A 136592-nucleotide genomic window follows, 5' to 3' on the forward strand; every position below is an offset into this window, starting at 1 on the left:
TGCCGAAATTAGATGAATGGCAGGATAGGTCGTCACGCGCTCCGTATATTCCTCTCAGCGAGCGACAGAATTAAAAACCAGGAAGAACAAAACGACAAGACCCCTCACAAAATTGTGTGGGTGCCGGGGCACACGGGGGTGGCAGGGAACCAAGAGGCCGGCAGGATAGCTCGAGGATACATTACTTTCCGAGCATCCGACGAGACCACGGAACTCGCGCCAGCACCCAGGGAATACTCGGCCATACTACAAAACTATAGAGGCAGAAGAATGCGATATCCCCCACCGTACAAATCTCTCGGCAGAGAGGAAGCTGTCACTTGGAGACAATTACAAACAGGCTCTTTCCCAAACCTACATATACTAAACAAAATGCACCCTACGTTATACGCGGACAAATGTCCCTGGTGCGACGAAAAACCTACTCTATACCACATCACATGGGCCTGCCGAAACATAGACGTGGTCCCCAAAATATAGAACCCGTGTGCGGAGCAGTGGGAGACTCTGCTGTCCAGCGACCGCTGTGAAGAACAACAAGGTCTGGTACAGCGAGCTCAACGGGCGGAATTGGCCAGCGGAGCCCTGGACTGAGGGCAAGCGACCACTGATTAGAGGCGGACGACTTCGACAGAGAAGGCTCCTGGGGGTAGAACCAAGACGTCTCTGAAGATGCCCCCAAACCGGAGGAAAAACCGTGAAAATAAAGTTTTTCCTTCCTTCCTTCCTAGTAAAAATAAAGTTTTCGCTCCTTTTTCCCTTCCTTGTAACGTGAACCACATTTCCCACAGTGTCGCCATTTCGCCTACTCTCTTGCAATACCATAGTGCGCATGCGCGAGGAGCACGTGACGTCACTAAGCACGGCTGGCGTGCCTCGCCGCGCGCTCGCCTTCCTTTCCTGAAAATAATCGGAGTGAGAAATGTTAACGCCAATGCCAATGAACACAATGAACGCCGGCGACCCGCCGCGGTGGCTCAGTGGTAAGGCGCCCGTCTACCGAGCTGGAGCACCCGGGTTCGAACCCGACCGCGGCGGCAACGTTTCGATGGAGGCGAAACGCAACAGGCGCCCGTGTGCTGTGCGATGTCAGTGCAACTTAAAGATCCCCAGGTGGTCGAAATTATTGCGGAGACCTCCACTACGGCACATCTTTCTCTCTTTTAAGGCGGAAGACTTTAATGCCTCATCGTTGTAAGCAGGAGCTGTCGACAGAAATGTCACGCTTTTCAGTTGGTCGAAACGGTCGTGACGTCACAGTGCGCGAATTTCAAACGGGGCCAATTATACTTTGGCTACTAATTATGCAACCAATTAAAGGGATCGTATAGTGATGCTCCAAGTAAGTTTGAGTGAGTTTAGTTCATTGCTTACTTAACCAATTAGTCTAATTAAACTTTCTAGTAAGACCAGATAAATAAGAAAATCGAGTAGGAAATTGGCCGAGCTTGGGAATCGAACCCAGGTCTCCGGAGTGCGAGTCGAGCACGCTACCACTCCGCCATGCCAGCTCGATGGTTTGGAATGAACAAAGTGCGTCTAGTGAATATGGTGTCTTAGTTCCCTCCCATCTTCCTCCCTTCCCGTTACGGCGAGGTTTAGGTGTCCACCGAGATATGACAGATACATTTCCTTTCCTCAAAAACCAATTTACCGACGAGCAAGGCGTATTTGTCCGCGTTTCAGATTGGTCCAAATTGTCGTCACGTCACAGCGCGCGAATTTTGACGGGTGTCCACCGAAATATGTGAGGCAGTTACTGCTCAACTTCCTTTCCTCAAATACAATTTTCGACTAGTGTCTACTGAGATATGTGAGACAGTTACTGCGTAATTTCCTTTCCTCAAATACAATTTTCATTTTCTTCATTACGGCCCCTCTTTCTTCTTTCACTCACACTTCCTCCATTCCTGTACGGTGCGGCTCAGGTGTCCACCGAGATGACAGGTTTTTACAGCCCCATTTCCTTTCCTCAAAAAGCGTTGCGTTCAAAGGGCAACGCATCGCGCCGAACGGGTGGTGGCGTTCCTTGGACTCTGCGGCAGCACTACAACACGCTGTCGCGTTCCACTCCTAAAGGCGAAGCTTAAGCGTCATTAATTGGCAGTTAATTAATGCACCAACAAAATGTACACTGAACAATCGCGTAGCAGAATGCAGCACTCAGGCTTTCGCCTTTCACCACTTTAGCCGCTAAAGTTCCTCGTACTTTTCTTCTTTCACTCCTACCTTCCTCCCTCCTCTTACGGCGCGGTTGAGGTGTCCGCCGAGATATGTGAGCCAGATACTGCGCCATTTTCTTTCCTCAAAAACCAATTTACCAATTTAACGCCGACGGCCTACGGCTTCAGCGCTGCATTTCTGGCACAACCTTGTCAATGCCTGCAGCCCACATCTCTCTCTCTCTCTCTCTCATCACTCTACGTACCTATAAGCACGATTCAGGCGTCCACTGACCCAGGGAGCCTTTATGCGCACTTCCTCTAAAATTGGTAAATTGGTTTTTTTGAGCAAAGGAAATGGCGCAGTATCTGTCTCAAATATCTCGGCGGACACCTGAACCGCGCCGTAAGGGAAGGGAGGAAGGTGGGAGTGAAAGAAGAGAGAGAGAAAGAGGTACCGTAGTGGAGGTTTCCGGAATAATTTCGACCAGCTGGGGATCTTTAACGTGCACTGACATCGCACAGTACACGGGCGCCTCTTGCGTTTCGCCTCCATTGAAACGCGGCCGCCGCGGTCGGGTTCGAACCCGGGTACTCCGGCTCGGTAGACGAGCGCCTTACCACTGAGCCACCGCGGCGACTTCGTCTCCTTAACATGATCGGAGTGTAAAATATTGTCAACGTCAACTCCAACAACACAACGAACGGCGACGGCCTTTGGCTTCAGCGCCGTGTTTCTGGCACAATGTTGTCAATGCCAACGCATGCAGCGCACACCTATCACTACCGCCACTTAGCACGGTTGAGGTGTCCTCTGTTCCAAGAGAGCAGTTATGCGCCTTCCCTCTGGTTCAGGTGTCCACCGAGAGAGAGAGAGAGAGAGAGAGAGAGAGAGAGAAACTTTAATAGGAATTCGGGGCACGCCCCAGGGTCCCCGCACGACCCCACTGCACTCAAGTGTTTATGTTCCTAAGGTTCATAACACTGGCAGCACGGCCGGTGGCGACGGTCTGCACGGCCGGGTCCTCCGAGCGCAGCAGGGTCTCCCAGTCCTCCCAGGTCTTGAGGTTCTCTAGGTCCCGCGGGGGAGGGTCCGCCGGGCAGAGGGAAAGGATGTGGAGGGAAGAAGCGAGATGTGGACCCCTTGCCGTCACCTCACGCTACGTATATCCTGGCACAGCAGAGCTAAGCCACTGCCAATTTTTTTCTTTCCATAGCTCGCTGCGTTGTCCTTAGCTTAAGCTGAACCCTTTTCTTTAGCCTCAACGTTTCTGCCCCGTACGTGAGTACGGGTAAGATACAGCTGTTGTATATTTTCTCTTGAGGGATACTGGCAAACTGACATTCATGATCTGAAAGAACCTGCCATATGCGCTGCACCCCATTTCTATTCTTCTACTTATTTTATTCTCATGACCGAATCAGCGGTCACTACCCGCATTAAGTATATTCTCTGACTACTTCGAGCACCTCGCTACTGATTGCGAACTGCTGTTCTCTAGCAAGACTGTAACATTACTTTGGATTTCTGCACGTTAACATTAGCCCCACTGTTCTGCTCTGCCTATATCATTGATCATGCCTTGCAGTTCATGTCCTGAGTGACTTAGCAAGGAAATTTCATCAGTGAATCGCAACGTACTCAGGTATTCTCCACTAACTCTTATCCCTGACTGTTTCCATTTCAGGCCCCGGAATACCTCCTGTAAACAGGCGGTGAATAGCATTGGCGAGATCATGTCTCCCTGCCTGACACCTTTCCTTACTGGAATTTTATTGTCGACTTTACGGAGGACTAGGGTAGCTCTACAATCGTTATAAAATATTTTCTGATATTTTCACATAACGCTCTTCTACACCAATTCCGCAGTGCCTTCATGCCAGCTGAGGCTTCCACTGAACGAAGTGTTTTCTCTTAATCAATGAAGGCTATTGATAGGGGTTGGTTATACTCAGCGCATTTCTCTATCATCTGATTGATAGTGTGAATGTGGGCTATTGGCGAGTATCCTTTACGAAAGCCTGCCTGATCATTTGGCTGATTGAAGTCTAAGGTTGTATTGGCTCTATTGGCGGTTACTTTAGTAAATACCTTGTAGATAACAGCAGATTTGTTGAAGGAGGGAGGAGAGATTGTGCTCGAAAAACTAGCCACCCTGTATACGCAATGCCTTGTGACCTCGAGGGTACGTAGAGCTTGGAAAAATGCTAACATTATCTTAATTCATAAGAAGGGGGACGTCAAGGACTTGAAGAATCACAGACCCATCAGCTTACTGTCTGTTGCCTACGAGTTATTTACTAACGTAATCGCTAATAGGGTCACTACAACCTTAGACTTTAATCAACCGAATGATCAGGCAGGCTTTCGTAAAGGATACTCGACAATAGACCATATTCACGCTATCAATCAGGTGATACAGAAATGGGCAGAATATAACCAGCCCCTATATACAGCGTTCATTTATTACGAGAAAGCATTCGGCTCAATAGAAACCTCAGCAGTCATGCACGCATTGCGGCATCAGGGTGTAGAAGAGTGTTATGTCAAAATATTGGACAATATATATAACGATTGGATGGCTACCACAGTTCTCCGTAAAGTAAGCATTAAATTCCAATAACGAAAGGTGTCAGACAGGGAGACACCATCTCGCCTATGCTATACACCGCCTGTTTACAGGAGGCATTCCGGGGCCTGCAATGGGAACAGTTCGGGTTAAGACTGAATGGAGAATACCTAAGTTCGAGGAAAGAAAGAATATTTAAAGTTATTGGTGCGGGCAAACAAAGGAGATAATTTATGCGGATGGAAATGCCTTTTTACTCTAGTTGTTGAAGGTTTCATATACAATGAAGGGTCAAGACGGAACTGAGAACGGTAGAGTTTCTGAAATATAGTGCCATTTTTTCTGAAGTGTGATAAACATCTCACCCTCATGGCGTTACACAGCGAGAGTAGAGGCTTGGGCGAGTTGGTGATGGTTCACTTGCCACATAGCGCTAAAAAGACACAGACACAAGGGAGACTTGCGACCAGAACTGGCCGCAATGGTTCACCATGCCTCACGTTTTGCTGCCGACTCGGAAAAAGACAGATGCATTTCCGAGGGAATGGACGCTGTGCAGCGATATGAGCAGACCAACTGAAATATTCCTATTAGCCGTACTGTCTCCTATTTAAGAGATAACTCGCTTTGTTTGTTGGTTAGCGCCCGTCCTGTGTGTCTCCCTTGTGTCCGTGTCTTTTTAGCGCTATGTGGCAAGTTACACAGCGCTTTGTGCGCAGGCATTTCCAACCTGCAAGTTTTGGAAGCTTCGCCAGGTCATCTACTGCAGTCTCATACTTGCAACTATCTCAAAGCGTGTTCTGTCATGTCAGCAAAGAGCCACACTGCCTGTGAAATGACTAGCGATTTTTTTTTCTCTTTGAGGCAGAAATTTGATTTCTTTTCCTTCACATCTCTGTTCTTCTACTCACGCATTAAATTGGAAATAACCCGAAATGTGCTCATGTGGCTCCTTAATATTTTAGTCCGCAGCTTAAACAAGAAACCACTGGCACTCTTTTCAGGTAAAACAATTAAAAACCGACATTAAAGGCGCACTAAAGAGCAATGTGAACTAAACATTTTAACACGGTAACTCGATCAGCACGTTCCAAGCGTTCGTAAAAACTTCAAATTATTCTCCTGTGCGACCGATTTCTCTAACTTAAATGGGATTAAATGTCCCGGCTCCGCCCCCTCCCCTCCCCCTTTTTTTTATTGAAGTCACCGATGAAGGTACGAGGAGTCAACTAACGCGTGGAGTGCCTTTCAGGTAGTCGCGTGACGGCTTCGCTTTCGCTTTTATTTCTTTGAGGCTTCCGTGAATAAATAGATCCAGTCAGAGAGTACATAGCTGCAAATTAGGCCCACATAAATAAATATACACGCGGACTGTTTGCTTTCGCCGATCGCTACGTAGGACTCCGCCGATGGCAGAGCAGCAGCCGCCACGGGACTAGCTGAAAGTTTGGTCGACTCGTCCTGCTGTCAGCGGTGAACTAAAAAAAAAATGAGGCCGGGACGTTTAGTTCCATTTAAATTAGGGATATCGGCCGCACAGGACAATAACTCGAAGTTTCTAAGGATGCTCGGAATGTGTAGATCGACTTCCCGCAGTGAAAAGACGAGTTCAGTTTCCTCTTTAGTGCACCTTTATTAAAAGGCAATAGGCACTGCGCACTTTTTTAAAAATATCCAATGCTAGCAAAGGAGCTTGCAATCATGGAAGCCATAAGAAGAGAATGCATCGTTTGCTACGCCGCATTTGCAGCCTATGAATTGCAACTTGTCTGCGAGCTGCTAGTCATGCGACGTCCCTTACTTAATGTTGCGCCTCGATTTGGTCACTGCACAAGCTGGTGCCAAGGAAAACATAGGCCATAACAGCGGACAGCCACAAGTCCAACATTCTAGGACAAAAACTTCGAATATTGAAAAATTGTAAGCTACTGTTACGGAAATATTGAAGGTAATGGTCCATTCTTCTATTCTGTAAAAAATATTTCATTTAACGTGCTTCCATCGCTAGCCTGGAGCAGTTAAGACTGCAATAGAAAACCAACGGCAAACGCTTTTGACGACCGCAAAAACGCTAACAATAAAAAAAAAATAGCCTGCCACCGTGTGGTAGGCGGATACATTGATTGTCATACTGAAATCTTACATTATATGAAAAAATTGCGTTCATAAATTGTTTTCCGCCCAAACATGCTCTTGCCCACAATTGTTGGGTATGCTTTAAACTGATAGCGCTGTGCCTGACAAGCTGTCATTAAGCCGCACGCTGTGGCAGTAAAGGCTGAGGGAGTTCCGACGTATTAGATTTTGATACGGTATGTCTAGCACCGAGAGACGTTGTAAATGAAGTATACCAACCCACCAGGCCAGGAGATGATGGTTTAACGTCCCAAAGCGACTCAGGCTATGGGGACGCCGTAGTGAAGGGCTTCGAAAATTTCGACCACCTGGTGCCAAGAGATCGCGGGGCAGAGGGCGGGGCAGAGATTGTCACGTGCTACATACGCCACGCAGTGACGCGTTCTGACGGCCGCCGCTTTGCCTTCTCCGAAGGCGCACGGCATTACAGTGACGCTAGGAATGGCTGAAATTTTTTGAGCCGCAGTGGCGACCGTAATAGCGTTTTAGAAATGACAAACTTTAAAATGGTTCATAATAACGGCAAGCTACAGTTACCTAACTGCAATCAGGCACCTATCTGGAATAGTCAAAAAGTTATTCATTAGAATTCGGCCAATCAATTTTCTCATTATTATGATTCCCCTTTTTCTGACGTTTCCAACACTGATAGAACTGGTGCTAAAAAGTGTCTCTTGACCTCAAAATACCTATTTTAACAAATTACTGGCGGGCTTCCCTGAATCAACTGCATGGTATAAACCGAAACCTGCGCGCAAGTACATTGAAAAAAAAAAAAACATTGCCACCAGCGTTATCGATTTGGTAGACTCCTGCATGGCAATGTGTTTATGCTTTTAAGTGGCGCTGATCACCTACACCTTTCATCCGACGCCTTCGAAAGGCGCTTTTATGTATTCGAATCTCCCTTCTGTACACATGCCTATCACGTGTGTCTTCCCCATCTCGCTTCCTTAGGCAGCACAAAGTAGCAGATCAAACAATCATCCATCGGGCATACCTTAACGACAAATGAAAGGCCCGAAAAGGATCGCTAAAGAGCTGCAGTGCATGTCGCCGTTGATAACATCAGACTTCCGTAGCCCACCAGTACACTCGTTACAGTCACCTGCGACGAGCCACATCGGGGACGCCATGTTGTCCAAGCTAATCTATGTTGCTCCCCATGGAGGTGTAAGTAGCAAGAACTCTTGCCTTCCTCTGTGACTTCCGAGCGCAGCTACACGTCACCAGATCTTAGAACGAGCATCGTGATTTGTTTCGCAGTGCAACCATATCTTATGTCGACCATGTCAAGGAAAGCAGCGAGTGCTTTACTTGCGAAGATAACGCTGCTGGTCTAGAGAAACCGAACGCAGTCAACGATGTCGACGTAAATTCAGGCGTTACGCTTGAACAGCAACTGCATAAACTTTTCCTTCAGCTAATGTTTACGTAATCTGGAACGCCGAATGTTCATTATAAAGCACCGTATCATCACGCATGAATGCGTCCTACCAGTCGGCCAACAGCCATGTCTCTCCTAGTGCAAGGAAGGTGGACCGTGCGCAAGTCAGAGAGATGCTCGACGACTACGCCACCCTACCGTCTAACAGTCCGTGGTCGCCTGTAATTACTCTAGTACGAAGAAAAAGGACGGAACACTACGCTTCTGCTTCGGCTACAGGAAACTTGACGATGTGACCAAGAAAGACGTGTACCCACTGCCGCCGTACAGACGACTCCCTCGACAGACTTCAGCGAGCAAAGTGATTTTCTGCTTTAGACCTCAGGAGTAGTCACTTGCAAGCAGAAGTCGACAGAGTGCTCGTGAAAAAATAGCCCTCGTCGCGTCTTAAAGGCTGTAAACAATTCCTGTCCTCCCCTTCGGACGTGCTGAGCTCCAGCAACAGTACAGAGAGCTGTATACACTGCACTCACCGGTATGAAATGGCAAACTTGTTTATTTCGACAGCATACTAATTCCTTCTAAAACGTTTGCAGACCACCTGCAGGGACCAAAAACAGTACTAGAACTAGTTCCACAAACCCTTCGGTAAGCCAACCCCGCCCTCAAATGGGAAAACTATCATTTTATTTCAAAGAGCTCAAGTTTTTCGGGCACATTGTCAGCGCAGATTGAATATGAGCTGACTCTGAGAAACTAGGTGCCTTTGAGGCATTTCCAGCAGCAAAAAACACCACGAAGGTTTACAAACCTCTGCCGGTATAACCACGTCTTCATCAAAAACGTCGCTCAGCTCACCAGCCCTCTGACGCGAGTCACTTCAAATGACGCATCATTTTTGTTACGTAATGAAGAACTTCGAACTTCGAAGAAGCCTGTGACGAACTTCGACGCCTGCTAGAGTCACCACCAATAGTTGCACATTTCGACGGCGACTCCGAAAGAGAAATACTCACGGATGCAAGCAGCGTCGGCCATGACGCCGTTCTTATTCAGCGGCGGGACTGCATCGACAAAGTGATCGCGTATGCCAGCTGCGAGCTATCGCGCGCTGAATGAAACTACTCTAGAACTTCAAAAAGAGTGCTTGGTGGTAGTGTGGGCCGCCGCTATGTTGCGTCCTGTATGACAGACTGTTTTCACTCATCACTGATTATCCATCATTGTCTAGGTCGAGTAATTCAAAGAGCCTTTGCAGACATCTATCACGTGGGGAGAAGGCTTAGAAAAACACCCTTTTCTTGCTGTTTGTAAGTCTACACGCAAACACGCTGATAGTGATAGCCTGTCGCGCGAGCCTGTCGAACCCTCTCAAGACACCACGGGTCACGATTACTTCTTTGGAGCAGTCAGCACGTCCTACACTGAAAACGACGTGCTGACGCATAGTTGCTCGTGCTTATCGACCGTCTAGAAGACCGGCATCCAGCAATACCCCGGTTTCTGGCTCGTGAGATATCGTTATTTTTTTCTCCGAAGTGGCGTGCTTTGCAAAAGGAACTTTAGCTCGAGTGACAAAAGTTACCATCTGGCTGTACCATATGGCTTATGGTATGATGAAGTCTTTCTTGCCCGCCACAGCGAACTGGCTTCCGTCTATCTTGGATATGCACGTTATTACTGGCTCAAACTTGTCTCCAGCGTCAGGGTTATGTCACTACCTGCCGGGAATGTCAGCGGCGATTGGCACCGGCGCTATAGCCTCTGAGCATTTTGCAGTGAATAGAGCCACCTCAAATACCGTTCGAGAAAACAGGCACGAACCATGAGGGTGCCATTTTCCTTATCGTCGACCTAAAAAAAGTTGGTAGTAGCTACCACATACTACTTTGACACGATACGCTAAATGAAGGCCTACCCGCGAGGAACAGCCACCGAAGTTGCGAACGCTTTTATGCGCGACATCGTGCGCTGACACGGCGCTCCATCGGTCATCGTTACCGACGAGCGTACGGCGTTTACAGCACAAAGTCCTACGAGACAGGTCGTATACTCGCCACACTGCTCATCGAATGACGGCAGAGTTCAATATCAGAGACAAATGGGTTCACAGAAAGGCTAAACAAGACGTTAGAGGACAAGACCTCAGTGCATGTCGACGTAGAGCACAAAACGTTATGAATGTTAGTACCATACGTAACCTGCTCATACAATACCGGTACGCATGAAATGACCCTCTTTACTAAGTTCCGTCTTGTTTATGGCAGAGGTACGCATGATGTTGGACATGATGCTCCCGTAAAAAGATACAACCTCCCGCTGTACGCGGGCAAATTCGTCAAACAAGCGCTGCAAACGCGTCCAGTCCACAGATGCTATTAACTGCAACCTTCGCTGCAGGATAGTGCATTACGAACCAAGTGACTAGGTGTAGAGCCCCATCCACCACGAAGGTTTGTGCGAAAAACTACCACGCAGTTGTTATTTAGGACCCTATACATTACTCAGCCGCCTCGACAGCGTCAACTATGGAGTCAGTCCTGATGAAACTGTGGCAGTCGGCAGCCAGGAGCCTTACATTTCGCATGACTGCAACACTCGTGTTCTGTTGTGACCTGCTATCGGCTCCCCGCCCATGCTATCTTTACGTATTTTTTTCTTCGCTTCCTAACCTGCAGGTACTTTCTTCAGCTGTGACAGCTGTCTTTTTCTTTTCTGTTCCGTTGTACAGGTAGAAGCAATATGAAAGGGAATACGCGAGCGCGTGGCCTCCGCGCTTCGTACCACTGCCTCCGAGAGCCGGTAAGAATTTTCGTCAAAGCTACATGCGGAGAGGGCGTAGCCGGCTGCTCTTCCCGCACATGCAGCTGGTGCTGTCCATCGCCGTCGGCTTTCGACGACAGTGCTTTGCGAAGGCAGGAGGCCACGCGCTGTCGTGTCTCTTGTCATATTGACTTTACCTGTACATAAGTTATCTAGCATCAGAACTACGTTTTTCTTTTTTTCTTTCACGGGGGGTTGAAGGGGCTATAATGACCCATGCGAAACCCAGCGCGACCTAAGCGATACCCTCCGCTTCAAGGAGGTCGCAGCGGGCACAAGCACATGAGGAGCGCTCCGACTAAACTCGGGTCAGAAATCAAAGAAAACTTAGGGGGATAATTATTTCATTATGTGTGGCCGTGTGATAGCACATGACCTCGTCATACCACATATCCAAGCGCAGCTGCCGGTTGCACCGCGACCACCGCCGCGGAGCCGCCCAGCGACTGAACCGGGCTATGTGGCCCGTGACGTCACACTCCGCGCTGACACATCAGCGATGCCCAGGCGCAGCTGCCAGGAGCCGCCGCGGTCGTGTGCCCTTCGGCAACACGTGACTTGACCTGGTTACGTCACACTCCGATCCATGACGCACTAAAGCAGAAGTATTCCGGATTACCACGCTCCGGTTGCCCACGAACAGAGGTCCCACCTGGCCACGCTCCTGCCAAACCGTCATGTTCAAGAGGCGTGCGTTATTCTGGAATCTGCCTCCGCTAGAACATCTCCGGTATGCTAAAACAGTCTATTACTACAATGAGAAAACAACCGCAGTGGTAAAAAAAACTTGGCACTAAACTTGCACGCCATCACAAAAATGCTGCTTCTAGGACGCGCCTAGCATTTCGTACTGGAAAGAAGTGGTCCCTGAAAAGGAATTGTGTGCAGTTAAACGACGTGAAAAGGATACTTCTCCCGGGAATCTTCTTCTCATTTTATATTCCTTTAGGTCTGGCATCTTTTCAGGAAAACTTCTGGAAGTAGCTACGAAGGCACTCCGTTTATAGGGTGGCCACTAAACTTTCTAACCGGCCGAGAAATGACATTCTGGGTGTGAACTAACGAGCTTCGGGAAATATGCCGTTCAGTATTAACTCAGCATGCGTATCCACAAAAAATCAAGTGAGTCCACGCTAGCGCAGCCTATTTGCGGTAATGGGCGGGTAAGAAAAATAAAAATAAAGATCCCTCCACATAAGAAGCAGTGCTCGAGGAAGCTGGTTTATATACACCGAATGGTGGCTTCTTCGATCGGCCCCTCTTGCCCCATAGCCCTTCTCTCAGACGCAGTCGAGCGAGCAATAAAAGACGGCATGGCACTCGTCCGGCAGCTCCACATGACACGCAACTCACGACGAATGCCGGCCCTCGCGACGGCGCTCGCCGTCTGTGCCAGCCTCGTTCTTTGCGCGTACGGCGACAGAGCGGAACCCATTGCCCTGACCGCCTCCGGACGCGTCGCGGGAAAGCGAATTAATCAAGGTGGGACAGATGTGGACGCCTTTCTGGGAATACCCTATGCCACGGCCCCGATCGGGGACCTGCGCTTCCAGAGACCGCGCCCCGTCAAACCCTGGAACCAAACATACAGGGCCACAGAAATGCCGTCTCCCTGCTGGCAGACCCCGATTCGAGTGATCCCAGCAGCGCCCCTCGACTACTACTCCAGCGCTTCCGAAGACTGCCTCTATATCAATGTCTGGAGACGTTCTTCTGCTTGCTCTCACTCCGGTGCGTGCGACGGGAAGCGACCTGTAATTTTCTACATTCTCGGGGGTGCCTTCAACTGGGGTGATTCGGCGCTGTTCGTCTACAACGCGGCGAACTTCGTCGCCTTGTCCGATGTGGTGTTCGTGACTTTCAACTACAGAGTGAGCGTGCTGGGCTTCCTTTCGCTAGATAGACCCGAGCTGCCGGGAAACATGGGCCTCTGGGATCAGAACTTGGCTCTAAAGTGGGTTCGCGCGAACATCGCCAACTTCGGTGGCGACCCGGATGAAGTGACGCTGATGGGCCAGAGCGCCGGGGGTATTTCCGTAGGACTGCACTTAGCGTCTCCGCAGAGCCGGGGCCTCTTTAAAAGGGCCATCATGCTGAGTGGTGCACCGCTCTCAATGATTCTGGGATTGTCGCACAGAGGTGAAGGCAAATTCGTAAAAATCGTCAGTGACTTGGGCTGTTACGACTTCAACAGAACGCTGGACGACCAGATAAATGACGCTCTATCCTGCCTGAGAAGTCTGGATGCGGATTTCATTTTCAGGACCATCGAACGAGATCCCGCACAACGGGCGGTTATTCCGACATACGGCGATGAGTTTTTTCCTGAAGACCCGTTCTTGGAAGATACCTGGAAGAAGCTTCATGTCAAGGAAATCGTGCTCGGAAACGTTTTGAACGAGGGCACGCTGATTTTCGACAATATACATCACGCTGCTCCGGCACTGAAGGAAATATTGTCGACAGATTACCGACTTGGTATAACGGTGGCCCTGGGACCGATGTTCGGCTTGTCCGTGTCGCAGGCGAAAGAAGTGGTAGAAGCCTACTTTGGAGGCCCCGACGCTGAGCACACGAATGAACAGGTGACCGAACTGTTCAGTGAGCTCCTCGGCGACGCTATGTTTCAGTGCCCAGTGCAGCTTTTGAGCGAACTGACACCACGACAAGGAATAAGTACTTATCGCTACCTGTTCGCCTACCGTCCGTCGCACAGCTTCTGGCCGGAGTGGATGGGAGTCACTCATTCCGAGGAGACGGTGTACGCTCTCGGATCTCTGCCGTTCCTGAACGACACCAGCCAGAAGATTGAAGCGATGAAAGGCCAAGCTTTCGATATTATGAAATCTTTGAACTATACTAGAGAAGAAGTGAAGCTGATGGAAGAAATCGTCAGTGCTTTTTATTCCTTCGCTAAAGATGGGTGAGTACTTTTTGTTTTCACGAACACTGCATGGTAGTGCAGTCGGGGAAAAAGTCTCTGAACTACGTGCTCCTTAAATGAAGCCGATAGCTCTGTATTTATTCACTGTATTTAGCCGGGAGGTGAAGGAATGGGATTTGGAATTTCAGTTGTACAAAATATTTTCTCCACCTACCGGGTAGTAATAGAGCAATCGGCTTCGTTTACGGAGAACGCGGTCCAGAGACTTTTGTCCCAGGATAGAGTTACCTTTTTTATTTATTTGAAATTCGCTTATGGCGCATGGAAAGTGCATTAGAGAGGGGAGTGAGCGGTTAAAAAATTGCACACAAGAACAATTAAGAACAGACGTTTTTAGGATCATTATACATGATCACTGGGTGAAGGAAACACGGATTACATAATATTAAAACAGATATGCAGTACGCAATAAAGAACTTAGGGTCAGCAAAAGAACTACAGCAGGTGGTATTGAAAGGTTTCGGTTATTTAGAAACAGCCACAACAGCACCTATAATACAAACTCATCACAATACAATGAGAAGAACAATGTATAAACGATGGTAAGAACAAGAAGAAGAACGCATATACGTGGAAAATCGCGCCATCGCCATGCAGGACTACAATGTGAAGAAAAATAAAAAGAGTATATTCTAATCTACTGCAAAATATTTGCGTAACCGGTTTTTGAATTCTTTGTTGTCATCAGTAGTAAGCGTAGGTGTCGGTGGTTTCACTCCGATCACGTCTTGCGGATGAAAGATGCCATTGAAGCAGTAGTGCAGCAAAGTGGGATGGCGACCTTGCGCGCATGATCAACGCATGATTATAAGTAGGGAGGTGGGATGAACAGCGCATTTTTGAGATCTTCGTTAGTATGAGAAATGTTCAAGAAAAACCTCAATGGTGACACCTTTTCGCGCACCTCAAAGGGCAGTAATGATAACGCATGATTCATGACGGATATGCTTATTGAACGATTATAGTTCGAAAAATAGAACAGGCTGCGCTATTTTGCACTGCTTGAATAGCTGTTTTGAGCAACAACTAAGGCCCCACATTGAATAAGTATATAGTCTAGCTTAGAACGCACCAGGTTTATGAAGTATTAGTTTGGCAGAAGTTATGGAAAAAATACTTTTAAATATTCCAACATGCGATTTGATTTGGCAGTAATGTGGTTGATGATGATCATTTCAAATGAGGCTCGGAGTTAAAAAACAACAAGATCTAAGAGGTCGTAAAGATGCATTGGTAATAAGATAGACTGGAGGATTTATTGTTGTATTAATTAAGGGTCATATGCCATTTAGAACACCAGCTAGAGTCTGCGTTCAGGTCAATTGGTTGCAAGGGAACGTAGTTCGTGTTCTTAGTCGCTCGATAAACAGCAAAATCGTCATCAAGAAAGTTTAATTGAACGCAAATGGTTCGTAGGAAGGCTGTTAATATAAACGAGAAAAGTAAGAGATCAAGAAGCGATCCCGTCGGCACAACAGATGTTACTGCTATCAATGAAGAGTTATAGCGATAGCTTGCACAAATTGTGAACGCTTTGTTTGGAAGGATTCAATCTACGCCGATACGTTAGGGCCAATATACAGTTTTCTAAGTTTTTAAAGACGAAAGTCATGAGCGGCTTGTCAAACGCTTTAGAAAAATGAAAGAAGACGCAATCGACTTCGAAACCATGATCGAGAAAATAATGCATGCCGTTAGTCAAAGTGAGAAGCTGTGTTTCGCAAGAAAAGTTGTTGAGAGTTATGTTACATAGGGGTGAAAAAAGGATCGCACACATTGTGATAAATATGACAATAGGTGCAGAATCGGTCGAAAGTGTAATGTTTCCGAAAATTTACTCCCCAGTTTTGTGTGCGACTGGAATAAAGTACAACTGCTGTCCCGCACCTGACGCTCTGGATATCTTGAAAAAATAAGGCGCGCCATTGATATAGCTGTTAAAGCGCCTAGAACCGTTAAATTCTGTGAGTGATCCGCAACATGATTTTATTTATTTATTTATATAGTGCTGCAAATAAGAGGCTTTTGGTTCAAGCAAGTAGGAAAAAAAAAAACAGTACTGATATCAATTTGTTTCTCCGACAACTGCAACCTAAATGTATAGAAAATGACAAGCAATTTATCACCAGCAAACAGTCACCAATTCTCACAAGAAAAAAAATCAGTACAGGGCACGTAAACAGAGGATTAGTGAATTGAAAACCTAAAATCATTTGTAATATTCCCTTAATGCTTTTTTCAAAGGTGTTCGTAAGTAGCATATTTTCCGGTATTTTGTTACAACCTGAAATGTTTCGGAGTAAGTAAGAAAACTTGAACACGTCTGTGCGAGCAAAGTAGGGACAAATGAAGTAGTTATAATGGCGGCGGATCTCACGAATGTCCAATGATTGCAGATAGTCCACGTGCGAAATACCAAATCTCTCCCCAATAAATGAGTGTATAAATGAGAACCTGATACTTTCGTTTGTATATGGAGAGAAGTTATACTATCTGCGGTCACTAGAACAGCTGGTGAATCAGTGCGGCGGCATTTATTATAAAAGTGCAGCTGCATTTTTGCAACTACAGCTATGGCTTTTTTTTTGTGTTTATGGGTCCCAAATTGACGATTCATACTCTAACGTGGGCCTTATTTCGAGTTAAGGGCTTATAACCCGACTTTTCTGGGTGTCCTTTCAGGTTATGACGTAGAGGGCTAACAGTTCGGCCGGAAGGTGAAGATACATGTTTGTAGAGCGCATAATCATCAGAAAATGGGCACAGTTTAACATCTTGGTTACTGATGATAACAAGGTCATTTATATAAACTGAAATGAGGAGCGGGCCTGGCGCAATACCTTGAGGTACACCGGTGCAGACCGGGAGGGATAAAGTGCAGCCGTCGTCGGTCTCCTAAAAGTGTTCGCTGTTGTAGCTATCAACAGATCCAGTTAACTAATGCCGAAAGGACGCCATTATTATTATTTCTAGTTTTAAAAGAATCATTAAAAAAGTTTTAAAAGAAGCTTAAAAGAAGAAGTTTTCAAAGAAGCCTAGAAAAAATAAAGTTCTATCGCGACTATAAATACCGCTGTGCAGTCGGTCTGCATGAAAAGTTTTCACACGCACTGTTTGCTTTCTGATGCGCTGTCTTGAAGCCCAACGAGTAGTTTAAAGAAGGCTTGAATGTGACGCTGCCAATGTGACAACTGTTTACAGTAGTACACAGCAGCAGCAGTCATAGATAACCAGCAAGTCGAGCACCGGACACTGTGTGCCAAACTGCAGAGGCTGGTGCGCCGTGCACCAGCTCCAAAAAACATTATTTACGGTCAGCCATTCTGACTGTGCCGTGCAAGTGGTGGTGGCTACAGGGCGCTCTTAAGGGCAGGCGGGTAGCGATACTATACTGTGACGTCTGAGCCCGTAATAGGCGGCACTGCTTGGCGTCTAAGGAAAGGGGGATATGGGGGCTTTGACCAAGTGTGTGACTGCAGAAAGGAAAGATGCATAGCACAAGTTTAAACAACCTCTGCTGCATCTCAGGGATAAATAACAAAACTAGCAAACGCTGTGGGGATGTTACCTTTTTCTGACGCAACTAGTCGATAATGGCATGTCGACATAGAGGTGGCGTCAGAATACTGCACAGTCAAGTAAGGCCGCCGCTGTTGTTCTTGCGTTCATCACTCGTTATTTTTGAGGAGAAAGGCGGATCCGGAGGGAACCACAGGACAAGCAGCGCCTTGGAGGCTTGGGAAGGCAGGGCTGAAGAACCCCGCAGTTATCTGAGTGGGTAACTCACAAAATACGCGTACTTGCTCATGCGAGTACGACACGAAAAAAAAAGACAAAAAGAAAGAGTAGCAATGTGCGCCGAGCGTTCACTGCGCCTATACAAAACCATCCTGGCACCGTCTATATGTTTTTGCTCGTCCTAAAGCTATATTTAGAAACGAGGGGAATAGACGCTGTATGTCGGTTATTAGCCTGTTATCTCTCGAGGCTTGTGGGGAAATACGAAGTGCGTCGAAATCGTTCCCGAGATAAAAGCAGCGCTGGTTGAACCCAGCGTGCAAGAAGTTTTTCCGCCCTCTCGCTCTGTACTCTAATGACTATTTTTTTCTGCGCTCTATTTCTTCCAAAGGATTTTTAAAATGTCTGTGGAGTTGATACGATACTATGTTAAGTATATCTGCGCTCCGAAGGTAGTCATAATTGGTAGCGATAACAGTATTTCGCCTATGGCGCTTGGAGGAAGAGAAAAAAGAAAATGTTGTAGGAGAGTGATCCAATGCTGCTAGTGATGGGAGACACAACTATAGAATAAGCAACACTTTCTGAGGTCCCAGAGAGCGAGAAAGTAGAAGAGCTCGTAGAGACATTCAAGCCAACTTAGTGGACCCATAGGGACACACAGCCTGCCTTCGTCGAATGAAAGGAGAGGAGTATACGAACAACCAAATTCAAAGAAAAGGAAACATGAAAAAAAGAAAAAATAATGCACTTTTGAAAGAAAAAACATGACGTAAACCAAAATATAAGCAAAAAAAAGAAAAAAAAGACCGAAGTGTCATACACTGCGAGGTGACGACAGTGACAACAACCAAGACACAGTACAAGATGCTTTGTAAAATATGGGGTGGCGCTCTGCAGCGCTACCGCTGTGAACTCTGAAAGTCAGGCTGCCACGCATTTCTAAGGAAGCTAGGCTTAATGTCTATTGTGTCTTGCTCTGTTTATGTTATGTCTACAGGGATGTTTTTCTTTTCCTACAGCATCTGCTGGAGCAGTTTTCTCGATGCCAATTATATCGCCAGGACAGTGCACCCCGCAAGGTCACAATTGAGTAGAACGTTCAAGCAGTGCGCAGTAGTCTATAGACGGGGAACGTAGACAGGAGGTATTATTTTCAGATGTAAGGAGCTATGTAATTTTGCGAAACAACAGGGCATGGTGGGAGCACACACGCGCACGTGGAACAGCCCAATGCTTTTTAGGATGCCAACTAAAACGTATCATGTGCGAACTGCGTAGAGTTCAAGAAAAACACTGACAACGCAGAAAAGGAAAAAGGAAAAAAGGAAAAAAAGCCCTTTTGAAGGCAGCTACAGCTCCCCCCCCAAAAAAAAAAAAAAACGGTCGAAGGGCACAGACCTCCCCAGCACACTGCTCGCCAGTGTTGCAGAATTCATTATTATACAGGCAATAACGCGAGAAAAGCATGCAAATGTAAAGTCTCGTCGAATGTACAAGGACTAAACCAGCCGTGATCCCCTACATTTATGGGGTTCAATATATACAGACAACGTGGTCCAGGCTGTAGTAGAGGTTGCCTTCCCCGTTTCTGAACATACTTGAAGCGCCCTGTAAGAGAGTGAACAAAAAAAAAACAGCTATGCGGAAAAGAACAAGACTGCAGATTCTTCAACTGAACATGCATGCAGTGTGGTCCGAAGTGTCCTATTGCCATGCGGGCGAAGCTGAACAGGGCAGACCGGGAGGCGCATCAGTGATTGTCTGCGAGAGTACGTGCTATACCTGAAGCGTGACAGGGCCGCCACTTGACCAAACGCTGCAATAATCTCGATCACGACTGCATTCCACCTTTAGTGGTTGGTTGGTTGGTTTATGGGGTTTAACGTCTCAAAGCGACTACGGCTATGAGAGACGCCGTAGTGAAGGGCTCCGGAAATTTCGACCACCTGGGGTTCTTTAACGTGCACTGACATCGCACAGTACACGGGCCTCGAATTTCTCCAAAGAAATTCAGCCGCCGCGGCCGGGATCGAACCCGCGTCTTTCGGGCCAGCAGCCGAGCACCATAGCCACTGAGCCACCGCGGCGGCATCCACCTTTAGTGAGTGTAAGACCTTGAAACATTACAATGATCAGAAAGCAGGAGAGGTGTACATATGTTTTTCATTTATCAGAAAGGTTTGAATTCTCCCTTCACCCAAAACTGATCGCCTAACTATCAGTTTAATAGGGCCACTTTTTCTACTGTCGTTTTCTGCGATCTTTATACGCTTCTTGATAACACAGGGCTCAGTACGAGGTGTCCCAGTAAGATGTAACAAAGTTTTTAAAAAAGACAAAGTGTGTTGTAAACTAAAACGTACTCAGTGTTGTTGAGAGTAGTGTGTCCTAGTGAGAATTATTTCTCGTTCTGCAAAGGTAGTTAATTAGTTTAGTTGGACTGCAGCTAACTTTTAAAGTATTGCTGGCGTGGAAAAACTGTCAAGTTCAGTTTTACACCACCTTGAAAAACAGTGGGCTCAAATGTTTCCAGCAAGGTAACATTTATGTAGCTTTTTTCAACCACCTTAAAAGAAAGTGCGTGAAATTCAAAATAAACCACACTATAGTGGATCTATTTTCGCGACCCAATACGGGATCTCGTAGAGGGTAATACGCCATCGTATATGCCGCACCCAGGGCAAGCACAAAAGCCTTGTGTAAACAATGTTTCGCAGATAAGCGGAGATTTTTCTGTAACTGCGACTCTTAGGGCGCTCAAGTAGCACCTCTGTAAAGTGGTAGATTCTGAAAAGTGCGTGTTTTATTTTAGCGCCGGTAAAAAAATGCCCTGTAAGCGGTGCCTTGTTTCAGATATTTCAGCCGGCGGTTTTTGAGGTGATATATAACTTTCAACTAACATTTTTTTCTTGAAGCCATTTCATCAAAAGATACCTATTAGTCTTGACTATTCAACTAAATTTTCAGAATGGCTAAAATTCGGCAACCTACGCCACATGACTTTCAAAGTTTAGTTGGGACACCCGGTATAATGAGCTTGCGGTTGTGGCCTCGAAAACACTCGATTGTTAGTTGAGAGCGACTGTGTATGTTCCCTCTATGTCCTTGAGCAGACAAGGATAAGCGAAATCGCGGGCTCGTTACGATATACACCTACAAGAAGCCAACTGCTATTGATATTAATACATTCCCAACAATTTTGGAGAAAAGCATTTTTGAGAGAGAAACCGTTGATGAACGCCATTTTTTCATATAATGTAAGATTTCACTATAAAAATAATTATACCCGAAGATCACCAGACGGCAGTCGCAATTTTTTTGCTATTGGCATTTTTGCTATCGTCAAAAGTATTTCCCATTGGTTTTCTATTGCAGTCTTAACTGCTCGATGCGATCGATGGAAACATTATAAAAGAAAGATTTTGTTACATATCAGAAGAATGGACCACTACCTTAAATATTTCTGTAACACTGTGTTACAACTTTCCAATTTTCAAAATTTTTCTCCGAGAATGTTAGACACAGAGAATAAGGGAAATTCTTTTTTTTTGTGCGGTAGCCTATGGCAAATGAGTAGCGTAATCATTTGCTGCCTGAACGGTAACTGATGGCAAAGTAAAATAAGGAAATAAAAATACAAAACATAAAAAAAGACTAAAAATGAAGAAGAAAAGACAACCGCATGCCGCCAGTGGGATCAGAATCTATGACCTCCACATGTCGAATACGGGGCTGCAGATTTTTGGCGGTAGATTTCCAGCCTTGTAATTTCGAGAGTATTTATGTTGCGTATAGCCTAGCCTTGACAGTCTTCATCCGGGCAACCGTAGCTCATAGCGGCGGGTGCGGAAAGTACTCTAACACCGCAAGTGTAACACCGTGATGAGGGCGGCAACTGTGCGCCAGCGCCGACGGTTCAACATCAGTAGTGTGTCGGTGTGAATGTATGTTGTATGCCGAATATGTTACCATGGTGTTGGTGTGTAAACCGCGGTACAGCACTGGTGTGGGCGGAGGCCCATCTCTATAGCCTCCATTTTACCGCCTGTACGCGCTGATGTGCACCCATGATGGTTTAGTGGAACAGGCGACGTCTCTTTTCTTTGACCTCACACTACAATTTGTACTGGTGTGTATACCTGCGAATTTTGTTGCAACAGTATGCTCACCATGCTGAACTTTATTTTAGTGAATACTCCCTGTTTTCTCATTTTGGGGCATCGACATTCTGGCGAGAAGATATTATTAACGACCGTTCGAAGTCCCAACAAGGTCGTGGAATACACGCTTTCGTACATCGGAAAACATCCTCCAGCGTTTCACTTCGATGTTTTTTGGATTTGTGCCGGACATCCGCCGAACAGTCCTTACATCCGGCTTATGACTTCCGAGCGATCTGCCTATAATATTGATGTGTTGTCTGGGACGCTGATTGTGTCCGCATCAACATCGGGGTGAGTGCTACAACGTTTTAACAAAATATATAGAATTGTCTTTTGATATGAAAAGCACACTGCGCAACATCATCACTACGGATATATTTCTTTCCAAAGCTGCGCTTTCTAAGGAACCTTGACCTCACTTCAAATTAAGGGTGTCGCATCTTGAGCCCCATGAAGCGATTCCTCTCCAACACCATTTTTGCCTTTACTGGGGAACATAGCATAGTGGCCTCTTTTCCATAGCCTTCGCCCTTTTCATTCTTTGTGCCTCTATGACCAGGCGTTTAACTCTTTTTCTTAGACCGGCATTTCCTGCGTACCTGCAGCTTAGTTTTCTAGCTTTGTTCCTCCACTCGCAGTCAGCGTTCTTTGTGTAAAAAATATTTGCATACCTTTGCTAATCAACGATTTCTGCCCATCTTCCTTGGCTGTTCTTCGTACTGCAATCTAATTTCCGCGTTCCGAGTTTGAATATCCAGCCCGCGCACTCCTCTCTGCATCATTTCCGGTTTTTCCTTGGTCACCTAATGCTAATCTCCCACCTGCTGTCTGTTTTTTTTTGTTTACTCATGATTTCACTCGTGGCTTGAAACAGAGTAAAACATTCTCAAGTGGCAATACTCCTGCTGCCGAGCGCCACCTATTGATTGTACACTGCAACTCTTACCTTAAATTTCCGTCGATCGCTATAGAGGTCGCACGCAGTGCGCTGAGAGAAAGGGGGATATCTCGGTATTGGCATGGCCATCAGGAGGCAGTGGTATTGATCTCTTCAAGGTCAGCTACTCGCGCTTGAGGTATAACAACCGAAGTAATCGCGAAAGCGACCGCCAAAGATCGTAATAATATCGTGACCGGTGCTGCGTCCGAACAGCAGCCAACGAACAAAAGTAAAGCGCGTGTACGGGTGCTGGCATACGTTCGTTTGCGCACGAACCTCTCTGCCCTTGGGAGGAATTCGCGCTTCTCCTCATGCATGTGTGCACGTCGCACAGAAGCTGCAACCTCTCAAGTTGGCGGGGCTGCCTACTTCTCGAAGAGTACGTTTGTCTTAGGAAAGACTTTAGGCAGTGGCGTCGCAATAGAATAGCACTGACAAGAGGGCACGCGTCACAGGAGAGCGGATTGTGTACAGAAGCGGAAAATAACGGCGTCAAAACGTCGTGCGGAAAGAAAGGCCACTCATATGGAAGCGCTGATTGTCAGAAGCGTTACGAAGCACAAGGTTTGCACTGCATGAATACAATCAATGACGTAGACGGACCACTTGTATCCGCTCGAATTGCAATGTCAGTGAAAATGAAGACACAATCGTTTTACCTCAATGGACATGACCTTGAGACTGGTATTGTCCTTTTGGCTTTTCTTATTGCATACATTGGAGGGAAAGATTGCGTAAAAAACGGCAGAGTGGTTAACAGGAGTTAGGTCCAGTCGGATATTTACACATGAAAGAGGCGGAAAAGAAATAGAAGGAAAGATAGGAGGGTGAGAACCGAAACAGAATATAGCGCACACTGAAGAGCTTGCATGCACACCGAACAATAAGTAGACTTCAAGTCCTGCAGCAGCGTAGCTTTCGACCCATCGATTCCACAAAATGCGGACTCGGGAAGCACACTATCCGGGGGAGTACTGAATTGTCTATCCAACTTACAGTAAAGTGCAGTGTAAGACGAAGGACATCAATGTGGAGGAACAAAAATCACAAGCGGTTATGGTAAAGGCCTAACAAAGCATATTACAGCGAAAAGCTCCTTGAGGCAGGGGTGTCCTCATGTTATTATTGTCACCATTTTCAGCGTTGACTGGGATGTTCCTGGGTAGTAGTGAAGAAAGGAAGTTAAGAACTCTGAAAAAAAAAATATTGGTTGACAGCTAAGACATTTTTCTCACTGCGCTCTACCCCTATCACTGCCAAGAGCAGACCAAAAGGTCCTCTACAGGCCCGGTTTCGCGATCTCCCCATTCTCTGCGTATTGTGCTGAGCCAGAAACAAACAAAAAAAACACTTTCTTCTCTTTTGTCGCCGCTAAACATCGCTGAGGAGGCGATTGTTAGAAATTACATTCCAGAAACTCAGTTTGCGCCTGTATTCTGCGCTTCCATGCTTCGACGTACCAGTGGGAATGTTTGCTCTGGCATTCAAAATTTTATTCAGAAATCAAAACGCCTTCCATCATAATCTTTTGTTCGTTATACTATTTTATTAATGAATTTCGGTCTACGATTTTTTTGCGTTCCTATTTCTGTTTTTCTTTTCTTTTATTCTTTACCTCTAAAAAATTTAAGTTTGTTAGGCCTCTTCCCGACCCCAATCATCTCTGTCACTGAAATAGAGTTGCTCAAATTTTTCATATCACATTTCTGCCGCATGCAATATACAAAACATGTAGTCCCCGCCTGATTATGGCCAGTCTCCTATGTAAGTACGCGCCATTTTTATGAGGCCGACAACAAGAACAAAATGTAGTCTCCGCCTTAGGAGAATTATCTGTTTTAAAGCCTTCGATGGCGAACTTTTTTAGTTACTTGATGCTCGTTAGTTTTTTTTCTACTTTTTACCGCTTCATTCGAATCACGTTCCACAATTGCACCATTACTTTCTTCTTTCAGCAAAGCTTTGCAGGCTCTAAATGGACTACAAGAAATTCATGACACCTGCAGAAAACGCACTCCGCGCGACCGTCTCCGAGTTGAAACGCATATCACAGAAGGAAACAATCCATGCACATGGCCGCTGCAAACGCTTGTCGCTTGAGTGCTGGGGCGGAAAGGATCTCTTGCAGTTTCCTACTCCTTCTTAGAGAATGTGAACTCAAGGCTAAGAGCGGCACCTTCAGATGTCAGCACGATCGTTTTCCTGGAAGGAGGAAGCTCTAGGCCGAACAGAAGGAAAAGAAAATAGGAATTATAATCACCGATTACCTACAGACAAGGCCGCGAGGAAGAAATCACGAAACATTCCTGGCGTTGGCTTACGACATTTGTCTGCACGTGGCAACTGTGCATCATCTTGTCCACCCCTGCACGTGGTCAAATGGCTCGCCACCTTCACTCCCTGAGGATCGTGACATGACAGCTCATAATTCGCTTAAAGGGATAGCGCATTCATTTCAGGAATCTAGTGCACATCTCGGCCCCTACTCAACCTGTGTTTGGTACTACTCTGATTCACTGCGCTAGTCGCAGCTTGATCTGTGCAACATAGAGAAAATATCGAATGATTTTTTGAAGTTTTGTAAGTGGTTTTAAATTGCAAAAACTAGAGTGCGAATAAAAAGACCACAAAACATTTGGAACCTGGAAGATGTGTACTGTGGCGCCCGAACCGTGCTCGTAATAATGAACAAGAAAAGAGTCTATTGCAGAAGAAATCAGATCAAAGGAAAGAATCCGAACGGCAAGAACATGCACTAAATCTCAGAAAGGCGTTTTTCTCTTTTCGTTTAGACTCACTTTATCCAATTATTCTATAGACTTTGTCGTAAAGGAAACTGGTTACATATTTCTGAATTGTGAAGTAAATTGTGGATGCCTGAAGAAACTTGCAGTTCCTGTCGAAACTGAGGCACAAAAGAATGACTTTACAATAATCTCAGCCCGTGCATACTAGGCGCGTAACGTAAATGGGCAATGGTTTACCTAAAACACTAACAATGCATTGTTTTGGACAGAGACCTGCACAGTGGGCCGCTGTACACACCGCAGCAGAGGAGATTGAATTCATTTCGACCTTTCCTGCTTCTTTAAAGTCAACCAAATTTTCTCAGCCTATGGCGAAGCCGGAAGTTCGCCTTATGAAACGCTATTATTCGAACGCTACCGCGCTATTGTCGTTAGGCAAAATGATTCGTGAGTGAACGACAAGTAATAGACTCCAATAAAAATATGCGTCAGTTCTCCAACCTATATACATGACGTAATTTGAAAGGCAGTAGAGCTTTCTCGGCACTGGTCACTTTTCTGTTCATCTGCTATGCCGACAAAGCCCAAAATTGTGGAATTCATGCAAACGGAATGTAGGAATGACTGTTGCGGAGTGTCGTTTGCTGCGACCCACTTTAGGCAAATTAATTCTTACTCCTCAGCAAGCTTCCGGTCATGCGATGTCTATGGCCTTACATAGCGAGACAACTTTCATCAACACTTCCTCAGTGCCTGAAAAGAAGCGGGTTCGAACCCGGCCGCGGCAGTCGAATTTCGATGGAGAGAAAATTATAGAGGGCCGTGCACTGTCCGGTGTCACTGCACGTAAAAGAACCCTAGCTGGTCAAAATTTTTGGCGCCCTTCACTGCGGCGTCCATCATATCCTGAGTCGCTTTGGGACGTTAAGGCCTCAAAAACCCATGAAACTTCGGCATGGCAGCTGCTGACGCCAAGGAAAACTCCGTTCATAAACGCGGATTGTCAGGCAGGGCCGAACTGAAGGGGTCTGTGCCTGACAAGCTGCATCGTATCACACGCAGTAGAAGGAGCCTTACCTCATCTCCCTTTACTCCACAATGTGCCTAGCAGTGTAAGATGTTGGAAGTCTTTCCACCCGTTAATCCTCGAGAATGACACGGTGGCTGGCTATGATTATATCCCCAGAAAGGAAAGAAACAGGAGTAAATGCCCCAGAGAATATACAAGCACCGTAAAGGTACGCACTAATGGAGAAACTTAAATTTTGCGGTACCACATTCTGCACAATACAAGAATGTCCAGCGTTATTATCTGTCCAAAATGTTTATTTTCTGTCCAAATGAATACAGGAGGAGCCCGGGAAACGAAAATGTGCCTGCGGGCGACGCTTCAACTTCCTCTGCTTTTTTGCCGCTCACTTTTCTCAGTAATGAGCTTTTGGCAGAGACACGAAATTCATAAATACTAGAATTATGCGTTGCGCAATTTTGGGGCAGCGAGGAAAAAAAAAAAAACGACAGCTTTTGCGCAAAGCAGGAAGGTTTCCCCTGTCCATTCTCTCTGTCCCTCCCCTTCGTACTTCTCCTTGCTTCCTGTCCCTTTGTTTCCACCTGCCGCAGGTCAAGTGCCCAAGATATTACATAGCAGCTGCTGCGGCCGGCAACATATTTTCTTTCCTCCTTTTTTTTGTAATAATAAACCACTACTATTACTGCTACTCCTAGTGCTCCTCCTCCTACTACTACTACTACTAATACTACTACACAAGAGTTTTTCACCGCAGCTCGCATCGCAATTACCGATGGTGGCAGCATATTCCGATTGCGCAATCCCCCCCCCCCCCCCAAAAAAAAAAAAAAAAAAAAGGTCTGTCACGCTTAAGGTGAATAAAACTGATCGACCTTGATAGGCTAGGAAAGCGCATGAATATATACATAAAGACCAGTTTAAGGAAACGCGTTCGGCGGGAATTTTATGAGCACAAGCGCTGTCCCAGCAGGATGACCAGACTAACAGCCGGAGTCAATATTGCGTTACTTAGAAGTATGTTAGAGAAACCGAAACGTGCATACGCAAGTACTGCTGCGATCAAAACATTACGAAAGGCGTGTTTTTGGGGAAAAAAAAAGTTATCTACAAGTCTACGTCGCCACCCGGTCGCGTGATATGGTTATCAGCGGACAGAGCATTCAAGTCTCCTCATAGCTTGACAAACTTCAGGCGACAGGATTGCATGACAGCACGAAATAGAGTTTTTTCTGCACAATCCCGCAGCGTAAAGTTTTTATCGCGATAGTGCATGAGAGAGTTTAGTGAACAGTGCTATCGACTTAGATGCCCCTGCCTGGGAGTGTATGTATGCTTTTACGCGGCGGAGATGTCGACTAACCGCTTTTATCCAACGACCTATCGTTCGTCAACATCGTAATTTATGGCAACCCTTTTCCTTCCCTGCCTCCACCACACAAAGCCATGTAGAAAGATACAAACCATACTAGGACCGACTTCTCTGGCGTTCTTTGTTAACACACCTTTCTCGATCTCTCGAGCCGTGGGAAGCTTACAGTTGTGTATTAAAGAAAATGATAACACAGCCTACAGTATTTCTGAATCGTTCGCCAAACAGTTCACCCTGAGATTTAAAAAGTTGCTATGCCGCATAGTGGTGCATTCGTCCAAGTATTAGCTCTAAAAGCACCTTAATCCAGTGATGCGCGGCGTATAGAAGCTCTAACACGAAGCGTAAAAATGCTAATAATTTTCATTTTGCCCCATCGAATTGAATCAGTTTCCAGCATACTTAGAAAAGCAGTCTCTTACAACTTATTTATCGAAACAAGGTCAAAGCTTGAACTGCCAGGGACGCAGGAGGCCTGTTGAAATATTAATTCATGGAAAAGCTAATTCAGGATAGCCTAGAATTTCAATGTTCGTAATGCTGCATTCACACATGATGGAGCAGTTTTGAATTCTGCTCTTGAGTTATTTCATGCGCGTGCTTATTTGAGGAGAGTTTTATCGTTCCTAAGCATATAGAAATAATCAGTTTTTATTAACTTTATATCTGCGATAATTATCGTGATTTAATAACGCTCCAAGGATTTTACATTTCTGCCGTGAAGCGATCATTTGCGAAGAAGCTCTGGAAGCTCAACTTTTTCCAGATCTGCTTGCTGTCTGCGCATATGAGGGTTAAACGGCCATGAAACTAACCACTGCCTAATGCTTCCACAGCAATCGATGCACCAGAACTGATGAGCGCTGCTGGAGCGCTGTTATAGTGACGCGAGAAGTGGCGCGATAGATATTTCTGCAGATGTGACGTGCGCAGGAAGACAAGGAGCGTGTTCGTTACCAAGAGTATTCAAGAACCTTCGCCGGCCATTCCGACCAGCTTTCCTGCATCGAACCACGCATGAATTATGTAATGCTGCGCTCGAAAGATTGCCACCGGGCAGTGGTTAATCCCGTATTCAAAGCTTAAGTAACTTCTGGACTGACAGGCGCTAAAACAGTTCTGCCAGAGCCTCTTGGTTTATATATACGCAGGAAATTTAGTTTTCATATATGAAAACTAAATTTCCCTCCGTATCACGTGTAGAGCTCTCTTGGAAGTTATATAGGTTGTTCAAAATTAAGCTGTCAAGATTTCTTAGAACTAGACGCGGTGAGGTACATGAAATCGACCTCTGCACATAAGTTATGCTGCCAGGGGGACACAAAGTGAGATGATAACTGCTACCGTGAGGTAAATAATTAACTAAAATGTATTAATCGACATTTTACCAACACTGCTGCCAGCGAAAATAACCACTTTGGAAACACAGAGGTCATCGCATTTCTAGAGTAATCAATTAGGTAGTGTTATTCTAGAGCACGCGTGTTCCCAGATATTCACTCCTAAAGTTTGTACTTATTTACGTAATTACGCATGCAAGGCGGTGGTAGTCGACGCAAAGCTCTATCCTGATCTCCTGATGTGATGCAGCTGTTTCTTCGAGCGTTTATTTCGATAGAGGGAAATAAAATAGAGACAGTAATCAACTTAACCAGTCGCTCTACGTTGTTGGCAGAGGTGACGCCGTGTCACTCTTAGGAGAATCCTACTAAATGGGATACAGTAGAAATACGTCTGCCTGTTACTTTCCAATGTAAAAAAAAAAAATGGAGGAGACAAGCTCCGCCTTGAGGGTACGACGGGATACCGTAATGGGTTAATTGCCGTGTATAGGGAAGGTCGTTCTCTAATTTTCATTCATAGATCGCTGGAAGTCCTCAAGCCCCTCCTGGCGCAGTGGTGCAGCTGTTAAGCGATGCGCCACTGCCATGCGATGGCAGGTGCGCCCTGCGGTGGACTTTGTGTGGCCTAGGCTGCTCTTCCCGAGTAAACAATCATTAATTTAACTGCCACCTGCCACTATGGGCAGTTTGCTCACTGTCCGGTGGGCAGGTTGTGGTGACGCCACAAGGTCACGTGACCTAGGTGGCCCCCTTGCCTCCTAGGTTGCCCTCTGGGGACCACCTGCTAGAGTCATGCTAGTGATTTCTTGCTCACAACGCTCACAGTTTTCTGGGTGACGGGGCCTTTAACGCTGTGGCTTTAAATTCCCGCTTACTGTTGTCACAAAAACATAAATCGATTTTAGTTAACTACGTGCATGAGAGTGAAATTAACTTCTTATTTTGTATCCTTCTGGGCGCTTAACTTATGTGCAGAGGCAAATTTCCCTCGCCCTCAATGTCTGTTTTTTGAAAATCTATAAAGGTTGATTTTCAGCACCCGTGTATACCAACACGGAATATTACGGCAGTTCTAGAAGCAAGCAGTAACTTGGTTGCGCAAGCGTATTCAGAACCAAGGTAAAAAAATTCTTACGCGCTTATCGGAACAGCGAAGATAGCGCTCTGATTTCATATTCGTTAAGTGTGTAAGCTTCTGCCGAGTTAGGAATAAATCAATCAATCACCGCATTAACTGATGCACACATAATAACGACGGCTGCGCTAGTGAATTAATTTGAGGTCGTTTGTGTGGTATGTCCAAGTTATTAATACATAGGAAACTTATGACCATTGCATAGCAGGCCCAGTAACGCTGAAAACTTGGCATTGAATTTGACCTCGCGCTTGGCGTTTCGTACGAGGAAACACGCGGTCTCTGCGACAGGCCGATAATTGTAGCTGTTCGACAGGGTGAAAGGTATCTGCTCCCGGCGATCTCGTGGTTTTTATTTCGTGCTTTAAAGATCTGGCACCTTTTCAAGAAAGCACCAGCCAGTAGGTATCGGAAGACACGCTGACAAGGAACACGATGCCTGCGATGCTATTTAACGAAGCGAGAATTGTAATTCCAGAAGCAAACTAAAAACATAGGTGCAGCTCACGTTCAGTATTTATTCAACGAACATTTCGACAAAAACTGGCCAAGTCACGTCAAACTAGCGCAGCATATCTGCGGTAATGGGCACATGAGAAAATAAAATACAAACATCCGTCTGCATACTAAGCGCCATTCGAGGAAGCGGGTTTTCACGCCGCAGGGTGGCTCCTTCGTTCCGCGCCTCTCGCCACACCGCTCTTTTCTCAGACGCAGTCGAGAGCGCATGCAAAGAAGGAATGGCACTCGTCGGGCTGTTTGTCATGGCACGCTACTCACGACGACTACACACCTTCGCGACGGCGCTCGCCGTCTGTGCTAACCTTTTTCATTGCGTGCACGGCGAAAGTGCGGATCCCATTGTTCGGACCGTCTCCGGCCCCGTCGCAGGAAAGCGTATTAGGCTCAGTGGGACAGATGTGGATGCCTTTCTGGGAATACCCTATGGTGCGGCCCCGATCGGGGACCTGCGTTTCCAGAGACCACGACCCGCCGAACCCTGGAATGCAACTTACAGGGCCACAGAAATGCCGCCTCCCTGCTGGCAGAACACGCTGCGCTTTGTCGAAGGCGCGCCTCTCGACTACTTCTCGAGCGCTTCCGAAGACTGCCTATACGTCAACGTATGGAGGCGATCGTCGGCCTGCTCTCACTCCGGTGCGTGCGACGGGAAGCGACCCGTCATTTTCTTCATTCAAGGAGGTGCTTTCATGTGGGGCGATTCGGCGCTGTTCGTCTACAACGCGGCGAACTTCGTCGCCTTGTCCGATGTGGTGTTCGTGACTTTCAACTACAGAGTGAGCGTGCTGGGCTTCCTTTCGCTAGATAGACCCGAGCTGCCGGGAAACATGGGCCTCTGGGATCAGAACTTGGCTCTAAAGTGGGTTCGTGCGAACATCGCCAACTTCGGCGGTGATCCGGACGATGTGACGCTGATGGGTCAGAGCGCCGGGGGTGTTGCCGTAGGACTGCACGCAGTGTCTCCGCAGAGCCGGGACCTTTTTAAGAGGGCCGTCATGCTGAGTGGTGCACCGCTCTCAATGATTCTGGGATCATCGCACAGGGGAGAAGGCAAGTTCATAAAACTCGCCAGCGACTTGGGCTGTTACGATGTCAAGAGAACGCTGGACGACCAACTACACGACGCTCTATCATGCATGAGAAGTCTGGATGCGGATTTCATTTTCAGGACTCTCGAAGACCAAGATCCCACGCAACGGGTGTTTGTGCCGGCATACGGCGACGAGTTTATACCTGAAGATCCATTCTTGGAAGACACCTGGAAGAAACTTCTTGTGAAAGAAATCGTGCTTGGAAACGTTTTGAACGAGGGAACGTTGCTCCTCGACAACATACAGTTCACCTCTCCGGGACTGAAGGAAATACTGTCGACAGATTACCGACTTGGTATAACGGTGGCCCTGGGACCCATGCTCGGTATTCCCATCTCCCAAGGAAGGCGCGTAGTAGAAGCCTACTTTGGAGACCCCGACGCCGAACACACGACTGAACAGGTGTCCGAATTGTTTAGTGAGCTTCTGGGCGATGCTGTGTTTGACTGTCCGATGCAGCTTATGAGCGAACTGACGCCACGACAAGGAATAAGTACTTACCGCTTTGTGTTCGCACACCGCCCATCCTACAGCTTCTGGCCAGAGTGGATGGGGGTCACTCATTCTGATGAGATCATGTACGCTCTCGGATCTCTGCGGTTTCTGAACGACACCAGCGACAAGATTGAAGCTATGAAAGACGAAATACATCACATTAGGAGTCTGAAGAACTACACGAGCGAAGAAGAGAAACTGATGGAAGAAGTCGTCAGTGCTTTTTATTCGTTCGCTAAAGATGGGTGAGTACTTCTCGTTTTCAAAACCGTGTGGTAATACGTGTTACATATGTGAAAATACGCAGAGAATTGAACCGGCATCTAGTGGTCATGAAAATTTCCTGGCTTGCTCAGTGTGTGTCCAGAATAGTCGCAGACGCGTACAGTACCACTGCTGTCATGCTCCTGATGCTTTGGATACTTGAAACAGTAAGACCCGTCATTCATATGTTCGTCTAAAGCGGCTAAGTACTATTCTGCGAGAGATCCACACTTGGCTTTGTAACTATATTCTAAATAGAGTATTGACGCCGCAGTTTAATCGGCCTGCATGCGATGTTTTTAGAAGAACTGTGTGCTCTTTGATGCGTCGTCTTTCAGCCAATAGACTTTCTAGTTTATAGATGGGTGAAATGTGACTCCAGTGGTGCAAACATGGCGCACTATGAAGTTCGCAGCAGGTGACGGAAGCGGGATTTAAAAAACGTGCGTGTTTTGTCCGCGCTTCTGGTTTTCAATATGGCAGCTGCTATGACGTCAACCCGAGGCATAGTGTTATGTCAGACCTGCATTTGCATTTTCAATATGTATGAAGTGCATGGAGCAAAAGAGAGGCATATGTCGGTTAGTTGGCCTTTCGTCTCTTCTCGCGCGGCAGTGGAGAGCAACGAACTGATCAACGGGACGAAACGAAGAGCTGTTTGACGAAATGAGGAACGCCAGTCTTTTATTGCGTTTGAGTCCGTACTCTATTAGTCGCTTTTTCTGCCCTCTGTTTTTTGTGAACATTTTTTAAATGGTAGGTGGTGTCGATTTTTTCCCAAAGAAAAAAGTTTGAAAACCAATGCTCCAATGGCAACCATAATTGGTGACGGTAATAATAAATGATTCACCTGAGATATCGAGAGAGAACGAAGAACAAAATCTTTCAGCCGTATAAATTAATTCTGTTTATGACAAAAGACACACAGATAGAAACAGCCACACTTTCTGCCGTGCACATGCTCAAATAGATGACAGAGCAATGACCCCAGGCGCCTGAGCTCTGTTGCAGTTCACGAATGCGAAAAATAGATACATAAACTTTACCAGAAATTGCAGGCTAACAGATGTATGCAAGCGTGAACCCTTCCCTTCCTACTTAATAGCTGACAGAATCATAGAGCCATGTTACGGATCTCTATTACGGGCTCAAAATCAGGACAGAATCTGGTATCACTTATTCTATGGTTGTACTCTTGTGTTGAATACGAGTCGCTTTGGGACGTTAAACGATATAAACAATGTATAAAATCCAAATATCGTTTCAAGCAAGAGAAAACAGCTATAAAGTATAGACAAGTACCAAATTACGAGCGAAAAAGAAATCAGACAGCAAGAGCATCATAAGAGTAGAAGGTAGATGCAGGCGAACAGTGTTTAGTTAAGTGCACAGTAGCCTAAGTACGATGGCTAAATATAAAAGAAAATGAGGGAAGAAAATAAACATCTATAGTTGCTTATTAAGTAAGTGCCGAAGTTGGAGAGGAAGATCTTATCATTTTGGGTATCTTACTTGGTGATCAGGTGATGGGGACTACCACACAAGACGCGCACACATCTTGCGGTGGTAATCTGTTTTATTGCCGTGGCATCGTAACTCTCCAAAAGATGTTATATGGTTTGTGGTATTTAACGTTCCAAATCTACACAGACAATGACGGACACCGTAGTGCTGGCCTCCGGATAATTTCGATCCGTTGGAATTCTTTAACGTCCACTGACATCGAACAGTACAACACCCTTAAGCATTTCGCCTCAATCGAAATGGGAGCGCCGCGGCCGGGGTCTAACACACTTCTTTAGGGTCTGAACCCCAGCACAGTAACCACTGAGTCACCGCGGTGGCAGCTCTACAAAAGAAGAATTGCAGTTCCTCTTAGGACTGTAAATGATCAGAGAAAAGAAGACAGCAAAAAGAGAAGACATCAACTGGCAGGTGTTAAATGAAAGAGTACGAAGTCTGCCAGCCTCGGAAGAAAGGAGATGAGTACGCCAGAAACTAGACGTACAGCAAAATCGAAAAAATAAGAAGAAAAAGAACATCAACGAAAAGAAAGTATAAAACCAAGGAAAACATCTGCAAAAAAAATGCTGGTTGTTCAGCATTGATATGCTCGAATTATTGTGCGAAAGCACAGTTTTTTTGCAAGTGGGCACCAACGTCACCTACCTGAAAGCGCGATTGACCTCTTACTCACGCAGGAAGCCAGTTATGCGTGTCTTCAACTTTGTAGTCGTCAGTGCCTATTTACCCAATTTGCGCCGGTGGCCTAAGCCGCGTTTCTACAGGAATGCTGTCAACTCCAACGCGTAATGCTCTAGTGCCATGTTTCTGCCACAACGTCGTCGACGCCAACGAATGCAGCACACAACTTTCTGTAACTATGTGCACATAGCTAAAAGTGCGAATATTAGTTCGATAGTAGTATAAGTTACTGTATAACAAGATGGGCAAAGCACAGCGCGAGATTGTGTTGCAGTTTAACACGAGGCACGATCGGCTACATCGAAAGCCTAGTGTCCTCGTGCAGTGGCCAGTGAAGCTGATCTGTCCGTGCTGCCGTGGGTTCGAATCCCAGTTGCGGATATGTTTGTGTTGTTTATGGTTTATCCATGGCCACCCTCAGGGCCACACACTAGTGAGCCAGTTGACCTCGTGAAGTAGCGCTTTCGCATAAAAAAAGCGCGAAAAAACGCTGGTCGGAGTTCGCCTATTGTGAGGGTCGACCGTGGACTGATCGCACAGGGAAGGAGGAGGGTGGCATTCATTACTTTTAGTTTATTAGGGGCTTTAGATATGCTGATAACCAGCGCCGTAAGCCGGAGCGCTGCTACTCTTTATCGCTACCGTTGTGGAGTAAGAAAAAAATGCTCGTGTGAGCAGTAATGAGGCAGACTTGTTGAGGTCAAAAAATAATATCTTTCACGCTCTCAGCCATTCACCTCTGATGAGAAAAGTTAAGCCATTTGGAAAAGGTTTGACGTCTGCCTGTTTATCTTCTGTCTACCCTACCCACGTTTGACAGGCTCAAGGAACCTTTAGTTTCTTTGATACTGGGATCTCTGATATTCGCAGATACCGCCGTAGACGCCTGTCCTTGGAACATGATACACGTGCGCTGAAGCAGTCAAGACCGTTGTACGCGGCCAATGCCGGGCAACGAACTGTGGGGGAGAAGAACAAGGAAATTTTAGATCTGATCCCAAGGGCGCCTGCTGGAATTGGCTCGAACCCGAATGGAAGTGACTAGTTGCAAACAAGTTTTGCGCGAAGAACTGCTTTGAATACATGACAATATGTAAATAAGGTGGTCTAACTGCCCATAATGCAGCGAACTGTACTTTAAAGGCTATGAAGCTCAGAATTACTTGCTGCAAATGTGCAGGACGTAAAAAAGCGCGCTTCATTTTACTTGCAGTCCTGCCTCAGAAAACCAGAGGTGGGGGCGCGGGGGGCGGGGGGGGGGGGGGGGGGGGATGGCATTCTATGTGCTATTGTTTAAACCACCTTCAAGGAATAAGCGAGCTGTTTCATTGGGGCAGCGCAGTTTCCAACATTGCTAGTACTTGTTTAAAGGGATACTAAGGACCATTCCATCTACTGTTCTCGGTAAAAATTGATCCTTTGGCTCTTTAGCGGTACTGACGTTTGTCCGGAAGCAAAATAAACATTTATCGCTGAGCAAATAGCATTTAAACGCCCACTCCCCAGTTGATTAAAACTCGTGACGTCCTCATAAAAAGGGCGGGTTGACGCCATTTTTAACGCGAATGACGGTGTAGCTTCGTTCTGGGATCCGTGCTCAAAATTTGGTTTCGACACACGCAATTCACTTACGCACAGATAGATGCATTGATGAACGGATAGAGGGGTGAAAGACAGGAGCATCCCCTTTGAAACGGCGTGATGCCAGTTGCCAGCATGCTCGGCTCTTTATCCTCTATATTTCTTTAAGCAATCTGGGAATCTTACGAAATTATCATCAGCAGGTGGTGGCAATCGGCCGGTGGTCGCTACACCTGCATGTCGTTTTCTTTTTTCTTTCCAAGCTTACAGAAGGCCCGTTTTGGGGGAGGATGGTCTTTATGTCATTAGAACGCCGTACAACATACATACCGGCCAACTACTGGTTGTCGTGAGTGTCCGTCAAGTACCTCGCCCCGTTCGCCTTCATCGGTTGCGGAGCAACTCGTCAAAGCAGCAGTCGTACATGCGCTTCATCAGAGCGTGCGGTATATTCGCTGGTGCGGTGCAAGGTGCGGTATATTTGCTGAGGCAGTTGGAAATAGAGTAATGAAAAAACAACCTGGTTTAAAGGAAATGTGCTCGACAGAAACTATATTCATGTGTTTAGCGTGCAGGCAGTACATAGAGTCCATTGCCCGTAATAAAAAAAGTCACTATGGCGTCCCTCATAGCACGAGTAGCTTTGGGACGTTAAACCCCCATAAACCAAACCGAACCAAATTAAAGAATACCATCAGACCATCATAAAAGATAAAGACCATCAGGCAGCGAGGGAAACCCTTTTTGCAGTAATCCCTGCCTACTCATCAGAGTTGTTATTTCAAGGGTTGAACTGGAAAGAGTTACAAGTGTTAACAAAGACAACCCTAGTAACCTCCAGTTTAGCGATCGCCTTGTCTTCGCGAATAAATTGTAACGAATTACTTAGGACTTTAACATGCATTGTACAAAACGTACATGTCAACATCGCGCGAAAAGAAAGCCGACTGAGAAAGATATTTCTAGATACAAAGCACTGCTTGTAAAACCTTGCCTGCTTACACCACTCCAAGCCTAGGATGCGGTACAATCTTGTGTGGCCAAGGAACGGCTGCAACCACTCGCACAAAACCCAGCCGTTGGAAGGGCGATTATGGTGTTTTCCGTTACATGCCGCCATTCTCACACTCCACATGTCATGAGAGGATTGAAAACCATGTGGTTATGGCGGTTGGCCTCCTCCTTTGTCCGTTTTCCTTCCTAACGGTATTAAAGGCATCCTCAGGACAAATTAAGTTCGCTGGTATCGATAGGATACGGCGCTACAACAACAAAGAAACCGCTCTAATCGAAAACGGACCTTTTGTAGACTACGAAAAAAGAAACTACAAAACTACGAACTACGAAACTACGAAAGAAGAAGGGACCAAAAGATAAATACAGGTGTCGCACTCGCCGCCCGATTTGGCAAGTAAAATGTATGCGTCGACATTGATTTTCTGCCGTAGATCCCTCTACGCTAGACTCAATACACTTAAAGAAGGCGGCAACCCAGCCTTTTTTGGTAATAACGTTACAAGTTTAAATCGATCAGCGGCAAGATTTCTAAATTGAACTTTCTTGCCAATAAATGCAGATTTTGCTACCGTAAAAACCCTAACATAGCCGGAAAAGCCAGAAAATCACTTTTTTACTAGAAAAAAAATAATTGGATGGTGTTGTCCTCAATATTGCTTTAACGTGAATGAGCGCCTAATAGCCCGTTTTTTGGGTAGTTAAGTATACGGGAACGCTTAAGAACCACTATGAAGAAAATAACACTGCCAACACTGTGGGAAGGGAACAAAAATATCACGATAGGTAGCGAGACGTTGGAGCTGGACAGTGAGTTTACCTACCTCAGCGAAGAAAAAGCGCAGATCCGGGCCTTCAGGAAGAATTTGCCAGAAGAATACAGAATACGTTAGAGCGCATTTTCAAAGCGCTCGCATGTTAAGGAGACTCAAAGGATGCAGCAGTTTCATTCTTCGCAGCAGCACTCAACCATCAGCACTGAACTAACATGAACGCTAAAGTAACGACATCTAATCTAATTGAGGGCAGCACAGTGGATAATAGAAAAAAAAAAAACGACAGGCTGGCGTTGAGACGCACGAAGAGAACTGCAAGGTTCAGAGGACAAACCTGTGTCAATAATATCCCAGCGGAACTAAATGGAAGAAAACAGACTTCGACCAAGCATGCAAATAGACAACTGGTAACTGGTGGTCTGTTACGATACCAGAACGTAATGCCAGGCACAGAAAGCATACCAGATGGCAATAAGGACTCGGGTGGAGAGATTGAATAAGAAAAGTTGCCGTTATATTCCGCCAGAGCACGACTCATTGGTGATGAGTAAGAGCAGCCCTTGCTACCTATTATAGTGATCAATTTCTTTGCCTAATTACTTACCGGCTCCAAAAAACGGGGCTGCGAGAAAAAAAAAAAGCCTAGAGAGTAGTCACCTCCTCGCAATGCCCGGAAATCAGCTCTCATTTGAACTTAGTACAACACGCTGAGCCTTCGCCGCGAACGCGTCACAAATCCGAAAAATCTTGAGCTACTCAGAGCTTAACCGAGTGCCGCGAATGGGCCCGTCCTACCTGTACAGTCGAGTGTCCCCGAGCGTTTTCCCGGCCCGAAGCCTACTTTCAAATTTCCTCCTACTCTTATGTTTGCGTTTCTCTACGAGTACGCGGAACTTCGGCGCTTTCGCGATCCCTTTCGGCTTCCTACTTCGCTCCACTCTAGCGCCTTCCACAGACCAGGGCAGTCGCTGAATCGCTGCTTTCTTCTAGCTAAGCTCACATACTCGAGCGGTCGAGACATGCAGCTACCGTTCGCCGCTCTTCGTTACAGAACACATGTGACTCCTGGTCCCCTTTCTCTCTATGGCCACGTGATGCGTCAATTTATTGAGCCAGAGCCAAGGCCATCGGGCGACTTTTTCGGTCTTATTGGGCTGCCTATAATACGTCATCGACTTGAGGAGAAAACCAGTATTTTATCTGTGAGCGCGCACATCGTTCAACTGTGACCCCACCTTAGGGCGCAGGTGCACGATTCGAAAACAACCCAGGTTTTCTTTGTTTTTTCCGTGCTGCATAGTGATGCCGATGGATGTAAGGCTATTAACGGCGTTGACGCCCTTCCCCTGAGCAAAATCTTGACGACAACCGGCCGCTGTTAAACAGGTCGAGTTTGTGGAAGAACGCTCATTCGTACATTATAGGTAGTTCTAAAATTTTTAGACGATACGTCCCGAGCCTACTGATCTTCGCGTGTTACAGATAAAACATAGTTCACGCACAGAGTTTGTCCTCCGGGTCAGGAAAAAACCTCCATATACCACAGCGCTTAATGGACAGATGATAGCCAAGCTGACAAGCGGAACTTAACAGTAACATTAAGTGGGAAGAAGCACTCCTGATGCAGCTGTGGGGCTCTCATTAAGTGCTCAGCTTGTTAGTAAACATCTGTAGTACCAAAACAGCAAGCATGACCAAAAGAAAAATGCCTAAGCAGCCTGGAGAAGAACCATTTCTGGCGATTGCGGAATAGGCCTTATTAAAGAGCTAGATGGAGATGGGGAAAGTGACCCGGAAAAATACGTGCTTTTGGTGGGGTCGCTAGCGGGCGGTGTTTTTATACAGCGCTTGATATCATACATACGCATGTTCTTGTTCAGTGGAGCTGCTTACTAATTCTTTCGGGAGTGCCGCAACACTTACGATGATTTCATTCCAAATGCATTCTCTCCTGGATTATGTATGAGCGGTCAGACTGGTTGTGTTGAGGAATAGCTCTATTCCGCTTGGAAAACGGACGCATCGCGAATGGTGTCCGCAGCTTCCTGTATTTACTAGCCTTGAGCATAATGAAGAAAAATATATCGGCTCGAGATGCCGCACTCTTGAAACAAGATATGCCCACAACTGCATGCAGTCACTGGACGCGACGGAATGAAATGGGCCTCAGCACTTCTTTGGCAAAAATTACGCAACAGGTCGTCCATTTAGTGTCACTGCCAAGTGTGCTTTCCTGTTCGCCACAAACGCAGTCACTCGCCGGTTTAGATCCTGTTCTTAAATTCAACAGATAAAATGTTACTGCAAATGCATCGACTTGGCTGCCTGGGAGAATAAACGAACTCTAAAAGCGTATCCAGGACGTTGTGGAATTTCTTCGCAGGCTTGGTTCAAGGCTAACGGTTGAAAACTTTTCGCCGGAACTGTTTTCTAAGTTCAGCAATCTCTGGCGTGGAAAATAAATTGCGCACTTGTGATCTATTTTATTCCTACAAGATATTTGAAAGCATTTTACGTTGACTGATTCAGGCAATGCCATATTAATTGTAAAAAAACTCGCGGGTGGAGAGAAACGGGGGACACAGCGCTCGTTCAGCCCAAAAGACAGGTTGGATTGAAACAGCATCCCGAAATTCTTTTATGCAAGGCAAGCTGTGGAGACTTTAAATTAAGTGTCTTTTAGAATTGGATTAAACCTAAGCCACAGTTTTTCGAAACAGCACTGATTTTCAAAAACAAATTTCGGCCATGAAGTATTCCTTGACTAGTTTCATTTTAACTCAAAACGATCCGTTATATCGTTACAAGATGTTTGGTTTATGGTTTATGGGGGTCTAATGTCCCAAAGCGGCTCACACTACGTCAGACGTCGTGGTGAAGGGCTCCGGAAATATTGACCACTTAGGGTTCTTTAACGTGCACTGACATCGCAGAGTACACGGGCCTCTAGCAGTTCGCCCTGGTCAAAATTTGATCGCCGCGGCCGTGGTCGAACCGGCGTCTTTCGGTCACCAGCCGAGCACTGTAACCATTGACCCACCGTGGCGTTTTAGCAAGATGTAAGAATACAACCTTTTACTTTTGCTAAATCATGGCGTAATCGGGGCTTAATTTTTAAAAACCATGAGAGAAAAAAAAAAGTGGTGGTAGTTTCACAGACAACACGCTGCCATGGCTATATCCCAGCTATCTGCTGATAATAGCCTGTTATCCTTTCATCGGAGGGTTTTTCTGCTGTGCGGGGCACAATTTCCCCAAAGCCAGGCAGAAAACACATAGGCGTTAGAAGCCTAAAAGCGTTTGGTATCGGACCTCGCTATCTGTACGCATCTTTTTAGGGACGTTCTGCAGAATGAAGTCGTTAAAAAAAAATGGCACATCACTTGTTTTTCTGGTCACATTCTAAGCTTCCTGAGCCGGTTACAGAAGCTGAGAATTGGCGCGTGTCCCACAACCACCCCGACATATACAACTGTATCGGCACATGCCAGCAGTTGGCGCTGCTAAGAGCGTTCGAAATTTGGCAGCGGTAGCGTGACGGCACGGCCACTTTAATGCTTGCGCTTCCTCTTGATTAGCCAGCTTTCAACAGACCAGATTAATGTCATTGCTGTCTTAACTACGTTTCACTACCCATAAGCCGCTGAAATACCGTCTTTCCTTTTAACGGTTTTAATTAAATCTATTTGCATTACGCAGCGGAGAGAAAATTTGATGCGCCCGCACTTCTGCCTACCTCACAGCTGGTATAACCAAGATAAAAACGCACTGCTGAAAAATGAGATAAAAATACAAAAGTCTTCAGAAGGGCCCAGTGTGATACCTAGTGCCCGATGGTACTATCACCGAGGCGGGAGTAGCTGCGCAGGTTAAAGGGTATGGTATTCGCCATAGTAGCTGCTGCCGGCTACTACGTGCATGGAAAGGTGCCCAGATTGGTGCTGATATTGATTGCGTGTCTCAAGCTCCTCTTTGTGATCGCGTGCTACCAGGTTTGAATTGTTTTTCCTATTCCCGGCTGTCCACCTTGCACCTAGGACCGTACGAACGCAGCCTGAGACAAACAACATGCGTGAGAGAACGCTATGGTTGGGGCTAATATCCATTCGTTTCTCGGTTATGTACGCCCTTGGACGTGCTAGGCAAGGATAATTTAGAACAATTAGGTGGAAGAGTACGTGTTGCTGGTTTTTCCTTTAGTTTGCCTCATCAGATGTCAATATTTATGTCCTTCAGCCTGTCAACCTTGGCGATGAGAGAAATACTTAAGTTTATACATCAAAACATCATCGCTCCTCTTAGAGTGCAGCAGATGCGCATGCGTTAAGTGCCACTCTCTCAGCCTTCCAGCAAAAGTTCCTTAGTGTTTTCATTGACCTGACATTTATTAAGGCTGGCTTTTCTTAATAAAGCTCGCTTCGCTCCTAGATAAGCATTCTGTATGCTCTTGCAACGCAAAGATGTGTCGCTACAGACGACTTTGTTTATTCTAGTCTCTAGAACAGCAACGTATTCAGACCATCAAATTGATGGTCGGTTTTTTATTGAAGCGAAATACGACGTGACCGTATTAAGCATGAAATGCTTTTAGCCCCCGTTGTCGGCAGTGTGGTGACGTCACGCCGAGACCGAGAGCCATCATCCGGGCTCTGAAACGAGAACATCCGGGTATTCTGAAACGAGAATTTCGGGTATGGGCGCCAGCCCATACCCGAAAAGACAACAATAAGAATTTTGGGCATGTGGGTTCAATCCAACCAGCGCAGTACTCACACTTTTACCCTACTGAAAGCAACAACGCTACAAGTCGCACGCATGATCACCCGCATCACCAACAGGCGACATGGCATGCGTGAAGAAGACACACTAAAACTAGTCAGAAGCCTAGTAGTTAGTCGAATCACGTACAGCCTACCCTACCAGTGCCTCAACAAAAATGAAATACAACAAGCGGATGCCCTGCTACGCAAAGCGTATAAGACAGCGCTCCGACTACCACGCAACACGTCTACAGAAAAACTCATGGCCCTGGGATTACACAACACCTTTGAGGAGCTACGAGAGGCGCAGCTTGAGTCGCAAAAACTCAGGCTGTTGCAAACAACGACAGGAAGAGCGCTCCTGCAGAGGCTCGGATACCGCGAGCAGATGCGAGAAATGTCGAGGACGGCAACGATCCCCGACGAGCTTCGCAAGACCCTCAAGGTAGCGCCAATACCAAAAAACATGGATCCCAACCTCCATCGAGGCAGAAGAGAAGCAAGGGCCGAATTCATCGAGAAAACATACGCTCCTCAAGCCACGACCGTGTATACAGACGCGTCTTGGAGAGGAGGAGATACCAAAATCGCTGTAGCGGCGGTGGTCGATTCGTCTTTACGCGAAATGACCAGCGCGTCTCTCCGAGGCTGCACAGCTGCAGAGTCCGAGGAAGTAGCCGTTGCTCTAGCGGTGGCAGAGGGCTATAGAACCGGGCGGTCACTAACAATACTTACGGACTCTCAAACAGCCTGCCGAAATTACATGAATGGCAGGATAGGTCGTCACGCGCTCCGTATACTCCTCGCAGCGAGTGACAGAATTAAAAACCGGGAAGAACAAAACGACAAGATCCTACACAAAATTGTGTGGGTACCGGGGCACACGGGGGTTGCAGGGAACCGAGAGGCCGACAGGATAGCTCGAGGATACATTACTTTCCGAGCTTCCGACGAGACCGCGGAACTCGCGCCAGCACCCAGGGAATACTCGGCCATACTACAAAACTATAGAGGCAGAAGAATGCGATATCCCCCACCGCACAAATCTCTCAGCAGAGAGGAAGCTGTCACTTGGAGACAATTACAAACAGGCTCTTTCCCAAACCTACATATACTAAACAAAATGCACCCTACGATATACACGAACGAATGTCCCTGGTGCGACGAAAAACCTACACTATACCACATCACATGGGCCTGCCAAAACATAGACGTGGTCCCCAAAATACAAAACCCGAGTGCGGAGCAGTGGGAGACTCTGCTGTCCAGCGACCGCTGCGAAGACCAACAAGGTCTGGTACAGCGAGCTCAACGGGCGGCAGTGGCCAGCGGAGCCCTGGACTGAGGACAACCGACCACTGATTAGAGGCGGACGACTTCGACAGAGAAGGCTCCTGGGGGTAGAACCAAGACGTCTCTGAAGAAGCCCCCAAACCGCAGGAAAAACCATTACTGTAAATAAAGTTTTCCCTTCCCTTCTTAATAAAGCTCGCTTCGCTCCTAGATAAGCATTCTGTATGCTCTTGCAACGCAAAGATGTGTCGCTACAGACGACTTTGTTTATTCTAGTCTCTAGAACAGCAACGTATTCAGACCATCAAATTGATGGTCGGTTTTTTATTGAAGCGAAATACGACGTGACCGTATTAAGCATGAAATGCTTTTAGCCCCCGTTGTCGGCAGTGTGGTGACGTCACGCCGAGACCGAGAGCCATCATCCGGGCTCTGAAACGAGAACATCCGGGCACCGTACCAGACTTAACTAGATTTAACGACTCTCTCTAAGCCCTCCTACGCGACCGGCATGCAAGCGCCGGTTGGTCTCCAAAGGAGCACACAAAAAATAACTGCTGGCAGTGCCTTCTCAATGTTTATCAAGATATCAGTCGCTGTGCCTTTGATAATGCACGGAATTATAATTTCCGATTTCTAATAACGCGTGCAAAAAGCACATAAATGCCACGATACACTTCGTTGTCATACGTGATCTGTTAGGGGCTTCGCGCATCGAAGCAAAGCCGCGCAGGCGCACAGGGGCCCGGGGGAGAAGCGCTGCGTTCAAAGGGCAAGGCATCGCGCCGAACGGGTGGTGGCGTTCCTCCCTTCCATTACGGTGGGGTTCGGGTGTCCACCGAGATGGCAGAGAATTACTGCGCCATTTCCTTTCCTCAAAAAACCTTGCGTTCAAATGGCAAGGCATCGCGCTGAACGGGTGGTGGCGTTCCTCCCATCCTGTACGGTGCGGTTCGGGTGTCCACCGAGATGACATTAGGCCCGTAAACATTTCATGCTTACTCTACTCTCGGTTACGGGAGAGGCAGAGGTTTTTTGTATATTCAATGACTCCCAATGACGCGCAATCGGTTGGAGTTCATGCTAAATTTGTCATAGCCATTTCGGTTTAGCTATAGCTGAACTATCCTTCTCAACTTTGTTAACCGGTACCCTAAACAGTGCTCTCGAAGTCGCAATGCCGCTGCAGAAGTTTTTGCAATTACGAGATTAGTTATGACCCCTCATTAATGATATTCTGACTCCATTACGATCCGCACAGGCAGCTCATCAAGGGTCATGTGAAGTGATAAACACGGCAAAGCTTTAGGACTGGTACACAACAAAATAAAGTGTCCACTCAGACTTCAGCAGGATATAACCGAAAAAACATTCGCGCACTCTATTTTTTCTTCTCCTTGATACAATGGCAGCGACGTGCTACCGCTACCAGCGTACAGGCCCAGTGCGCCGTATCCCTGCTCATAGCGTAGTATCGGGCAGCTCAGCGATTTATTACAGAAAAGCCGGTTAGTTCGCGACTCAATGCATAATATATTTTCCCTTCGAGCAGACAAACGTGCACAGATGCGAGAAGACCCAGTCAGCTTCATCCCGTCCTTTTCTCCTCACCGTGGTTCACGCTTGCGCCGGGTTCGCAAAATGTAGCTCGCCAACACTCTTGCGCATTGTGCGAAGCTGCTGCTTCTCAAAATTTTCATTCCGGAGGCTACCAAAAAAACACATTTGACAGTCTGTTAACAAAGGAACATTTCAGACGCTCCTAAAATGAAATTAAGCGCAATGTTAATAGCCTTAACAGCTTAAAGCACAGAATTATCAAAACAACATTATGTCCGCCGCGGTGGCTCACCGGTAACAGCGCTCGGCTGCTGACTCGAAAGACACGGGTTCGATCCCGTCCGTGGCAGTCGAATTGCGATGGAACCGCAATTTTTATAGCGTTTTTTATATTCATTAATACGTTCGTCATGGTAACAAACAACACTGGACGCAAAAAACTACACATAATGACAGGGCATCCAGTGTTGTTCGTTCTCATAAGTAGCGCGCTAATTAAGTTAAACATGAAAAATCAAGTAGGCCCTTTTGCAGCTTTACGTTTATAGCGTTAGCTGTTTTAAGCTCTTTGCTAAAAAATGTGGCCTAAACGGAGTCCCCATCAAGACGGGCTCGGCGGTCATGGCAATTCGAGGCACAACACGCCGATTAGTTTTTATATAATGCCGTATACATGTTGTCATTCCATGAAGCTAAATCGGCGTGGGCAGCGTGTGCAGCGTTCCAACGAGCGCAAAAGAACAAAAAAGACGGGCAATGCAAGCGCAAAAATAGTAAGCAGTTATCTTCATGGTTACATTATTGCGTCAGAGAGATTAACTGACTCGCTATCATCTTCAAAATTATTTTCTTTCACCAAGAATTTCGCCCACGTCTACCTTATCTGCGTCAACGTGCCACTTTTATTTGAACGTGCAAGGCACCCTGGGCAATCCGACATTGTGGGCATGTGCCACTACGTCGGAGGCTAACAACAACAGCAATCTCTAGATTGCCCAACATGCCACTAACATTAAAAAATTTCATGATTGTAGCTGAAATGCCATGGACGAAGCGAGATCTTGAGACCCCCACAGCGATCCTGCGAGGTCCAGATCGGAGCCAAAAGGACTATCCCACAATAACAATCACGCGTTACGTGCCTCAGAAGCAGAAGTAGCAGCAAACCGACGTAATTGAGAAGACACACCTGTTCGAGACCCAGAAGCAGAGGTCAAGCGACGTAGGCCCAAGGACACTGCAGCTTGGGCCGCAGGAGCAGAAGCAACGAAAGCACGATGACCCGCCAGTTCCAACCCCAAAGGCAGCAACAAAGCAGTGGAAGCGGCGAACCTAACAAGTATGATCAACAATGATATCTAAAAAAATTACTTGCTTTCACACCACAGCTAACAATGAAACCATCGCGCAACAAAGGCACAACCATGCAGTCATTCTTTTTTTTTTTTAAACGGAGCCGTGTTCACGCAGCAGTCGCGCATACCAATGACAAGGGCACTAGACAATACATCGCCAGTGTTCCAGTAGCTGTAGGTTGCCACCTTCTCGTTATCTTCCATAGGATGCAAGATTATTACTTGTGTTTCATGGCAATTGGTAATGATGGTCACCCGCGCAGGTTATCTCGCATAAAACGAAATGCAGTCATACATTATGCAGCGCATGGTTCTGAAAGGAGGTTACGTGGGAAATTTGAGTCAAGAGCAAACTTCGAATTATCCCGTCTTAAAGACCGGCAAAATGGCGTTTGGGACCGATGACAAAAAAAAAAACGGCAGTTTAGAAAGTACTTTCAAAATGCAATTCAGTACTACATTGATGGTGCTTATATGTAACTACCAGCGTTTAAACGTACGTTTTTCATAAAGTTTTCCATTCCTATCATTCCCAACAAGCGGCTCCCATCAAAGCAATGATCGGAGCCCCTTGTTGCTACTAATAAGAATATGTGCGCATTCATGTGAAAAACATTCCTAGATCGCAATTCCTATGTACTGAAAATAACGAGGAGCAAAAATACAGTGAATACTGCAGATCGATGAGCAGTAAAGCAAAGTTGAATTTTTCGAATAGGTTTTCGTTTATTGGGGTGTAACGTCCCAAAGCAACTCTGGCTATGAGGGACGCCGTAGTGAAGGACTCCGGAAATAAATTTCGACCACCTGGGGTTCTTTAACGTGCACCGACGTCGCACAGCACACGGGCCTCTAGAATTTCGCCTTCATCGAAATTCAGCCGCCGCGGCCGGGATCGAACCCGCGTCTTTCGGGTCAGCAGCCGAGCGCCGTAACCACTGAGCCACCGCGGCGGGGTAACTTTTCTAATATTTTCAGAATCGGGGATCATTAACTTCTCCGGCTCGATCAACCTGTCCAGCAGCTGGTAATAGTGCCGAGGAAATGCTGGGATGCGTTTCTTTCACAAGGTGTGACGCTCATATACGCACTGCGCGGAAATTCGTCTGCTAACCAGAAAATTCGTTAAAAGTTGAATACAAACGAACGCTGGCGACGCAGGTACAGTCAGCTTCCCCCTGCGCATCCGAAGCGGCAGGTGCGTGCTTGACGCTACAGCTGTCTGGCGCTTAAACCTATCATCATTATCAACTAAGCATGCACACTAGAACATGGTGGTTTGTATTCGACCAGTGAAGCTCGCGAGAGGGTGGAGGATGGGCGACGCGCATGCGCGGAGCAGCCGTGTGAAAAACGCAGATTGCAGAAACATTTACGTCTATTTCTGCGAAAAAAGAGCCCAAAGGAAGCAAATTTTCTGCAGAAGAAGGAATACAAAAGGCTCTCGGGCTTCCTCTAACATCGAGATTTGTATCTAGAATCATGACAGGCTGTCAGCATTGCGTGCCAGTGCATCGGTTTGCGACAGAATTGATGAACAGAACGAGGAAAAGGGAGACAGCAGCCTCGCCAAAAACAAGCAGACAAGCGCTCCTGGCAATGTATCAGGCTTAAGGTATGTTCCGGGAAAAGCTGGAAGTGATTATACCTGAACCTTACAAAAGTGGACGCGTTCTTTCAGGGCGATGCCTCAAGGACAAATCGAATAGGCAATGAGCCGGCACGCATCACAGCACAGAAGATAAGCGTGTACCCTCATCACGCGAGAAAGAGGCGCCCGTCTCTCCAGTGACTGCTGTTCTAATAGGGAATGAGATGCGCGCACAGAGATCTTCGGCAGTCGAACGAAACGCCGCGCTATTCTTCCGACCACGATGCCAACGTCTTCGGCGGTCTCCTGCCCTGGAACCTCGTGTGTCCATGCTTTAATGCTGAAGATTTCAGTATGGTTCCTCGTCACAACCGTATGTGCTACAAGCGACGCCCCAGTAGTTAGAATTGATTCCGGACTCGTCACAGGCCAGAACATACAAGTAGGCGGCAAGGAACTGTACGCCTACCTTGGAATACCTTACGCCCAGCCGCCTATTGGCGACTTGCGGTTTGGAAAACCCGTGCCAGTCTCACCGTGGGAAGCAGTTTACAATGCTTCAAGTAAGCCCAAGCCATGTCGGCAGCTTCCAATTCCCCTGTTCGGGAGTCTGTCCCTTAACTACTCTGGATCGTCGGAGGACTGCCTACAGATCAACGTCTGGCGGCCCTACACGGCGGTTCCAGAGACAGAGAAGTATGGAGGAAAGCTTCCAGTAATTGTTTTTATTCATGGCGGCAGTTTCCAGTGGGGAGATTCCGCCCTTTTTCTCCACGATCCAGCAAATTTCGTCGCCCTGTCTGGCGTTGTGTTCGTGACTTTCAATTATCGCGTGGGTCTTCACGGCTTCTTGTCACTGGAAGTTCCGGAGCTGCCAGGCAACGTTGGCCTCTGGGATCAAAATCTAGCCCTTAAATGGGTTCGCAAGAACATCGCTGCCTTCGGCGGGGACCCGGACGACGTCACGGTGTTCGGCCAAAGTGCTGGAGCCATCTCAATCGCAATACATGCCGTCAGCCCGCACAGCAAAGGGCTATTCAGAAGGGCGATAATGCAAAGCGGCGCACCTCTAACCCTCACCCCCATGGATTACTTGAAAGGTAAAGGAAAGTTTATCAACGTAGCAGCGACACTAGGCTGCTACGACCTGACGAAGACGCTCGACGAGCAGATGAAAGAAGCCATTAGATGCCTACAAAAGCAGGAACCCGCCGAGATGATTCAGAAGCTCGAGAAACTTGACTTTGTGCAGCATGCGTTCGCGCCGATAGACAACGACGAATTCGTGCCTTTCTCTCTTACTTCCCCAGAGACTTGGAGCAGGGTTAACGTCCAAGAAGTGGTTTTGGGAAACACGGAGAACGAGGCTGGTGTGTTCTTCCATTTTGCTGCTCTCTTGTTGCCCGAAGTAGTGGAAGTGTTGTTAACTGAGTACAGGCCTGTTGCCACTGTCGTGATAACTCAGGCGTTTAGAGCTTCCATGTTCCAAGCGCGCCGCATCGTAAGCGCTTATTTCGGTGACGTAGACGACGATATTAGTTACGAACAACTCCGAGACACTGTGGGGGATATGATTGGCGACGCGCTCTTCTACTGTCCTACGCTGCTGTTCGCGGATAGTGTCTCTGAGAGTGGGGTCAAGACGTATAAATACGAGTTCGCCTACAAGCCATCTCACAGTTTCTATCCCAAATGGATGGGCGTTGCTCACGGCGAAGACGTCATGTACACGCTCGGCTCCCTCCCGTTCATCAAGGACAAAAGCCGTTATACAGACCCCTTTGGGAGAATGGGCAAGAAGTTCCTGGCGACTCAGGACTACACCAGCGAAGAAGAACAGTTCATGAAGGAACTCGTCGCTGCTTTCAATGCTTTTGCTCGAACAGGGTAAGAAAATTTGTGGCTGCCACTGACGTGATATCCATTATTTTGCACATATAAGACATGGCTGTGCGGTAGAAAAGTTCATTTGCTTCCCTTCCAAGACTACGCACCGGTATTAAGTACCGAATTTGTTACGGGTGTACTAAGTGTAGCCAGATATACCACATCCTTCACCGGGTACATAAAACCAAAGGTCCAAGCTAACAGCTCGTATAGATTCTAAATTTCATGTCAAATTTATAAGTCTTTCCGAATAGTATGTTTTGAAAAGCGTACCGAATACGAATCCAAGAATGAAAAGTTTAATGAAATACGATTGCTATATTTTTCAGATTATTCGCTACCTTAGTTAATATTTCTACAAATAGAGTAATCGTGCGACACCACTGAGCACTTGCAGTGCGGCTGCTGTACGGCGTAATAATGTATGGAATAACAACTATAGCTGTCAAAGTATGCAACATTCTTCTCAACTAGCGGTATGCAACAAAAAATCAGTAAGTTAGCTCTATTACTGACATGTCGTATACGTATGAGAAAATTACTATTATCTGTTGGTAACGATAGTCAATAAACTAGCGCCACGCCTCAGTAGAAAAGAAGGGCGTGAGCAACGTACGAGTCATGAATATTGAGACTACTACTGCGGTAGGATTTGCTAAACAAGCTTGAGTCCTGTGGCATCGTCCACTCTTAGAGGCAATGTATACCCAGAAATTGTGGACAAGCACATTTTTTAACAGGGGGTTGTTTATGAACGCATTTTTTTCGCATATCGCAACACTGCACTATATCGATTAATGCATTCGGAGATCCCACGCTCGTAGTTTTATGCTGCTTATTGTCAAGACGCACTTTATTGGTAGCTTAGCTTAGATACACATTAAAAGAAAGATTTTGGTAAGAAATTAAATATTAGACGATTAAAATCAATATGTTCACAACAGCATTTTTAAATATTCCCCAGTTGCCGCAGAATTATTGTAAAAATAATGCCTCATTGATTTTCTACAGAAGCCTTAGCTATGACCAAATGTTTAGGGGAATCCCTCAAGGTGGAGTAGATTTGTAATAAGGGAGTAATTACTTACTGACGTCCACTCAAGCGCAGCCATACGGCTACAAAGGAAAGCTATACAGCTTTCTCAGAAACTTCGTGGTTAAAGAAATATTCGTCCTGGTCCGGGGTTCGAACCCGGGACCACCGCTTCACCGGAGCAGTCGCTCTACCAATTGAGCTAACCGGGACGGCAAGCTTACGGTAGGGCGAGAGCGAATTGATCAATAACTCGAAGTGGGAACAGTGTTGGTCAAATGTTTAGGGGAATCCCCCAAGGTGGAGTAGATTTGTAATAAGGGAGTAATTTCTCATTGACATCCACCCAAGCGCAGCCATACAGCTACAAAGCCTTAACTATACTCGGTGTGAGCGCAGGACAAACTCTAAAATGTACCTTTTGGTAAGCAACGGATAATTTTACCATTTTGATCCATATGTTCATAGCAGTACCTTGCAATGCTCCACAACTGATTCACAATTAAAAGCCACGCCGAAGACGTTCACTTGTATGAGCATTTTGAATTCGGGTGCAAAAAAGGAACGCGTCATGGCGCCGAATACTTCCTGTGCAGAATACTTCCCGCGTAGGAGTGGGCCCTATTTTGGAAACATTCGCGGAATAAAGCTATGTGGAGCTAAGTCACACTTCGGACTAGTTATTTGAAGAATATCCGAGAAATTCATAACATATTCGATTCGTTTTAAGTATTTTGAAAATTGAGTACTTTATCCGCTCAGAGGACTGATTAGGAATATATTCGTTTCGCTATTAGAAAATTTCAAATATTCACAACCCCCGCCCGCCGAAAGAAATTGATGTAGTGATTTGGTTTAATATATTTAGGTCTTTTTCAGCTGAAAATGTTATTTTTTCTTATTAGTTTACCAACATCCGGGTATAATACTGCTTAGCAGGGAAAGTTGGAGATTAACTGATTACCTCTAGAGGCAATTTAGTACTGCACACCTCTTTACATTGCAATATTTTTTTCCGCGGCCTATGCACTGAATTTTTCCCGCGCAGCAAGCAGTCATTTGGAAAACGACCGATCACGGCACACTTAAAGCATCAGCTTCTCATATATTGGAAGAACAAGCGCCGTTAGGCTTATATATTTTCATTTACAATGCTTCTGATGATATGCTTAAGGTTATTCCGTATATATAAAACAGCTCGAACCGCTCGCAAGAAACATATCAATGAGAATATGCAGATTTCTAAGGAAAACAAAGTTGCCTAAAATGATTTACATTTCTTAATAGACACGACTTCAGATGACGGCTCAATTTAAATGATAAGGACCAAAATGACGGGCGAAAATTTCTGTAGTTTGTTGCCTTCGAAGATAATTCGAATACATAAATTTCACCGGCCCTTTTTCCACACTATTGCGAATTTTCCAAATGACAACATTTTTAGGTACATGTAACTTAAAATTAAAGCGAAATATCCTGACGCCTGAGAACCCAACGCGGTGAATCTCAGCAATGGATAAGATCAAGCTGCAGAGTTGAAAATACATCTACCTTAACAGGTTTTGCGAAAATTATGCGGAAAATATTGATGCGATCGAGCAATTCTAACGCGTAACTCATTGAAATTTGTATTAAGAAACCGAACAGTAACCAAAACCACGGAGAGCGTAAAAGAATGTTTTCCTTTTCATTTTCTGGGTTGGTCAACGGGAAATTATTACTGCAATCATTTTTTGCCAGAAGCATAACTGAATTTTAAAATAAATTGTAAATTGTTTTTTTGAGGAAAGGAAATGGCGCAGTATCTGTCTCACATATATCGGCGGACACCTGAACCGCGCCGTAAGGGAAGAGAGGAAGGTTGGAGTGAAAGAAGAAAGAGAGAAAGAGGTGCCGTAGTGGAGGTCTCCGGAATAATTTCGACCACCTGGGGATCTTTAACGTGCACTGACATCGCACAGCCACGGCCGCTAGATACAAAGCGCAAAGCGAGGTGCTTTGCGCTTTGCATCAAGCGGCCGTGGCACAGCACACGGGCGCCTCTTGAGTTTCGCCTCCATCGAAACGCGGCCGCCGCGGTCGGGTTCGATACCGGGTACTCCGGCTCGGTAGACGAGCGCCTTACCACTGAGCCACCGCGGCGAGTATACCCCCTTTTCCTTTTCTTGCCTGCACGAGTTTGGGGTGCTAATTCTATTTTATGTATTTATTTGACAATTTCCTGCTGTCACTGCTAAGGGAAATTGGCAGTGTAAGGAACGGCTTTGCCAAGCTGGTAATAAGAGTGCTTTTTATGCAGCTTCCCACATCGTGTTTTCGTGGTGTGAATAAAGCTATTATTATTATTATTATTATTATTATTATAATTATAATTACTAAGAAGAAGAAAAATAACCTCATGTCGCCAGTGGGATTCGAACCCACGGCCTCTGTATGTTGTTTTTCGTGATTACCAAACAGATATGGCGGTCGTTGTCTAATCTACTTGAGAGTGCAGTTGTGTTGCCAGCAATCTAACCTTTAGAGTGTTCACCAGCGCCACACCCGTTCATAGCGGCGGGCGTTGCGCGTTCTGTAACACCTCGAGTGAACGATGAGGGCGAAGGCTGTGCGAGAACCATACGCGACCCATGGCATCATGCCTGCCAAAACCAAAGCCCTCGTTATGCTATTGAGAAGATATGGGTAAAGAAATGAGAGGTTCGTTATCAGTCACAAACAAAAGAGGTCACCAGGCAGTCAAAATAAGGAAAACACGAGGGAATTTTTTAAAACAATCTTCTAGTGTTCATCAAAGAGAAATTAGTAGCGTAATTTTTTAAGAAGAGGAAGAAAAAACCACCACATGCCGCTAGTGAGATACGAACTCACGACTTCACGACAGTGGTCTACCAACTACGTGATATGGCAGCGTCTTCTTGCTTTTGTGTGCCTGAAGCACCGATAAGAACTTGTAAAGACGCAATAAACCTTGCAACTTCATCCAGGTGCCACGCAAAATAACCTAAGAGTGACATAGTATGTTTCAAGCTTTGCCTGTCTCACTCATGCGCAAAACGTCAATTTATCTTTGACAGAGTAGAAGATGCGTTGTGCGACAATTGCATGACGATCTTCAGAACGTAGGAGCCTTCAGCAAAAGTACAAAAGCGGGTCACACTCGGCTGCGATATATGCGGATCGTTTTCATAAAAATTTGAGATTTTCAGTCTTCTTAAGTACAGTGACGAAATTGCCTTCGTTTGCGCTTCCACAAAACAAAAGTGCTTGGTGTGGTCGAGCACAAGTGCCAGCAAAAGGATGTGGGTCTTTAGCTTTTTTTTTTGGTCTTTTGAAGCAACTAGCGAGTTCAAACTAGAAAACTCACAGTTATAAGACTAGAGATTTCAAAGATCAGAAATACCCAAGTTTATGAGCAACTGCAAACTACCAAATACTCCAGGCGCACTCCACGCATAGCAATTAAAATGCAGGTCAGAATCGTGCAAGTAATCACTACTATTTCATCAACGTTATATAGAGTTCAGTTTTTCTTTTTCATTGGAACTTTGCAGTTCACAATCATCTTGCTACGTTGCACACAACTTTGCTAAATTTAAGTACAGCTGGAAATTGAGGCATTATAGCTACATTCTTTAAATTTGGTAATTTCCGGTGTTTTAAACGTTTTATTTATTCTTCTAATTATAACGCTTGTTTTGCTTTCTAAATCAGCTTTCAGCGAAGGATTTTTTTTTTGTGCTGCCGTTTCTATTCGAGAAGTTCCGTTTGGGGCCTTGTGTATGCCATCCTCAGACAGTTGGCAAGCTTCCAAGGTCCTCCAGCGCGAAGTCATTTACAGTTTCCTCCTCAGAGCGCAATGGATCTTCTGGAAGCAACGAACTTCCTACATCGTCAAAAAAAAAAAACACTTCAGCAATATTTTTATTCTGAGCTGATTACTTCCTGTTCGTATACCTACAGAAATCGCACAGCTGTTTGCATAAGAGCCCTGCATATGCTCAGTTTTATTTTGCTCTAATAAACATCGCAGGAAACCAGTGATTCCTCACCCGCACGTGGAGTGGCCCGAGTACACGACAGAGAGCCGCCGAGTGCTGGTGTTGAAGCCCAACAACTACACCGTCGTTCGAGACACCAAGCGTGAGCGCTGCGAGCTCTGGAAACCACTTCTCTACAAGAGGTAAAAGACGCCCAAACACTTGAAAACACAGAGGGGTCTAGGAGCTATTCACATTCGAACTTTGTCCTCATTGACTCCGTGTTTTTCGTTCCACTGTCCTTGACGGATGCATGCCAGGTCATCTGAACATCGGCGTTCGCGGAAAAGTGAGGCGTGCCTTTCATTACTGCCACACGTGTAAACGTGAAACATTTTGTCAGGTGCCAAAAGCGCCTGGTGGCGTGATTTGAAACAAAAACAAATTTTTTTCCTGGACGAAAAATCATTTTCAGATCAAATGGCGTCTGCCATAATGTCAGGAAGGCACATAAATTTATCCTGCCTAGGAAACAGCTATTTAATTTTTTATCTGCGCAACACTGCAACAAATTGGTGTCCGAAAGCAACAAAGGTTTATCAGGGACCGTAAAATCTAGGAGTTTAACTGAACAGCAAGATGACAGGCCGACTGCAATGTCACCCAACGGCGCATTGCCCCGCAATCCCTAGCGGGCAATCCTAACTGCAGTTGTTGAGATAATGTGAGCTAATGCACTTTCGTTTTGTGACAAGCAGGCAGACGACGCCCTACTCGTTTTGAATCACGCGTTTTAAGCGGATGTCGTTTTCCTTTTTCAGTTATATTCCCCGTGTCCCTGAAATACTCATACCTCGCCAGTCGCTATCTTTCTCACATCTATCCTCAATGTGGTCCCGTTTTCGTAGGGCGACCAAGCAGTTTAATATGCTCTTCTTCTTCGAAGTTGTTTGGCTGAGCTTCTTCAAACTTCCTTCCCGAAAGTCGCAGTTTATGGGGTTTTGTTACTGCATGCATAATTTTTGACAAACTGCCTCCCACGAAAGTACCTGTACATGAATCGCGATTTCTTCAATCGCTTCGTGTGTGTAAGGGAAATGTGCCTGGGGCGCTTAAAAAATACCTGGCGAGTAAAGAACCCGATGAGTTGGAGTGCTCTCGGGGCTTACTCCGAAAAGAAAAAAAGAGAATATATGGAGAAGGCACGAATGATGTCTTATGGCTAGAGATTTATTCTTGAATAGAGGGAATTTGTAGCCTCAAATCTTGCAGGCAGTTCACGCAAGTAAGATCTTTTTGACAGTTGACTCAGGTGCAACAATCAAATGACTGTCGGGATACATACATGGAACCACTACTGCCTTTTGCAACCAATGCCAAAATGCAGCAGTCAGTATTTTATAAATTAATGATATTAAATAAACCAAGAAAAAATCCGAACGTTAGACCACGTGAGAAAGCGGCCTGACAATGATAGGGGCAGCCTGCACTTCTGTGTCCACATCACGCCTTACCGAGAGGATAGTTCAATAAAAGGTAGGACTGCGCGAATAAGACAGGACAGGAAACAGAAACGAAAACGACACTACGGGATCAGACTTCCAACTGCTTAAGCACAAGCGAAAGAACAGGCTATACGAGTACCTCCAAGCGAGGAACCAAAGCGCACAACCACGGATGGCAACACAATGCTTTACTAAACTTTTGTTGCTGATAGCTCGTCACCCGCAAATCTGTTTGTTTACTGCATAAGACCCAGAGACTCATCTTTTCATTTATATGCGAGGTTTTGGCCGCAAGTTGTGTTTTCTGTGTGGGTCCCTTTCATATGCTTTTGACTTACATGCTCATAAGGCCTCTTAGAGACTTGACGTGAATGATGAAATATGTAAATAGCAGTCTATGGCATGGTATTATGAGCTCACGATCCACTACTGCATAATTATGAGTTTAGATGTGATGCAGTTAAAACACCAAAGCAAATATTCCTGAGTAGGAAAGCTTCTCCGACCTCGCCGGAGGCATTCCACACAGGCCGTAACCGCCCCGACGCAAGAAGGACGGCCGATGGTCCTTCGTTCATTTATACTGGCTCTACGCGTTACGCGGAAATTTAAACGTGCACTGAGTGGGCACGCATCCATTTCGCTTAATACTTCCGCGTAAACTGCAGAAATAGCATCAAAGATGAAAAAACGTTGACAGGAGATGAAAGTAATTGCTTTTCGGCATTTTCCTGCTTTTTCAGTGGTCTCTCCAAGGGAACGAGACCTACTACTACAGCTAAGCCAACAAAGCCGGGCTCAAGCTTCACGACTAAGAAGAAAATACCACATCTGGGGAAAGGCCACTCTGCGTCCTCGTCACCGCAGAACATCCGCCTACCTGGAATGCTTGTGCTTGCAGCTGGTGTGGCAGCGTGTTTAAATGCAAAAGTGCTTAGCACGTGAACACTGCAGCAAACATGGTGGTGAAGGACTCCGCAAAAAGTTAGCTTTCTCTTTCTTCATTTTCGTGCGAACATACCTGGTATCGCAGTAATAAGGCCTACGACAGGCATTCCAAGGTGCTTACAGATTATAGTTGGTACCTGCAGTCGTTTGCGCGTAAAGAAAAGCTTTGCTGCTTTCTAAAATCATCTGAGGAGAAGAAAAATATGTCGCTGTCCACGGTAGCAAAAATTTTTCTCACGTCAAAGCCATCTAAGAAAACTAAGCAAGCCACTTTCGTAGTAGTCGGCTGCATGTAGATGAGTTTTATAGTTATCGCTGCCTTGGAGCAATAACTCCAATAGCATGGGACACTCCGGAGGGCTTCCCTAACTGGCCTGAGTAGCCCGAGTATGCCAAAGGCTACCTTTCGAGGACAGACGCGGGTAAGACGCTGTGATAAGAAAAGTATAGCCGATAAGCAGAGCAGCCGAGAAATTTCACGTCCAGATTAGATAAGAATATAAGGTCAGCTGCAAAAAAAAGTGCACATCATTTGCAACTACGCAAGTTGTCTTAATGGTAAAACACCTACCTTGTATGGAAAGCTTGCTAAATAGGAACACTAGCATATGTGGGCGTGCACCATATATTATTGCTTAAATCTCTACCTCTTAACCTCTACTGTGCGTTTGGTTTTTCCAGAAGGTCATATGGAGAGGAAGGTGCGATCTGGTCTAAGATTCAAGTGAAATAATGTATTTCGCATTTTATCATGGCAGCATGAAATCGGTGGCGCAAATTTATCTTTGGTATGATGCAGGATGCGAAAGTTGGTCGCTACCTGTGCAGAAACTTAGAGATTAAGAAAACAATAAATCCCAGTATATCCCTCAAGCCGAGCGAGAAATTATAACGCAAACATGTGGCCAACATTCAGTCCATTCCTTCCGCTTTTATTCATTATAAAAGCAACTACCTCGTTTATAAAGGAGTCAGTTTTTTTAAACTTAACTTCTATCACCCATCATCTGCTAGCTTGATCTGATTGCGATTTTCATCTCAGTGGTGTGAATCGTGGATATCGCAGAAGGCAAGATAACCGCTGGTCCTTAAGGGTAACGGAGTGGATTCAAAGAGAAGGCAAGTGTAGCAGGGGGCGGCAGAAAATTAGGTGGGCGGATGAGATTAAGAAATTTGCGGGAATATGGTGGCCGCGGCTGGCGAAGGACAGGGTTAATTGGAGAGACATGGGAGAGGCCTTTGCCCTGCAGTGGGCGTAGTCGGGCTGATGATGACGATGTTGCACAAACCATTTCTTGTGTACAGCAATAGACAAAATAAACCTGATTTCACCTTCTGCTTCATATTTGGTTTGCTGAGTACCCGGCTTTTGTACCTGGCTGTGAACTTATGCACACCTGAAATACAAAGACACCAAGTGTTCCGTAGAGCCATCTGTCCTTTTGAGGCTATTAGTTTAAGCAGTTGCTACAAGGGGAGCACCAAAAGGCTCAAATTCTCATAACCATTTCATGTATTTAATTTTTGAGTGGGGAGCTATTACTAAAGAACAACAAAAATATCGTGTAATATTAGTATATTTCTGTACGTAACTGACACGCATGCAACTATCGCCTACTTAACTCAGAGCATGGGTTTCTGAAAATCAGTCATTTTTACTTTCTTCTGCACCAACCAATAAAAAGTGAAGGGTAGGAGTTATATAATTTACGCGCAATTTCCACGTTTTTGAAATGGTGTGAAGACGAACTGACCAATTACCCTACTGAAAAGCATGAGGGAATAGTGTTTGCAAAGAGCGGTAAAAAAATGGCAATGAACTTACAAATACTTTCAATATTGCAATGAATGGGCAGACGGGTGGATCGACCGACGGACGGGCGACAGAGACAGACGGACGGACGGACGGACGGACGGACGGACGGACGGACGGACGGACGGACGGACGGACGGACGGACGGACGGACGGACGGACAGACAGACAGACAGACAGACAGACAGACAGACAGACAGACAGACAGACAGACAGACAGACAGACAGACAGACAGACAGACAGACGGACAGACGGACAGACGGACGGACAGACGGACGGACAGACAGACAGACAGACAGACAGACAGACAGACAGACAGACAGACAGACAGACAGACAGACAGACAGACAGACAGACAGACAGACAGACAGACAGACAGACAGACAGACAGACAGACAGACAGACAGACAGACAGACAGACAGACAGACAGACAGACAGACAGACGGACGGACGGACGGACGGACGGACGGACGGACGGACGGACGGACGGACGGACGGACGGACGGACGGACGGACGGACGGACGGACGGACGGACGGACGGACGGACGGACGGACGGACGAACGAACGGACGACGGACGGACGGACGGACGCACGGACGGACGGACAGACAGACAGACAGACACAGACAGACAGACATGGACATAGACATAGACATAGACACCGGCAGGCAGGCAGGCAGGCCGATATACCAGGTGTCGCAGCTAAATGTAACCAAGCTTTTAAAAACACAGGATGTCCTAGCCGTCTGAAAAAATAATGAGGGTTGTTTAGAGTCGTGTGACCTAGTCTGCAGTATTTTTTTCGTTCTTCAAGGTTGAATAATTAGTTAAGCTTAATTAACTAACTTTTTAATTATTGACTCGAGGAACAAAGTGTAAATGGAAAAGTTGTAGATCGCTTTGAAAAACAGCTTACTGAGACATTTGCAGCAAAGTAATATTTGCGTAAAGTGGCTTTTTTACCGGCCTTTAACCATAACCCGCACAATAAGAAAAAGCTTCGACATGACAACTGTGCCACTTCAACGTCCCAAGAGGCGCCTTAAAGAATAAAATCCGATTTTTCTGAAGTCCTCTCCTCGATGAGACTTTGGGTGCACATTGGGGCAGAGAAGTGAGCGAGCAGCTGGTCACGTGATAACTTTCTTTTAAGGCCAATAAATGAAGCTACGTAAATCGTAACTTGACGCAAACAGCACTACTAGCGGTTTTTCGAGGCGATGTAAAACTTTTTCATTGACACTTTCGTCCTGAAGTCAATAATTAAAAAGTTAGGTAATTAAATTTAAGTAATTAATAAACTTTGAAGAGCGAAAAAAATACTCAAGACTAGGCCACGCGACTATGAACATCCCTCAGTTGGTTTCACTGGACTAGGACACTTCGCCTTTTATAAAAGTTTGGTTACATTTAGCTGGGACATCCGGTATATAGTCAGTGGACGGGAAAACAGCCGTGGACGGGAAAATGGTGGGAAAATAGGCAAAGGAGTGAAAATAAAGTTCGAAATAAATTTAAATGTTTTCATGAGTGATAATTAGTCGAACAAAAAAGTCTCATTGACATAGTTTAATTAGTTAATTAATTATCAGCAAAAACCAGTGGAGCGTTGATTAAGCTGGACAGGGATACAGGAAGTGGACGGGAAAGCAACTGCGGCGCCAAATTTGAAAAAGCAAAATGTGAGATAAAAGGAGGTATAATCAGAGTAAATAAATCGATCTTTAATTAAAGCATCAGGTTATTACACTAATTCAGTAGTTAAATGAATTAAAAAACAAAACGAAAGTGATAAAGAGAGGCAAAGAGAGGTGACGAGTGCCGAGGAGGCATCAGTGCTTTCGCAATCTCCCAATGCGGGTCGCCGCAGTGATCTCTCATTTTTGCTAGGCCTCTATTTCTGTCTGTTGCCTGTTTTCAAGTTACTCTACTGGCGCTCCATCTGTCTGAATATTTATGTCGGCTATAGCGTTGACCTTACACTTCTTCCTGATCTTTCGTCTGTTATTTCGCTGTTATTCCTTCCTCTGCTTTGTCTTAGTGCTCAAGTTGGGGTTCTCCAGGCACCGTTCCTGCTCAGCACAGAGAGAGAGAGAGAAAGACTTTAATGAGTAATGGAGAGGTCTGCCTGGTTATAGATGAGGGTGAAAGAAGGGGGTGAAAGAGAGAGAGAGAGAGAAAAAAAAAGGTGACATCAAACATACTTAACACTCACGCACTCACAAACACACATGATTATCAAAGTGTGTCCACTAAAACCGTGTCCCTTAGATGACTATCAAAGTATGTCCACTAAACCCGTGTCCCTTAGAAAAATTAAGAAAGCTTTTGTCCCTGCACAGAGGTCTCCACTGTGAATTGCGGATTCCGAAAGCTTTCCGAGTCCTTTCACTCCCTGTGCTTGAGAGCTTTCAGAAGCCCTCGAAAAGCTACGGCTCTGCGCGGTCAGCATAGAGCAGCATTCACTGAGCATTCTATCGTTCTTCCCAGTCCGTAATTATATTGAAACACTCCTGTTGGCAACCATTCTTGTGTCCCAGTATTCGCAGCACTTCGATAATTTCCACAATCTCAAACGCATTTCATTTCCTAGCTTCCTGATTTCGTTGTTTCAAGTTAGTATTCTGTACGCCCTGATAAACCTCTCTACTATTTGTTCGTATAGCGTCATCTCCACATGTGCAATCATCGTTCGCAGGCCCTCCGCTTTCTCCTTCTGCTATACGCTCTGCCACTGCTCCTCCTGTTCCATAAGAACGTCGTTCAGGCCTCCAGGAACCACAACCAGTTTCGCCCTTTCCTGTTATCGCGTAATGACGTTTTGTTTCTTTTGATATTGCTTTCGCTGGCCCTCTCGACAACGGTGCCATCTTCAGTCGCCCTGTTTTTTATCGCTTGTTCGCACATGCGTATGTTCCGGTCTCCCACCATTACCAAACTGTCCACGCCCGTCTCCAGACCTCCTTTATTTGAGCCATTCCTCCGCAGCTGCTCATCTTTCTACTCTTCCTTTCGCGCGTCATTGGCCACCAATTGCCTTCTCTCCACGGTTCTTGCTACATAGCTTATCAAAGCCCTCTGCTTTATTCCTCTTTATTTTCGCGTTTCAGTATGTGAGTGGTCAATTATTCCTCCCCCTCGCTTGGTGCGTCAACAATTTTTGATCAAAATAGCGAACTCTGCCAAATCATCGTACGTCGTTTACAGCCTCTAGCTTATGGATGCTCTCAAAACTCTGTAATCTACCGGTTGCGAAACTCTGCTTCAAAAAGAGGCCAGTTTTAGTCGCCACTTTCCCAGTGCTTAGGTACTGCTTCGACATCTGAAATCGGCAATTAAAAGCTGCTGTCCCGTCTTCTTCAGCTTGGAGGCGTCGTTCTAATCTCCTCACATATTCACACATCTTGATATTCTGGTTCATGATCACTTCCATCTTTCTGTCCATGTCAAACATTCCACATTCTACATCGGCCAACCTCGTCCTCTACTTCTTCAACTTGGTGTTCTTAGACTTCGAAAGCTTAACCATCTCATTTCCCTTTGTTATCCTACACATATCAAATGCGTTTGCTGATTCCATCCTAAGCCCACAATGTAACATTGAGAAAAAAGAAAGTAAGAACCAGGAATTGTTCACCCCAATAGAACATGTATACAATCCGGTTGGTGCTTGCCCAACGTGATCTCTCAAACGCAAACTCCGAGTTCTTACGCAATAGAAAAAAACAAACAAACTAGGAAAATGAATAACTTGTGTCCAACGCTGGAATCACCAGCTGACGGTTCGAAAAAACTTGGCCGCGCTAGAACAAAAACTTCAATTCGGTTCAGAATCATGTATCTAACTGCACCTAAGAAAACATGCAAAGCAGAACTCATGCATTCGATACTGCGATTTCGCTTCCGACTCTTTCCGTGCAAGTAAAAACGCAAAAAATAATCGCGGCAAAAAACATGTTCACCAAAAAAAAAATGGCTGAGGCTTAGCTTAGGTTAAGCCTAGTCAGATGCGAAGCATATTGTCGCCGAGTTGCATATCGAGCACGCCGCTTGGCTAGACGTTCTTCACGCTCTTCATCGGTCTCTGTAGCACGCCGCAACTTTTGCTTCTCATTCCAACGAGCAGCCCTGTCTCCAGGAGGCATCTCTATCCCGTGTACGCCTAGCAGAGGCAGGCGCACCCCCTTGTATACCGCCGCTCCAGCATCACGTGTTCACTACAGCGCACCTAGCGGCAGAAGCAGGAAACACATTGGTCGCGAAGCCTCGCGCGACGGCGCGAGCTGGGGCCCCGTTTCTCCTATGCCGTTACGTCACGCATCACGTGGTCCTCCTTGGTCGCGACGCCTCGCGCGACGGCGCGAGCTGGGCCCCCATTTCTCATCTGCTGTGACGTCACGCACCACGTGGTCATCCTTGGTCACGACGCCTCGCGCGACGGCGCGACTTGGGCCCCTGTTTTTCATCTGCTGTGGCGTCACGCATCACGTGGTATGACATGGAGGTCACGAAAGGTCAATGGTAACGACACCGCCGCGCTCGAGGAGCTGGGCAGGGTTGCCAGATGGCTACGACCTCAGGTAGCCAAATTGGCCTCCGTAGTAGCCCAAACATAGCCAAAAGCGAAATTTTCGCGTAGCCCAAAAGTAGCCAAAAATATTTATTTGTGTGACGACATTTCTTAAGTTATATTGAATTAATTTTCGGCAGCAATATTTACATATTATGATGTCTGATATTATGATATGATATTATTTACGCACATGATGTCTGAGGGGGTGTGCACGGCGTGTTCGTTCCGTTGTTACGTTTCGCATCCGTCATGCGCGCTAACCAGTGCGGCTAACCAGGTGCGCTAACCAGGTCCTAAAGTTGGGGCCGCAGTTCCACTTTGCAGGCGCGGCAGTAGGCCATATCACCTGAGGCAGGTGACGACAGCCAGTCTGCACGCGGAAAAGAACGGCGGCGCTATATAACGCAATCGTAGCTCTAGTTTAGGAATATTTCACCTTTTGAATGTTCGCACAGACATCCACAGTGAAAATACCTTACTGTATACTTACGCAGCCTCACATTTCAATTTTATATGCTTTAAGAGAAATGTTCTCACTGAGAGCGTCACCTCAAAAGCATGCGCCTTCTTGAAGCTACATTCCGCCTTCGTTAGTTACAGTGGGTTCCGCGCCGCGCCGAAGGATGGCTCCATGGCTCCGCATGAGTGCACGCAGATTACGCAACGGACACGGCGCTCTCGCGTCGCTCGCAATCAATCTCGAGGACTGCACGTGTGCCGCTTGAGGCTGCAGAAAAAGCGTAGGCTCTTGCGAGTGCCGCGCTTGCTGTGCCCACCACGTGAATAGAAAGAAACACAAAAAGACCTTATTAATGCGTAAGCATTACTTGCCTCATGCGTATCTTGAGCAGAATGTGTCCGCAGAACCAGAATAAACAATACAAGAAAAGGGCATGCCTGGCGGTGGGTTTCCAACCATCCACCTACCGCAGCCGAAGCGAACGCCCAAACCACTAGGCCACGTCTACGCGGTTAACCGTTAACATGACCAGGCAACAGAAGCGAAACAGTAGCATTTAATGCTTACGCATTCGCACCACTTAGGGAGACTGAAGTTGTCGTAGTGTTTTCCCTCTATTCTGGTTCCATGAACACCCGTGGTGCACCGTCAATGAGAGAACGCTCACATGTGCAGACGGCAACAGTCTATGTTCGGTGGCGCGCGCGGTGTTAGTCCGCGGATTAAGTGGAATCTATAGGTCGTGAAGTGTTTCCAGGGGGCAACTTTCACGTAAATCGAAAGGACATGATCCTTGACCACCTGAAACACATAAGTTTTCTCGAACACAGCGTTTACATATTGTCATTTTGTAGCAGACGCGCTCAATTTCTTTAACCTGATATAGCTTGCATTTTGATTCCAGCATGCCTTTTATTTCTCTCACTGTATAATTGTAACAGAGCACATTATAACTACTTAAAAATTTTTTTTCACTCCTGAAAAAGATGTAGCCCAAAAGTAGCCACATAGCCAAAACGAAATTTCTGACGCCCACTCCGACAAAAAGTAGCCCAATTTGGCTATTAATAGCCAAATCTGGCAACCCTGGAGCTGGGTTGGGCTATTTTAGTATGCTGGCCATAAAAAAAGATATTCACGCGGCCTCCAAACAAAATCCTGAGAACCAGGACAAAACCATTCACTTCGCACGAGCGCACGACAACAACCACTGCAGGCCATCTCTCGACCGCCAGTAGCAAAAAAAATCCGCGTAGCTGAATATGTTCATTGTTTATTCGAAAAAAAAACGGAGTGTAGTGAGATGGTGCGCGATGATGTCGATACTGAAGGCTACGCTTTTTACGCGCAGCAAGACCAGACTTCAGTTTCATGCTCTCGCACCGACTGTGTACGTACAATTCCGGCCTTAGTATCACGGGGTGCGTTTTGATCATCCAACTCTTCTCACGCCTTACCTAGCGAAAATTAGGAGGTACGTGCCGATAGTGCTCTCACGCATGAACCCAGGAAATTACAACATTCTGTCTACGAAACGCTTGAAAAAATTCTAGGCCTGAAGCGCGTGCCGTAATATTTTGGCCGCACCTGTTGTAGTGCTGACGGGTCACGGGCATCAGTGGGATGTGATCTGCTAAACATAAAAAATTCTCGACTCCTAACAGGACAGCGCAAAAAACGGCCCGGAACTCAGCAGCAACACAGAAGACAAGACGGGCACTGACTACAAACTTTTTATTCTGAAGCGACTCAGCACGTTATAGGCCATAACACAGCCCACATGTCAATCACGCAGGCTGCACTTTTATGAATCAAGTATGAACCAACTAGCCCAAACACAAATTTTAATCAAGATTCTCACAAAATCTTTTGATGTTCAGCCCCATGCCCTATTTGATGGTATCCTCGAAAAGGCTACAATCCTTTGACCAGGATATATGGGCTTGCACAAGCGAGTGACAGCATTGAAATCGTAAGCAGTGGAACCAGCGGCACGCAGAATAACAAAAAAGAGAATTATTTGCTTTCGTGCGTGCGTGTGCGAAAAAAATTTATTCGCAGACAACAATTACGGGACAAAAGGAAGCATATAGCGCAAGTAGAACAGTTAATAGCGCAAAAAGCCAAGTACAGAGCAAATTAGATTTCTCTGAAATCTTAATTAGCTAACGCCATTAATGACGTAGGTAGGGTCCGAGGAATCTTCTATGCAGTCCGACGAACTCGCCGGAATTAATGAAACATTGATTTCTGTTACTGCGCCGGAAATGCCTTAAAGAAGAGAACTTCCTTCAAAACAAGAACGGCGAAAGGCTGACGGGCTGTTTCTCTAATAGTTTCGGAACTAGAATCACTACAGAGGACCATCGCGTCCGCAATGCGTGCCATTGCATTTGTTGTGAGAGAATTTAACAAGAGAAAAAGAGACTTCTAGCCTCGCCAAAAACAGAGAGGCACTTGCCGTTGGCAGTGTATCAGGTTTAAGGTAAGGTACGGTTAAAGCTGAAAGGAATAGGACCTCAACCCTATAATGGCGAACACGTTCCATGAGGGCGCTACCTCAAGGACAGATGAAATCGGCAATAAGCTGGAACACTAACAACAGAGGAGATAAGCCTGCTCTCTCATCCAACTAGAAAGGGACGCGCGCATCGGCAGACACAGCTTTCCTAATAGCGACTTCGATGCGCGCGCACCGATCTACGGAGGTGCCACTAAACGACGGGATATTCTTCGTACCACCATGCCAACGTCTTCAGAGGTTTCCGGCCTTGGGAAGTTTTGTCTCCGTACGGTAGTGGTGAATCTTTCACTATGGGCTCTGTTCGCAACCGCCGCTGCTGCAAGCGATGCCCCAGTTATAAAAATTGATTCCGGACTTCTTACTGGCCAGGGTATGCAAGTCAGCGGCAAGAAGTTGTACGCCTACCTCGGAATACCGTACGCCCAGCCCCCTATTGGCGACCTGCGCTTTCGAAAGCCCGTGCCAGTCTCCCCCTGGGAAGGAGTCTACAATGCATCGAGTAAGCCAAAGCCGTGTCGCCAGCTTCCGGTTCCTCTGGTTGGGGGTCTGACACTCAACTACTCTAAATCGTCGGAGGACTGTCTGCAGATCAACGTTTGGTTGCCCTCCTCGGCGTGTCTAGACACACGGAGCTGTGGAGGAAAGCTACCCGTAATCGTCTTTATTCACGGCGGCGGTTTCCAGTGGGGAGATTCTGCCCTTTTTCTCCATGATCCGGCGAATTTCGTCGCCCTGTCTGGCGTTGTGTTCGTCACTTTCAACTATCGCGTGGGCCTTCACGGCTTCTTGTCACTCGAAGTTCCGGAGCTGCCAGGCAACGTCGGTCTCTGGGATCAAAATCTAGCTCTGAAATGGGTTCGCAAGAACATCGCTTCCTTCGGCGGGGACCCGGATGACGTCACGATCGATGGCCAGAGCGCTGGTGCCATCTCAGTCGCACTGCATACCGTCGCCCCGCATAGCAAAGGGCTGTTCAAGAGGGCAATAATGCAAAGCGGAGCTCCACTAAGCCTCGCCACAAGTGACTTCTTCCACGGAAAAGGAAAATTCATCAACGTCGCCGCGACACTTGGCTGCTATGACCCTAAGACGACGCTCGACGAGCAGCTCATACAAGCCCTTAGATGCCTTAGGAAGATGGAACCCGCTGAAATGATCCAGAAGCTCGAGAAACTCGACTTCGTGCAGCACGCATTTGCGCCAGTAGATAACGACGAATTCCTGCCTTTCTCTGTTTCTTCTCATGAACCCTGGAGCAAGCTTAACGTCAAAGAAGTGGCTTTGGGAAACACGGAGAACGAGGCTGCTATTTTCTTCTATTTTGCAACTTCGTTGTATCCCATGGTGGTCGAAGCCCTTGTGCCGCAGTACAGGACAGCTGCCACGATCGTGATAACCCAATCATTTGGCGCTGCCATGTCCCAAGCACGCCGCATCGTCAGCGCTTACTTCGGCGACGGCGACGACGACCTCACCTTTGAACAACTCCGGGACATTGCAGGGGAGATGATTGGCGACGCGATCTTCTACTGTCCTACGCTGCTCTTTGCGGACAGTGCCTCTGATAGCGGTGTCAAGACTTACAGATACGAGTTCGCCTACAAGCCATCTCACAGTTTCTATCCCAAATGGATGGGCGTAGCTCACGGCGAAGATATTATGTACACGCTCGGATCCCTCCCCTTCATCAAGGACAAAAGTCGCTACACAGAACCTTTCGGAATATATGGCAAGAAGTTCCTGGCAACTCAGGACTACACCCGAGAGGAAGAACAGTTCATGAAGGAACTGGTCGAGGCTTTCAATTCTTTCGCTCGAACAGGGTAAGAAATGTCGTTGGGCGTCAAAAATGCTACGGCTAATTTTTTTTTTCCAACCCAAGGCATGGCTTTGCGGAAGCAATATTCTTTTGCTGCCTTTCCAGGACGGTGGTGCGGCTAATAACTACGGAATTCTTTACGCCTGCGGTAAAATTTAGTCGGATGAAAGCCATCTACCATCAGACAGACAAAATTTTAGACGTGTAAGCTTCCAACATGTAGTGCCTTCTGATTTAGCTTTCGAATGTGCTGTTGCAATTAAGCCTGATATATTAAGTTGTGCAACTGCTCGGAATGTTACTTGCTTCGCTTAGTATACCATCATGCATGATATAATGCTCCTAAGCACGGACCATTTGTAAACGATATAATACCGCGAGGCGCAATTAAGATCATATAGGGAGCCCCTCTAACCATCGGAATTTTTTTCTGTAAACTACGTGCTTAATTTTTTTCCACGCCGCATGTAGTAATTCGGAGCACAATTTTTCGGGACCGACTCAAAGTAGCAACTTATAATTATTTGAGAACAGCAAGTGATCTTAGGCTCAGTAAATTTTATTTGGAAACTCTACAAAGACGCAATAAAGGGTACTGAATTAGGATGGAGTGGTTTGAAGCACTTAAAAGTAACATGCAGATAGAATATGCAAGCCTTTAAAAAAAACGAAGCGGCACAAAATGATTCAAGAGCATTATTGGACTGGAAATTTAAATGTCAACTTATACCAATGTTTGACAGCTAAAATAAGAGCCAAGAATTCAGGTATTTTGTTTTCTGAAAGGAGTTTTAATACATGAACTGCATCGGCAATTCGTACTTCACACTTTACTCCCGCTTATGTGAGAGCACATTTGTATTTAGAACAGAAAGAAGAACCCAAAAATACATACGCCAGAGAACATACCGCGGCGAACTCAACAAAGGAATAATCTGAGCCTCACGGTAGTAAATACAACTATGTTCACACATTCTGCCAGACTTATGCGGAAAACACGGCGGTGGTTGGAAAATTCTTACGCGTTACTTAGTGTGAACTCGGACTTGTACTGGTGGGCATTTTTGCGCCTGTACCACAGATATTAATCCGGCTAGATGCTATTATAAACCTTGAAATTTTTGCCAGCTACGACGTTGTTTGCTGAACTGCAGTTTTTTAATGCTTTGGCTCGCATGCTAGTGTGCAAAACGTGCATGTATTTTGACACAGTGGCGGAAAGCTTACGCAAGGCTTACATGACGGTATTCAAAATGTAGGAGCTTTTAGTGAAAGGAGTTGTATTGGCTGTGGTATATGCGGATATATTTTCATGAAACGCAGTGACGTTTCACTGTTCTAAAGTTAAAAGCTACTGCGCCAAAACTGCTTTCGTATGAGTCTCTAAAAACTATACTTTATGTATTCCAGCACAATAGGCTGCAAAATGATGTGGATTCTACTTTTTCGTTTGGTTTTGGACGCGAATAGTTGCTTCCATTATAAATTTTCTCTTTACAGCCTGTAAGTATTAAATATAGGAAAATTCACCATTTCGTGAGCTACGGCAACGTCCTCGGAAACCTCCATTCTCACTCAACGCGAAAAAAGATTTGCTGGTCACAGTCATGTACATCGTTACTAAGATTCAATATATCTTACGGTGCCTTGAACTTCTCTCGCTAGGAAATATGGCTTACAATCATCTTGCCACTGCTGCACATACTTTCAACGATACATCGGCAGGTACAAGGCGAAATTTGAGAAGTGTGGCTATATTATTTTCTTTCGGTAATTTGTGGCATTTGAAACACTGTTCAGCCAACTCATTCTATTGGTTACATTTTAAGAGAAGTTTCAGCAGAGATGTTTTTGCGCGGCCGTTTTCTTCTGAGAAATTGGCTTGTGCCCTTGTGTGTGCCACCGACAGACGCTCTGGCAAGCATCCAAAATCCTTCGACGCGCCATCATTTGCACTTCCTTGTGAGGCCGCGTTGGGTGCCCTCAAAGCAACTAACTTCCTGCTCTTTCGAAAAAAAAAACACTTTAGCCATATTTCTATTCTTAGCTTATTACTTACCGTTGGCACGCCTAGAGAAATAGCATACATGTTTGCATAGCACACCCCAGGGTATGGTCCAATTTCTGTTCCTTAAACAAACACTGCAGGAAGCCAGTGATTCCTCACCCGAACGTGGAGTGGCCCGAGTACACGACGCAGACCCGCCGAGTGCTGGTGTTGAAGCCCAACAACTACAGCGTCGTTCAAGACACCAAGCGTGAGCGCTGCGACCTCTGGAAGCCGCTACTTTACAAAAGGTAAGTAAGGAACTCCATGACGTTGGAAACGCCCAAGTGTCTAGGAATAACTCCTTTTTGCAGTTTCTCCTCATTGACTGCATGTTTTGATTCCAGTGTCCTTGAAGGCTACGTTAATAGAGGTCTGAAAGTCGAATTTTTGAGAAATGAGAGGCGCTCCTTTCATTACAAACGTGTTCAAAGAGAGACATTCCGTGAAGTTTTCAAGAAGGTTCTTACCGACCAAAATTGTTTGGAGACGTGATTTAAACGAATAAAGACGTCATTTTTTTTCCTAAAATAAAAGCAATTCTCAGATAGCCTGGCGACCGCCGAAGTGCGCACGAGGCACAAAAGAGATTATGTTCACGAAGTAGCTGCTTAATTAATCGCTGCACAACATTGCAAAAAATTGGTTTCCGAAAGAAAAACATGTTTGTCATCGACTGTGAGTGCTATCAATCAGGTGACAGAGAAATGCGCCGAACATAACCAGCCCCTATATACAGCTTTCATTGATTACGAGAAAGCATTCGACTCAGTGGAAACCTCAGCAGTGATGCAGGCATTGGGGAATCAGGGTTAACAAGATTGTTACGTGAAAATATTGGAAGATATCTGCAATGATTGCACAGCTAGCATAGTTATCCATAAAGTCAGCAATAAAATTCCAATAAGGAAAGGGGTCCGGCAGGGAGACACGATCTCGCCTATGCTATTCACGGCCTGTTTACAGGAGGTATTCGGAGGTCTGAAATGGGAACAGTTGGGGATAAGAGTTAATGGAGAATACCTAAGTAAGCTGCGCATCGCTGATGACATTGCCTTGCCAAGTCACTCAGGACATGAACTGCAAAGCATGATCAATGAATTAGACAGGCAGAGCAGAACGGTAGGGCTAAAAATTAACATGCAAAAAACCAAAGTAATATTCAACAGTCTAGCAAGAGAACAGCAGTTCGCAATTGATGGCGCGGTGCTGGAAGCGGTAAGAGAATATGACTATTTAGGGCAGGTAGTGACAGCTGATCCGGATCATCAGAGGGAAATAACTAGAAGAATAAGAATGGGGTGGAGAGCAAATGGCAGGTTGCCTGAGATCATGAATGGCAATTTACCAATATCGCTCAAGAGAAAAGTATACAACGGCTGTATCTTACCGGTGCTCACCCATGGGGCAGAAACGTGGAGCTAACAAAGAGGGTTTAGCTTAAGTTAAGGACAACTTAGCGAGCTATGGAAAGAAAAATGATAGGTGTAACGTTAAGAGATCGGAAGCGGGCGGAGTGGGTGAGAGAATAAACGCAGGTTAATGACATCCTAGTTGAAATCAAGAGGAAGAAGTGGGCTTGGGCAGGGCATGTAATGCGAAGGCAAGATAACCGCTGGTTCATAAGGGTAACGGAGTGGATTCCAAGAGAAGGCAAGCGTAGCAGGGGGCGGCAGAAAGTTAGGGGGGGCAGATAAGTTAAGAAATTTGCTGGAATACGGTGGCCGTAACTGGCGAAGGACAGGGTTAATCGGAGAGACATGGGAGAGGCCTTTGCCCTGCAGTGGTCGTAGTCAGGCTGATGATGATGATGATGCAAAAAGCTGCGTTACAAATTTGCGTATTGTCCAGCTGCCACTACTGGGGGTCCTAAATACTAATGTTGAGCTCCGTAATGTTAAGCATAAGCCCGCAAGCTGATTCTCTCAAACGGATATCCAGTTTTCATTTTAAGGTGAAAGCCTTTAATGGCTCGTACTCGTGGCCATGAGTACGTCCGTCCGTCGGCCCGTTACATCTAAGTTGAAAGTAACAGCGAGTGACGAACCAGTCATTAACCAGTAATCAACTAATCGACCATGACTCAGTCATGAATAGTTAGTCATTAACCAGTCATGAGTAGCAGCAGCCAAAATCGCTTGGAAAGGCTTTAGCCTGGAGCACTTTAGGTCGTAAAGGTGCCCCTTGATTTTTTTTTTATTCGATTACATTTCACTACTCCCTACAGCGCGCATACCTCCTTGCTACCTGGTCAATGTAACTTTTATCCTCGACATTGTCGGATTGTCGCAGAATGACCAGATAAGTTTATTTGTCGTTTTCTACGAACTTATTTGGCTAAAGTTCTGCAGTCTTTCTGGCCAAACGTCGCATTTTGTGGGTTTTGTAATACCATGCGTTTTTGTGCCACACTGCGATTCAGGAAAGTTTATGGGTTTATGATGTCCCAAAGCGACTTAGGCTGTGAGAGACGCCGTAGTAAGGGGCTCAGGAAATTTCGACCACCTGGGGTTCTTTAGCGTGCACTGACACCGCACAGTACACGGGCCCCTAGCATTTCGCCTCCATCGAAATGCGACTGCCACGGCCAGGATCTCACCCGCGTCTTTCATAGCCTTAGTAGCTTTGGGACGTTAAACGCCGTAAACCATCTTTCGGGTCAGCAGGCAAATGCTATAACCACTGAGCCATCGCGGCGGCGGGATTCAAGAAAGCGCCTGCACATAAATCCTCAATTAGTTCACAGACTTGGGGTGTTCCCGGACTTGTGTCCGGGGGTATTCGAAAATACAGAACAGTAATGCACCGGACGAGTATTAGCGCGCTCTAGGCTTGCAGCGAAAAAAAATGACGTTTGACAAAGACAGAAATGCTGTCTTGTGGTTGGGAGTTTATTGAGAATAAGTGAGAATTTGCATACTCAAATCTCATTGGTGCTTAGTGAGCATAAAAACTTTTTGGCAGCTTATTTTGACACACAGTACAATTTCAATCTGCTCTCGGGATGAACGCGAAAGAAATCCATACATATATAGTAAGAAAAACCTCACCTTTCGGGCACTGTGAGGAACCAGCCTGAAAATAATTGGCGTAGTCAGCACTTCTGTGTGCAGATCACGCTTCAGCAGCGTAAATTCCAGGACGCTTGCCCCGCAATGAGTGACGACTATATTTTATTGCTGATCCGGTACCCCTCAAACTGTCAACGCCGATATCACGTCACGCGCAGATAAGTGGGCTTACTGCATAGTAGATCAGGCTTCATTTCTTTCATTTGCGTGCCAAGTTTTTCGCTGGCAGAAGGGTTTCTTGTGTGGCTGGCTTGCAAATTCTTTTGGGCTTCCCAGCTTACAAGGTCATGAGGCATCGTAAAGACATGGCGTGAATGATGAAAGATGTAAATAACAGTCTACACCATTCTATCACGCAGCCCAGAACCTGCTACTAGAGATTTGTAAATGTGGAGGTAATTAAAATAAGAAGAACAAAATTTTCTTCAGACGAAAAATCTGTTCAGACTCTTTGGGCAAATTCCTGCCTAGCCGTAAACAGGGGTGACAGAAGAAGGACGGCCGTTCGTCCTCCATTCATTTTTACGGCCTTTGGCTGAGCTATACACGAGCACATTTTTAGCGGACGTAAAGTCTGTTGACATTAATTTTTCTCAATCCTTCCACATAAATTTCAGCGACAATATCTAAGAGAGCCGACAGGTGATGAAAATAATAGTTATTTGGCGTTTTCTGCCTCTTGCAGTGATTTCTCCAAGGGAACAAGAACTACTACGACGGCTAAGCCGACAAAGCCGGGCTCAGACTTCACAGCCAAGAAGAAAGCACTGCATCTGGAGAAAGGCCACTCCGGGGCCTCGTCGTCAGAAAGTATCCGCCTGTTTGGAATCCTTGTGCTTGCAGCTTGTGCAGTGAGGTGTTTGAATGCAAGAATATTTTGCACGTGAAAGCTCTACTGAATGTGGCGCTGAAGGACTCTGTTTTTTCGAGTAGATTTGAGAAAACTGTGTAGGCCACTTTCGTAGCAATGCAGCTGCGATCAAGGGGAGGTTAATAGGTATCACGTCCTTGGAGAAATACAAAAGCTGAGCATTAGATATCTAGGTGGCTTTCCTCGCTGCCCTGAGTGTGCCAATAGCTAGCTGCCTTACGACGGCAGACTTAGGTAAGAGGTGTAATAAACAAAGTTGAGCTACGTAACAAAAAGATAATCCACGAAATTTGATGTCGAGATAATCGTATGAGGCCAGCTAGAACAAAAGTTGTACGTTGCATCATTGCCAACTGCGCAGGTTGTTATGATTGTCTTATTGGTATCCGCCCCACATGCAGCGCGTGGAATGCATACATGCATGAGAACGCCATATTATGGCTTGAAAGCATTCCTCAGCCATGTGATTGGTTTCTCCTGACGGTTCAACCCGTTCCGAGCTTCAAGGATAATAATGCAGTATGTGTTTCGTAAGGTTGACGTGAAGTGGTTTATGGTTTATGGTTTATGGGGTTTAACGTCCCAAAGCGACTAAGGCTATGAGAGACGCCGTAGTGGAGGGCTCCAGAAATTTCGACCACCTGGGGTTCTTTAACGTGCACTGACATCGCACAGTACACGGGCCTCTAGAATTTCTCCTCCAAAGAAATTCCAGCCGCCGCGGCCGGGATCGAACCCACGTCTTTCGGGTCAGTAGCCGAGCACCATAGCCACTGAGCCACCGCGGCGGCGTTGACGTGAAGTCGATGGCGTGCATTTTACTTCCGTATGATGTACGTTGCAGTCCAAGTCTACTAAAAAGTTTTAAAGCTACCAATCAGAAGACAGACGCCCGAACTCAAACACTGACATTAAGCTTTAATGACAAGATTGTTTAAACTACTTGAGAAGGCAACGGCGACTTGCTGTGATGCTGTAGTGCGTTTATAATGACAGCTGCAAGTTGTTTCAGAGAACGTAAGCACTGCACGGGCTCGTGAGTACTGAAAGCCTGGGGCTGTACGTGCGAATTTTTTAGCCACCAAACCCCCCTTTCCGAGTTTGGTCGCCTCCACCATTTTTTTTTCCGCGCTAGGTTGAGCTTAGGCCTTTAAACTGACGGTCCCTAGTGGGGCTCGACCTTGCGTATACCTTATAATGACCTTTGCTGCCGCCAAATCATATACAAACGAAATAAAAGTCCAAACAAAGCAGCAAACTCGAAGCGCATTTGTTTACTTTTTTACCTTCAGAATCACTCAGTGTATTATCAGAATGTTTATGTATTATGAGAACACTCCTCTCTGTCTGTAAGGTGCCTGCTTTTCTTCAAGTCCATTTTTTCAACATCGTCTTTTTTTTTTTTTATGTTGCTGTATGACAAGGGCGCCGTATGACGCCAGAAGAGCGCGACATCACTCTATAGCCTACTCCTGTCATACCTTCTTCCTCCGATTTCTTCCTCGCCCTCTGTTCGCTATCGTCATAATTCCTACTTAGGTTGGGCTCCCTGTTCGCTCTGCCGTTACAACGCCGACAGCTGGGACGCCGACGCCGATGCGCAACCAGGAACGGGTACTCAAGAGCTGCGTCCCAAAATAAAAAGGAGGATAGAAAATCTATGGTTTCGTTTTTATTCCTTAGTGGGGATCCGCCGGCCAGGCAGCTGGCTTGACAATAGGCACCGTGCGGCGCACTACGCGTGTCCACAGTGGACGCTGCTGTGAGTGTCACCAGGGGCAGTTTTGCGTCCCGTTGACAGTCTCGTGGTGAGAATTTTTACGGTGTGGACGCATGTCTTGCAGCTCTCAGGACTGCACGTGGCGACCGGAACCAGACGGATTGTCGACTGCAATAGTGACATGACAGCGTCAGATGGATGAGTTCTTTCCTTTAGTATTTACAGTCAGATGTACTAGGCTAGGTGCAGGTCATGGACATAATTTAGTTTATTGTTCTAGCGATCAGGTTATTCGAACCAGAAGATAGAACTTCCCAAGCTCATTCACGTGCTGGTTATTTTATAAAGTTCGCCATTCCTTTTCTATGTGATCTACATTTTCGGTAGGCAGAATTTATCTGAACACGTATTTGCACAGCCCGTTTGAGCCTGTACATATTCAGAACATTTTCTGGAAGCGATAATCGAGTAGTGATAAGATGGCAAACTAAAACCAGGTGAGATTTAGAGACTGTGAACGATCGGCAACCTTGGACTAAGCGCGCCGTTTAATCCGCTGTAGGAGGTGGAAACAGCAGATTTTACGTGCAGGGACTGCGCGTTGAACGCTCGTATGGACAACGCAGCACCCAGAAAACGTCGCACTAGTGTCACGTGTGGATGCCCTAGAAATATAGCTATAGGTTGAAAAGGCAGACGGTGGGAAACATCAGGAACATGTTGCTCGATGAGCGGAAAAAAAACGAGTAAGCGATTTAGCGTGGCTAGGGGCTGAATAGCGTGCAGTAGCACTAGTTACGGTGTGCAAAGGTCCTTACGTGCTGTGAATGCAAAAGCATCCTTTGACCTGTCGGTCTTTTCAATAAATGCCTTAACCATAAGGACCTCTCACCTAACGGCATTTGACCTAAAAACCTTTACCATAAAGTCCTTATCCTTAAGGAAGAAGTATTAGCAGAAATACAACAAGAAGGAGAACTCTTTAACCACGCACTCGATTTAAAGGGTGCATTTGACGTCTCGCATGAGCCAATCCTCCAAGAACTCAAGAATTTTGACTGCGTGGTGCGAACCTTTACTTATGCGAAGGCATTTCTATTGGAAAGCACCGCTACAGTTGGAATTGTCGAGACCCGCTTTGATAAGTTTTGCATATCGAACAAAGGTACTCTGCAAGAGGCCGTTATATCTCCGGTCCTCTTTAACACTGCAATGTTAAGTCTTGCCCAAGACCTTCAAAAGACTACCAAACAGTGGCTACACTTTGTATGCAGATTACATCGCTATTTGGACAACTGAAGACTCGTGAACTCAAAAGGAACAATCCCTTCAAGCGGCCGCAGCAAGGAGTGGACTCCACTGCACACCCGAAAAATCCGAAGTTATGAGAGTTTGTGGCAGTAGCTACAAGTCACCTCGCCCTATTAATTTCATTACTGAAGGTCAGAAAAAGACGGAATAAGACAAAGTTTGGGTGCTAGGGCTATGCATACAGACCATTATGGGTTCTTCGCATACAACTCAAGCCCTAAAATAAACTATACCCAGATCACTAGCATGATCCGGTATGCCACATGACTCAATTAAGGCATGAGGAAAGAGATGAAGAGATTGGCACAAGCTTTAACTATTTGCAAATTCGCGTGCGGTCGCCCGTACACCGCACCGTGAATAGAAGCGAAGAAGCCCAAATTCACAATATCATCAGAGGTACCCACGAAACGGTGGTAGGCCTCCCTACCACTACTTCAATCGAGCAGCTAGACGCCCTGGATGTTTACAGCACCTATCAAGAAATCAGAGGTGCGATCCTCGTCTCTCAGAACACAAGGCTCCAATCCACGGCAGCAGACAAAGCCATCCATCAAAGAACTAGCACCCCATAGGATTGGAAAGTTTTAGAAGCCAGACATTACCGTTCAACATTAGGGACCGTTTAATGGTTCCACCAATACCTAAACACATGCACAATGAACTGCTCGAGGGAAAGAGCAAGACTATGCCACATACTTGGATGTTGTGGCATATATTTATGAGGGCGTATTCGTGATAGCAGCGGTAGACCACGACCGCGATACAAGCCACAAGTAACAGCGTCCATTAGAGCAGAAAGGCCTGCACAGATGCAGCCATAGCTGTGGCATTTGCGGTTAGACACCAAACAGACTCGGTAAAACGGCACACGTTATCATAGGCTTGAGTCCTGAAAAGAGCAGAATAGCTCGCTGCTACCCCTTTACATCGCCGAATTGCATGGATACCGGGTCATGCCAGGTTAAAGGGCGACGAGGCGGCTCATAAGCTAGCTGGAGCGCTAATTAGACAAGCGGGTCCTACGCATCCTCATCTCACACCTATTCCGTTCACATATAGCGAACGACTAGAAACACTAAGTATTAACCGTAGGAAATAGCTTCCACAGGAAAAAAGTAAAAATAAGTACCGCAGATGGTCTAGCCTGGCGCCAGATACAGACAAATTCATTTTGAAACCGAAATAAACCCCGTAAGATGTTTCATGGTTTCGTAGGGTTTAACGCCCCAAGGCGACTCAGCTATGATGGAAGCCGTAGTGAAGGCCTCCGGAAATTTCGACCACCTGGGGTTCTCTAAAGTACACTGATATCGCACAGCAGCAAAATGTATCCTACTCAATACTCTGACACCCGCCCCTGGTGTGACGCAAGTCCCACACTTTTCCACGTTTCGTTGGGGTGTGCGGACAAGCTTGAACGTTTGAGGGCACATACGTATTACGAGCAGTGGAGGGCTCAAAAGACCAGCGTATCATTGAAAGATCGGCCAGGCTCATGAAGCAGCTCGGGCCGCCGGAATTCTGGAATGAGGACGCCATCCATCTGATCGTCAAGCAACTCGCAGCACTAGTTCCTCAATAATATTTATTCTCTCTCTTCCTCTCTGCCGCAAAAACTTGTAATGCTTGTTTTGCAATGCTCAAATCCGCCTGCATGAGGGTTCATCATTTTTATACGCGAGATGCGACCAGGTATATCTCGAATGGTCGCAGTCACACGCAACTCCATGTATATAGCTCGGGAGTGCTGCAGTTTCGTTTGGTGCTTTATCTCGAAGGAATCTTTGTCAGGTATAAATTGACCGCGGTCGAAACGCTTTACTTGTGTTACTGAGTCGGCGAAGAGTACTTTCTCCAAAACAACAACGGTCTAATGCTGTCGGGTTTCCTCTGTCAGAGATACGTATCTAGAATCATGACAGCGAAATAGACCGCTCGCATTGCGCGTCACTACGTGGGTTTGTGGCAGAATCGATAAAAAGAACAAGGAAAAAGAAACAAGTAGCTCCTCCAAAAACAGTCGCAAGCTTCTTGGCAATGTATCAGGTTCAAGATACGTTCCGGGAAAAGGTGCAAGCGACTGCACCTGAGCCTTGTTAAAGCAGACGCGTTCTTTCCGACCAATGCCTCAAGGGCAGATCGAATGGCCAATGAGCCGGCACACCTCAAAGCAAACATAAGCAGTTCTCTCATCCACGTAAAAAGGGACGCTCGCCTCGACAGTCACAGCTTTTCTCATAGTGATCTTCGGCTGATGGAACGGCACAGCAGGCAGATCTTCTGAGCACTATGTCAAAGTCTTCAACGGTTTCCCGCCTTGACAACTGTTGTGTCTCTGCGTTACTGGTCAACCTTTCACTATGGGGTCTGCTAGCAACCAGCGCTGCTACAACAGATGCACCTGTCGTAAGAATTCACTCCGGACTTCTGACTGGCCAACGGATGCAAGTCAGCGGCAAGGAACTGTACGCCTACCTCGGAATACCGTACGCCCAGCCCCCTATTGGCGACCTGCGCTTTCGAAAGCCCGTGCCAGTGTCCCCTTGGGAAGGAGTCTACAATGCATCGAGTAAGCCAAAGCCGTGTCGTCAGCTTCCAGTTCCTCTGGTCGCCAGTCTGTCGCTCAACTACTCTGGATCGTCGGAGGACTGCCTGCAGATCAACGTTTGGTTGCCCTCCTCGGCGTGTCTAGAAACAGGGAGCTGTGGAGGAAAGCTACCGGTAATCGTCTTTATTCACGGCGGCGGTTTCCAGTGGGGAGATTCCGCCCTTTTTCTCCATGATCCGGCGAATTTCGTCGCCCTGTCTGGCGTTGTGTTCGTCACTTTCAACTATCGCGTAGGTCTTCACGGTTTTTTGTCCCTCGAAATTCCGGAGTTGCCAGGAAACGTCGGTCTCTGGGATCAAAATCTAGCCCTGAAATGGGTTCGCAAGAACATCGCTTCCTTCGGCGGGGACCCGGATGACGTCACGATCGACGGCCAGAGCGCTGGAGCAATCTCGGTCGCACTGCATACCGTGAGCCCCCACAGTAAGGGGTTGTTCAAAAGGGCCATAATGCAAAGCGGAGCACCCCTCAGCCTCGCCACTAGTGACTACTTCAAAGGTAAGGGAAGGTTTATCAGCGTAGCCGGGACACTCGGCTGCTACGAGGCTAAGAAGACGCTCGACGAGCAGCTCACAGAAGCTCTTAGATGCCTACGGAATCTAGAACCAGCTGACATGATCAAAAAGCTCGAGAAACTCGACTTTGTGCAGCAAGCTTTCTCGCCTGTAGACAACGACGAATTCCTACCTTTCTCCGTTTCTTCTCCTGAGCCCTGGAGCAAACTTAACGTCAACGAAGTTATTTTGGGAACCACGGAAAACGAGGCTGGTATTTTCTTCCATTTCGCTACTATGTCGTTTCCTAAGATTATCGATGTGCTCTTGACGCAGTACAGGACTGTTTCCACGGTCACGATAACTCAGGCGTTTGGCGCTCCCTTGTTCCAAGCACGCCGCATCGTAAGCTCTTACTTCGGTGACGGTGACGATGAACTCACCTATGAACAACTTCGAGACATCGTGGGGCAGATGATTGGCGACGCGCTCTTCTACTGCCCTGCACTGCTGTTCGCGGACAGTGCCTCTCAGAGCAGGGTCAAGACGTACAGATACGAGTTCGCCTACAAGCCATCTCACAGTTTCTATCCCAAATGGATGGGCGTAGCTCACGGCGAAGACGTCCTGTACACGCTCGGCTCCCTCCCGTTCATCAAGGACAAAAGCCGTTATACAGATCCCTTTGGAAGAATGGGCAAGAAATTCCTGGCGACTCAGGACTACACCAGCGAAGAAGAACAGTTCATGAAGGATCTCGTCGCTGCTTTCAATGCTTTCGCTCGAACAGGGTAAGAAAATTCGTAGGGCTCGAAGAGTGCACTGGGTGTACATTTTCACGCCGTACTCATGGCCTTGCTGGAGCAAAGTTCATGTTTCTTCCTTTTGATGACGATGGAGCAGGAAATGACCACCAAATTGGTCACGGCTGGCCTATAATGTAGCCTGAATTAGTATAGACTTTAGTAGATATACAAAACATGCCAAGCGGCAAACTTAGAGGTCGTAAAGCATTCAAACTTTCATCTAGAATTTGTTGCTACAATAGAGCCAATATAAATATTGCCTTTACTGCTGGCTATGATATATCTCACAACGTGTCCACTATCATCCTTGGTATATTACTCTGTGGGAACGGACGAATTGCAAAGAGCATATCACCTCTAGAGGAACCTAATTTAATTTGTCTCGGTGCGCACTTTTCACTATCGAAATTTTTTCTTCGGTAAACCACGTGCTGGTTTTTTCCTGCTAAGTAGTCATTAGAAGAAGAATTGTTCACTGCGTATTCAATGCCACCACTTCTCATTACAGTAGAACAAGTTTTATCAAGCTGAAATTTTTAGTTACAATTCCTTCAAGACGCACTACAGGGTGCTGAATGAAGTTCGAACATGAAGGAAAAATTATGCCTTCAGAAGATAATGTTATGCTAGCAAAAGATTTCAATTCATTATTACACTTAAAAAATGATTACAAGTTGTAACAAAAATAATTTAGTATATACCTTTAACTTTAAAACATGAAGTTGATTGCCGATCTTTCTTTTATACGGTTCGCTTCGTGAATTGATAGCATTGTTAAATATATCTACAACAAAAAGAACCGAAAACTCCCATCGCTTGAGAACGAAATGCCGAAAACTGAGCAAGGATTAGCTTCGAGGCTAAGAAAACCACTGTATCAACATTTCCTGGCAGGATTCTGCGGAAAACACAGCAGCGATGAAACAGTTGTAACGGGTTATTCATCTCAAACTGTCACATTTAGTGTGCTTTTGTGCGCCTGTATCTATATTTTTCATGACCATAGATGCAATCAACCTTATTTTGGCCAGCTGCCGCGTAAAATAAACAAGCGATGCTACAGTTTCTTTCATGCTTTTCGTGTGACGCTTGAGCTCTAACCATCAATGTTTCACACGGTTGTGAATAGGTTACGCAACGCAATATGACAGTGTTCACAACGTGCGAGCTTTCAGCGACAGCACCTGTGTGTTTAGCGATTTTATTCGATATATGGGGATATATTTTCATTCAAGCCACCGATGTTGCATTCCCCTTAATCTAAAAGCTAGAGTGCCCAAATTGCCATCGTATGGGGATCCGGAAACTATAGTTTTTGACATGATATAAATTAGGCTGCAAAGAGAGTTTGTCTTAAATATTTCTATTGCTTTGAACGCGAAAAGCTTGCTCACTTTAGAAAAAATCTCCTGCTTTTATCCCTAAGAATTCAAATATAAGAACAAACACCAATTTCTGAACAACTGCAATCTCTAATAAAGCCTCCAAACTCTATCGGCGCTTAGTAACTATCATGTTGGTCAGCAACATGTATATTGCTACTAACACTTCCTCAGTTTTAGAGTGGGCCAAGGATTTTTTTTTGTCTCGTGGGAATATAGTTTAAAATAATCTCTGCCCACGTTTCACAGTGTTTCCATGAAATTTTTGTGGCGAAGTTTAAGCAGTGTGGCTACATTATTTCATTTAGATAATTGGTGATGCTTTGAAGGTTTTGTTTTGTCTACTCATTCCAGCGTTTGTTTCCAATTTTAATTGAGCGTTTAGTAGAGATGCTTATTCTGCTATAATTTTTGTACGAGAAGTTCGATTTGTGCGTTTACGTCTCCTGCCCTAAGTTGCTTTGGCAAGGATCCACGGTCTTTCCGATGCCCTGTCGTGCAGTTTCCTACTGAGGGAATTATTCAGTGTTGGTATGCATACAAAAATTGCCTACATATTTTTCGTCTGCTCGACTGATATCTTTAAGCGTGCTTCCTTTTCTTTTCTTAAATCAACGTCGCAGGAAACCGGTGATACCTCATCCGCACGTGGAGTGGCCTGAGTACACGACGGACAGCCGCCGAGTGTTGGTGTTGAAGCCAAACAACTACACCGTCATTTTAGACAACAAACGCCAGCGATGCGAACTGTGGAAGCCACTGCTCTACAAAAGGTATGAAAAACTAGCAAAGCAGACATCTGGGCTTGTTGGTGTGAATTGATGGTGGAAAAAACAGCGCAAACTAAGACAGAAAACACAGAAAAGAGGGGAGACATTACAAGCGCTTGTAGTGACTCCCCTCTTGTTATGTGCTTTCTGTCTTCGTTTGCGCTGTTTTTTCCACCATGGAAAACTAGCCCTGTTGAAAACTGTCAAGGCTGTAAGAGCGATTTCTCTTTGCACTTCACCCAGATTGGCTCCATGTTTGCATTCCGCTGTCCTTGAAGGATGCATTACACATGGTCTGAACGTCGGCCTTCAAGGAAAATAGGGGCGTTCCTTTCATTATTGCCACACGTGCAAAAGCGAAACATTTCGTCAGATCTTCACGAGGGTGCTTACCTGCCAAAAGCGATGGTGGCGTAGTGTTAACGAAAGCATTTTTTTCTCAAAGAAAGGATAGCCTGGCTCCGGTCGTTGTGTCTGCGAGGCACAGAAATAAATGATGTCTAGAAGGTAGCTGGTCGCCCTTCTCATTGCACAACACTGGAGCAAATTGCATTCTGAACGCAAAACAAGCTCTCTCACAACTTTTTGTGTTGGGTCGTTGGCGCATAATCAGATGTCATAAAGAAAGCATCGTTAGAAAATGCCACACCGACAGGAAAACCTTAACCGCTGATTGTAAATACAGTTGCAGAGCTCACTAGATCGTAATGCAAGCTGATGTCTTTTCGTTTTGAAACAGCCGGTAGAGAAAGACATACTGTTTTTTGACTCATGCGCGACAAGTGGGTTCCGTTTTTTTTTTCAGTTGTGTGACACTTGTCAATGCAATTTGCATGCCTTGATGGTCCGTTGTTTTTCTCGCTTCTATCTTCGAAATTGCCGGGTTGTCGCAGAATGACCAGACAACTTCATTTGTCGTTTCAGGAGGACGTATATGACTGACCTTTGCAGTTGGTGTTCTTTTTTTGTTGATTGTAGTTTTTCTACCGCCTGCACAGAACTCTCGATTTCTCATTCACTTGCTCGTTTTGCAGGAAAAGTGCCAGGGACAGTAAAAAAATCTGTGCAGTAAAGCTCCAGACAAGATCTCGAGTGCCCGGAGCATTCAGAAAAAAAAGAAAGATGGAGAGCTTAGGGAAGACAAATCCTGTCGTGCGTCTAAGGAATATTTGGTAAAATTTAGCATTTGATACTGAAATCTCATCATTCATATTTTGAGGAAACGAAAACTTTTTGGTAGTTCATTTTGTAGGAGTGTGATTTCAAGCTGCTCTCGATATAAAAGTCAGCGAAATGCCCGGCAGCCAAAAAAGATTCGAACTTTTGTGCTCCGTGAAGAGGCAGCCTGGAAGTAATTGATGCATTCAGGCTTTCTGAGTGCACAGCACACTTTACCCACGCGAATTCCAGGGTACTTGCCTCTGATTCCGCAGTGACTCGGTTTTCTTAGCTGCCCCTCAGACTTTCGATGCCGATAGCACGTCACACGCAGAGCTGTGCGCTTGCTTCGTAAGCGGTTAAGCTTCATTATTTATTCGCGAGGTCTTCCACTGGTATCAGTATTCATGTGTGGGTGGCCTCCGAGTGCTCTTAGGCTTCACGTCTTATACGTTCATAAGACATGTTAGTCTGAATGCGAATGATGGAAGAAATAACTAGCATCAAGGTATACAGTACAGTATTAGTGAGCTCCATTACCCATTCATAAGTGCGGATGTAAACAGAATAAGACATCAAACAAAACCTTCTTGAGAAAGAAACTTCACTGGCCTCGCTGTGCACATTCCTCCGTGGGCGTACACACCGATGACGGAAGAAGGACGGCCGTTGGTCCTTCGTTCATTCTTACCGGCTTTCACTTCTTACTAAACGAGGATATTTAAGCGCACATTGCATGGACACGCATTCAATTTGCTTAATCCTTCCGCATAAACTTCAGCAAACAGCAAAAAGGTGGATGACAAGGGATGAAAGTAGTTATTTGGCCTTTTCCTGCTTTTTCAGTGGTCTCTCCAAGGGAACAAGAGCTACCACCACGGCTAAGCCCACAAAGCCAGGCTCAGGCTTCGCAAACAAAAAGAAAACGCAGCAATTGGGGAAAGGCCACTCGGCGTCCTCGTCGCTGCAAAGCATCCGCCTGCCCGGAATGCTTGCATTCGCAGCTGGTGCGGTAGCGTGTTTGAATGCACAACTGTTCAGCACGTGAAGACTGCAGAGACTGTGTTACTGAAGGACTCCATACAATTTAGTTTTTTTTTCTTCGCAAAAATGCTTGTTACTGACAGCATGAGCCCTACAACAGGTACTGCATTCAATGGTCTAGAAAAAATTTACCCAAGGTGGAGTGTGGCTCGAAGAAAGGTGTGATTGCTATTAACATTCGCCCCTAAGGAATGTAAAGCTTCAGAGCTTGATCACATCTTCAGAGGTGAAGAGAGGTCTGTCGCTGTTGGCGGTTGGACGGTTTTCCTTACGCCGGGGAATGACTGCAAGCGTGTGCAGTTTCATAGTTATCAGTTATTTTGTAGCAGTACACAAACTTAGCATAAAACATCTTAAATGGCTTCCTTTGCTGGCCTTAGTATACCAAAGGCTACCTCATGAGGACAGATACGGGTACATGATTCCTTAAAGCAACGCAACAGACAGGGACCCACATAGAAGATACACACAGAGCGCTACGGGTAAGAGGCTCTGATATGCATTGTGGTACTGTGCGATAAAGACAAAAGACGAGAAGTTCGATGTCGACACACGATAACAGCAACAGATAAACTGCGAGAAATGCTGCCAATGCCCGTAATTTGCAGCTGCACCGAAGGTGTTGATGGCGGGCATCCTCAGAGTGAAATATACTTTCTGGATTGGAATATTTCCGTAGGCAGGAATCTGCAACGGATTTTTCTCGAAGGTATTTCCTCGCCCTAGTGCTTGGTTTCTCAAGCTATTGATGCGCCCGGAAAGGTGTGATTCGTTCCCAGATTCGAGGTCAATAAAATAGAGTACACCATATTTCGCAACTCAGAAGCTGTTTTTCAAAATGTCACTTTCGCTTCATGGAGCATGCATATATTAGTTCGGTGCTATTAAACACCTTAAAATGAACTTAAAGGGAGGTGACTGATCGCTTGTTAATTCTGTGCACCGAGAGTGAATTTACAACACAGGCGTGCGATCCACCTTCAGTGTGTTTATTGCAGTTTAATTCAGAAGAAGAGAAACGGCATATTTCATAAAAGTACCATATCCTCCTAAAACTGAACTTTTATAACCCGTTATTTAAAGCCTCTGGAGTTCAATTCCCTACTCAAGCAAGTAATGAACTTATGTATGAAGCCTCTCTAATAGAAATGATGTGAGAAATGAGTTCTTGCATACTGAACAGGAAAGAATAAATCATGTTTCAGTTTTTTGCCCTGTGTACGGTGTGCTCAGTGCTGGCGCAGTCTACCTGGCTGGGAACAGGTCACTTGTTCTGCAAAGACAAAGTTTTCTCTTCAGCCCTCCGTTGTTACGCTGTTGTTAGTATATACCGGGAGCCAACAGTCATTGAAACTAAGGAGCATAAGGAATGTCTTTTTTTTTAATTTGTAGCTTGTAGCTTTTCATCAGTAGGGGATTGATAAAAGCAGAAAACAAACACATGCTGCCGGTGGAATCTGTACCCACGACCTCCGAATTTCGCGTCCGGTGCTCTACCAACTTAGTTACGGTGACGGCTCTCCAATCTTGCGTTTTCGGCGCTATTTATGAGTGGTTAACCGAACCTTGCGAGTGTTCACCAGCGCCACCCACGTCCATGGCGGCGGACGTAGTACGTCCTGCATTACCGCGAGTGCCACGTGGGAACGTGGTCGAGCGGTAAGGGCGGAAAGTAAGCGAGAACCCTCTTATGCGACCTATGGAATATTGACTGCTAGATTGACTGCTAGAAACCGCTACCGCAGATGGACCGTGTTGTATTACTCCGCTTCGCCATATTCTTCCTCCTCCTTCTACGATAACCACCATCCGGATGGTTCCCGTGGTAGCCGCTCTTCGGTCACGCATTTTCATCGCTTCACTATACCCCCCTCCTTCCACGGTAACCCGCCACCTCTTCCTACCGCGGTAAATACCCTCCCGGTGGTTACCGTTCCCGTGGTAACCACCCAGAGGTTTCGCCTTTCAACGTCCTTGCCACATGCTCCTCCTGGCACGGTAATGACTTTGACGACGGTTTTCAAGGTAATCACCCCAGTTGCTCCTTCTTACGCTCTTGCCACACTCTCCTCCTCCTATGGTAACAACCTTCCGGACGGTTCCCGTGGAAAGCAACCTCCGGTTGCGCCTGGCTATGTTCTAGAAGTTACAATTAGCGAATAATGCAGCGCGAAAGAACGTGAACAAGAGGGAAGGCACAAGAAAGGACAGGTGCTGGCTGCCAACTTCCTCGTTTTTTATTATTGTTTTAAGTGTTTTAACTGTTTTACCGCGTTAACTTTTGGGCATCGGTTGATTGGTTCTTATTTATTTGTTTTTCATTTTTTCGCCGGGTTAATGTTGCCTGTCGCTGAATCTGCTTTCTATTAGAGTATTGATTCCGCCTTTTATCTTGCAGGATTTTAGTTCTTTTCCTTTTTTTATCTCAGCTATTTTTTCATATTTCTTTTAAACGTGCTATTTAGTGTCCTGAAGCTCCTCTTTAAAGAACGCCGCAGATGGATTAATTTCGACCCCATGGAGTTGTCTAACCTGCACTGACATCAGAGCAAACGGACTGCTTTTGCTTTTCACTTCACTCCAAATGCGGCCGCTGCGGCCAGTATTCGAAACCCGATTTTTACGGAATGCCAACTTTGGAGAACATCTCGACTGGTGTACACGCTCAACACCCTTTCACTCATCGCTCACTCATATTGTAATGGCGCCTTAGAGACTCAGTCAAGGTCACAACTTCCAAGCTGACATTTCTCATGATTAAAATATTCTTGGCTAGAAGCGAACACCCAGGGTGACGTTTAAAAAGCAACAACGCAGTTCTAATTTGTGTCTTCCTCTTCGGCTAGCTATGCTACGTTGCTTGAGTTCCTGCTTTCCTCAGCGTACCATGGCATCGCGCCTCATGAAAGTTGCGCGCGAGGTGTTTTAATGGCGCATTAAAGGTGCACTCTGGCCATTCCACAACTGGCGTAGCTGATGTGTAAACACCAATAATGCGCACCCTTTATCGCTTGCGGAATGCGGAGTGGCGCTTTCGAATCGCGGAAGGAAGATGTACCATTATCGTGTGGTAGAGAACCATCAATAAAGGAAGGATGTCCTCGGGCCACTTAAACGTTTTCGAAGTAGATAGAAACAAATGTGAAAGTAAAGATTATACGCGTGGTGTTTCAGGTTCCGCTTAATCGAGATCAATGCCAACTTTTCCCTCTGATAGCGAGTGAGATGTCTAGTGCCTGTTCGCATCCCTCCAGAAAGCGCGAGCACTCTGCGTAGACGAGACCGAAAGACAGCCTTCGCAGGTATGAGGCGCGTTTCGAAGACGTTTTCTAATAGCGCTGTCCGCGGCAATTGTTACGCATTTATAAGTGCATTCACGGCCATTTTACTTGCGTCACTGCCAAAGACTGCAGGTTACGACGTTGCTTCTGTAGTGAAGATAGACTCTGGCCTCGTGTCAGGCGTACAACTAGATGTTTCCGGGAAGAAGATCGACGCTTACCTCGGAATACCTTACGCCGAGCCGCCCGTCGGAAACCTCAGATTTAGAAAGCCAGTGCCGGCGTCACCTTGGCCTGGCGTCTACAATGCCACGGCGAAACCATTGCCGTGTCACCAGGTACCTGTCCCCTTGCTCGGACTCACTAAGTTGAATTACAGCACGGCCACGGAAGACTGCCTGTACGTCAATGTGTGGAAGCCAGCACAAGGTTCGTGTCCGAAGGATGGCAACTGTACGCAGCGACTTCTTCCTGTTGTCGTTTACTTTCACGGAGGGGCCTTCCAGTGGGGAGACTCATCACTACTGGTCTATGACCCAGCGAACTTCGTGGCGCTGACGGACGTCGTCTTTGTGACCTTCAATTACCGCCTGGGCATATTCGGGTTCCTGTCGCTGGAGACGCCGGAAATGCCGAGCAACATAGGTCTATGGGACCAAAATATGGTGCTCAAGTGGGTGCAAAGTAACATTGCAAGCTTCGGAGGAGACCCTAATCAAGTCACCATCGGGGGACAGAGTGCGGGTGGGACATCAGCTGCTCTGCACGCCGCGTCTCCGCAAAGCAAGGGCTTGTTCAAAAGAATATTTGTGCAGAGTGGATCACCGCTTTCGCAAGTAGTGAACCTCCTGTTCAGAGGCGAAGGAAAGTTCATAAACATCGCGGCTTTGCTGGGCTGTTACGACTTAAAGGTGACTTTCAACGAACAGCGCAAGGACGTCGTGAACTGTCTTCGTAACCTCGATGCCGGTTTTGTGATGGCGAAACTCGGAAGAATCGACTTTTTGAAGCAGCTCTTTTCACCCTTGGACAAAGACGAATTTCTGCCGTTTTCAGTTTTGTCATCGAAGCCTTGGCAAAAGTTGAACGTTGAGGACATTCTCTTGGGCACGACTACGGACGAAGGAACGATGTTTTTCAGCTTTCTCACAGAGTCTTTTCCACAGGCATCCGAGGTTCTGGCTACCCAGTACAGGACTGTGGTGACGATCGTCATATCTCAGGCCCTTAACATTCCTGTCTCGAAGGCGAGAGAGGTTATGTCTGCTTATTTCGGAGGACATGAAATTGAGCACAGCTTCGAAGAGGTGCGTGACATAATCTGTGAAATTTTCGCCGACGCCGTCTTTAACTGCCCCGCGCAATTGTTTGCTGACGACGCAGTAGGGCAGGGAATACAAACGCACCGATACCTCTTCGCGTACAAGCCGACCCACAGCTTCTTCCCCAAGTGGATGGGCGTAGCCCATACCGAGGACCTTTTTTACACGGTGGGATCATTGCCTTTTATCAAGGACAAAAGCCGGTACAGCGATGCCTTGGGTCCGTTGGGGAGGAAGTTCTTGGCCACTCAGGACTACACAAGCGAAGAGGAGCAGTTCATGAAAGATGTTGTTGGTGCCTGGGGCAGCTTCGTGCGCACAGGGTATGGAGACATTTCCATACGCATTCTGCTGTTTTTCCTCTTGGGTATAACGTATTCAACAATACCAAAGATAACAATCGGCTGTCACGTCACTAGGCAAGGAGAGAACCCGATAACTTGCTTATTGTTGCACAAGATCTTTTGTAGAACAGAATCCCATATGCGATCTACTTCATTTCGTGCTAGATTATATACGTGCAATCTATTGCATTCCGTGCTAGATTATACTTCGCCGTTGTTGCCCGTTAGCCAGTTAGCCGGGTTCATTTATTTGCTTATAACATGCTGCATCTAACTAAACGTAAAACTGTACGACAGCCCTGGGACTAACAGTTTCGGGCTCCCATGCAAACTTAATATGTTCCAAGTGATCAGCATGGAGATGAATTTTGTAATTAGTGGAGCTAACGTATTTGAAAAAATCATGATGTAGAAGATTACAAAAAGCTACCGATTGACTAAAGTTTTTATTTATTTGGGAAGCGCACCAGTGCATTATAATATTTTACGTGAAAAGCTGTAACTACGACTCATCTTTCCAGCTCACATAGAACACAATGACAAAGGGAGAGTAGACATCACTGACTCTGGACTTCATCGGGTTGAGGTCCAGCGACTGCAGTGTCTACTCTTTCTCTGTCGGGGTGCTTTATGTGTGATGGAAACATGGTTCTTATTGTTACAAAGTACCACATAGCCCAACTGTCTACGCTTAGCAACCGTAATCACACCGAAGAAAAAATGTATTGTTTTTTTCTTGCGCTACAGATGCAAGAGAGAGCATAGACAATGTCTTCTTGAACAATATTAAAGTCGAAGGAAATGATAGCTCTGCAATTTGAATGCCTTAAAAACTATTCAACCAGAAACGCGTTTTAGCCGCTATCTGCTATCTAGTCATTTGCACGTTCCTTCTACGTCAGGCGTACTTTTTGAGAATAAACTAGACATTAGTTCTGACAATGCATACTACTCACAGCAAAATTTTTTGGAAATGGGAAGCCACGAAAAACTTAGATTTTTTGTTGCCTAGAGGCGCGGCATGACATTGAGGAATGTACGCACAAGTCGCGCAATCAATTGCCGAGCACACTCTTGAGGGCATGATGCATGCCAAGATTTCCATGCTGTCAAGGTATTGTATCACTTACGTATTCCGAAACTTCTTCAGGCGCCTGTACACACATGCGGGTAAGCCTACGTAAACGTTTTACAACAGAAGAAAAGAAATATTACCTTACTTCAGTCTCCGAGCATTAGCAGCGTTCTGCATAGTTTCTGGGGTGGAACAGGGTGCTCTACACTGGCTTATACTACCAATAAAGGCGAAGTTTGACACTCTGAAGATATCTATAAGTACACGCAGATAAATATCAATAACGCCTGCACCGTAAAATATCGGTGCCATAACTGAGGTGCTTGAGCGCCGCACGCAGCCCGCATAGGCACACAACTTACGCCCATTCGTCATTCACTTCCTAAAAACTCTGACGCCTAGAAAGAAAAAAAGTGCCTTTATTGTTTAGAGGTTTCGTAAAATATTTACTATGCCGTCAAGTTATTTTGGGAGAACGTATTTAGGGTCACGAGCTTCTTTATTTTTTTGTAATGCTGCAAATTTTCTTCCCGACATTACTCAGTGCTGTAGTGTCACGTTTTGATTCAATTGGTCGCGTCTTCTACGGCTCGAACGTTAGCGACACTAGCGTCGACCACACTTCACGCAATCGGAGCAAAGCAGAAAGGTAGCATGAATGCACTATTGTTTGCAGGAAACCGGGCATTCAGCGGGCTGGTGTGGTTTGGCCAGCGTACACCACCGATGAGCGCCAGATGCTCATGCTCCAGCCGAACAACTTTACCATCGTTCGGGACACCAGGATTCACCGCTGCGCCTTATGGAGACCAATACTCTACAGGAAGTAAGTGGTTCGTGGCGTTCTTGGCATGCAAACTTGTTTTTACGAACCTGCTTGAAGCAAAACTGAGCTCGTGCTGAAGGACGAAAGATGTTATCATCTCGACAGAAGCCAATATTCCTTTCGCACAAGATTCGCACTCTTACCAGTTGTGAGCTTTCATTTCTGCTTTTATCACTCCTTTTTGTATTACATTGTAATATTTTAGTTTTACAAGCAGATGAAAATTAGGAAGAATTTTTATAGGTGGACATATGTGCGGAAATGCTCCAAACGTGAGAATCAGGTATTTTTTTTATTTTGAAAGTTTCTGTTGTCGATGGTTTGACAGCACACCATCTGGTCAGAAATCATCGCTGATGAAGTTCACTAGTCACTGATCATGGCCAAACACAAATGACGTTTAGGCAGCGCTGCAACTCTGTTGTTAACAAATCGTAAAAGTTTTTTATGTCTAATTTCCCTAATCATAACTTTTTCTACTGCGAAGGTTTTGTGCTCCTCGGATGAAATTTATTCAGCTGCAGAACAATGCGGCTCGTACAAAAACATGGCCTGTTGATTGAAGACCTTAAACGCAGAAAAACAGGGTGCTAGAAATCACCGGAATTTTGAGAAAACAGTGCAGTGAATCTCACATGTTACGGGAAAAGAATTGACACCCCCGTCAAAAGTGTAGGCCCAAGGGGTTTGCTTGCGGGGCCTTCAGCGTGGCCGATTATGCATACTCAGCGACCGTAATCTTTCGAACGATAAATGCTTTCGAGTCCTCAATCCTCCTAAGCTTTGTATTGCTAGATGTTCTAAGCAGCGCCGCTAAACAGCTTAAAAGCGTTGGGCTGCACACTTTTGACGGGGGCCGTACACTACCCCGTAAATAACTGAGAAGAGAGCCCCTTGGGCTGTATTACTTTTGACGGGGGTTGTATAACCAGGACCTGAACAAGAACAAAAATATGACACACCGTTCCCATCAAAAAGAAAATGAATATCGCAAACTCGAGACAGTTATTAATTCTATTAAAACACGCCAAGAAATGCATTTTCTTCTTGTCTGACGTTCCCTTCGCTGATGCTGTTCCGTTATCTTCAGTGATGAAGAACAAGATCGGGAGGTGACATCAACCACTACCACGAAGCCTACTAAAACACGTAGTCCACATTCTCCAAAGAGAAAACATAGTCCCGGAAAAAGACAAGGAAGTGGGTCATCGTCTCAACAGAACTCGCTGACAGTGTTCGCCATAGCAATGTCGGCTCTTGGCATTCATCTCCTCCTTTTCATTTCACAATAAAAAGATTGTAGGGAGCGAGTGTCGTTTCTTTCTTCTTAAAGCAATAGTTGCTCACGCAGCCACTCAACAATTTTTTCTTATGACGGACTCAGATGTAGCTTCGAAACTTATGAATGTTGAAGCTGCGGAGCCTACGGAGACTGGAAGAGAGAAAAGCGTACTAAGAGCATTATTTAGAGCCAAGAGTTTTCGGAAAAAAGTTTCCAGTCCAGCCAGAACTTAATAAAAGGGAAAGGGACTCTAGCAAACATCTTTAAAGATAGACCTCTGTAGTTTCAAGATGGGTTCAGTCTCTTCTTTATGGTGACTCATATGGCCGGAGTAGCAATTAAAATGCCAGGCTCTCATATGCTGATGCCGGCCCCGTCTCATAGCCCACTAGTGTACACATATGGCAGAGCTTCCTACGACCTCTTGACGGTTTCATGCGCGGTTTAAATATGCCACGACTCTGGAAAAAGCCTTTTTGTTCAGCTGACATCAGTGTAGGCCAATGTGGCATGTCCTATATATTAGGTTGCTATGTTTTTGGGGCATTGCGCACAGTCTAACAACTCCGGAAGTAATTTTTTTGATCAGTGAAGTCTTCCCGAAACATTATTCATTTCGCCGGTAAGCATGGCGACGCACTGAGTTAATCACACGTTATGAGCTGATCCCTGACGATTCTTTCGGGGGCCAATGCGTGAAGCACAGCCCTTGTGATAAAAGCCCGACAGATAAAAGTGACGTCAAGCCAGAGTGATAAAAACACCTTGAATATCTTTTTTTCCTGGCACCCTCAATAGCGCCCCGCTGATGCCATTAGCATTAGGAATGGAAGATTGTTGTCGCAGGTGTATTTATGTTGTACGGGAGGGTCGAGGCGGTCACCCAAAAGAAGAACCTTGCAGGAAAGCGACCCACAGCCGTTTCGCTTGATGTCTCTAATTCTTTTTTTTTTTTTTCCTCTTTCCTTCTGTTATTTTGTGCTGCGCAGGATGTCTGGTAGAGAAGCGCCGACACCACGGGAGGTGTTTTGTGGCGTACGAAGCTGTCGATAGCGGCCAGTGTGTGTAAATTTCCGACACAAACGGAAGGTCAGGCGCCCCTCTATTCTTTTGAAAGAGATGTCAATGAACGGTAAGGCATTGTTCCGGACATCTTTCAGGATTAATTAAGTGGCTGACTCGATGGAGTTGACAACCACAACTGCGTTCTTCCTCTCTTTTTCACCGCTTAGTTCTCATAATGTGGTTGTTCGCTTTCCGGCCTCTGCCTCACTGGCTGCAGCGGGGAGCAGATCCTTGAAGTTGTCCTCTCTAGACGCACTTATTTTTTGTTACCAGCCTTACACAATAAGTATGGTAAACTGAAGTTGGTATATTAATCACTGAGTTGATGGTGCCTACTGTAGGTGGTTGTGAGGCCAACTGTAACTGATGTGATCAGTTTCTGCCATGAAGGTCACCAAGGCCATAAAACTTCCCTCATAAAGATACCGCGGCATCAATGACTTCTCGGCGCAGTATTGATGCTAGCCCATGGAACAAAACGGTTAAAAAACGAGAATGCGTGGTGACAAAAGCTTTTCTAGAGGCAGCTTTTTATTCTAGAGAGGTGCTTGATAGGTGTTTTAGGACCCATACACTTCGATTCGCAGCAACCTAAATCAATCAGGTTAGAACAATGCATCCGCAGGAACGTAAGGCTGTTCCACTGAGCAAGTTTTCTGCGAGGTATCAAGCTCCACAAAATGCTTGAAGTAATATCAAAGTGATGACTGCCTGGAACCAGTACAAAAGAAACTTAAATTGTGACTGCGTAGCAACTAAAAGAACTGTTAACGCTGATACAAACACCGCTTTCAATAAGAGGAACAAACATTCCAATGCCATTATTTGTGACGGGTAAGGTGAGCGAAACGATTAGCCTCTAAGATGTCAGGAAGTGTACATACAGCATGAAGCAGATTGTGAATTTTGGATGGCCGGTCAAGAAAAAATCGTTCATTTGAATACTCGCTTCTTAGTAAAGAATAATTCATGTTGAACGCAGTGTTGACTAGTTGTTTTCTTTGTCTTGTGTGTTATTCTCACTGTTCAAAATAATGTATCGGCATTGAAAGCACCAAGCACCTAGCTTTCACCTTTATATTGGATCCATACAGCTTCTGTAGATGCCTGGGAGAAAATAAAATAGCATCAACATCATGAAGTCCTTGCGAATAACTTGCAGTGAATTAGCAATGAGTTCATTGCACGTGTGACCTTCTCCTAAACCCAAACTGCCGCAGCAACTTCGCAAGAAACCGGTCCGAGAGGAATAAAAATCGAAAGGAAATACCATTATCCTCCACACCACGTAACGATTAGGCCGCAGTATTCTGAGTTGCGTTCCTCACCTGATTTGCATCAAGGGGGCCCACAAGATAAGCGCGACTTTTTCGTCGCATTATTCACAGCGACGACCCAAAGGCGCCGTACCTTTGTAATTTGCCATAGGTAAGTAACTGTTGCTTACTTTGAAAAAACAACCACCTGGATACGTGTTCTCTGACTGAGGCATTATATTTTATCCGCGTAACACTGCGCGGCAGTTGAAGCCTCTAATTTCTTAGCAGCCCCGTAACTTATTAGGGAGGTCTGATGCAACAGTCTCGACGAGAATGTTGCCTTAAAAGGACAGTGTCTTTGACTTTTTTTTTCTAACGCCAGGGTTGAACAGAACGTCTGGATGTTGCATGAGGAAAGAAAAACGAAATACGACATGATTAACAAAATTCCACTAAATTCTCAGTGTTTGTTATCACGTTCAAGGTCATATACGTGGTTCTTTATGGAGGTATTTTAACTTCTTTCTTAAAATTTGGGGGCATTGGGATCACTCTCGTGCAACACTACTTGAGATACCAAATTTATAGTATAACAGCCTACAACGATGGACCCCCGCGAAATCTTACAATTAGCTGCTGATGAGACATCACGTAGAAGTTGAGGCCAAATGCAACACGTGGAAAACAATCATAGTTGGAAATAAATGCAAGGTTTGAAAGAAAAATCATTGTAGTAGCCTGCCGTGGCCCGACCTTCTGACCATAAACAATTCTTCTCCGCGGAAGCAGTAATGCAATAGCGCAGGAAATGACCTCCACTAAGATGTTCCTCTCTGTATCGTCGTACATTTCTCTTCCTTCTTCCTAGTCCGTCAGTGCGCTAAAAGAGACGGCACTAACCTTTGAAAATCCCGCTTATGCATTTTCATAGCCTGGATTTCTCCCCCTACCTGTAGCAAGTAATATTGTGGCAATGAAGACATTACGAAAGGGAAGAATTTGTTGTCATTCGCGGTCGTACTGACGCAAGAGAAGGAAATGGTTTCTTGACTGCGCGTAATGACGCTTCTGCTAAACACGGCGGCGTTTCCACCCTCTCCGCTTTTCGGCTTCAGCGTGCAGGAAGGGAGACGTCGCCTCGCCGGGTTCGCATTTCCCACTCAAATAAGGGCGCTCCGAACAGCACCCCGTCATTCCATTAAGCCCACTGCTCTGGCTAAGTCATGGTGCTCCATTCCGGCTCCAAGGCCATACCTTCTTATGCAGTCTACTTGTGTCAACGCGTGTTCAAGAAATGGCAAACAATTGTAATTCTTCTGGCTGCTGTAGCCGCCCAGTGCAGCTGTGAGCCCGTTGCGAAATCTGTGCCTATCGTTAAAGTTGAATCAGGTGTCATTGCGGGTAAGACAATGGCTGTAGGCAACGAAACCATCGACGCTTTCCTGGGCATACCATACGCGGAGCCTCCTGTCAGAGACCTGCGATTTAGAAAGCCTCGGCCGGTCGCACCTTGGAATGGAACCTACGCTGCTGTAAGGAAACCTCGACCCTGCTGGCAGACCACACTGCGCTTCATCCCGAAAGCTCCGCTAAACTACTACAGCAGCGCATCGGAAGACTGCCTCTACGTGAACGTCTGGAAGCGCTCTTCCACGTGCTCTGGTTCTTCAAAGTGCAGCGACAAAAGGCCTGTAGTCGTGTTCATTCATGGTGGCGGGTTTCAGTGGGGCGATTCGGCTCTTTTCTTGTATGACGCGGCTAACTTTGTTGCTTTGTCGGATGTAGTATTCGTGACGTTCAACTACCGAGTGAGCATTTTCGGCTTTCTGTCGCTTGGAAGGCCAGAACTGTCCGGGAACTTTGGTCTCTGGGATCAGAACATGGCACTGAAGTGGGTGCGAGCGAACATTCAGAACTTCGGAGGTGATCCCGAAGACGTTATCCTGGTAGGTCAAAGCGCCGGCGCAATTTCCTTGGCACTGCAGGCCATTACTCCGAAGCACCAGGGCATATTCAAGAAAGTCGTGATGATGAGCGCTACGCCATTCTCTATGATCCTGGGCTTCTCTTATCGGGGTGTGGGGAAGTTTATCCAAGTTGCGGGTGCATTAGGTTGCTTTGATAGCAAGAAGAGCGTGGAGGAGCAGCACGATGACGTCATGTCTTGTCTCCGCAAACTTGAGCCAGCTTATATGGTACGGACTGTGGAAATGCTAGATCAGTCTCAACAAGTGTTCATTCCCGAATACGGCGACGAATTTTTCCCCGATTTCCCATTGGCTGAAAGCACGTGGAAAAAACTTCCCTTCAAGCAAGTTGTCTTGGGAACAACACTGAACGAAGGCACACTGCTTTTCGACAACTTGCAATACGCGTCTCCATCGCTGAAAAGCATTCTGGCCACCGACTACAGGCTAGCCATGGCCGTCGCTTTGCAGCCCCTCTTTGGAATCTCTGTATCTGACGCTCGACCAATAGTCGAGGCTTACTTTGGAGCCCCAGATGTCCAGCACACACCAGAAAGCGTGGTCAAGGTTGCGAGTGAGCTGCTCGGTGATGCGGTAGCCCACTGTCCGGCGAAACTGTTTGCGGACATTACAGCGCAGCAAGGCATAGACACCTACCGATTCCTCTTTGCGCACAGAGGGTCGCACAGTTTCTGGCCCAAGTGGATGGGAGTCGTACACAGCGATGACATCATGTACGCGTTGGGCTCCCTCCCTACCCTTCAGGACGAGAGTCAGTATACTGAAGCCCTGGGCAACAAAGGCCGCGAAGAACTTCGAAGACTCAACTACACCCCCAAAGAAGAAATTTTCATGAAGCAAATAGTATCAATGATGAGCTCCTTCATTATCAGCGGGTAAGTACGCCGCACTCATGTCCAACTAAACAAGTTATTTTCGGTTTTTTCGCCAGTTGGCAATGTGAGCACAACTAAAGTTGCCCGTTGACGCCAACTTAGCTACAAAAAAAAATAATCCGGAACCCTAATGCTCAATAATTTTTCATCTTTTAACTCTGGCAGTAATATCCGGTGTTGTGCTCGTCACGGAATGCGCCCCACCTGAATCAAAGCCACTCCCTCGGATGTGGAGCACCACCTGTGCCGCGATCACTTAAAACAATCTATAGCGAGAGATATAATAAGCAAGGGATAATTTTCTTGCCACATAGATCTCTCTTCCAAGCTACCACAGAAGTACGTAGAAGTCATAGAACGTCCGTGCTATAACACACCCCGTGAAAAAGAGCCATGTCAGAGCTGCATTGTTTTGTTTCTTGTGTCTCAGTCTAAAATAATGTCTGAAGAAGGGCGCTTCTAGTAAAAGCACTGATTGAAAAGGAAAATATTGCTCATCAAGACTTCTATACAGTCTAGATAGTTCGAGGCTTCGGAAAGCAGTTAAGTGCGTTTACAACAAAAACATCAAGCAGGAAAAAAACACTTGGTACGAGCGAAAACTTCCATCTGGCTTTATTAGCGGACCAGGCCAGTAATTATGCATGAAAAAAGGAGGCATCAGCAGAAAGAAATGCCCATGGACTTTCAGGTGAATTGTTCTGGATATATTTTTAAGACTGAAAGAGCGCCAAAGACGTATCGGTGATACATGCATTTCCACTCTTTTTTATTTTGTAGGCTTCTAACACCTCTTGTACTGCTGCATTATAGTTTCTGCCTGGCATCTTTAACGTGCGCACACCTCTTGCACTAGGCGCAGTGTTCTCATTATGCGCCCTTCTTCACCCTTAAGGGACCTGAAATATTCCCCTGCGTGGGCATTATTGCAATGCCATGTCTGCCTTCCCGTAGGTGAAAGTAATTTCATAGAAAATCCCTGTGCAGAACTTAAACTACTTGGCGTGTTATTTTTTTTGCCATGCATCACTTTCTCCATAGCAAGGGATGCACGAGGAAATCTGGGCGAGATTTTGAGGAGCAGAAAATACGACAATCTGAAACATGTATGCTCGCCAGTTTAATTAGATTATAGCCGATCTTGTGCGCCTCCGGAACCGCTTCACGTTTAACCGAGTTTTTCTCCAGCTCGCTCTGCTTCCAGAGCATGCCTCGTTTGCTTCTTCAAAGTAGGGCTTCAGCAAGTCACGTGATGGGAAAACCGGTAACCCGGCTGAAAGCAACCATTCACTTCTTAATAAAGCTAATTGCGTGGTATGCGGGCGCTACTTAACGACAGCAGATTCAAGGAATAGGCTGGCAACAGCTCACTCAAGTGTCTTAGAGTGTGCCGACTTATACTGAAGGAGCTGCTATGCCAGCGGTGAGCACTGCCGGCAGAAAAGTTTTTCCCCCAAATTTGAATCAGATTCTAATAACTACAACAAACAATTTAGAAGGAGCTCGTGCGTAGAAAACAATTCCCTCCTGTATTGGACAAAGCTTGTTAGTACACTATCCAAACAGTCTGCGTGTGTCAAGGTGTTTTTTGTTTTAAACAATAATAAAGCTGCGTATCTGGCAGCGTATAATAAAGCAGCGTATGGCGCCGTAATTAAAGGCTGAACAGCATAGCGAAGGATATGAGTAATGCACGATTCAAATCAGATCCCTTGTACTTGAAGTTTAAATCTGCTCTCAGAGGCGATTATATTATCTCCAAGACGAAACTGGAGCAAAATGACAATTGTGTAGTATCGAAGGTGAGAATTTTTCAAAATTGACAGCTCCATTTTTTTCCCTATAGAATTCCTGACAGAAGCAAACAGGTCACCGCTAATCACAGGATCGATCTATTCTTCAATATCGGAAAGGACGTAATCTATTCCATTCACACCCTGCGGGAAACACTCTTCTTTTGAATTCTCCGTTGTGAACAGTCCCTGAACATGAGGTGCATTTGGATGCTTTCAGACGTGACATGCTGCCACGTACCCTATGTACGCATGTCACGTCCATGCGTACCCTGCCACTTAATCACCGTAAGGGCGTTACGCTTGCAGCCACCAGTGGCATTTGCCTACTTGTTCAGTTCCAAGTCCTTGCAGCTTGCTGCTACCTTGACTTTCCCTCTTGCGCTACTGGCCTTCAAAGGAATATAATTCTTGACAACTGCTCTACGAGCTTTTCATGGACTTCTTGCACCGGGGTCATATATAAAATTTTCCTGGCCTGCAGTAACCCACATATAGTCTAAGAGGGGCGTTGCAATAGTACAGTCACTTAGCATAGCAGAGACGTACTCGCCTGTTTACCGGACGCCAGATGCGCACACGCAGTGGCCTCGCCCGGCTACTCTAGTAGTCTCCGCTACGCTAGCTGTCTCGTAATGACGGCGCACGGGAACGTTTGAAGTAGCCAAAGGGTGAAGAAGGAACGCATTCGTCAGATAATTGCGCCCACTTCAAACGGCGTGAGCCACGGCTACACGAGAAAACATTCTGTGTAGAAGCTGTTACGCAACAGCACGAGAGATGTTGCAAGCATCTCATATAGAAAGAGAGAAAGTGATTGTATTTGCGACCAGAGTGTAAATTCCCGTACCCCTAACGGTTCATGCGCAAGTGCATTTGATCTTTCAGCAGCATGCTTAGATTTTTCCTTATATTTGCTGGCGTGGTAAGCAAAGAAGCCTGATGAAGTTTAGCGCTTTTCTCACGACTTTCTTCCGCCTTGGTGTTTGTCCTTTAAATGCGCTTCACTACATTCCGAAGTGCTTTGCTACTTTCTGCTTAATTTTCATCAAAGCCTCTGTTTTGTTCAGGCCGTGAGAAATAAATCAGCGTCTGAAATCAACCTTATAACTGTATTTGGCGCGTGACAGCCCTAGTTGCTTACGAGCCACTCAACACAACACAACAACCTACTAAATTCATCATACTCGCATATTCAATTCCTTAGGACCGCGGCTCTACACTGATCACTTGTCTGCCCTCTCAAGCGGCTATCACGCGCGCGTATAAACTGTCGACGAGATTTTAAACCATTTTCTAAGCACCAACGCGCACATCACGTAACGCTTTCAGCAAGATGTTTCCCCGCATACTCAAGCAGCTGACACTGTTTTAAATGGAAGACTAAATTGCATTCTTTACTATTTGTGGATAGCGATGGCTTGCACACATGTAATGTCGAGAAAAACCTTTGCAGCCAGTTTCTCACTTTTCGAAGGATGTGTCAAGTGTGAATAGGTTTGTGGTAATGGAGAAATAACAGTGCTAACTACATTGCTCCTATTCGGGCAGCAGTTGCGGTATGTCTGTTCGTTGCGCACCTGGCTGCAGAACTTGACCACCCTTGCCATTGCAGAAAACCTGGACTTCCGGTCCCTGATAAAGAATGGCGCAAGTACACCCCGGATGATCCAAGGCTGCTTCTCCTTCGGCTTGGGAACTTCACAGAAATGAAAGAACCAAAATCAAAACTCTGCGAGATTTGGCGACCACACCTCCTGTTGAAGTGAAATTCTCATCCTCATCGTTTGCACGTGCCAAAAATATACATTGACCAATTTAAATGGACTCTCAAGTTACCTTCCCACCGAAATCGGCACTAGCAAAGAGTCAGCTGCTAATCGACTTATTCAGTCATGTGTTTTGCACCGATTTTTTAAACTGGCTCTTGCGGACTTATCAGCTCAACGCATGTGCTTGATGTGGAACAAAAATGTACAAATATGGAAAAAAATAACGATGCTTCGACCGTAACCGGCTCTTGTCATAAAAAAGAGGCTTCGGTAATGAACATTATACCGGAAGCACATAAAGCGCTGTTTGAGGCGGCTTGCGGCAAGCTACTCGTGGTCTGTTTTTGAATTTTCTTGTTTTGATAGCATGAGACCCTGTGTTTTTTCCTCCAAATATGCGAATGGAGAATTGTCCAACTGCGATGACACGTCGTTGCTAGCATTGACGATGACGAATGAAAGTGAACAATGCTAGAGTTGCTGTATAGGTTAATTAGGGGAGACACCCCTTCATCCCCCAATCGCGCTTAACATTCCCTAAAACGATTCGCCTTTATGACAGAGCGAATTACGAAGAAATCAATAATCATTTAATGGCGTTCTTTCCAAACTTTGATACAAGTTTCGATGATCGATCAATTGAGGAAAACTGGCTTATTTTTAAAACTAAAATTATAGAACTTACAGTGAAGTTTATTCCCACCATCACATTTCGTGCCAATCCCAACAAACCATGGTTCGCAAAGCATTTGAAAACACTTGAAAACAAAAAGAAGAGATTTTTCCGTGCAGCTAAACGTAACCCGAGTGCATGCGCATGGAACAAATATTACGAAGCCGAGTCAACATACCTGCAGTCTATCCATGATGCCAAACGAACATTTTTCCAAACTGACCTCCCCAAGATTCTAACAAATACCCGGAGGAAATTCTGGAAAGTATTAAACCCTGAACAGGCGCCGGTCATCACACTTTCTAACCCGCTTGGTGAGATGACCAGTGGCATTGAATGTGCTAATATTTTTAACGCCGCTTTTTTATCCGTTTTCACAGACGAAACTGATATGCCACTTTGTACCGTAACTGACAACCTGAGTTCGCATATGCCTCCAATCATCTTTTCTGTGCACGGCATTATATCTATCATTGAAAATATCAAGATGTCATCTTCTGCAGGTGCTGATGATATCACCCCCAAGTTCCTAAAAAATACCTGCCATGCTTCCGCAGCGTATCTGTCAAAACTGTTTGCACAATCACTTTCCACAGGTAGCATACCCAGTGATTGGAAGGTGGGGAAGGTTGTTCCGGTCTTCAAATAAGGTAACAAAGAATCACCCCTTAATTACCGTCCGATCTCTTTAACAAGTGTGCCATGCAAAATCATGGAACATGTCATTTATTCTCATATAATGAAGTTTCTTGACTCTATAAATTTTTTTATCCTGCTCAACACGGCTTTCGTAAGAACCTATCGTGCGATACACAGTTGGCTATTTTCATCCATGACCTGCATGTGAACCTTGACTGTAACCTACAAACTGACGCAATATTCCTGGACTTCGCGAAAGCATTTGACAAAGTACCCCACAAACCCTTACTACTAAAACTGTCCTGGTTAAACCTTCATCCTAACATATTACAGTGGATAAGCGAATTCCTGGCTAACCGCACCCAGTTCGTTAACGTTAATAATCAAGCCTCTAGCTCTGTTCCGGTAACATCAGGTGTCCCGCAAGGATCAGTCCTTGGTCCGCTATTATTTTTAATATACATTAATGACCTTCCAACGCATGTCTCTTGTAACGTCCGTATTTTTGCCGATGACTGTGTCATCTATCGCACTATCTACAACGCCTCTGATCAGTTCGCCCTCCAGAATGACTTAATCAGCGTACAGGACTGGTGTAACAACTGGCTCATGGAACTAAACCCCAATAAATGCAAAGTCGTGTCATTTCACCGAAAACGTAATCCTGTCCTCTTCTCCTATAAAATCTCGCACGTCACGGTAGAATTAGCTCAGACTTACAAATACCTCGGAGTAACATTGTCCAATGATCTAACCTGGAACGCGCATGTCACTAAAATCATATCATCCGCTAACAGAAGCCTTGGATTCTTAAAACGACATCTACGTCATGCGCCACAAAACCTAAAATTGCTTGCCTACAAATCACTTGTCCGTTCTAAATTAGAATACGCCTCTGCTATTTGGAGCCGTAACCAAAATTATCTAATAAATTCCCTAGAATCAGTACAAAATCGAGCCACAAGATTCATACATTCGTGCTATACATATAATGTCAGTATATCAGCACTAAAAGCAGGGGCAGTATTAACATCCCTGGCTTGTAGGCGTCGTATTACTAGTATGTGCTTGTTTCACAAATTTTATTTCAGCTCACTTCGTCGTCCTCCCTACATCAATCCGCCGGCACGCATTTCCCTCCGCATTGGTCATCCCTTTTAAGTAGCCCGGCCATGTACGCGTACAACTACATTTGCATCGTCATTCTTTCCACGCTCAGCCAAGGACTGGAACAGCCTTCCACACGGCATCGCCGCAATCACCTGCCCATCAACATTTGCGAACTGTTTAACTGCTACCTTTAATAGAGAATAATATTTGTATCTTACGTTTTTTCGTTGTTTATTTAATCTGATTTTTCAATGTAACCCACCCCTTATGTAATACCCCCAATCCTAGGGGCCTTTAAGGTAATAAAGTGAAAGTGAAGTGAAGTGGAGTAGGCACCGCCATTATGATTTCCTTGTAGCCGTATGGCTGCGCTTGGATTGATACCAATGAGTAATTACGCCTTTATTACAAGTTATAAGCAGCAGCCGCAACTCTTGTGTAAAGAGGCATGCTTGGTGTAGTGGTTCTAGCGATGCAGGCTCAAACAGCCTTTATCTGGCTCCCGAACATGTTTATTCTGGCCAAAATGATGTTTCAGTGAATAGCGCATCTTGTTAGTAGTGCGTCGACTGCACGAAGAACTATCAGTAAGTTATCAACAAAATACTCGCCATCTGTTCTCAACACTGAAGTCACATGCGTTTCTAAAAATAGAAAAATTATCATAAAATTAAAAAAAAAACGAATTTTACTTGATTTCCAAGTGCACTCGAACGGAATGAAATGCCGCAGAGCACAAGAATACTAGGCGAATGAATGAACTTTCACCAGCAGCCGTGTGCTAAAACATGCAAAGGTATAAGTTTTTCCATAATGCGGGGTTTCTTTTGAACCATGTCATCAATTTTGGCCCATAAAGGCGCGAGCGGCGGAGGGAAAACAAACATGGAACTATAGCTGCAGTAGTAGCTTCTAACAGAGAGAATTATGAGATTTAGGCTGTTTTTTTATTAATCGTCTATGGTTTGAAAAAAGCAGCCGGAGTTAAGAAATGGCATTAAATAAATAAATCACCGAACATAAAAAAAAACACAAGAAACTCGGTGAAAGGGTGTGAAAAGAGTGGAAAGGGGCAGAACGAAAGGAGCAAAGCAGGGACAAACGAATTCATCCTCCCATCCTGACAAAAAAAGACAAATCGCCACAAAAGTACTTTGCAAAGCTTGATATTACACCAAAAGAGAACGTGGAGACACACATACACATAAACACGTTACATTGATAGAGCTTTCCCGATTTACATGCATGAAAAATTCGTTTGCCTAAGCACTGCACCTTCAATGTTGCTATTCGTCTTTGTTAGATGTTAGCACAAAAAAATCGAAGAAGATTTTCGGGCTGAAAATTCTTTGTATTGTAAACAAAACCACGTGGCTGAACTGAACCTCACAACTGAGAGTTAAATCATTTCACGCGCCATCTGCAATAATATGTTAGTAGATCGTAGACATTTGTCCTCAAAGCAATCTCTTGGGGTAGCATCAGTTCAAAAGATTCGTTCTTGAACATCACTTTCTTCGCAGGTTTTTGGAGAAAAGGAAATTGTATCTTCCCATGTTTTTCACTGTTTATTTTTGCGCCAGTCCTGTCGTAAGGAGAAAGAAAATACCGGTTTACTCGATACTGACACTATGTGCTCACTGGTATCATCATCGTGTTGCGGCTGTTTGCATTGGGTGTCAGGGTCTGCTAGCGTCGAATTTCTTTTTTTTTTTTGGTAGCAGGGTGAGCAACAAAAATGACTGCAGTCTAATACCTTGAGCCCACAGTCGATAAAGATAAAGTTTTGAATTCACTTCGTAGAAATGGAACCAATATTTTCAAAGCTCCTGTTTTAATCACAGTGGTTAACTTTCACATGAACGGCAACTTTATTCTACTAAGAATCATTAAATCGCTGCGGCACGCTGCCTAAATCCTTTCTTCAACAGTTTGTTTTTTCTGAACGCCGTGATCTCCAATGCACCGCAAGATGACCTTGGTGATAGCTATGTACGTAAATAACAATTCCTCGATGCTACCCAAACCGAGGTTTTACCCCATCGACGTAATTCCTAATAGTTCAATGCCATCGGAATGCTTGCTTGCGTCTTTTCAGGGACGCATCCATTCCCCTTAGCTATTCCTGGAAACGCTGCATATTCATGAAGCCGACCAAGCAGTCTGCGAATAAATAAATAGCCACTTTCTAACGTGTTCTTCATTGCCATACGAGCCACTGGCTATGAGAGCGAAGAAGCCGCTAGTGGCTCTAATAACAGCTTTTTCTCCTCGGAGGAGTCGCGATACTTAAGTGACGGCGACCGCTGAGACCCGGCACAGCACAGCAGTCGGGAGAGTATTAAGAGGTGAGCCCAAGGTGAATTGCTGTGTCCTCTCTGCGCGCAAGATATGTCGCTCTCCTCGTACTTCGCGGCACGCTGTCGCGATCGAACTGCCGTGAGATTTGCGGTTGGTGTTGCTCTGATTGGGATTCTTTTCGTTCCTGCGGTCGTCGAATGCGATGGCCCTCCCGTCACCCGCATCGACTCCGGCCTCCTGGAGGGAGTGCGCCTTTCTGTCGGCGACAAGCAAGTTGAAGCGTACCTAGGGATACCGTATGCGGAGCCCCCAGTCGGCGAACTAAGATTTCAGAGGCCCCGGCCAATCTCGCCCTGGCGAGGAGTGTACAAGGCCACAAGCAAGCCCAAGGCATGCAAACAGCTCCAGTGCCCGCTGATGCCGAAGATGACCTTGGATTACTCCAACGCGTCGGAGGACTGCTTGTTCATCAACGTATGGAAACCAATGTCACTGTGTTCACAGCCCCAAAACTCCTCTTGCAACCAAAAGCTTCCCGTGTATGTGTTCATTCACGGCGGCGGATTCCAGTGCGGCGATTCGTCTCTACTCATTTACGATGCAGCAAATTTCGTGGCTCTCACCGACGTGATTGTAGTGACTTTCAATTACCGCGTAGCAATCAACGGCTTCTTGTCTCTAAACATCCCGGAGATCCCCGGAAACATGGGTCTTTGGGATCAAAACTTGGTGCTCAAGTGGGTACAGCGAAATATAGCAAGCTTTGGTGGTGATCCGAATGAAGTCACCTTGGGAGGACAGAGTGCGGGGTCAACGTCGGTTGCTTTGCACACAGTCTCTCCTCACAGTAAAGGACTGTTTAAGAGGGCCATCATGCAAAGCGGCGCACCATTGTCAATGATCGCCACAATATATTTCAGGGGCGAGGGAAAGTTCATCAATACAGCCGCTGCTCTGGGATGCTACGAATCGAAGAAAACACTCAAGGAGCAGCTTGTAGACGTCATTTCGTGTCTGCGTCGTCTGGACGCGTCATTTATCATAAACACTGTAGCTAAGTTTGACTTTGTGCAACGAATGTATGCGCCGTTGGACAAGGACGAGTTCCTTCCATTCTCCGTCCTGACACCCGAGACATGGCAGAAAATAAACATTAGAGAAGTGCTCCTTGGAACGACTGCCAACGAGGGCACCATGTTCTTGGCTGTCATGCTAGAGGCGTTTCATCAGCTCACGGGAATGATGAAGACTGAGTACCGAATGCTGTGTATCATCATCATGGCGCAGGCGTTGAGCATTCCTGTCTCCGATTCGAAGAAGATTGTGCGCGCATACTTCGGCGACGACAGTCAGGAACACAGTTTGGAACAGGTGCAGGATATCCTGGCGAGAATGCTGGGAGACGTGGTGTTCGACTGTCCAACGCAACTATTTGCAGACAGTGCTTCGCGACAGGGGATCAAGACCTACAGGTACCTTTTCGGCTATCGGCCAACGCACAGCCTGTACGACGAATGGATGGGAGTGGCGCATGGGGAAGATATTTTCTACACTCTGGGAACGTTGCCGTTCATAAAGGACCAGAGCCGCTACACCGAACCCATGGGCAAAGAGGTCGAGGAGCGTCTGGCCTCGAAGAACTATACTGCTGAAGAGGAGCAGTTCATGAAGGAAATCGTCGCTACTTGGACCTCGTTTATTAAGTCTGGGTAAGTGAACCTGCCATGAAAGGCAAAGAAGGATTTTAATGCTCTGAGCGTAATTATATCTTTCTTACAACGCTCTGGGCTTGCGCGCAGTGCTTTCGGTGCAGTGATGAGTTATCTTGGGTGAATTCAGGCAACGAGGCAACTACTTACATAAACGACATATTGGCACAGGAAATACGCATTATTGAAAATGAAGATTTTTATTGACAGAAGAAACAATTCATAGGCAGGAAAGGGAACATTTGTGTTCGTGCAGCTACGTAATTGAAACTTGTCTTTCGAAGAAGCAGCAACGGTGCTTTGCAGTAGCGCTTAACTCTCGAGTTGGTCGAGTGATACACATCCCTGCTGCACGTTCGAAATATGTCAAACGGACAGAGGCATACAAATTATGATGATAAATCTTTTCCCGCCTGAAATGCTACCAGTTTGCAGCGCTCAAAAAATTAGGGTAGCATGAAAAAAAAACAAAGTGACACAATTATCATTCAATATATTCTAAAAGACGCAATCGCAGAGTTGTTCAGTTACGTGAAATTATTGTAAAAGACGCAATCGCAGAGCTGTGGACTTACGTGAAATTTCATGGACAGTCGAATTTAAATTATGTAAGTAAAATGAAAAAGAAACGAAATGCCCTGAACATCCACATTCTAGACAAAGGTGCGAAATTATATCGGGTGCTGCAGAATTTGTAGCAGTAAATGTTCGCCCAGAAAATCATTTTGGTTCAATAACTTGTCCAGGAAACCACACTGAATTCAACGGCAGAGGGGTTTGTTTGGCAAACGTAGGGGGCTATGAAGAGGTTTCATTTTTTTTTTCCAGTTGTCGTTCGCTACGCACGTCACATTCTTCTTTCTGGCTCCTGCCCCTATATGAAAAAAAAAAAACCGTGATTGCTTTCAGTATTGTTAAAGAATTGTGCTGTGGCATCCCGATTATATATATTTTCTTCAAATTGACGATGACTCCATTATTTGCCAGTGCTCCAGCGTATATGTTACGGCAGTGACCTGCAGCTACCTTCACCAGCGATGATTGCCCGATAGTGCACGCATGTAGTCACCTGCTTAGCTATTGCTTCTTCACATCAGTCCCCTGCGCTGCTTGCTTCTGCATTTGTCAGAAACAACAATCCTGCAAAAAAACTACGTAATAACTCCTTGTGTTTACGAACGGGATGTAGCACATGTCCTGTTTATTATGCGCGCAGCCTCTCTTAGATGTTTTAAGAATGTTACAGTCTCGGAAGTTTATTTCCCTCCTGGTTAGCCAGTAGAAGTGGTCGTATGGAAAGTATAAACACACTCACTGCCTCTCCCTCTTGTTCACAGGAAGCCTGTGACACCGAAGCCTGGGACTGAGTGGAAGGAGTATGGTACAAGCAACCGCTATCCTGTAGTTCTGTTGAAGCCACACAATTACACGACGTTCGATGACGACAAGAGAAAGCGTTGCGCCCTTTGGACACCGATATTTTACAGAAAGTGAGTGTATTACCTCTCTTATTCTACTGTATTGCGAGACGCGTCCTTGTGGTAGTACATTCTAAGCTTTTAGACGAACAAAAGTCAGATTACCATTTGGAGCTATTCGTTATAAATTTTTTAATGCCGAAAAAGCGATTACTGATTAACCTGCCATACCCAGCTCCTTGTTGCTTTAATATTAGGCATCTGATGTGTGAATGTGCATGCATCAATCGCTTATTCACAGTACTGGTCGCTTTAATGGGTCGCCCAAAGTATAGAACATATAGTTTTTATTTGTTCGCGTTGTTAATGTAACACCAGTTGCAACCATTAAAACTCCCAGAAAAGTTTTACGTCAGCAGCTGTGCTGCGAAACCGTCATTCAGGTCGGCTGACATGAGTGCCTTATTTTAAATTTCCTCCGTGTTTTCGCATCATCGAGGTGAGTGTGGTGTATGCGGGTTAGTCAGTGACCAGTTTTTTTGGAGTATGTAGGTGCGTGGATGTCCCGGGATCCCACATGCAACAAAAAAAAAAACAATGGAAAATACAGTCCCGCATAGACCTCAATCACATTGATGACGTGTCAACACAGGGCAGGTTTAAAATAGCGCCCACTTCTCAGGTCGCCTGAATGATATTTTCATTAGTACCACTACTTATGTAGAACTTATTAACGCTCCCCATTTAAGATTATGTGATCACTTTCTGCCCAGTAAGGACGTTGCACTGCTCAGCAGAAAAAATGCGTTTCAGAGGTGATGATATCGGTCTTCTGGGATAAAACATGAGAGCACTACAATGCAAAAAAAAATTCTTGGTAGTTTTTGCAATCTAGATGTGTGATCAAAATTTTAATAAAGGCAGATGAGTACTTTATTCCTTAACAAAACTCTTGCACATGTTGCATTCCCCATTCTTTTTCTTTCCTCCGAGTAGTAGAAAATACTCATTGAGGCATTATAATGAATAAAAAAAAACAAGAATTGCGAATATAAATGCACAGACAATAAGCAGACGCCAGCAGATCATAATTAGATGTTTTTAAAAGCATTTGGTTGAATATGTTAGGGGCTAAGAAACTTGAACTTCCCATATCGGAGGCCACAATTAGCGACACTGCGTAATAGCACCGAAGGAACCCTAAGGGACTTTACAGCTGTTCTGCAGTTTGGCGTGCATAGGGTTTACATCCAAACATGCGTTGAGGGATGATGTAATGATGTGCGCTGATCCGCTTTATTTTTTCGCGGTGGAGATTTAAAAAAGAAAAACCGGAGATAGGTAGGCAAACATTTTTGATAGAGCCGAAAAAGATTTCATCTTTTGGGGTCCTCCTCAAAAGCTTGTATGCAACAAAAGCAGGTATTTGTGCCCCATCAATAAAATGGGTACTAAATCAGAAGCCTGAGGTAGACAAAATGTGCTTGTAAACCACTTGTGACTGATTTGAACTTGGCCTGTATTTTTGTTCTCTTTTCGTTGACAGCGAAGAAAAATCTACGGGGGCAGTCACAGCGGTGCCGAGCACGAAGCCGACGAAGCAACCTGGTCGCAAGGTTGCATCAAAGTCGAAGGTTTCTTTCCCGGCTAAGGACCGGAAAATGTCGTCGGGCACTGTCAAACTACCGTTAGCTTGCTTGTTGTATGCTGCCGTAGCAACTACTCTCCTACTGCGGTGAAATCTGCGCTAGTCAGCGGTTATGCCAGTACCGCCCAAGTGAAACACAGAATTGTTCATCTGAACCATCGGCGCTTGTAAATAACGAAAAGGCAGTATTATGCACCGATATGGCCTTACTCTCCTTACAGTGTCCATCTTCTTATAGAAACTCAGACACATACAAACATGCGTGAGGAGACGCGACCTCGACAGTAAGGCTGGGCAAGTAGGTGGTTACATCAAAACTGCGTAGTTAACTCTCGGATGCATGTGAAAATGTTGAATCATGAACCTTCATGAGAGCAAACGCCAGGCTGTGCTATTCCTAGAAAGGTAACTTCGTTTCAATGCATATTTCCTTTTCCCTCTGTCTGAAATATTTGAAACTAAAACGGCATACTATAATTCGACCCTGCAGCACGTCGCTAAAGCAGATTGCGTCATCTAATTATCTTGCATGATTTCTGGAGCCCCTGACACGCACGAAATCTTTGTATAATGATGGTGGTCGCCTGCATTATGATATGGTTCGTCTTGGAGAATGGCTAATGTGCGGGTCCCACGATTCCTCGAAATATTCGTAAGCGAGGTGATCTTACAATAAGTTTCTCTGTGAGCTGTGTTAATTGAGAGCCTGATTAGCTGACGCAATCTGTGACGTCAGCAACATCGCCCGGCTTTAGGGCTGTACTGCGGCTGCTTGCAGTTGCCGGAGGTAAGTGGCGTGACATCACCTGCGGCGCACTATCGCAATCTCTATACACTGAAACATACAAGAATTCTTTCTTCCCCCGTACTGTGCGGGAATGGAATGTCCTCAAAGCGAATATTGTAGAGGCTTCTACTGTGGAGTCATTTACGGCATCGCTTAGGAATTTGTAACAAATTTGCAGCATTCAACAATTCCTTTTTTTTTTCTTCTTTCTTTCCCCCAGTGCTCATTTTGACGCGAGGTGTCGTCTAATATTGTATAATGTTGTTTCTTTTCGTCGTTCATTTTTCCGGTATTGTGTGCTGAGTTGCGTGTGCCTCAAGGAGGTTTTCTTTTGTCAAAGTGTATTTTACACCCACTCCTGCTTAAGGCTTTGCAATAAAGCCAGCAGTCTTCTGTAAATAAAATAAATAAATAAATAAAACAACCCTTCTGCGATCAAGATTTTCGATATGATGTGCCTCCGTCCTGAGTATGAAAAACGATTATAGTTATTTCAAGCTGAAATCCAAAATCTAAGAGCGCAAACAAAACAAGAAGCACAGGACACGAAGTGTGCGGATGAACTGCTTTCATTCCTATGGCATGTCTTGTGATTGCATCTCAAATTTTATTTAAAAACATGCACGAGAAAGCCCGACAACGTGTTTTCTTGAGCGCATTATAATAAAATAAAACGGCAGTGGCTTAGGTCTGGTTAGGCCTGGATATACAAGCAAAAAGCTGCAGTTATGCTTTGTTTGACGTCATGGCTGTCGCAGTTCGCGCACAATGCACTGGGAGCACCAAGATAACAGTGTAGGCAAGCGCGTTATATAGCCCACCTTCCGCATGCGTAGTAACTGTGGTAAACACGCGGCTGCAAGTAGCGTCATACGAAGAAGCCGAGCGCGCGCCGATGCACACTCAGTAAAAACGCGCAGAGCGCGCGAACGTCGGCGAAGGTCTACCGGCGAAGCCGCGCTCGGCGACGGCTTCGCCGACCACGTGCGTCTCTCCAGTGACGTCGCGCGGCGAACTAGCGCACGCGCAGAAGTGGCTAAAATTGACCACGGCGCACGCCAGACCCGGTGTTGACTAGCCTAGTGAAGCTTTTCGCTTCAAAACTGGTCCGTTGCGGGCACACTGGGACACACTGACAGTCTTCAACTGAAACTTTCTCTGTGACCTCCGTGGTTGAAAAGATTGTAGTTTCGCCAAGAGAGAGAGAGAGAGGGGGCGAGAGGGAGAGACACTGAACGAAGGCACACTCCTTTTCGACAACTTGTAATACGCGTCTCCATCGCTGAAAATCCTTCTGGCCACAGACTACAGGCTAGCCATGACCGTCGCTTTGCAGCCCCTCTTTGGAATCTGTGTATCTCACGCTCGACCAATAGTCGAGGCTTACTTTGGAGGACCAGATGTCCAGCACACACCAGAAAGCGTGGTCAAGGTTGCGAGTGAGCTGCTCGGAGATGCGGTGGCCCACTGTCCGGCGAAACTCTTTGCGGACATTACAGCGCAGCAAGGCATAGACACTTACCGATTCGTCTTTGCGCACAGAGGGTCGCACAGTTTTTGGCAGAAGTGGATGGGAGTCGTACACAGCGATGACATCATGTACGCGTTGGGCTCCCTCCCTACTCTTAAGAACGAGAGTCAGTATACTGAAGCCCTGGGCAACAAAGGCCGCGAGGAACTTCGAAGACTCAACTACACTCCAAAAGAAGAAGTTTTCATGAAGCAAGTAGTATCAATGCTGAGCTCCTTAATTATCAGTGGGTAAGTACGCCGCACTGATGTCCAACTGAACGAGTTATTTTTGCTTGTTTCGTCCATTCACAATGTGAGCACAACTAAGAGTTTCACGTTAACGCCAAATTAGTTCCAAAAACTAAAAATAATCTGGAAGCCCAATACTCAATAATTTTCTAGCTTTTAACTCAGGCAGTACTATTCAATGTTTTGCTCGACATGGAATGCGCTGCACCTGAATCAAAGCCACCTTCTCGTATGTGGGTCACCACCTGTGCCGAGAGCACTTAAAATAATCTATAACAAAAGATAGAACAAACAACAATTTTCTTGCCACATAGATCTCTCTTCTAAGCTACCAGAGAAGTACGTTACAGTCATACAAGGTCAAGCTATGACAAAACGAGTGAAAAAGTGCCGTGCCAGAGTTGTATTTTTTTATTCCTTATGCCTTAGTATAAAAGAATGTCTAAAGAATGGCGCTTCTCGTAAAAGCACTGATTGGAAAGGAAAACATTGATCATCAAGCCTTGTATGCAGACTAGATGGTTCGAGGCTTTGGAAAGTAGTTAACTGCATTTACAACAAAAACATCAAACAGGGAGAAACACATGGGACGAGCAGTAACTTTCATCTGGCTTTATTTGCGGACCAGGCCAGTAATTATGCATGAAAAAAGAAAGCATCAGCAGAAAGAAATGCCGACGGACTTTCAGGTGAATTGTTCTGGAAATGTTTTTAAAACTGAAAGAGCGCCACAGACGTATCGGCGATACATGCATTTCCACTCTTTTTTTATTTTATGGGCTTCTAACACCTCTTTCGCTCCTGCGTAATAGTTTCTGCCTTGCATCTTTAGCGTGGCGCAGCGTTCTCATATATGCGTCCCTTCTTCACCCTTAAGGGACCTGAAATATTGCCGTGCGTGGTCATTACTGCAAGGCCCCATTTGGCCTTCCCATAGGTGAATGTAATTTCATAGACAATCCCAGTGCAGAACTTAAACTACTTGGCATGTTTTTTGTTTTTTTTGGCATGCATCGCTTTCTCGATCGCAAGAGATGCTCGACGAAATCTGGTCGAGATCTTGAGCAGCAAAAAATACGCAAGCTAAAACTTGTCTGCTCGCCACTTTAAATAGATTATGATCGATCTTGTGCACATGCGGAACCACTTCGCGTTTAACCAAGTTTTTCGCCAGCTCGCTTTGCTTCCCAAGCATATCTCGTTTCCTTCTTCAAAGTAGGGCTTCAGCAAATCACGTGATGGGAAAACCGGTAAGCCGGCTGAAAGGAACCGTTCAACTTGCTAATTAAAATTAATTGCATGGTATGGGGGTGCTACTTAACGAGAGCAGACTCAAGGTATAGGCTGGCAACAGCTCACTCAAGTGTCTTAGAGTGTGCCGACTTATATGGAAGGAGCTCCTATGCCACCGGTGAGCACCGCTGGCAGACAAGTTCTTACCCTAATTTTTAATTAAAGTATAGGAGCTGCAACAAACAATGTACAGGAAGCCCGTGCGGCGAAACCAATTCCCTCTTGTATAGAAAAAAAACTGGTTTATATACTGTCCAAACAGTCTGCGTATGTCAGTTTTTGTTATTTTACAAAATAATAAAAGAGCAGCATATATAAAACCATCTAGAAACCCGTCCCAATAAAACTAAATTTTATGGCACGATAATCAAAGGCCAAAAAGTATGAGCAAATGATATGAGTAAAGGCCGATTGAATGCATATCCCCTGTCTTTGAAGTTCAAATCCACTCTCAAAGGCGATTATATTATCTCTAAGACGAAACTGGAGCAAACTGACAATTGTGTACTACTGTAAGTGAGAATTTTTCAAAATTGACAGCTCCATTTTTTTACCCTATAGAATTCCTGACAGAAGCACACAAGTCACCGTTAATCGCAGGATAGATCTATTCTTTAATATCAAAAGAAGAGACGTAACCTATTCCATCGACACCCTGCGGGAAACACTCAATTCTTTTGAATTCCCCGTTGTGAACAGGTACTGAACATGAGGTGCATTTAGATGCTTTCGGACGTGACATGCTGCCACGTACCCTATGTACGCTTGCCACGTAAATGCGTACCCTGCCACTTAAGCACGGTATGGGCGTTGCGCTTGCAGTCACCAGTGGCATTTGCCTACTTGTTCAGTTCCAAGTCCTCGCAGCTTTCTGCTACCTTGACTTTCCCTCTTGCAGTACTGGCCTTCACAGGAATAAAATCCTTGAGAACTGCTCCACCAGCTCTTTCGCGGACTTCTTGCACCGGGCTCGTCTATAAAATTCTGTTCGCCTGCGGTAAGCCACATATTTATTTATTTATTTATTTCAAGTTACCCTCTTGACCCAGAAGGCATTGCAGAGGGGGAGTGATGCAGTGGGAAAAAAAAAACAGTGCAACATACGTAACAAACAGTTCCAAAAAAATGTAACAGAGACGAAAAAATTAACAGAGGATAATGTTATGACACAGTATTTCGGGAAAGCTGGATAAATAATAAAAAAATCTCTGCCTCTCCCGTAAACAAGAGTAGAGTAAGCATGAAATGTTTACGGGCCTAATGTCATCTCGGTGGACACCCGAACCGCACCGTACAGGAAGGGAGGAACGCCACCACCCGTTCAGCGCAATGCCTTGCCATTTGAACGCAAGGTTTTTTGAGGAAAGGAAATGGCGCAGTAATTCTCTGCCATCTCGGTGGACACCCGAACCGCACCGTAAAGGAAGGGAGGAACGCCACCACTCGTTCGGCGCGATGCCTTGCCCTTTGAACGCAGCGCTTCTCCCCCGGATCACGAATGACAACGAAGTGTAACGTGGCATTTATGTGCTTTTTGCACGCGTTATTAGAAATCGGAAATTATAATTCCGTGCATTATCAAACCCACAGCTCCACTGATATCTTGATAAACATTGAGAAGGCACTGGCAGCAGTTATTTTTTGTCTCATTCGGAGACCAACCGGCGCTTGCATGCCGGTCGCGTAGGAGGGCTTAGAGAGTCTCGTTAAATCTCGTTAAGTCTCGTACGGTGCCCGGATGTTCTCGTTTCAGAGCCTGGATGACTGGAATTCAGTGCCCGGATGAGTGGAATTCAGTGCCCGGATGAGTGGATTTCAGTGCCCGGATGAATGGAATTCAGTGCCCGGATGAGTGGATTTCAGTGCCCGGATGAGTGGATTTCAGTGCCCGGATGACTGGAATTCAGTGCCCGGATGAGTGGATTTCAGTGCCCGGATGATGGCTCTCCAGTCTCGGCGGGACCTCACCACACTGCCGACAACGGGAGCTAAAAGCATTTCATGCTTAAAAAACGACATATACGAAAAGACAGGCAAACTGAAAACAGGCGTGAACAGGGGATTATCCCCGCGGCTCGCGGGGTAACAATCTAAAAACTAAACAGAAAGCACTGACATTGTATGAGAAACATAGCTAATGAGTGGCAACACTCGTTAATGTTGGTCGCTAAAAATGGAGAAGAAAGTAGATAACAATATGAAACTACATAAAACACACAACCATATAACTGAAAACTTTCAAACTCAAGGAGTATAAAAGTATAAAAGGGGCGTTACAATAATGCAATCACTCAGCATAGCAGATACATACTAGCTTGTTTACCGGACGCCAGATGCGCACACGCAGTGACCTCGCCTGGCTACTCCAGCAGTCTCCGCTACGCTAAGTGTCTCTTAATGACCGCGCACGGGAACGTTTGAAGTCGCCAAAGGGTTAAGAAGAAACGCATTCACAAGATAATTGCGCCCACTTAAAGCGGCGTGAGCCACGGCTACACGAAAAAAATTCTAGGTAGAAGCTATTACGTAACAGCACGACAGGGGTTGCAAGCCTCTCCTATAGAAAGAGAGAAAGGGATTGTATTAGTGACCCGTGTGTAAATTCACGTACGTCTAACGATTCATGTGCAAGTGGGTTTGTTTTTTCTACGGCATATGCTTGAGCACATGCTTAGATTTTTTTCTTACATTTGTTGGCGTGGTCAGCAAAGAAAGCCTGATGAAGGTTAGCACTTGTTTCGCGACTTTCTTCCGCATCGGTGTTTGTCCTCTAAATGCGCTTCACTACATCCTGAAGTGCTTTGATAATTTCAGCTTAATTCTCATCAACGCCTCTGTTTTGTTCAGGCCGTGAGAAATAAATCACCGTCTGAAATCAATATTATAATATTATAACTGTGTTTGGCGCATGACAGCCCTGGTTGCTTAGGAGCCACTCAACCCAACACAACATACAAAAATTCATCATACTCGCATATTTAATTCCTTAGCACCGCGGCAGTAAAGTGATCACTTGTCTACCTTCTCAAACGGCTATCACGCGTATAACAAGTCGGGAAGATTTTAATTCATTTTTTTTAGCACCAATGGGCACATCGCTGAACGCTTTCAACAAGCTCTTTCCCGCGTACAAAAGCAGCTGACACTGTTTTAAATGGAAGACTAAAGTGCATTCTTTACTATTTATGATAGCAAGGCTTGCACACATGTAATATATGAAAAAAAAATTGCAGCCCGTTTCTCACTTTATGGAGGAGGCCTGAATGCCTTTGTGGTAATGCAGAAATAACAGTACCAACTACATTGCTCCTATTCGGGCAGCAGTTGCGGTATGTCTGTTCGTTGCGCACTTGGCTGCAGAACATGACCATTCTTGCCGTTGCAGAAAACCTGTACATCCGGTCCCTGATAAAGAATGGCACGAGTACACCCCAGATGATCCAAGGCTGCTTCTTCTTCGGCTTGGAAACTTCACAGAAGTGAAAGAACCAAAATCAAATCTTTGCGATATGTGGCGACCACACCTCCTGTTGAAGTGAAATTCTCATCCTCATCGTTTGCACGTGCTAAAATATATATTGACCAATTTAAATGGGCTCTCAACTTACCTTCCCACCGCAAATCGGCACTAGCAAAGAGTCAGCTGCTAATCGACTTATTCAGTCATGTGTTTTTCACTGATTTCTTCAACTGGCTCTTGCGGAGTTATCAGCTCAACGCATGGGCTTGATATGGAACAAAAATGTACAAATATGGAAAAAAAGTAACGATGCTTTGACCGTAACCGGCTCCTGTCATAAAATAGATGCTCTGGTAATGAACATTATGCCGGAAGCACAAAAAGCGCAGTTTGAGGCGGCTTGCGGAAAGCTACTCATGGTCTGTTTTTTATTTTCCTTCTTTTGATAGCGTGAGACCCTGTTGTTTTTCCTCCAAATATGTCAATGGAGAATCGTGCAGCTGCGATGACGCGTCGTTGCTAGTATTGACGACGACGAATGAAAGTGAACAAAGCTAGAGTTGCTGTACAGGGTTCTTAGGGGAGACACAGTTGGGAGTAGTTCCGCCATATTGCTTTCCTTTGTAGATGTATGGCTGCGCTTGGATGGATGTCAATGAGTAATTACTCCTTTATTACCAGTTATCAGGAACAGCCGCAACTCTTGCGTACAAGAGGCATGCTTGGTGCAGTGGTTCTAGCGGTGCAGGCTCAAACAGGTTATCTTTGGCTCCCGAATATTGTTTATTCTTGCCAAAATTCTGTTTCTATGAACAGCGCATCTTGTTAGTAATGCGTCGACTGCACAAAGAACTATCAGTAAGTTACGAACAAAATACTCGCCATCTGTTCTCAACACCAAAGTCACGTGCGTTTTTAAGCATAAAAAATTATCATAAAATTGCACGTTTTCCATTAAAAAAAAACTTACTTTCAATGAGAAAGTGCACTCGAACGAAATGAAATGCCGCAAAGCACAAGAATACTAGGCGAGCGAATGAACTTTCAGCAGCAGTCGTGTACTAAAAGGTGCAGAGGTGTTAGCTTTTCCACAATGCGGGTTTCTTTTATAACGTGATCACTTTCGGCCCATAAAGGCGCGAGCGGCGCAGGGAAAACAAACACGAAACCATAGCTGCAATAGTAACTACAAACCAAGAGATATATGGGATTTATGTTGTTTTTCATTAATCGTCCATGGTATGAAAAAAGCAGCAGACGTTATGAAACGGCAATAAATAAATAAACGAATCAACATAAAAGAACACGAAGAAATTCAGTGAAATGGCGTGAAAAGAGTGGAAGGGGGCAAAACGAAAAGAACAAAGCAGTGACAAACGCGTTCATCAGCACATCCGGACAGAAAAAAACATAGCGCCACAAAGTAGTTCGCGAAGCCTGATGCTAAACCAAAAGAAAATGCGGAGACAGATATAAACATAAACATGTTACACTGATAGTGCTTTCTAGATTTACGTGCATGAAAAATGCGTTTGCCTAGCTTTATGTTGCTATCTGTGGGTTTGATGTCAGCACAAAGAGACCGAAGAAGCCTTATGGACTGAAAATTCTGTGTATTGTTAATAACACCACGTGGCTGAACTGAACCTCATAGCTTAGAGAGAAATAATTTCACGCGCGGTTATTTTTGAGCTGCAATAATTTATATTAGCAGATGGTGGCCTTTAGTCCTCAAAGAAGTCTTTTGGGTGAGCATCAGTTGAAAAGATTCGTTCTTGAACAGCATTTTCTTGGCAGGTTTTTGGAATAGAGGCAAGTGGATCTTCCCGGTTTTTTTTTTTGTTTTTTGTACCGGCCCTGTCGTAAGCAGCCAGAAAATGCCAGTTTACCAGAAACTGACACTGTGTGTTCACAAGCCTCACGATCGTGTGGCGGCTGTTTGCGTTGGGTGTCAATGTCTGTAAGTTAGTGTCGAATTGCTTCTTTGGTAGCAGGGTACGCAACAAAAATAACAGCAGTCTAATACCTTGAGCCCATAGTCGATAAGGATAATGCTGTGGATTCAGTTCGCAAAAACTGAACCAGAATTTTCAAATCTCCTGTTTTAATCACACGGGTTAACTTACACATGAACGGTAACTTTATTCTACTCAGAAACATTAAACCGCTGCGGTACGCTGCCTAGATTTTTCTTCGACAGTTCTTTTTCTTCTGAATGACGTAAAGTCTAATGCCCTGCTAGATGACCTTGGAGATAGCTATGCACGCAAGCAAGAATTCATCTATGTTACCCAAACCGAGGTTTTACGCCACCAACGTAATTCCAAACAGTTCAATGCCATCGGAATGCTTGCGCGCGTCTCTTCAGGGACGCATCCATTACCCTTAGCTCTTCCAGGAAACGACGAATATTCATGAAAGCGATCAAAACAGCCTGCGAATAAGTAGATAGACACTTTCTAACTTGTTCTTCAATGCCACGCGAGCCACACGCAATGAGAGCAAAGGAGTCGCTAGCGGCTCCGATAATAGCTTTCCTCCTCGGAGGAGTCGCGATACTTAAGTGACGGCGCCCGCTGATACACGCCCTCCTCAAGGCTTCCATAAGCACAGCAGTCGGGAGAGTTTAAACGATGAGCCCATGGTGAATTGCTGTCTTCTCTCTGCGCGCACGATATGTCACTCTCCTCATGCTTCGTGGCGCGCTGTCGCGATCGAACTGCCGTGAGATTTGCAACTGGTGTTGCTCTTATTGGCATTCTTTTCGTTCCTGCGGTCGTCGAATGCGATGGCCCTCCCGTCACCCGCATCGACTCCGGCCTCCTGGAAGGAGTGCGCATTTCTATCGGCGACAAGCAAGTTGAAGCGTACCTAGGGATACCGTATGCGGAGCCCCCAGTCGGCGAACTAAGGTTTCAGAGGCCCCGGCCAATCTCGCCCTGGCGCGGAGTGTACAAGGCCACAAGCAAGCCCAAGGCATGCAAACAGCTGCGGTGTCCGCTGGTGCCGAAGGTGATCCTGGATTACTCCAACGCGTCGGAGGACTGCTTGTTCATCAACGTATGGAAACCAGCGTCACTGTGTTCACAGCCCCAAAACTCCTCTTGCAACCAGAAGCTTCCCGTGTATGTGTTCATTCACGGCGGCGGATTCCAGTGGGGCGATTCGTCTCTACTCATTTACGATGCAGCAAACTTTGTGGCTCTCACCGACATGATTGTAGTGACTTTCAATTACCGCGTAGGAATCAACGGCTTTTTGTCTCTGAACATACCGGAGATCCCTGGAAACATGGGTCTTTGGGATCAAAACTTGGTGCTCAAGTGGGTACAGCGAAATATAGCAAGCTTCGGTGGTGACCCGAATGAAGTCACTTTGGGAGGACAGAGTGCGGGGTCAGCGTCGGTAGCATTGCATGCAGTCTCTCCTCACAGTAAAGGACTGTTTAAGAGGGCCATCATGCAAAGCGGCGCACCATTGTCAATGATCGCCACAGTATATTTCAGGGGTGAGGGGAAGTTCATAAATACAGCCGCTGCTCTGGGATGCTACGAATCCAAGAAAGCACTGAAGGAGCAGCTTGTAGACGTCATTTCGTGTCTGCGTCGTCTGGACGCGTCGTTTATTATAAACACTGTAGATAAGTTTGACTTTGTGCAACGAATGTATGCGCCATTGGACAAGGATGAATTCCTTCCATTCTCCGTCCTGACACCCGAGACGTGGCAGAAAATAAACTTTAGAGAAGTGCTCCTTGGAACTACTGCCAACGAGGCCACCATGTTCTTGAGTGTCATGCAAGAAGCATTTCATCAGGTCATGGGAATGATGAAGACTGAGTACCGCATGCTGTGTATCATCGTCATGGCGCAGGCGTTGAGCATTCCTGTCTCCCAGTCGAAGACGATTGTGCGCGCATACTTTGGCGACGACAGTCAGGAGCACAGTTTCGAACAGGTGCAGGATATCCTGGCCAGAATGCTGGGAGATGCGTTGTTCGACTGTCCAACACAACTATTTGCAGACAGTGCTTCGCGACAGGGGATCAAGACGTACAGGTATCTTTTCGGGTATCGGCCAACGCACAGCCTGTACGACGAATGGATGGGAGTGGCCCACGGGGAAGACATCCTCTACACAATGGGAACGTTGCCGTTCATAAAGGATAAGAGCCGCTACACCGAACCGATGGGCAAAGTGGCCGAGGAGCTTCTGGCCTCGAAGAACTATACTGCTGAAGAGGAGCAGTTCATGAAAGAAATCGTCGCTACTTGGGCCTCGTTTATCAAGTCTGGGTAAGTGAACCGGCCATGACAGACAAAGAAGGATTTTAATGCTTTGAGTGTAATTATCTCTTTCATACATCGCTATGAATTTGCGCGCAGTGTTTTCGGTGCAGTTATGAGTAATTCTAGGTGAATTCAGCGCAGAGAGTCAAGTGCTTACATAAAAAAGAGATCACCACAGGGAATATGCTTTATCAAAAGACAAAATTTTTATTGACAGAAAAAACAATTCAGATGCACGCAAGAGAATACTTGCATTCCTGCAGCTATGAAATTGAAACGACTTTTGAAGAAACCGCAGCAGTGCTTTGCATCAGCAGCGCCTGAGTTTTGAGTTGGTTGACTGAAGCATACGACTTCTACACTTTCGAAATATGTCAAACAGAGGGAAGCATAAAAACTACGCAGATATTTTTTTCCCTCGCAAAATTCTACCAAGTTCAGAGCGACCAAAGAAATGATGACGGTCTAGAGAGAGCACTAAGTGGCGGACCTAAAATTTAACGTATAGTTCACGACGAAACCGCACAGTTGTTGAGTTGCGTGAAACTTCACGAACAGACAGTCGAGTATAAAAAAAGTAAGGAAAATAAAAAAAGCAACAAAACATCCTGAATGTCCACGTTCTAGACGGAGCGGCGAAGTCATATCGGGCACTGCAGAATTTACAGCAGTGAATTTTTGCCCAGAAAATCATTTTTGTTCAATAACATGTCCAGGAATGCTGAGGCTTTATTTTTTTTTCTACTTGTCCTTCACTGCGCATGTCTCACTATTCTTTTTTCTGGCACCCTCCCTCGTATGACAAAAAAAATTGTAATTACTGAAAGGACGCTTTCAGCATTACATCAAAGAAGTAAGCTGCGACATCCACAATACGTATTTTGTTCAAATTGACGGTAACGCCGTTTGCCAGCGCTTCTGCGGATATGTTACAACAGTGATGTGCAGCTGCCTCCACCCACCAGCAATTAATTGCCCGACAATGCACCCATGTAGTCGCCGGCTGAGCTATTGCGTTTTTGCATAAATCCCCTTCGCTGCTCGCTTCTACATTTGTCGTGAACTATACAACACTGCACTAAATATGACGCAAAAACTACCTATGTCTGCGAATTTTATCTAGCGCCTGTGCTGTTTGCAATGCGCAGCCCTGCTTAAATGTTCCAATAATGTTTTATTCTCGGAGGTTACTTTTCCTCCCTGTTAACGAGTAGAAGTGGTCGTACGCAAGGTATAACTACGCTCTCACTTCCTCTCCCTTTTGTTCACAGGAAGCCTGTGACACCAAAGCCTGGGGCTCAGTGGAAAGAGTATGGTGCAAGGAACCGCTATCCTGTAGTTCTCCTGAAGCCACACAACTACACGACGTTCGATGACGACAAGAGAAAGCGTTGCGCCATTTGGACACCGATATTTTACAGAAAGTGAGTGTATCACCTCATTTATTCTGCTAAAATAAATAAATAAATAAAGGGGGCTTACCAACTCGTCTGGCTAAAAAAAAGACCGCCAGGTTTAAATTTTTGTACTGGCTGTATCACAAGAAAGGATTGCCACGTGAATCATACATATTCTATGCATATCAGTGATCGTCAAGATTGAACCACACAAAATTTATGCGGCCATATTGGGCTAAGACTAAACAATTACAGAAATCTTTTTTCCCTTGCGCAGTAAAAATTTGGAACTGCTTGCCCGCTTTGATCGTTGTATCTACTAATGTTAATGTACGTACTAACGTTAACGTTATGTGCTAAGCACTGCTGCCTGCAGTATTTGGAAATAAATGATAAATAAATAAAAATATTGTGAGACGGGTCCTTGCGGAAATACATTCTACGCACTAAGACGAACACAGTAGTCAGGAGACAATTTCGAGCTATCGCTCTTCCCGAACTCTTTAATGTCCGATGAGCGATTAGTGATTCACGTGCCATAACCACCTACTTGATGCTTTAATATTATGCAGCTGATGTGTGTACGTGTATGCCGCTTATTCACAGTGGCGGCCGCTTTAGTGGGTCATCCAATGTGCAGTACGCTTAGTTATCTGTCTGTGGTGTTACTGGCACACCAGTTGTAACCATTCAAACACCCATAATAGTTTAACCCCCCCCCCCCCCTGTCTAGTTTGCCTACCCGCTACCTGCTTCATCGTTCGCATGCAAAGTATTTTCCTTTAACAAAGGCAAATGAGTACTTCATTCCTTAACAAAACTCTTCTACGTGTTGCATTCCCCATTCTTTTTATTCTCGCCGACTAGTATAAAATACGCAATGAGGCATTATCATGAATCACAAACAGAAGCATTGCAAATACAAATGCATGCACAATATAAAGCCGTCAAGAGATCATAATTAGGCGTATATAAAGACATTTGGTTGTCAAATGTTAGGAGCTAATAGGACGGCATATTTCGAGAAACTAGAACTTCCCATATCCGAGGCCACAATTTGCGACACAGAGAAATAGCGCCCCTAAAAAGGAAAGAACACTAAAGTACTTTACGGCTGTTCTGCAGTCTGGCGTGCATAGGGTTTACATCCGAACATGTGCTGAGCGACAACATAATTATCTCCGCTAATGCGCCTTTTTTCTAAGGTGTAGATTTAAAAAAGAAAAACTACATATTAGTAGGCAAACATATTTCAAAGAGCCGAAAAAACATTTAATGATTTTGATCACATCTCATTAGTTTGTGTGCAACAAAAGTCTTACTTAAATCAGAAGCCCGAGGTAAACAAAATATGCTTGTAAACCACTTGTGACGTGATAGAAACATCACCCGTATATTTGTTCTCTTTTTGTTTACAGCGAAGAAAAATCTACGGGGGCAGACACAGAGGTGCCGAGCACGAAGCCGACGAAGCCACCTGGTCGCAAGGCTGTATCAAAGCCGAAGGTTTCTTTCCCGGCCAAGGACCGGAAGATGTCGTCTGGCACTGTCAAACTACCGTTAGCTTGCTTGTTGTATGCTGCCATAGCAACTACTCTTCTATTGCAGTGAAATCTGCGCTAGTCAGCGGTTATGCCAGTACCGCCAAAAATGAATCGCAGAACTGCTCATCTGAACTATCTGCGCTTGGAAATAATGAGTATTCAGTATTTTGCGCCGATATGGCATTATTATCTTCACAGTGTACAACTTTTTACAGAAACACAGACACACACTAATATGTGTGAGAAGACGCGACCTCAGCAGTAAGGCTGGGCAAGTAGGTGGTTACATTAAAACTGCGTAGTTAACTGTCTGGTGCGCGTGAAAACATTTAATCATGAACCTTCATGAGAAGAAACGTCAGTCGGCGCTATTCCTATAAAGGTACCGTCGTCTAAACTCATATTTCCTTTGCCCTCTGACTGAAATATTTGAAACTAAAACGGCATACTATACTTCGCCCCTGCAGCACGTCGCTAAAGCAGGTTGCGTCATCTAATTATCTGCAGAACTTCGCCCCTGCAGAACTTCGCAGCGTCGTTAAAGCAGCTTGATCTGATTATTTGGCCTGATTTCTGAAGATCCTGGCACGTACCAAATGCTTATAACATGACGGTGGTTGAGTGCAATATAATACCGTTCATCTTGGCGAATCGCTAATGTGCGGGTCCTACGAATGCTCGAAATCTTCCGATGCGAGGTTATCTTACAATAAGTTTCTGTGCTAGCTGTGTTAATTGAGCACCCGATTAGCTGACGCCATCTGTGACGTCAACAACATCACTCAGCTTTAGGGCTGTACTGCGGCCGCTCGTAGTTGCTGGTACTAACTGACGCGGCGCCTAATGGGGAGCACCATCGCATTCGTTGTACATACATTCATAAAACATAGCTTCTTCATCGACGTTTCCGAACTGATGTGCTTCCGTCCTGAGTATGAAAAATGCTTACAGTTATTTCCAACTTCTGAAATCGAAAATCGAACAGCTCGAACAAAACACGAAGCACAGGACGCGAATTACGAGGGATGAACTGCTTTGGTTACTATAGAATGTCTTGTGAGTGCATCTTACATTTTATTCAAAAACATGCACTAAAAAGGCCAACAACGTGTTTCATTGAGCGTATAGCAGTAGAAAAACTGGTCCGTTCCGGACAAACCAGGACGCACTACGAGTCTTCAACTGCAACTTTCCCTGCGACTTCAGTGGTTGAAAAGATTATAGTTTCGCCTAGAGAGAGACAGAGAGGTAAAGAGGCAGAATAAATGCAGGGATGTTAACCTGAAAGGTGTTCAGGTTGGCTAAATGCTTAGGTTACTGATGAGAATGCTGATACGAACTTCTTGTCCCCGGCTGCTTCTGTGGCGCCTTCCCATTAAAGTTGCGTTCAATTGCTCATTGCCTCGAAATACACAACATTCAGTCCTCCCTGCCACGATCACTGCTAGGAAATAAAGCATTAGATTTCGTTGCCACTTTACGACTCGTTATATTCAAGCCACCTCAGACCGCGTGAGGACTGCAGTGTGCATATGCGTCTGGACTTCTTTTCTGTTTTCTAAGCTAGGCAAGTTGGGCTTGAATGAGTGCAATAACGTTTCTGATAAAAAACAAAAGCTCAATACTCAGACTAATTCCTCCTTTTCATCTCAGATTAATTCTTTTATTTTGGCCAACCTTACGAGCTGGATATTATTGAAAAGCTAACCTTATCTCGGCTGTCCATAATGGGTGAATAATTTTTTTTGTGCGAAAATCTAGTATAAAGTCCTTTCGCTTTTATCCCACTTTTTGCTACCACTGCTGAAAAAAATAAAAAAATGTCTAAACACACGTACCTGTGATGACGAGCCCAGTAATTGTGCGGCATCTAGACTGTCTTGTGTACACACATTGTTGCTCACTACAAGAACATGAAGCTGTCGCCGGACCTTGCCGCCACTACGTTTCAGGCAGGCTTCAGCGAAAATTGGAATCTTCGGGTGCATTTGTTCTTATTACGCATTGCAGATGTCGTTTGCATCGGTATTAGCGCTTCAAAATGAGTTTTCATAGTAATAAAAAAATTTTTGATTTAACAAAGCCCAAATACACTTTCGGGTCTGCCTAAGTAAAACAAGGGCTTGAAGTGCAGTTGCGTACCGAACAATTAAAAAGTACAACTGCATGACTGAAAACATGGTTTGAAACAACGTACAAACATAATCTAGATAGTTAGCTATATTAAGTTTAATGGCGCAAAGGACATAAATCTATATAGATCAAGTAAACTCTGTTTAGCTTCTTCTCGGCTATAGAGGGAAATGTTTCGATAGGAGAAGTGCTGAAAACCAATGGCACTTAGTAAGAAAGAACATTCTCTCAATATGTGTCCATGCGAGGTACCACAATGCGTTCACGTGGCCGGCTCTGTCCAGCAGGCTTGCACTCAGTGCAAAATCTCTTAATCAAGATGTAGCAGAACTGCTGCAGCTATGAACCGCCTAGAAAAAAAGAACGGCATTCACAAATACTCGAATATATTTGTACACCAGTTACCAGGTGCCTTGTGCAAAACATAAGTCGATATACTCTTCTAAATTGAATCAGTCTTAGCGCGCCGAATACCACCACACAAATAAAAGCGACATATGCCGAATCATCTCACGCTATAAGCTAATGCACGAACAATTTGGTTGGAACCAGCACAGAAGTTTAATGGATTATGGTAAACTGGCGGTTGTGCAGTAGTTCGGTACAAATATATGCTAAATGGGCATTCCACGACAAATTTGCGGCAGGAAAAATTTCGAAATATTTTATTGAGGGTGCGTACTGAACAACAGAACAGCTGTAACTGGAGGAGGGACACGACTGCAAAATAAACAGTTCTACAAAAGCGGTGCATACCAGTAGACTGCGGAAGCGAGCAAGCTTAGCCTGCGAATGAGCCTAGTCTCTTATTCATAATATAATGGTACTGACACTATAATTGTTGCGAGTCTTCATCATCAGTGACATTAAATGCCGCCAGGGATCAAAAATGACGACCTGTAACTTAAATCCTGCTCGTGATCGCAAGTAGTAATCACTGTGTTATATTTTTTACCCGCTCCAGGGTTCAGAACTTGTAGTGTAGGGGCAGTAAGGGGTGAAAGACTTTCAACCCTTTCATAAAATCGCGATATCAAGTACATTCGCATACATGTAAGTCATTTAGTGTCTGTTCGCCTAACATTTTTCTTGTCGCAATCGTTCCTCTTTAAGAACGCGCCGCATTCATAGCGCATTCATAGCTGATTGAGGCACAAGTTAACTGAAACGATTTTTCGCGAAAAACAAGAATCAATACTTAGCCCAACAATTAGATTCGTCATAGAAAAATACAGTAGTGATTAAGCTCAGCGCCAGATACACATTAACGTGCTTTGTTCCGCGCATAACAAAACCCAAAGGTGTAAGTTATCCAAGCAAGCTATTAATGTCGTAATAGTATTTTACGTGCAAAATGTGGCATATTACCAGCGTCCAGGCCTAAGTACTAATTCGTTTGGAGAAGTTTAGCTAATGCTTTAAGTTCTGAATCGACGAGGCAAAATATCCGAGGAGTTCGGGACTGCAAGCATCCCCGATAATATGCATTTGAACCCTTGCCGTTAACCATGCACTCAAAAATGTGTGGGGACACCTAAACTCCGCCTTAACGGTATCACACGATAACTTGCATGTTTTAACGCCTACATAAGCGAAACTGGTCATTCTCAACTTCACATTCACATATCTTTGTGAGTTCTCATTCTACTCCTGGCGCAGTGATGCAGCGGTCAAGCGATGGCCCTGTTATGGCAGGTGTTGTCATCGGTCGGGCTTGTGCGACCCAGGGTGCTTTTCCCGAGCAACTTCTCGCGACCAATCATTAGTTTAACTGACACCTGCCACGGTGGGCAGGTTGTGATGACGCCACAAGGTCACGTGACCTAGGCGGCCCACCTAGGTTACTTCTCCGGGGATTTTTCACTCACAACGCCGCCGCCGCCGACGACGACGACGACAACAACGCCGGAATTTCTTCAGAATGGAAGCCTTAACGCTGTCGCGTTAATACCATGGTGGAGGAGCCGATTTCCGCAAAGTGTACATTAGTGATAAAAAATCTTTCAAAAATCGCCAAATATTTGAGACCTCAAATTTAGTAACCCTCCTTCACCAAACATCAAAGCGAAATCTTTACTATTTCGTTATGCAAATCAGAAACTACCTGAAACGAAGTTAATGAATTTTAGTCTTCTGAGACATTTTTCGGACCCTGAAATGAGAATCATAATTTTTTTACCGCTGTAGTTTTCATCACCTTTCCTCAGTTATTTTTTTTTCGCGCTGAAGCTTTGGTGAACGGAATGATTTTATCTGTGACAGTCAACATACTGCTACACATACAAGCACTTAAGTACCACATGAAATACTGCGTTACCTGCAAGAAAAATGGCAGAATTTCTAGCTTGCATGCCCATTCAAGAAACACGCTCCCTAAAATTTTGAGTCAGTTTATATCTGATGCGTTACACAGCTACGCCTTCGGGTGACGTGACAACTTTTAACTTCTAAGCGTTAAGCTGCCAATACGAAAATGGCGGATCGGTTGGGAGCGTACACAACGGAATTAAAGAGTGGTATCAGTTCTTTCTTTCTTTCTATTCTAATAAGAATAATTAATAACTGCTATAAAACCTGATGCACAGTGGTACCGTTGGATTATTGAACAAACGACCTGCAGAAGTGGCTCAGTGATTGGGGCGCTCAGTCCCTGAGCCCTAGAGCGCGTGACTTCAAAACCTGCCGCGGCGTCTGCGTTTCGATGGTGGCTACATGCGAGACGCCTATGTACAGTGCGAGTTCAGTGTATGTTAAACGGCTCCAAGAGATCTCCGGTGCGGTGGCCTCCCATAGCACAAGGTGTAAGTTCGGGACGTTAAAACCCCCTCATACCATACCATAGAATACCATACCACACACCGCACCACACCACACCATACCATAAAATACCATACACCATACCATACACCATACCATACCATACCATACCATACCATACCATACCATACCATACCATACCATACCATACCATGCCAACACCTGACCACACCATTGAACAAATATGGCGACTTAGGAAACTGTGCTGTGCAGGAGAGCAGATATCGTCCTCAGTATGACTAAGTTAAGTTTCTAATGTGGGAATATATCCTTTAGCCATACCCTCATCCAATACGGCACGATCTCTCTAGAAAAGGCATCCAAGCACTAACTATGGCTTGATGCCTAAAAAGTGGCGACCTCGCGCGGCAAGCGTGTGCCTCCTCCATTGTTTCTTTCTGGCACATGAGGTTAAGCTACCGACACACAGATGGCGACTCTGCCATGCTTCTCATGCTTCACGTGCTTCTCTTGCTTCTTGTACCCCTCAAGGCGACCGATTCGTAAAGCGGAAGCTCTCTCCTGTAACCGGTTTGCCGCGAACGCAGAAAGTCGGGCTTCTACGAGAGGCGCGCCTCACAGGCCGGCGCGTACGCTTTCTCAAGAACGCACACGCATAATACCGCGCGCGCGTGGGTACACACTTACGCACGCTCCCATTAGCAGAGAAGGGATTGAGTTACCTTCGATCGCAAGGTTAGGCTGCCGGCCCTGCTGTAATGAATTCATATTTCTGGCGTATTTCTCGTGGCAGTGCTGTGCGCCGGCATTCAGGACAGCTTCTGAACTTTGCGTTCTACTCCAGTACAATGTAGGCAGAGTAAGTTTAACTGAAATTGCAACATTATTTATTGTTTTTGAATTTTGATGCTGCTGAAACATTACAAGCTATATACCATTAGTCTATGCTTTGGCATGGTTTCGGAAGAAGCCCATGCAGAACACGGTTATGAACACAAGGCTCCAGTTTCGCCGTCTTGTTACTTGTGCGTTGTAAATGTTGACACAGTCATGTGAATTCATGCACTTTCTAGGAGAGTGACAGTGACACAACTATGAGACAGTGATATAGAAATGGGAAAGAGCGGAAAAAAGCGTGCAGGTATTCATTGTCACGTACCTTACACAACGCACTTAGCGCTGCAGCTATAATTTAGTAATGAGATCCTAGAGCACAAATTAATTGCAGCCAAAAATAAACACCTAGATCTCACCTGGATGATTTTTGTTACTCCTATTTTAAGGAATTAAGCAAACAAGGGAAGGGGATGAGGGGCTCGTTATAAATATGACAGAAGCCAACAGCCACAGAAACCAAGGGGCACAGGGGATTTTTTTTTAATTTATTTATTTTGTGGTGTTGATCAATTTAGAATATTTCTTCTAAATTCTATTCTTCTGTTCTATTTTAAGGAACTAATGTAAGGCCTACTCGATGCCCACTTCTACATCAATTCTCAAGCAAAGACTAAAGTCCTACCTAGCTTCTCTTATTTTGCCCCCGTCATGAGTTCTTACAAATTCTCAAGTTCATCACTGCGGTGCAAGAAAGAACGAAATTTTTAACGCTCCCATTGCAACATAAACGTTTTCATTCAACCTTGAAATGCTTCAAAGCATATTTCCCAGGTGTATGCAAAGTAACTTTTCTCCAGGAAAAAAACATACTAGTTATACGGTAACTTTAGCATAAGCAGTTTTCAACTTAAGCCATAAGCAATAGCAGATGTGTGTAGCGACGCCTGGATGAGAGTTGTGGTAACCTGCCCTATAGGAGTATGTCGTTGCGTCTGCTCCTACTAGCATGGTATGAAGCCAGAAGCGGATGTCGAATGCCACTCTTAAAAAAGGGAGTGATACTCTGGATAAGAGGGCAACCATTATTCTTAACAGGAGCCGTTTAGAAACCACTTAATCGTTGTGTTTAAGCAAACAAGGGAAGGGGAATGAGGGGCTCGTCATAAATATGACAGAAGCCAACAGCCACAGAAACCAAGGGGCACAGGGGATTTTTTTTATTTATTTATTTATTTATTTTGTGGTGTTGATCAATTTAGAATATTAGTGAATATGTGACATATTCACTAATATTCTAAATTGATCAACACCACAAAATAAATAAATAAATAAATAAATAAAAAAATCCCCTGTGCCCCTTGGTTTCTGTGGCTGTTGGCTTCTGTCACACTTAATCGTTGTGTAGTGATTTATAGCCGCTTTTAAACCCCTGCTTCACTTTACCGGCTGCATGTCCTCTCACCTTCCCCCAAACAACAAAAGAGGCAAGCGCGTACACGCACCGCTGAAACAGCTGTGCATAATTCCTGTTCTAAATAGACTTGCTCTGCTGAGCGGGCTGAAACTGTAAAGCAATGAAAGAAATGTCCCCACCTAGCTGGAGGCTTGGAGTTTTTCGTACTCAATACATATGTAATGCTGTCGTTACTCTCTCTCTCTCTCTCTATATATATATATATATAAATATATATATATATATATATATATATATATATATATATATATATATATATATCCTGCTTTCCTAATCAATTAGCTTTAATCGATAACATATTCAGTAATATTCTAAATCGAACAACAGCACAAAATAAATAAATAAATTAAAAATCCCCTCTGTCCCTTGGTTTCTGTCGCTGTTGGCTTCTCTCATATATATATATATATATATATATATATATATATATATATATATATATATATATGTATATATATATAGGAAAGGGAATGAGGGGCTCGTTATAAATATGAAAGAAGCAAACAGCCACAGAAACCAAGGGGCACAGGGGATTTTTATTTAATTTATTTATTTTGTGGTGTTGATCAATTTAGAATATTACTGGATATGTTATCGCTTAAAGCTAATTGATTAGAAAAGCAGAAGAAAAAACAACCACATGCCGCCGGTGGGATCCGAACCCACGACCTCCGAAACCTCGACCACGGCATGTGGTTGTTTTTTCTTCTGTTTTTTTAATCAATTAGCTTTAAGCGATAACATATCCAGTAATATTCTAAATTGATCAACACCACAAAATAAATTAATTAATTAAAAATCCCCTGGCCCCTTGGTTTCTGTGGCGCTGTTTGCTTCTTTCATATATATATATATATATATATATATATATATATATATATATATATATATAAGTGTAACACAACAAAACTGGCTCTCCATGCCCTCCCTATTCCTCCTTGAATATTTGGCTTCATTCGGATTAGCTGGTTCACCGACGGTCCACGAGGAGTAAGGGTTCTTTTTCATGAGGCCCTAGTATTGGCCTCCAGTAAAGGTGTGTTTCTCTTCTTTCAGTATGCCTTACTTCGCATTTAGATGCAGGAGCTTTAGAGTGGAAGCCGATGATCAGAGGTGCTATTTTTTTTTTTTTTGGGGGGGGGGTGCTAATGGTACGAAATATATTTACAAGGGCTCACGGCGCAGCGCACATTGCTCAGCTTTAACCAAATGATGTGTTGTATGCCAGCGGACAGTCCAGTGAGAATGCTGGTCAGTCAGGATATGCCATTTATGGTAATGCATTTCACATGTGCCTCAGCCGTCCGGCCTATGCCGGCCTTGGTGTGGATGCTGGCGGAGTCAAGGGTGCCATAGAGTAAGCACTCGCAGAGATGGAGCAATTGTATTCCTAGACAAGGATTTTTTTTATTATTATTGATGACTGAGGAAGCCAGCTATACAATCCATGCCCATATGAAGTCTGCATTACAAAAAATGAAACAACTTGTCGTGTCAAAGACGCACGTAATATAATGCACACAAATTATGGCGTACGTGTGTATAATGAGCTTCCGTTTTGCGAACTTGGCTCTATGGAAATCAGAGGTATGGAAGCACGCTACGAGTGCACGCATTCAGACGGCGCAGTCT

At 45.5% G+C, this 136592-nt stretch overlaps 8 protein-coding genes across 10 annotated transcripts; all 8 read left to right on the forward strand.

The window, feature by feature from the left end:
* Window positions 1–12152: 12152 nt before the first annotated feature.
* LOC149340111 (acetylcholinesterase-like) lies at window positions 12153–14005 on the forward strand. Its single transcript, XM_089551053.1, has one exon. It carries the CDS (start codon window positions 12179–12181, stop codon window positions 14003–14005), a length of 1827 nt encoding a protein of 608 aa, XP_089407179.1. The 5' UTR covers window positions 12153–12178.
* A 17176-nt stretch (window positions 14006–31181) lies between these two features.
* LOC149340112 (acetylcholinesterase-1-like) lies at window positions 31182–59688 on the forward strand. Of its 2 annotated transcripts, none has more exons than XM_089548860.1 (3): window positions 31182–32843; window positions 55951–56100; window positions 58146–59688. In XM_089548860.1, exons 1-3 carry the CDS (start codon window positions 31231–31233, stop codon window positions 58345–58347), a joined length of 1965 nt encoding a protein of 654 aa, XP_089404986.1. In that variant the 5' UTR covers window positions 31182–31230; the 3' UTR covers window positions 58348–59688. The 2 variants fall into 2 exon arrangements, with proteins under 2 accessions (XP_089404986.1, XP_089404987.1); XM_089548861.1 differs by lacking the exon at window positions 31182–32843 and adding an exon at window positions 48896–50884.
* Window positions 59689–66244: 6556 nt separating this feature from the next.
* Window positions 66245–84594, forward strand: LOC149340113 (acetylcholinesterase-1-like). The gene is made up of 4 exons (XM_089548869.1): window positions 66245–69546; window positions 71691–71840; window positions 75346–75470; window positions 84479–84594. Exons 1-4 carry the CDS (start codon window positions 67943–67945, stop codon window positions 84487–84489), a joined length of 1890 nt encoding a protein of 629 aa, XP_089404995.1. The 5' UTR covers window positions 66245–67942; the 3' UTR covers window positions 84490–84594.
* On the forward strand, window positions 75502–93627 carry LOC149340114 (acetylcholinesterase-like). Of its 2 annotated transcripts, XR_016283581.1 has the most exons (4): window positions 75502–82458; window positions 84479–84628; window positions 86630–86927; window positions 93526–93627. XR_016283581.1 is itself a non-coding variant. In XM_089548864.1 (3 exons), exons 1-3 carry the CDS (start codon window positions 80855–80857, stop codon window positions 86829–86831), a joined length of 1956 nt encoding a protein of 651 aa, XP_089404990.1. In that variant the 5' UTR covers window positions 75502–80854; the 3' UTR covers window positions 86832–88432. The 2 variants fall into 2 exon arrangements, 1 of the variants encoding a protein (XP_089404990.1); XM_089548864.1 differs by lacking the exon at window positions 93526–93627 and having other exon boundaries at window positions 86630–88432.
* On the forward strand, window positions 89780–94967 carry LOC149340115 (acetylcholinesterase-1-like). The gene is made up of 3 exons (XM_089551054.1): window positions 89780–91753; window positions 93526–93675; window positions 94766–94967. Exons 1-3 carry the CDS (start codon window positions 90132–90134, stop codon window positions 94965–94967), a joined length of 1974 nt encoding a protein of 657 aa, XP_089407180.1. The 5' UTR covers window positions 89780–90131.
* Window positions 94968–98489: 3522 nt separating this feature from the next.
* LOC149340116 (acetylcholinesterase-1-like) lies at window positions 98490–106233 on the forward strand. The gene is made up of 2 exons (XM_089548871.1): window positions 98490–100144; window positions 103553–106233. Exons 1-2 carry the CDS (start codon window positions 98505–98507, stop codon window positions 103704–103706), a joined length of 1794 nt encoding a protein of 597 aa, XP_089404997.1. The 5' UTR covers window positions 98490–98504; the 3' UTR covers window positions 103707–106233.
* Window positions 106234–108468: 2235 nt separating this feature from the next.
* On the forward strand, window positions 108469–114266 carry LOC149340117 (acetylcholinesterase-1-like). The gene is made up of 3 exons (XM_089548863.1): window positions 108469–110141; window positions 111479–111631; window positions 113106–114266. The coding sequence occupies exons 1-3, from the start codon at window positions 108523–108525 to the stop codon at window positions 113296–113298; spliced, it is 1965 nt and encodes a 654-aa protein (XP_089404989.1). The 5' UTR covers window positions 108469–108522; the 3' UTR covers window positions 113299–114266.
* An 8729-nt stretch (window positions 114267–122995) lies between these two features.
* Window positions 122996–128963, forward strand: LOC149340118 (acetylcholinesterase-1-like). The gene is made up of 3 exons (XM_089548862.1): window positions 122996–124803; window positions 126069–126221; window positions 127613–128963. Exons 1-3 carry the CDS (start codon window positions 123185–123187, stop codon window positions 127803–127805), a joined length of 1965 nt encoding a protein of 654 aa, XP_089404988.1. The 5' UTR covers window positions 122996–123184; the 3' UTR covers window positions 127806–128963.
* Window positions 128964–136592: the final 7629 nt, after the last annotated feature.

This window comes from Amblyomma mixtum, chromosome 6 (genome assembly GCF_055824585.1).
Source record: "Amblyomma mixtum isolate Tamu chromosome 6, ASM5582458v1, whole genome shotgun sequence".
Classification (NCBI taxonomy): domain Eukaryota; kingdom Metazoa; phylum Arthropoda; class Arachnida; order Ixodida; family Ixodidae; genus Amblyomma; species Amblyomma mixtum.

Excerpts from the sequence above, each read along its gene's own strand:
- LOC149340117 (XM_089548863.1), top strand. The coding sequence starts at position 108,523 with ATGTCGCTCTCCTCGTACTTCGCGGCACGCTGTCGCGATCGAACTGCC. Across the intron at positions 110,142-111,478 it reads ACCTCGTTTATTAAGTCTGG|GAAGCCTGTGACACCGAAGC; the intron begins GTAAGTGAACCT and ends TCTTGTTCACAG. Across the intron at positions 111,632-113,105 it reads ACACCGATATTTTACAGAAA|CGAAGAAAAATCTACGGGGG; the intron begins GTGAGTGTATTA and ends TTTCGTTGACAG.
- LOC149340113 (XM_089548869.1), top strand. The coding sequence starts at position 67,943 with ATGCCAACGTCTTCAGAGGTTTCCGGCCTTGGGAAGTTTTGTCTCCGT. Across the intron at positions 69,547-71,690 it reads AATTCTTTCGCTCGAACAGG|GAAGCCAGTGATTCCTCACC; the intron begins GTAAGAAATGTC and ends CAAACACTGCAG. Across the intron at positions 71,841-75,345 it reads AAGCCGCTACTTTACAAAAG|TGATTTCTCCAAGGGAACAA; the intron begins GTAAGTAAGGAA and ends TGCCTCTTGCAG.
- LOC149340116 (XM_089548871.1), top strand. The coding sequence starts at position 98,505 with ATGGTGCTCCATTCCGGCTCCAAGGCCATACCTTCTTATGCAGTCTAC. Across the intron at positions 100,145-103,552 it reads AGCTCCTTCATTATCAGCGG|AAAACCTGGACTTCCGGTCC; the intron begins GTAAGTACGCCG and ends TTGCCATTGCAG.
- LOC149340118 (XM_089548862.1), top strand. The coding sequence starts at position 123,185 with ATGTCACTCTCCTCATGCTTCGTGGCGCGCTGTCGCGATCGAACTGCC. Across the intron at positions 124,804-126,068 it reads GCCTCGTTTATCAAGTCTGG|GAAGCCTGTGACACCAAAGC; the intron begins GTAAGTGAACCG and ends TTTTGTTCACAG. Across the intron at positions 126,222-127,612 it reads ACACCGATATTTTACAGAAA|CGAAGAAAAATCTACGGGGG; the intron begins GTGAGTGTATCA and ends TTTTGTTTACAG.
- LOC149340112 (XM_089548860.1), top strand. The coding sequence starts at position 31,231 with ATGGCACTCGTCGGGCTGTTTGTCATGGCACGCTACTCACGACGACTA. Across the intron at positions 32,844-55,950 it reads TATTCGTTCGCTAAAGATGG|GAAACCAGTGATTCCTCACC; the intron begins GTGAGTACTTCT and ends TAAACATCGCAG. Across the intron at positions 56,101-58,145 it reads AAACCACTTCTCTACAAGAG|TGGTCTCTCCAAGGGAACGA; the intron begins GTAAAAGACGCC and ends CTGCTTTTTCAG.
- LOC149340111 (XM_089551053.1), top strand. The coding sequence starts at position 12,179 with ATGCGTATCCACAAAAAATCAAGTGAGTCCACGCTAGCGCAGCCTATT.
- LOC149340114 (XM_089548864.1), top strand. The coding sequence starts at position 80,855 with ATGTCAAAGTCTTCAACGGTTTCCCGCCTTGACAACTGTTGTGTCTCT. Across the intron at positions 82,459-84,478 it reads AATGCTTTCGCTCGAACAGG|GAAACCGGTGATACCTCATC; the intron begins GTAAGAAAATTC and ends TCAACGTCGCAG. Across the intron at positions 84,629-86,629 it reads AAGCCACTGCTCTACAAAAG|TGGTCTCTCCAAGGGAACAA; the intron begins GTATGAAAAACT and ends CTGCTTTTTCAG.
- LOC149340115 (XM_089551054.1), top strand. The coding sequence starts at position 90,132 with ATGAGGCGCGTTTCGAAGACGTTTTCTAATAGCGCTGTCCGCGGCAAT. Across the intron at positions 91,754-93,525 it reads GGCAGCTTCGTGCGCACAGG|GAAACCGGGCATTCAGCGGG; the intron begins GTATGGAGACAT and ends TATTGTTTGCAG. Across the intron at positions 93,676-94,765 it reads AGACCAATACTCTACAGGAA|TGATGAAGAACAAGATCGGG; the intron begins GTAAGTGGTTCG and ends CGTTATCTTCAG.